Source organism: Acomys minous, assembly GCF_964271855.1.
Source record: "Acomys minous genome assembly, chromosome: 19".
NCBI classification, from domain to species: Eukaryota; Metazoa; Chordata; class Mammalia; order Rodentia; family Muridae; genus Acomys; species Acomys minous.
The window spans coordinates 13,356,385-13,500,563 of record NC_140499.1 but is presented as its reverse complement, the minus strand read 5'-3'; the positions used below and the strand labels follow the sequence as shown (position 1 = coordinate 13,500,563).

Below are 144,179 nucleotides of genomic sequence, written 5' to 3'. Positions count from 1 at the left end.
CTGAAACAAAAGACAGGTGCCCCAGATATGGAGACAGTGTTGCCAGCCAGCTTAGCCCATCAGTAAGCTCTGGGCTCAGTGAGAGACCCTGTCTCCAAAATAAGGGGAGAGGGATGAAGGGAGGGTACCCAGTGCTGACCTCTGGCCTCCATCGGCACACGTCTGCATGTGAGTGCATCCGTTCACCCCCACCCCCCTAACATGCATGCACGTGCGCGTACACACAGACACATAGACACACACACACACACACACACACACACATGAGAGAGAGAGAGAGAGAGAGAGAGAGAGAGAGAGAGAGAGAGAGAGAGAGAGAGAGCTGAGATTGACTGTCTGAGGCAAGGCAGGCCAGTCTACCCAAATCTCTGAAGATGTTTGCTTGTTGAATCAGAAAAATGGGTCTCATGCAAAAACTCAGAGTTTCTCCAGGGGATAAAAAAAAAAGTCCCCAGGAACCACTTCCTGTCCCAGGACGCTGCTCCTAGCCTGTATCTCGTCAGCAATAGGTCTTCCGTGCTCCGTTCCCACCGGTTCTATTTGTCAAAACAGTTCCTCTCTTACCAGGGCCCCTGACTCTTCTGAGACTTGATGCTGCCTGAGATGGCTACCGCAGCACTTCTCAGCAGACGGACCTTCCTGGTGCTTTTCCTGTGGTAATTTCACCCCAGCCACTCAGATATACTGTTAAATACACACCTCTCACAAGGGCTGACTAAAAAGCATGACAGCTTTTGCCCTGTGAGGCAGCGATGAGAAGATGCAGCACTGACCGCCATGGGAGAGTGTCACTGATTTATTTTTTTCTAGATGAAGTACTGGGGGTTTACTCACGATTTGCTTCAGTCGTTGAGTGTGCAAAATGAGAAACTCCACAAAATGGCCACTTAAGGGTTTTGTTTGTTTGTTTTGTCTGGAAATACACACTCTAGAAGCTTCCTTAAGTTTCTATTACAGATTTACTCTGGGGAAGAAATATAGGTGGCAGAGCCCATTCACGCTGCCGAAGGCTCTGACTTTATTACATACGGTGGAACCCATAGCAGTAACATACTATTTGCATAGACAAGCAGAAGAAGCAAACCTAACACAGCATGTGGCTTCACTGAATTGGAAACGCCACCCACAGGTGCTTGTGTTTGAATACTGTGGGAAAACTTGTGGAACCTTTAAGAGGCAGAGCCTTGCTGGAGGAAGTAGATCACGTGGGGGCGGGGCTTGAGGCTGGCAGCTTGAGGGCACTTCCTTTTGCTCTGCTTTGCTTCCCCGTTGGTGAGGTAATGTGAACATTTACTTCATGGTCCTGCTCTTGTGCCTTTCCTGCCATTGTGGACTGTATCTCTCCCCGCCTCCCATAACTGTATCCCTTTCTCTCTTTAGATTTATTATTTATTTAATGTATACAGTGTTCTATCTTCATGCAGGCCAGTAGAGGGCATCAGCTCCCATTACAGATGGTTGTGAGCCACCATGTGGATGCTGGGAATTGAACTCAGGACCTCTGGAAGAGCAGCCAGTGCTCTTAACCTCTGAGCCATCTCTCCAGCCCCCGACTGTATCCCTTCTTAAAGAGTAAACTCTCCTGTAAGTTGCTTGTCCGGTATTTTGTCATACCAATGAGTAAATGACTAACACAGTCCTCTCAAGCCTAAAAGCTGGCCCGTCTCAGAAGAAACAGTGCCTCTCAACAGCACACTACCCTGCTGTTTCTTAAGTTAAGTCTTAGAGTTCCACCACAACCGAAAGCAACGTGGGGAGAAAAGGAATTCTTTCAGCTCACACATCCTGAGTCCCATCCATCATCACCCAGGGACGTGAGGGCCTTAATTTTATTTAATTAATTAATTTATTTTGATTTTTCAAGACAGGGTTTCTCTGTGTAGCCTTGACTGTCCTGGACTTACTCTGTAAACTAGGTTGGCCTTGAACTCACAGAGATCCGCCTGCCTCTGCCTCCTGAGTGCGGGGATTATAGGTGTGCGCCACCTTGCCCACCTCCAGGGCTTTTCTTCCAATGTAATTTGCCAACTCCTTTTTTTTTTCCTTTTAAAAAAAATCATTTAAAACACTGATATTTTGAAATTCCCAGGGCTGGAGAGATGGCTCAGCAGTTAAGAGCATTGGTAATTCTTCCAAAGGATCCAGGTTCAATTCCCAGCACTCATGCAGTGACTGGAGACCCTCTGTAATGCCACTCCTAGAGGATCTTCTGCCCTCTTCTGGATTCATTAGGTATTGCACAGCCATACATGGCAGGCAAAACATCCATACTCATATGGATAATAAAGGAAAAAACCATCAAAATTTAAAAGCTGATCTTGTCTTTGATGTGTGCTGTGGACTCCTGTCACTGTAGGCGAGTCTGTCCTGCTCATATTTATTGCTATGGCTGGTATGCATGCTCTGAATTGTATTGTGGTACATCTGTAATAGTTTATGCTATGTAACATTTTTAGTTTTTCTTTATTAATGATGTATCCCTTGCTCTTATATTTTTATTTTTAGTATTTGTAGGGCATGTCTATTTCTGTTTTAGTGCTTACCTTTTTAACTATATTTTTCTAGTGTCTTTATTCTGCTATATTCTTGTATAACTTGTTAAATCAAGTCCTTTAAACCCCTACCTCATCCATTACCTATCAAGCAGTGGTTAAACTGGGGCGGCTTTGCGGCAATTATTTAGATAGTGAAGCCGAGGGTATCTAATAGGCAGAGGCCGGAGATGTTTCTCACTACCCTTCTGGGCCGAGACATGGCGGTCACCAGCTCACTGTGGGACAGAGGCATGAAAAGTGCCTAGGCTGGACTGAAACGGAGAAGTGTGAAACACACACTAGATTTCTGCGGTGCATCATAATACTCTCCCCGTATTGTCTACTTCAATAGGCACAGCTAATAAAGCCTTTAAAATATACTTACTAATGGCTGACAGCAGTTTCAGACGTTTCCAATATCTTCCCAATTTATGTTTGCGGTGAATTTCTTTGCAAAAACAAGGCTTTACACTTTTAAAGTGTCCATTTATTCAATTCTAGTGTAGAGCAGAGGGAGACAGGCACACAGGTGCTACAGTCCATGTGTAGAGGTCAAAAGACAACTCACTGGACTCGGTTCTCTTACTCCGCTATGTAAGTCCTGGGCATTGAACTCGGGCCATAAGGCTTGGCAGCAGGCATCTGTAGACACTGAACCATCTCACTAGCCCAGGAGGACCCCCCTCCTCTCAACTTAAAATCTTTAGAAGTGAATTGCCAAGTTAAAGATCATTCACATTTTTGAGTCTCTCGATTCTCAATGTAGAATTACTTTCGAAAAACAAACAAACCAACGTTTTGTCAACGTGTTCTTTCTAGAGGAGCAGGCCTTAAGCACTGAGGTCTCGGATACCTGAGAACAGCAAGGATTTTCTATGTGTCTTAGCCATTTCTCACTGAATTACACTCATCCGATCATGTGTCCTTCACAATCTGATGCCTAATGAAAGAAATTTTAATATCCAAAGTACGTGTCTGTTCTATTTGAGAGACCAGTACCTATAACTACTGGCAAGGTGTCTTCCGTGGCTGCCAAACTTCAGAGTGTGACACGGTCCAGGGATAAGGGCATCAGCACACCAGACAGGCACCCTCAGGGCCAGCAAGTCCGGGTTAGGGTGCTGGGAGCTTAGCTTTTAGCGAGGGATTGCGGTTTCCACTCTGGAGAGCGACTCTGCTCGAGGGGTTACGTTGCTGACAGCTGGCCGTAGCCCTGTGATTGACAGCTGCTGACTGTGTATGAATGGCTGGCGTAGAATGCGATGGCCATCTTCCTGTCAGCGTGGCCTGATTTAGAATCACAGTGGGAACACTCTGTTGAGCTGTCTCTGAGGATGTTCCCAGGACAGTTTCACTGAAGAGGGAAGCCCCTGGTCTGAGTGTTGACAGTACCACGCAGCAAGCGGGGGTCCTGGACTGACTACAAAGGAGGGACAGAGCTGAGACCAGCGCCGGGCGGGCTGTGTGTGCTCCCTGACTGCAGACGTGACGTGACCGGCTGCCTCCCACCCCTGCATCCGTGCCTCCCCTGCCATGATGGAGATCCCCAAAGACTAGTGCCAAAACAAACGCTTCCAAATTATTCCTTGTCAAATATTTGTTCACAGCAACAGAAAAAGCAGCAGATGAGCAAGCAGGCGCCATGTTTTCCACAGGCCTCCGATATACTAAGATGGCTGGAACCTTCCGAGGACAGGTTTGATTTTGATAGTGCATGACGGACTCAAACCTCCCATTGCTTATTCTGTTAAGCTGTTTTCACTTCGAGGAAGACCAGCTACAGACAGCTGAGCTTCCAGGCACGAAGTTTGCAAGTCCTGGGCTAAGTGACGTCTTCTTTCTATGACAGTATTTCCCATGAGTCTCTTAGTACCTTCAAAAGTTAAGAAACTTCTCCCGGCACTTGACTTTCAATTTACAGTTCAGGCGAGCTACAATGTGCATATTTTCTAGGTCTAGATCATCAGGCCTGGACTATGACTTTCAAGCAAGCATGCGTAAACATTTTATGTTCGAACTCCTTCTCTTAATGAAAAGTAGCTGAAGGAATCAGTTTTGAAACCCTTCATTCCCTATTACTGCCTATTACCCAAAATAACACTTGATTTAGAAGAACTTCACATAACAGAAATAAAGCCCACGTGACTGAAAACTTAACACCCATGAGACTTGCGTTAGAAGTGGCAGGCTCTTTCGAGCTCAGAGCTTCTGATGCTGGAGTTTATTGGAAAAGGTTACAAGAAAGGTCTTCTGAGACACTCCGGCAGCAAATTATTTTGGCTGAATTAGAAGTCCTCAGAAGTGGCGCTTCATTGTGGTAGAGGCAGAGTTAGAGTGAACCCCAGCAGCAGTTGTCGCTGGCGCCCTGTGATGAACGCTGAGTGCCTTGCAGCGTGAGCGTGGGCAGCGCATCCTTTCACTATCTCCGCTGAGCACTCCTGGCTTTTATATGTCGTGTTATCGGTCAAGTACTCCGTGAGTTTCCCCGGTTCTTTTCATCTGATTGTTTAGTGCATCTTACACTTGAGAAACACCACCATCCCCGGTGACCCTGTCAGGTTTAAATTATTAGCCCTGCGTCATTCTGCTAGAAATAGTCTACGTGTTTGTCTGTGGAAGCAAACAACAGCTTCAACTTCAAATGTCAACGACTCAGTAGAACATTCTAGCCAACTCGGATGAATTCTGCCTTGTTAATTGGGGCTGTCTGGTGTTTGGTTGGTGGACAGAGTTAGGAAAAACAATGAAGGTTAAAACTCTCTAACTCTTTTTGTAATGAGAGAGGTGAGAATGCTTCAAAGTGTTGGGGCAGAATTCTTGAGATCAGTGGAAATGGAGCCATCCTGTGTACTTCTCTGTACCTAATGAGTGCCAACATGGATGTTGCAAGGGTGGGACATGGAATATATACATATATATATGTGTGTGTGTGTGTGTGTGTGTGTGTGTGTGTTTACTTCTTAGAACGAAGCCTGGGAGACTCCATGCTTGTTGATGACGTTCCTTCAAGAGGAGAAAAATTGGGGGCATCATTGTTTTCCTCCCCCACCCCCCTGCAATGGTCCGGAAGTATTTCTTACAAGTTAGTGCTCATCACTTATTCAAAGGCAGTGTGCGCTGCCTTGTTCAGCTTTGCCTGCCATGGAACAGCTCATGGGCTAGGTGCCTTCCAGAGCAGAAGGTAAGATTTTTAGGACTTGTGAGAGTTGGAAGGACTAAGATCAGGGCCCTGGCTGGGGGCTCTGGTTCTGGTGATGGCTGCTTTCCAGTCTGCAGATGCTGCCTTGTCTCTCCTTTGTTTGTTTGTGGCCTTTCCTTGGTCTATGCTCAAGGCGAGGCAGGCGAAGAGGCTGTCGAGGAGGCAAGCCCTTTGGTGCCTCTTCTCATGAGGGCAATCGTCCTGTCGGAACAGTGCCCACCCTGTGCCTTCATCTTAACTTCTTTACTTCTTCACTCTGAATGGACCCATGCTGGGTGGGGTAAGACTCACACATACTGAACTTGGGGGAGGGGAGCAAATAGCACAGGCCTATGTTACATTAAATGTTTATTTAATATAAATGAGCATATAATATATATATATATATATATATATATATATATATATATATATATATATATAACAGTGACAGTGGGTCCTTTTTCCTTCTATCCATGCCCCATGGAGACCGTTGCTTCAGCCTCTTCTTTGCTTATGAAACTTCTATGTGGAGAAAGACACGTACACACATGTGCAAACTCCCGTCTCACATGTAGGTCCTTGCTATTCTGAGATTACGCCCTGTCGTGTCAGTGCTGTTTTCCTTTTTCCTTTACCACAGATGTCCCAGGCAACTGTCCGAGTCGATTAGTGCAGGCCCGTCTCATTCCTTTTTACATTTTTAAATATTGATTTTTTTGAGAATTTCCTGCACGTATGCTATATTTATGTAACTTCTATTCCATATGGGTCCCCTCCAGCTTTTCTCATATCCTTCCGCCTCCCTCTTGACTTCATGACTTCTAATTCCTTAATTATTATTGTTACTTATACACACAGTCACACAAACAAGTACATAAACATAACCTGCGAATTCCACTTAGTGCTACTCATATGTGCATGTGTTCAGGACTGGCCCCTCGGGGCTGGATAACCTATAGGGCCTTGTCCCTGGGGCAGACTTGCTCTCCTCTTAGCAGCCATCAGTTGCCTGTAATTCTCCGTCCCCTTCTTCTTTCCTGTATGTGTGGTTATCAATGTGTGTGTGTGTGTGTGTGTGTGTGTGTGTGTGTGTGTGTGTGTGTGTGCACATATGTGCAGTGTCTATGGAGGCCAAGGGAGGATCCCCTGGGATGGGGTGCTGGTAAGGACACGCAAGTCTTCTGCCAACAGAAGCTCTTAATGCTCAGCCATCTCTTCAGTCCCTTCTCACTTCCCCAACCGATTTCATTCTTCTTCTTCTTCTTCTTCTTCTTCTTCTTCTTCTTCTTCTTCTTCTTCTTCTTCTTCTTCTTCTTCTTCTCCTTCTTCTTCTGAACAGGTTTTTTTTTTTATGGTTTCAGAGGTTTAGTCCATTATCGCCATGGTGGGAAGCATGGCAGCATGCAGGCAGACATGATGCTGGAGAAGGAGCTGAGAGTTCTACATCCAGATCTGAAGGCAGCAGGAAGTCAACCTCTTTTTTTATTATTATGTTTCTTTTTAAATATGTACATTTATATTACTACACATGAATAAAATAAACTACACACAGCAGCAAGATCCATGAGACAATCAGGAATTATATAAATGTTACAGTCATAGTTATTTGGCTATTTGTATTTGGCAAACTCATCTCATTCCTCTTAAAAGGTACCTAGGGTCTTCACTGGTGGCACCCTCTGTTAAAAGATGTCTAGATTATTCTCATTATCACTGCCTATTGCTACCTTGACATTTTTTTTTTAACGAAAATGGCTCAGGGGCTGGACGTGTTTGCTGATTTTGCAGCAGATTTGAGTGCAACATCTGTAGCATTAAGCGACTCACAATTGCTTATACTTTCAGCTCCAAGGGAGCCGAGACCCTCTTCTGGCTTCTGTAGCAACTTAAACATACATGGCATGTGCACATACACATGCGTGCATGCACACACACACAGATGTATGATTGCATAAATAAAAATAAATTTAAAACTTTTAAGCAAAAGGCATAATTCAATTAACAGCATAAACTTGGTCTTGAGCAAATAATTCATTTGCACTTTAAAAAGGTTGTAGTTAAATAAGTCAGAGTATAAAATGCTGATCTCTTGCTCATGGTAACGTAGGTAGCTTGCTTATTTTTATAAATAATTGCTTTGTGGTCTGTCTCATCCTTGGTGAGGTGATGATGGGTGTTTTCTTCCATATTGATATGTTTATGTATGTGTGTATATGTCTGGGTGAGTACATGTGAACATGTGCATGCTTGTACACATGTGCGGAGGCTGGAAAGGCATTATGCTTCCTCTCTCACCACTCTTTGCCTATTGCTTGAAGCAGGACCTCTTCTTGAACTTGGGGTTCATAAGCCAGGAAGCCTCAGAAATCCTCCTGTCTTCATGCACTCCACATACTCCTGGAACTGAGTTTATGAACAGGCATAGGGGCCTGGCTCCTTAGTGGGTGCTGTGACTCACATTCCGGTCCTCACGATGGCAGAGCCATCACCACAGCCCCCGTGCCTCAGTTTGCACCAGCGTTTTGCTTTGTAACTCTGTTGCCAAAGGAACAAAACTACAACCAACTAACAGGAGAGCTGTGCAGTTTAGCTGTAACCAGGAACCAGAGTAACACCCGGAGCTGCATCAGTATGGTCACTTCACGGTCACAGAGACACGCCTTAACAAGAAGAACGTACTAGGATGTATGTTTGGTAAACAGAAGGTTTTTTTGGGTAGCCTGGGCTGGCCTTGAGCCCTCAGTCAGCCTCAGCCATCATCCCATGTGCTACGACTCAAGGCATGAGCCACACCATCCAGCTCGATGTTTAGCCGGACACTGTGATTTGAGCAGTTTGCTTGATTCTCCCAGCTCAGTGGTCCCAGTTGCCTAGGAGGCATGGTGGGGGACTCTGAGCAAAGAAGTTTGCTACATGGCGCTCCTCTGTGATGGCACAGCCACTTCTCAAGTGTGATTGCATTGGTTGCTTGTACTTTTAGGGCCCCCTATGAATCCGGGTGCAGTGTGAAGGACATTTGTTGGAGCGCTCTACGATGGCATTTACACAGTAGGTCCAACTGGCTTTTGTTCTAGGCGTTGCCGCCTTTGTTCTGTTGTGCAAGCATTTTAAAAAGCCAACCATAAGGAAGGAATACGTTTGATACCTGGCAGTTGGTCAGGGCCAGCTCAGAATGGGCGTTCCTTCCCTGGCATACCCAGGCCGTTCTACAGGGGCCTTTTCTTCTCTGTGGCACAGCAGAAGCTGTTATGTTCTGGTCCTGGCTCTGGCCATGTCCCCAGACACTCTGGCATGGGGACGCAGAAGGTGCAGCTCTCCAGAGTCCCCCGTCCCTCCCCCTGTCCCCGCGTGCACAACTCTCCCCCTGGAACTTCAGACAGTGACCTGGCTTCTACCCCAGCTTGGACACAGACTCTCTAGGTCTTCAAAGTTAGCCAGTGACACATGCCTCCCTTTCTGCTTGTAAAGAAAGAAGACATAACTCTAGAAACTGTAAGTTACGTAACGCAAGTTAAAAGTTTAAAAAATTAGAAACTCTGCCATATTTGTTCCCTCCCTTCCTATTAAGCAAGTCTGTGTGGGGCAACGGCATCCCCCAAGCCCTTTCTTAACACTACATATAAAATTTTACACATGCATACATACCTCCACATATGTGTAATACGTATAGATTACATATTGCATACATTTTGCCGTTACTCTATTTTGTTTAAAAAGTATTTTTATGTTTGTTTGTTTATTCGTGCATTTGTGTGTGTGTGTGTGTGTGTGTGTGTGTGTGTGTGTGTGTCTGAATGTATGTGCAGGTTCATCAGCTGACAGCACTGGAGCTACAGGAACTAGAGTTACGGTTGGCTGTGAGCTGTCGTGTGGGTGCTGGGAACCAGCCAGGTCCTCTGTAAGAGCAACAAGCTCTCTCACCTGAACAGCCTTCTCTGCTGAACCGTGTTGTGTAACGTTGGCCTTGAATTTCTGTACTCGGCGTCTTCACTGCTGAGCCTGCAGAGGGATGCCACGTGTGCTCCCGCCTCACATCCGCTACCGCTGGGAACGAGACTCCTAACCTGTTGCACACGTTTGACTAACCTGTTTGACACTTACAATGTCGTCGGTTACTTTCCCTCCTCCCTTCTCCCTTCTTTCTTCCCCCTCCCCAAACCTGCCACGCTGCACACGTATGCAGTAGGATAGCGGAGGATAGAAACTGACAGGGCAAGTCTGCTTTCCACTGCTTTAGACCAGCTGTTCCACACATATGGACCTCTGCCACTCTCTCTGCCCAGCCTGTCCGGAACAGGCCGGTCTCAAGCCCTGCCCCTGATGGTTGCCAACAGAGTCAAGGACGGCAAAGCCCTTTCTAGGCTGTAGTTGGCACAGAAGCAGTCAAACTGTCTGAGGTGTTGTCTTTGTAAATTTCCATGGTCCCTTCTACTCCCTGAAGCCCTCATAGGTGGATGGAGAAGTGTGAGGTTATATGGATGGCAAAGCCTGTATCTCAACACTCCCTGCTTCTCCAAGTGACTCAAACCTAATTTTAAAGGATCTTTATCCTAGTCTTTTGATTTTGTGTCTAATCAGACAGTCAGGGCTCAGTTAGACGGGCATAGCCCTAATCATAGCGTTAATTGAATTCTGCCCCCTACCTATAGCAGGCAACATAATAGCTGTATTAATTTTTTTCTAAAATAAGTTTCTTTTGCTGCAATTTAAGGTTTAGTCCTCTTAGTTTCTGAGGATACAAAGAACAGCTATTTGTGTCCACAGTTTTTCTGATTAAGCCAATAATTGGAAAATAATCACATCCGAATGGGCTTTGGGTTCTTGAGTGGTGCTTATGCTTGGGAGCCAACAGATACCCCCTTTTGAAAGCAGGATGTTGTTGGGCGAATGCACCATAGAAATCCCCAGGAAGGCTCTCGGCTGCTACCCTGAGCCTTTCAGGACAAGCCAGGGGGAGCGTGGTGGCTGGAGGAACATATTCATCCAACAGAGATAAATTAGATGCAGCATCAAATCTGTGCCACACGGTGTGGCCCCAGGGTAGCATGCCAAGTCATGAACACAGCAACAACTAAATACATACCACACACAGGCGTGCGTATACACACGCACACACGCACGCGCACACACACACTCACACAGGTGCGTGCGTGTGCACGGATGCATGCACACACCATTCTTCCATCTTGTTTTCATCCGGCCCGGTATGAAGTGTGAGCTTCTTCCTTCAGCCAGTGGTTGTCTTCAGAGGGTGGTGACTAGAGAGGAAGTCCCGTACTTGCTCTTGTTCTTCCTGAGGAGATCCTGTGCCTCAGGAGAGGGTGGGTAACCACCGGCAAATGAACAGAAAGGTACAGCTGAGTTTCACATCCCCTTGGACTTCATCAAAGGAGCGACAGCAAGCGTGTCTGGTTCACTCTGCCTTCCCATCCCTTCTCCCAGTATACTGTGCTCTTAAAAGCCTCTTCATCGCTATTTAAAACACTTTTAAAGCTATTGTTGGTTTGTGTTTCTAGGTTAGTAGATTTCATGAGGACCAAAGTTGGCTATACCTCTAGTCCTCAGACAAGTAGGCCTTCAATGTACGTAGATTGACAATGGTTATTGTCTGTCTATGATAAGCATAAGAAAGCGGTGATAAGGGTAGCAACTGCCATGTTTTCTGAGTAACCACCGAGTACCTTTGACTGTGGCTGTTGCTCAGTTGTGGACTATTTGCTCAGCAGGCTCAGGCCTAATTCCTTGGCAGAGCCTCCTCTCTCTCATGCACCATTTCAAGGCAAGGGGCACTCTCTACACAGCCTCATAGGGGAGGCAGTTGACATCAGATTGCTTTCTAGTGACCTTCCGAACTCTGATGCTGTCCTGAGCTGGCTAACACGAGAACCCGGTAATATTCCATTTATACTCGTGGAGCATGAACGGTAGCTTTAGCTCTTGACTTGAATTAGTAGCAAATGACATCTCCCTTCCTGCTCACGTGCCTGTGGCCAGAGCACCACACCAAGAAGAAGCAGGGCGCCTGACTGTGGCACTGCGAGGCTGCTATGCTGAGCGCCTGATGTTGTCTGCTTTCTGATCTGCTTTCAGATGCCTGTCTGCTCCCTCATGTTTTTATGATGAGAAGATTAGAGACTAGAAAACAGATGCCAAACAGCAAGTGGAAAAGGAGTGGCTGCCATAGATAGCCTAAGTCAACATATGGAAAGTTAGGGGACACACTTACTCCAACTACACTGGATGATAAAGAGAGTAAAGAGGCAAATAGATGATAATAGCAAATCTGAACCAGCGTGTGGTTTAGACACTGGCTTTCAGGAATATGCACTCTTTTCTTTCAGGAATATGCAGTCTGTTCTTTTTATCTGGGGGACAGTGTCCCACCGTGCAGTCCAAGCTGACCTTGAACTTTCCACCTTCCCACCTCATCTTTTGGGGGCTGGGGGCACACCTCCACACGTATCCCATGTTCCGTTCTTACTGTTTGGGTGCACATTCTGGCTGCAGATCCACTGGCTTGCAAATGCATTCTTTTGTCTTTGTCTGTCTATATTGCTACATGCTTACAGTTTCACTGTAGGAGACAGCCAGGTTCTGTAAATTCAACTCAAAGAATATGAAGAAAAACTTGACTTGCAAAAAGAAAAATTGTTCCTGGGCAATTCATCCATCCGTTTTGCTCATCATGGGAAGAGCTGCGATTGCTCTGTTGCCATCTTGGGTGTGAGGCTCCGCAAAGACCCTGGGAAAGAAATCATGACCTTTGACCTTTGGCCTTACGGTCAAGAGGCGATTTTGCAACATCCTTGCAAATCTAGTGGTTTAGAGATTGAATTAGTGGTCTGGAGATTCCAAGGACAAAGCCCTGTAGCCTTTGTGCAGTCTCCTCCCCACTGCTGGCACACTGAGGCTGGCTCACTCCCTGCTTTCTGGTCAGGGGAGGTTGGAACTCCCCATTCAAAGCCAATGTCCAGCTACTTTTCTTTTTTTCTGCTAATGACTGTATCTGATGAATCATCTAAATATGACATGGGAGTTTTTTTCCCCCTCAAAAAGTCCACTTTCCACCCTGAAAACTCAAATGGAGCCAACGTAACCCGCCTCAGAGAAATACCAAGAGCCACTTAATGACTTGTCTATTTTAAGTTTCTTAATGCGATTCTTATAATTACTATGGTTGGTTTTTTAATGAAAACAAAAACCGAACTCAGACAGGAACCCATCGAGCATGCTTTAATGATAGGAAGAGCTGAGAACAGAAAAGGTGTGAGAACAGTTGTATCAAAGGGCAGAAACAAAACAACAACAATAACAACAACAACAACAAAAACCCAAACCTCCCAAGTGCACACTGGATTTGAAGCCTCCAGCACCGCATCCTGTGCCATCTTCTTTCATGCATCTTCTAACTGTCCGGCCTGGAAGGATTTGTTTTGAACAAATTTCTGCAGATAGCTCATTCCAATAACTTCACAGTGTACATACATACTCATTTAAAAATGGCTTTCGTTGTAAATTAGGTCGCCAGAGGCTTGTGTTCTGGGGAATAAAGCACAGTGGAGGGAAGTCACTTGTGGCAGGTAGCAAAGAAATTTCAATAAAGTAAACTCTTAGTATTATCAAAATTATACATTTGGGGCTGTTAGCATGGCCTAGAAAAAGATGAGGACAGGCTCATCTCATTAAAGGAGAAGAAATAGTGGAATTAGCTTGAATCTAATTACAAGCCACACTATCTAATGTAAAAACACGACTGTTTTTTCACTCCCATTCATTTTGACTAGTAATTAGTTTTGGCCTCTAAAATGCCACCCTTTAATCATCCCAACACAGATGTGATTTGCCGTGCAATTTAATCTTGCTTTAATGAAGAACTAATGGACGCATCGCAAATTACTTTCCCTGTTGGAGAAAAATTCTATTTCCTGCTTTTCAAAAGATCAAGAGTGTCTTGTGATAATAGCCGGCGGCCCTGGCAGCCTCACCCACACAGCAAACAGGCTCTTTTACTCAACTCCCAATTCAATGGAGAAAAAGAGGCTACAATTAGCAACAACGCAGGGGAGACGCAGCATTACAGCCCCGAATCACTCTCCGTAGCTCAGCCCCCAGCAAGCACTGGCTTGTTAGAGCCAGGTCTAAGTGTCAGGCGCGAACAATGCGCGGTGATAAATTACTCTCTCCAAACAGCTGCACCGCTAATTTTCAATTATACACACAAATGGCTCTCAGATTGGAAGAAAATGGAGTGCCTGGGGAGAACAGTAGTGGATTTCTGTGTTTGTTTGGTAGTGAGTGTGGAGGCGGGAGGATGGCATCTTGAAAGCAAACCGTCGAGAGGAGCCTGCCTGGGTCTCCCCGGGGGGACTCTGCTTCCATGCTAGGCTCCAGGGCTCCCAAAGGTGTGAGAGTACAAACCGCTTTCCTCCCTTTTTGGTTTGTTTGCTTACACCATCACCCGCTTTATTTGAGAACTCGCTCAGTCCTCGCTGCTTGGTCTTGGCCGTGGTAGACTGGGAACCAGAACGCTCTGTTCTCTTGTGGCTGGTTCTCCCCTCACCCCTAACCCTCCCACGCCCCCTCTCTCACGTCCTCCTTCATCCTCAACTGGGCTGGAGCTTGAGCCCTTCCACTCCTCACTCCTCTCAACAGCTAAGCCTTCCCTGAAGCCTAGACTCTAAAGACGTCATCTGTCAGGATAGAGAGTGTCAGATAGCCCAGGCTGGCCTAGAACTCATTAGAAAGAAGAGTATGACCTTGAACTCCTGACTCTCCCACTGCTACCTCTCAAGTGCTGGGAAGGCAGGATTGGATCACCTGGATTTATCCTGTGTTTAGGACTAAAACCCAGGGCCTCATGAACGCTGGTCAGTCTACCAACTTAGCTCCGTCTACCAACTTAGCTCCATCCTCCAGAAAAATCAAGTTGTTTTTCTAAACAAAGGCTTGCCTGACGGAAAGTAACGTTTGCCCAAATGTCTTCACTATGGCAGGGAATCGTCACTGGTCACTCACACTTTCTTTAGCCGACACTCTTTCCTGTGGTTGAAAGGCAGCCTTTTGTGGAGGTGAAATTACATTAGAGTTCAGAGAGGCAGATGGTACTGGGCTATCTCTGGTTCTTTGGGAGAGGATTGTAGTGGGCCTGAGCCACGCCATCTTTATCTTACAGCATGGACAGGTGGACCGTTTGCCCATTGTCCCTACTCCTCTGTTTTTGACTGTGGCTGTTTACCAAGAAGCACAAGGTAGCGGCTGGCTTTGTCACAGAGAGATGCTCGCTGACGAGCCCGGTGGCGGTATGGGTTAATTAATTAATTAATTTGAGAAAGGTTTCACTATGTACCCTTGCTTGGCCTGGACTCCACAAGTAGACCAGAGTGGCCTCAAATTCACAGAAATCGGCCTGCCTCAGTCTTGCAGCTGCTGGCGTTAAAAGCACGTGCCTTTATTTTTGGGAAAGAAAGCTTGAAGTTACGTCTTGTTGAGTCAGCCTGGTTTGTGCTGAGCAGAACACTGCCAGTCAAAAGTATGACAGGAGTGTTCCAAGGCCAAAGCAGCTGCTCTTCTGTGTCTTGGCAAGGGTGGTCAGTGTTCCTGTTTCTCGTTTCTCTTTAGAAGGATCCATGCTTGTCTCTGGTGGCTGTCAGGGACTGCCAACATGGTCTTCTTTGGGGGTACAGTCTTCACAGATAGGCCCTATCCCCTTTTACCTCTTTGCTCCGTGCCCTCCCCCCCCCCCCATGCTGCTTTCAACCCCTGACTTCAAAGGAGGAAGAGACCTTGTAGTGGATGTAACATGATTTTGTTTTGATCCCAAGTGTGGGATGGGGAACAGATGTGAGAGAGCAGGTGATGTTTATCCACTAGAAGATGAACCACCTCATGTGGGGGCTTGGTGTTTGCCAGCTGAAACACATCTTAGTACAGACTCTGAGACTATGTATGTGTGTGTACACACACACACACACACACACACACACACACACATACACATACACACACACACACAAAACAGGAGGCTGGGGCTTTTTCGGGTTTTGGTATTGTTTGGCTGTTCATCACTCCACTTTGAGATGCTCCTAGAGAGAACCGCTCCAGAGAATGCTTTGGGGCTCTGGGTTTCGGCTGCTGTTCCAGGTTCCAGCAGCAACTTTGGTTGAGTTTCTGCCCACTACGCCAGGGGAATTGCTCCCAGGAACTGAGTCCAAAAAGGTCTACTTCTCCTGTTCCCATAAACATCTTTTCTCTCCCATTTACGGTAGGTGGGTTGGAAGGAAGGTATCAGCATTAAAGAACCCCAAATAAAGTAGGTTTGGAAAAGGTCGAAGCCTACAGGCCCTATGTGCTGGGGCCACATGTTAATGACACAGCCGCTTGGCTAGACAACCCTAACGACCATCTTGATTTCCAAGACTGAATGTAATATAAATTAATGTTCAAATAGGTGGCTTCTCAAATGGAATTTGTTTGAAAAAGAACAATCACTTCAAAAGGCAAAGGCTGTCGTCTTTCAGAACAGTCTTCAGCAAGGAAAAGCTGGGAGTGGGGTGCATTTGAATCAGGAATACTCCCCCGTTCAGGGACACTGCACCGGTTTAAGATGTTAGAAGTTCCTTCTGCCGCAGTGGGGAGGCTGCTGGGAGTGGGGGAGGGGTGAGATATGGAGCGGAAATGCCCTACCTTTTTTTTTTTTCCGTCTTCTTCTTCTGCTGAAGTAGGATTTTGCTCCTTCTACTTTATAATCGCTACAGAAATTTAAACCTCAAACCATTCCAGCTCAGGCTTAGCCTAAGCTTGTTAGTGGCCTCCGATGCCGTGGACGATAGGCGGCAGCATTACCATAAATCAGCAGAATTAACTATGATCTTCAGAAGCACGCTGGAAAGTGGGTGACAGAGCCTGCAATTGGGTACCCTGAGTATTATGATAACATTCCACATTAAATGTCCATAATCTACTTACAGCCGGGCGTCAGGTACACTTTGTGTCTGTGCTTTGCCCACTATAGAAAGCCACTGACGATTATTATAGGCACGTGAGCCTCATTATCTGCAAATGCAAAGCGTAAAATACATGACCTTCCATGTACCAAACGCTCCTTTAATTAATTTAGAAATTGCCCCTTCTTTTACTTTAATGCAGTTATTCCTTTTCCCACTTCATAAGGGGTTTAAAAATCACATTGTTTCTTTCTGTTACGTTGCCGCTCATGAGGACAGTGATGCGCAAATTCAGACGGAAAGACACTAGGTTCCGAACTCCTGACGTATGTGCTGGTTCTCCTGCAGCGGGACCAGAGGTTGGATAATCTAACGCATCGGAAAGGAGGGAGCCACACTGGGCGGAGGGGATGATTTGCACTTAAGTATAGAATAGTGACTACTCTATTGCACAGCTTTGTTTTCCCAAAGACACAGCATTTGCCCTGGCCTGGGAGCAACTTACTTATGAGCAAGTCCAGCTTGCTCCTTCTGCTCTTCTTATTCTCTGCTAAATTCCACACACAGCAGAGTGCAGTGGTCAGTTCACTAGAGGTACACACATGCACACACACACACACACACACACACACACACACACACACACATCCAGGCAAATCATTCTTATCAAATGAGTAGAAAAACACTTTTTGTGCAGTCCTGAAAACATACAGCTGTCATTGCTGGGGCCTCACCTCACCTTGTCTAAGGATCCCCTAAACAACTCACTGTAAGGCAGCAGTACAGTCGATCAGCTCACTTTGCAACCAGCAAGTTAAACATATTGAAGCACTTAAAAAAAAAACTTGATCCCCTTGAGACAGGCTCTCAGGTCACCCAGGCTGGCCTCCAACTTTTATGTAGCCAAGGATGACACCACACTCCTAACATCCCTGTCCCCAGACCCCCAACACACACCTCTATTCTACGTCCTGAGTACTGGGACTGCAAGTGTATGCTACCACATTGCGATTGAAAACAAGAGCCGGACGTGGTGGTGCACACCTTTAATCCCAGCACTCGGGAGGCAGAGGCTGTGAGTTCGAGACCAGCCTGGTCTACAAAGTTAGTCCAGGACAGCCAAGGCTACACAGAGAAACCCTGTCTCAAAAAAATTTTTTTTTGTATTGATTTTATTGATATGTATGTATATATGAGTGTGGGAGCCTTAGGACACCAGAGGAGCCACCTATCTAGACCCAAGATTTTTCCTTCCTTTCTTGTTTTAAATTAGCCCCCATCCCCACCACCACCAACAGTGGAAGAAGACCTGGGTGTGGTTATCTTCTGATCTCATGCCTTAGAGAGAGAGACGGTGTAAAGCACCTGCTCTCAGGATTGCTCAGCTGCGAGTGTACATTTCAGACAGAACTGTGTTTTCTGTTTCCTTTGAGGGCACAGTGAGCATTAATGAAGGTTTCGTTAAAGGCAGCATTGCATCTTAAAACGAATTTGGAAAAGTTACAAGAATAAATGGATGATGTGCCGTGTATCTGGGTTCTTTGGCACTGTTCCAATCGTGAGGGCAGCAGAGGGAGAGAAGGAAGCCTGGAGACAGGGAAACTCATGTTCCTCAAGATGTACTAATGTCATAAAGGGGTCCAAGCTACATAGACCAGGCAGTCAGTGGGGCAGGACTCGAGCTTAGACCAGTGGACACCCGAGAGGCCATCATGATACAAACACATTCCAAACAAGTAGAACCGGTAACTATTCAATCCTTGTGTGGAAGCAATAGGTCACCCACTTCAGAGGATTAAAAAAAAAATGCACCTGGGCTTATCATTCACAAAGAAAGTCCAAAAGAAGTATTTAATGTAACAAGCAAATAGAACAATGCCAACACAAACATCATACAATTCCTAGAAGAGCTGCAGAGATGGCTCCCTGGTTAAGAGCACTGGCAGCTCTTCCTGAGGACCTGGCTTGGGTTCCTAGCACACAAATAGCAGTCCACAAAGGTCTGTAACTCCAGTCCCTGGGGTATCTGCTGCCCTCGTCTGGCTACCTCAGGCACTGCATGGTGATGAACAGACATGCATGCAGGCAAAACATCCATGCATGTAAAAATAAAAAAAAATTAAAATTACATATTTCTAGAAGAGAAGATTTTTATAGTTTTTAAACCAAGAAAGTGGTTTCTGACCAAAATACAAAATAACCTTGCTATTAATGAAGACTATACAAGCTTACATAACATCTTTTTCAAAGTTAAAAGTCATTGAAAACAGCCAGGAGTGGTGATGTATTCCCGTAATCCCAGCACTCAGGGCGACAGAGGCAGGCGGATCTCTATGAATTTGAGGCCAGTCTGGTCTACAAAGTAAGTCCAGGATAGCGAAGGCTACACAGAGAAACCCTGTCTTAAAAAACAAACAAGCAAAACAAACAAACAAAAAACCCCAGTCTTTGAAAAGTTAAAAGATAAGCAATAGACTGAAAGCCACTATCTGTAACACATCAACTACTCAAGATATCCTAGCTACAATGTGTCATGGTCCCTAAATGAGCCATAAAACTTATTCCAACTGTAGGCTAGCAAAGGATACAAAGAGGCATTTCACTCTTGGAAGATGAAATAAGGATGGATCATCTCCCTGGCATTTGAAGAACTGCAAATGAGACAAGTTATCAGTGTGTATCCATTCAGCCAGAGGAAAACATGGGGGATGGCCCCTGTACATTATGGCGCACTGTGAATGAGGACAACAGCAGCTTTAAAACCTGCATACATGCTGTGTTGTCTAGCTTGTGCTTTCTGTGGGACTCCTAGCAGTGAGGGGAGGCCATCTCTGACTCTTCTGCCTGCTCAGGGGACCCTTTTCCTCATACTGGGTTGCCTTGTCCAACTTTGAGATGAGGATTTATGTCTAACCTTATTGCATCTTTTTTATGCTTTGTTTGGTTGATATCACTGGGAGACCTGCTCTTTTCTAAAGGGAGGGGGCACTGGGTGGAGAGGAGGCTGTGATTTAAGATGTGCTGTATGAGAAAATAATAAAGAAAAGCAAACACCTACCCCCATGTAACTGCACCTCAGCTTGTAAGTTACTTCCAAAATACCATACAGTAGTTTAGTTCTGTATTCAAGATATTTGTACAACAAGCCAACTTCCCTCCCTCTGTCCCTCCCTCCCTTCCTCCCTCCCTCCCTCCCTCCCTCCCTTTCTCTTTCCTTCCCTCCCTCCTTTCCTCCCTCCCTTTCTCCTTCCCTCCCTTCCTCTTTCCCTCTATCTCTTCCTCCCTCCCTCCCGCCCTCCCTTTCTCCTTCCTTCCCTCCCTCCTTTCCTCCCTCCCTCCTTCCTTCCCTCCCTCCTTTCCTCCTCCCCTCCCTCCCTCCCTTCCTCCCTCCTTTTCTCCCACTCTTCATTTCTTTCATTTTTCCTTCTCTTTATCTCTTCTGACAGGGTCTCATGTAGCTTCAGGCTGACCTATAACTTACTCTTTAGGCTGAGCATTGGCCTTGGATTCCTGACCCTCCAGTTCCTAAATGCCAGAATTACAAGAGCATACCACCATGCCTGGCTTATATAGTCTGAGCATGGAGCCCAGGGCTGCATGCATGCTAGGCAAGCACCCTACCACCTGAGCCACATCTCTAACCCTTAACATTATCATACTAAACTCATTGGAAAGCTAGGAGCCTGCCATATTCGGTGATGCACTCTTACCAGTGTTAACCTTTTTAAAAGGGAGAATCTTAGAATAAGATGCCCAGTGCAGCCCTGTACTTATGAAATCTCTTGATGTTTCATCTAAATAGTGCATAGAAAACTCTGGTTTAGTCCTCTGCACCAGCTCCAACAGCTTTGAAAGATCCACCTCTATCCTTAAATTGTTAACATTGAGAGAAAGGGCAGAGCTGAGAGTATATGTGTGAAGGTCTCCCCAGCTTTCCTGAAGTGTGATTAACGAAACTGAAATCTACATATGGGGTATAGTGCGCTGCCTGTTGTAGGTGCTGGGGCGGGGTTGGGGAGTGGGGTGATGAAGTCAAGAAAGCTAGTGTCTACTTCTGCAATGCTTGTTTTTTGGTTAAAAAAAACCCACGACCTTCTGTTCTGGTGATTTTTAAGGATATGGTAATCTCACTGACTTGTCTCTGTGCTGGAGCTAATGCTGATAGATGAGAGAGAAGGTCAGAAATAGAGTCCACAGAGAGAGCAGTAAATGTTTAAGATAATGCAGAGGGTTCTGAAATTGCTCCCGTGGAGACTAACTTCAGTCTTCATCTTCAAACAGGCAGAGGTTAATCCTGACTTTCCCATGCGTGTTTCTTTTCTTTTGCCCTTTTTTAGTTTTTCAAGACAGGGTTTCTCTGTGTAGCCTTGGCTGTCTGGTGCTTGCTCTGTAACCAGGGATGACCTCAAACTCACAGAGGTCCAATTGCCTCTGACGCCCACCCAGAGTGCTGGGATTAAAGGCATGGGCCACTTCTACCTCCGTACCCTCCCTAGTTCTGCCCTACCTAGCATGTTTCTTGTTGGTTGGTTTTGGGTTTGGGTTATTTTGAAACAGAGTATCTTTGTGTCCCCTTGGTGATGCAGAAACATTGGGAGGCATCCTGCCATGATGGGTGTCTTGAGGAGCTATGTATGGTCCCAGAAAAATCACCAGTCACCAAAGCCACCCCAAGCCAGTAGCTCTGCTGTCTTGTCTTGTGAATCTTAAGGATGAAAATCACCGGCCAAGGAGAGGGTGAGATTTAAAGAAAAGATTATTTTGGTTGGGACCTTGAAAGAGAAGAGGGAGCTACAGCTCCTCTACTGCAGGAGGGGCCTCGGGAAGGAGGGTAGCACGGAGATAGGACTCTCGGGTCTGAGGGTCTGAGCGAGCCATGAGAAGGGGATGAGCTGTCAGTCCTGTTGGCCCAATCACAGGGGGTCAAAGGTGTCAGATCCAGTCTTAGGAATGCTAGGTGCTTCTTAAGGAGGTACAATGGCATAGGGGCCAGTTATATCTTCTGGCCTCCTGGCCTCTAAGAAGCATATACTTAGAACTGCTGCTTGGGGTCCATGCCCTACCCAAGATGTTTCTTTTCCTGCTTGCATCTCTGGCTGGCCTGACCCTTGCTACATAGACTAGGCTGTGCTTGAACTACTACTAGTGCTCCTCCTGCCTCTGCCTTCTGCACACAGTGGGAGAACCACAGCCTTCTAGGCAGCAGAGTGGAGTCACAGCAGAAGGGAGTGAAGGACACACAACACTTATTATAAATGATTTTTTAAAAGTTGCATTTATTTTCACCCTAAATTTGTTTATTGGTGGATTCTTGTAGGTGACTTTTAATTTTGTTTCACAAAGAGGACACCCAGAGAAGCTATGACATCCACCAATTTGTTGTTGTTGTTGTTGGTTTCATTTGCAGACAGTATTCCCCAGCTCTTCCTTTCTTGAGGAGTTATTTCTCATGAGAATATTATTCACTGTATATCTAGTTAATACTGATGCAGATAGAGAAGTAGGGACACGGTTCTCACCAGCACCAAGGCCTGGCTGTTCAGCGATATTCCTGCAATGTGGACCTCACAATCCTATCTTTTGCTAAAATCCTAAGGAAAGGCCCACTGATCAGTGCAGAAATAATGGCTTCCAGGCCTTGACCTTGACCAAGGCTTACATTAGTTCTCTTGAGGGCTGGGCGCATGGCTCAGTTAGGGACACGTTTGCCTACCATGTGCAAAACCTTGGGTTCCATGCCCAGCACCATGTAAACCAGCCATGGTGGCTCACACCTGTAATCTCAGCTCTGAAGCGGCAGCCTTAGGAGGAACATGCCCAAGGTCATCCCAGGCTATATAGTGAGGTCCAGGCAAGCCTGGGCTACCTGAGATCCTGTCTCTATAAAACAAACATCATCATGAAAAGCCCCAGACACAGGAGCTTTGGGTCACTGAAAGGCTTCTCTCTCCTGGGGGGCAATTCTTCCAGACTGCTGCCCAGGAAGCCCAGGGGCACAGGAGAGTTTGTCCAGGACTTCTGATTCCTCTTCAGTCTCTGGCACACTTCTGAGCAGAGGGTAGGAGGGGCTGCTCTCTGTGAGGAGATCCGGTGGGCTTTTTTTTTTGGTGCCAATTGAAGACGAGGAATTAATGCTTCTCTGATATTCCTCAAATGAAAACCCCATGAACTAACCATTTTAGAGCATTAAGCTTTGCTTCATAATGCATTTTCCACAGATGAATCAAAGGCCCTAATGCATTTGCTATTTGGGAATAATAAAGCATGAAGTGAGGCGGAGCACTTTCCCATTTACATAAGAAGAAAGAGCCAGGAAAGTTCCGGAGAATCCAGCATAGAGGAAGGTGCCCCTGAGAATGCCTCTGAAAATAGCTCCTCTTCAAATCATTGCAATTCCTTCTCTTCCCCTCCCTAGAACTTTCTAGATCCCAGTCTCTTGCTGGCCTTTGCTGTGTGCTCCTGGGAGTGGCAAGAGGCCAGAAGCAACAAAGGAAAGGGTGGAGGTAGTGAGAGAGTTTTTGTCTTACAAGTTTTCGGTCTTGATAAGCTAACACAACTTCTATTAGAAAAATAATGTCATTTACAAAGAAAGAGTGTGCTGGCTAGTTTTATGTCAACTTGACACAGAGTCAAGCAATTTGGGACGAGGGACTCTGAATTGAAAAAAAAAAGCCTCCTTAAGACTGGCTTATGGGCAAGTGTGTAGTACATTTTCTTAATTGGTGAATGATTTTGGGAGTGCCTAGCCCATTGTGGGTGGTGCCACACCTGGCCAGGTGGTCCTGGATGGTATGAGAAAGCAGGCTGAGAAAGCCATGGGAGCAAGCCAGTAAGCAGTATTTCTACATGGTGTCTGCTTCACTTCCTGCCTTTAGTTCCTGGCCTGCTAGAGCTCTGCTCCAACCTCTCTCAGAGATGGGCTGCTATGTGGAAGCAAAATAAACACTTTCCTCCCCTAGCTGCTTTTGGACATAGTGCTGTATCACAGCAGTAGAAACCCTAACCAAGACAAACTGAAGAAGTCAATAGAAACTTCAAATAGCAGCTATCTGATCATGATGCTAAAATGGAATTGGTGTACTTTGCAGTCTGCAGCAACAGCTGTCTGAATTCTAGAAGCACACAGGTCTCTTCTGAGGTCCCTGGCACCTCCCTAGGCTCTCAAGCAATGCAGAATCAAACGACTCTAGCTGTATGCTCAATAGCTTAAGGAGGATTAAAAAGAAAACTTGTATACAAAAAGAGTTATTATACAGAATCAGTTTTGTTTCATTGACTCATAACAAAACAAATCCAGGACGGATGCCTGTTGTATGTGGGGCTCAGGGAAGAGAAGCTGTAGGTTTGTCTACGCGTGGTAGCAAGCCCCACCATTAAGCCATAAACAAGACTGAATGTTTCTTTCTGTAACAAAGTGAGTTCAGGGTTGACGTGGCAGCTGTCTGGTCACTGTCCATTTTGGTGCTCTGAGTTTGTCTCGTTTCTGAACGTGGCAATCCTTGCTCTAGCTGCCATGTTCACATTCTAGCCAATGGGAGCAAAGAAGGGATGTGAAAGACAGAGCACAAAGACAAGTACCTGAAGCCGCTGCCTTGCTCCGCCGTTTAACTCTGGCATTAACCTAGCTGCAAGGGAGGCTGAAATTGTGTTCTTTTTTTCTGGGCAATGATGTTTCTGCCCAAACACAGGAATTTCATGGGTAGCAGGGCAAATCCCATCAGTCTGTTGCATGCCAACTCAATGCCTATTGGAATGTCTATTCATTATCCTAGTTTCTTCTTACCTTACTTTTATCTTTACTGATTATTTTCCCCCTTGGATGCTTATAGTAGCTGAGTCTTTGGTTGTGTTTTGTGATGTCAGTAGCAGCAGAGATGGTTTGTACCTAAGCAGGGGATCAAAAAGGCAGAAGAAGCCTTTTGGTTCCTTTTTTCATGGGCTCCTTTTCCCTTAGTTTTGGTTCACACACACACTGTGCACTTATCGCACAGTGCAACGACAAGAAGCAAGTTATCTGGCTTTTCTGTACTCAGTGGCAGAGGGCTTCACAAAACAGATAAGTGGTTTCTCTAGAGAATTAGTGCCCAGGGAAACTGCAACACAGCAGAGGCATCAAGTTTGGAAAAGACAAAAATCTTTTTACAAAATCATCACTCTCCAACAAAAGCCACAAGCCTTTTGAGTCACTTTGGCTACCTCAAGCATTACTATTCCTTGAACATCTTTTGCTCCCAAACTGTGGTCAGTGGGACAAAATTATTTTACTGAGTTAACCATTTAGAAGTGGCAGGTTCCACCCACAACCTATGACTCATCTTCATGGTGCAGTGAGTTGTCTGGCCTGGGGAGGCTGGCCAGTAAGGGAACACGTGAAGGGCAGAGTGGGAAGAAGTCTTTGTACCAGGATTCGGAGTGGGTGAGTGAGATGGCCAGCATTACCATATACTGCTAGACCCAGTCATCAGATGTCTGTGGATGCAAATCGGAAGGACAGATTTCTAGAGCTGTTAATATCATAAAGGGCGGAGGCTACTGTCCATGAGAAGTAAATATTGCTGTGCATCCCCTCCCAATCTCTGATTCAATAGGGATATGAATTTTTCCCAAGCATCTTAGGACCAGGCTTTGAGATTCACTGACCTGTGGGTTCAGGCAGTGTGACCACATAGAAGGTCTAGTGCTATAAGAACCAGAGAGAGTCACTGTCATTACTTACTGATTTTTGGCAAGATACATGGAACTTCTGGGTTCACATTCTTCATTCTTACAATATTTATTTTTAATTTCTGATCGTGTGTCTGCATGTGAGCATGTGCATATGAGTGCAAGACCCCTGGCAGCTACAGGTGTGCAATCCACTGGAAATGGATAGGTAGGCAGTGGTGAGCTGCCTGGCATGCATGCTGGGACTTGAACTTGGGATCTGTGAAAGAGCAGTATGTGCCGTCTCTCCAGCCCCCACGTTCTTCATGTTCAAAATTGGTGAAGAGCCAGGCGCGGTGGCACACGCCTGTAATCCCAGCACCCAGGGAAGCAGACGTAGGCAGATCTCTGTGAGTTCGAGGCCAGCCTGGTCTACAAAATGAGTCCAGGACAGCCAAAGCTATACAGAGAAACTCTGCCTCAAAAAACAAAACAACAAGCCAAAACAAAACCAGAACAAAATTGGTGAACATGCAGCCCACGTGTAAGCAATGTTTTCCGGATTGACTGGAGAAGAACATATGAACACACACAGCACATCCTTGGCAGTTAACAAGCACATGCAGGGCTCCTTCATCATGCTCCATAAAAGAGAGCCATCTCTGTCAGCACCCAGGCTTTTGAGTTAAAGGTTGCTGTTAGAAATCACTCATCTTCAACCACTTGTACCACTTCAAAGTTCTAACCCTTGTCTTGTGCCTTGGGAGGTGTGTCCCATGGAAGTGGTGGGTCTTGTGAGACTAACTGCTTCCACTTTTTAAAGAGACTCATAGTTAAAGAATTTAGGGAAATACTGAGTTAAGCAAAATCAATCAATCAATCTAACCTGCACGAGCGAGTGACAGGGTCTCACTATGTAGCGCGCATGCGCGTATACACACACACACGCACACGCACACGCACACGCGCATGCACGCACGCACGCATGCACGCACGCACGTGCCCACTGATCAGCCTAGAAGGATGTTGCTTGCTTGTATGCATATGTCATTACGCCTGAATAACGTTTTCTCGGTGTGAGATTCTCTGAGCCTTCATGTGTTGATGGGTGTTTTTAGTCTCCGAGAGAGGATCTGCTTCTACAGATCGCACTAGGAGATGCAAGGGCACGCTTCCACACAGCCACGCTTTAGGTTCCGTAAAAGAAAGCAACTAAGTGCACGACGTTAATTACAGGCTGGCCGATTTGTGGGAGAGTGAGCAGGCAAAGGTTTGGGGCAGGATCAGCAGTGTATAGAGGGGACGCCCGAGGGAGAAACGCAGAGTGGGGGACACCAGAGGACCTCGGGTTCCAGAAGTCTGAGGTCATACAGATGGAAAGTTTTGAAGGAACACAGTGTAGGTGATTCCAGCTCTCGGGAGAGAGCTTATTGAATTATACAGCTGCACACACAGTGCGTGGAGGCGGCGGTGGCTGCGCTGGGAGTATCCAGGAAACAGGAAGTGTCAGGAAGATTCCACACTGAAAATTCTGCTTGATCCAGCACTTGAGAGAGCAAAACATGAAAGGCAAGGATTTAGAAGCAGAACAAATGAGTGTTCTAAAAGAGACAACATGTGCTGGAAGCGGGGGCAGGCAGATAATGTGAGGGTCGTAGTCCTTTAGGATGTGAAGGACCCTGGATGAATTCCCATAGCAGTGATAACTCAGAAACCCCAGAGCAGGTGGGGTGGGGTTTCCCGTGCGTGACACGGTAACATGGCAACGGCCGGTGCCCAGGATACTGTGGACAGGGACGTTCTGGCCTTCGCTTGCAGCTCAAGATCAGCTCAGGGGGTCACTCACTCTCATGGATCCTTTCTGGAGGTCTTACTGGAAGTTCATCTAGCCACAGCCTGACCTTGGGCGGCTCATGTCTGCTGTCCGGCTAGTTGTTGAGTGACGTGGACCGTCTCAGTCGGGTATAGGTCCTTGGGAACGGGAGTTCTTGAACCGTCAGTGGACAAAGATAGGTAAGTGACAAATACACTAACCCAGGGATGAGTTTAAGTCTGAGTGTATTTTGCAGGCAAGCAAGCTAGGTTTTTATACACTTTTTTTTTTGAAATGGGGAGTGTTTTTGTGGTTACATTATTTTTTATTCTAGGAAGTTAGGCATATGCAATTCAGAATACAGGATGCAAAGTAATAGTGTTGTCGTCAATCTTAAGTCACCATTCTTAAGTCATAAGCTTGGTATCAATATGCATGTGCCCTCTTTATCAAAGGTCAATGTTCTCTCATGTCAAACATCCGTGTGTTAAGACATTTTTTCTTAGCTCTTCTCGTCACTATCTGGAGCTTTCTTAAACACTTTATTTGTAAATCATATTATAAACTATGATTAATCCTTAGCCATGTTTTTTATTAAGAAGTGGAGCGGAACTCGGTGGTAAACTAGCCTGAATGACCCTTGGCCGCAGTCTCAAGTTAGGGCATCTCCTAGCAACACAGTTACATTTGAAAAGTTCTGATACGAAAGTAAAAAAACAAAAGCAGAATGTTCCAAAACAAGAAGGCTGCAATCAGTTACTCCTGGCAGGAATATCAGACCAATTCCAGGAGGCTCTCCCTGGGTAGGGGGTCGTCGCTCTCCCTGGGTGGGGGTCAGCGCCTTGGGTTGTGTAGTATCGTTTGCCACACAGACTCCACTGGAGGGGTCGTGACACTTGAGACCAGTATTTTAACGTGAAATTCAACTTCTCTAAGGAGGCACACAGGTTTCTACTGATGAGATGAGAAGACACGAAGAATGAGTCAAGTTTTCCTTCCTTCCTTCTTTCCTTTCTTCCTCTTTCTCTCTCTCTCTCTCTCTCTCTCTCTCTCTCTCTCTCTCTCTCCCTCCCCTTTTCTTTCTTTCTTTCTTCTCTTTTTCCTGTCAGTAGAAACCACACTTTCAAATTTAACTATCGATCAGCAAACAGAAAAATGGGATTTCTACACAGAGAAAACTATGAAGTCTGAGTCCAAAAGTACTTGCTTTTCCTTGCTATCACTCTTCCCTGCCGGATTATTGGTTAGTTTGGGGCAAGTAGAGCATCTATGGTACTGAAACTGTCAAGCCTCTCTGTGTAAACTCCCTAGCCAGGATCCAGGACCAGATCCCCGAGTAACAGCTGCCCCAAGTCTGCAAGGCATTGTCTAAATGTCTTTGAAAAGAAAAGAAAAAAAAAAGAGATTAAATTAAATAACTTTGAACCTGGGTGGTGGTGGGACATGCCTTTAATCCCAGCACTTGGGAGGCAGAGGCAAGAGGATCTCTGTGAGTTCGAGGCCAGCCTGGTCTACAGAGTTCCAGGACAGATAGAGCTACACAGAGAGACCCTGTCTTGAAAAAAAAAAAAAAAAACAAAACAAAACAGAAAAGCCAAAACACCAAACCAACAACAGAAAACCAAACCAAACCAAAATCAAAACCAAAACCAAAAAAAAAAAAAAAAACCCAACTCTGTGTTTTCCGAGATTCAGGAACTAAGAGTTTAAAATTTAAAGCAATCAAACAGTAATCAAAATATATGCATCCATCAATTCTTTTACGTTAAAACCATGGTGTTTCTGAGAGGCCAGATGTATATGTAAATAGTTGCCAAGAGGAAAGGCAGCCCCTGTATCCTTTACTGGCTGCAGCTTTAGATAAATTCTAGCCATTGGGCTGCATCTGTAGCTCCCCAATTTTCCTCTTTCAACTGTTGCACTCAGTTCTGGTCCAATTAATTTTCCCAGAGAGGGGAGCATTCATCGGATAGTTCCTTGAATGGCCACACTGTTGTCACCAATGGGCTTTGTTTTATGTGGTGTACAACAACTTCTTGGTGGACTTGTCTCTTCCAAAGCTTTCTCACAGTAGTAACAGAAAAATGTCTCTAGTAAGTATGGGGTCTTGTCAATGTTATCAACCATTGCCTCATAGTTTTCTTTTAGAATTCTCACTTGGAGTTATAGAAACTGTGGTCAGAAAAACAGGTCAAATCCTACACTTGTAGCTTGGAAGAGCTGTTCAATAATAACAGCAAAGCTTCTTTTCATTAAGAAATAGTGAAGTGTAATAAAGGGAAAATGGGAGGGAGGGAAGAATGGGAGGATACAAGGGATGGGATAACCATTGAGATGTAACAAGAATAAATTAATAAAAACTTAAAAATAAATAAAATAAAATTCTAAACAAACAAACAAACAAACAAAAGAAATAGTGAAGTGTCAGTATAGTTTTGAAGGATTTTTTTTTCTCCCTCCACCTGTACTAAAGTTTAAATCCGAGGAAGCAAGAGTTCAAGGAGCTGTTGCTTTCGGGGGCTGTGTGTGTGTGTGTGTGTGTGTGTGTGTGTGTGTGTGTGTGTGTGTGTGTGTAATTTAGTATTTTAATTGCCAAGAAAGAGATTCCAAGTCTACGTTTACAGCTGTGCCTCTAGGAAGCTTTGCACTCGGGGTCAGTCTCTTGGCTTTTCATTAATTAGAATGTGACTTCGATTTCCTCATATATAAAATGGCATTATGTAAAGGGCTTTAACAGAAATAAGCCATCGGGAGAGCTTCTCATTGCTGTCGTCCTGTGGCACTGCGCAGGATGGTCCTGGGAGGGCAGGCTGGGGAACCCTTCTCACGAGCTCACAAGGACCTTTATCAAAGGCACCCCTTCTTTCTTTGGGGGCAGCCAGAAAGAGCACCACTGCCAGGAGAGAGATGTGACTAAGTATTATTTTCTAACTTCTAAGAGGCTGCCCAGACATGCATGCTGGTCCGCTCACACTCCCAACTGTAGACTACAAAGCTAGCGAAGGGGAAAATAAACTTAAAAATACTGTTTCTGCCAGACTGACTATTTAGTGCTATTGAAACGCAAACGTGAAACTTCTAGTTAATTCAGAGTTGCACCTAAATCCTGAGGCTTCAAGGGACACTGACTTGAATGCTTATGTCCCCTGCTCCCCACCTAGCCCTAACCAGGTAGGGTTATTATATATAGAGAGAGTGTGTATGTGTGTGAGAGGGTAATGAATGTTGACTGGCTGGCAAGATTCGTGTCTTTTAAGAAGAGGGCATCACCAGGCGATGGCTCCTTCTGTGGCTTTCCCACGCAAGGATGCATTTGTAAAGCAGGCGGATCAGAAGTGGAATCAGGCGAGACACCCACTGTGGTGCCGAACCTCCAGACATGCAAGAAGATGGCTTTCCATCGACAAGCCTGCTGGCCTGTGCTGGCTGGTCCTCTCGGCCCCAGCAGTGCTAGACACGCATCATGAGGCTCCGAGGCAAGAACTAAAGTGGAGACCATGGAGGAACACTGCTTCCTGGCTCGCCCCTACAGCTTGCTCAGCCTGCTCTCTTAGAGCACTCAGAACCACTGGCCAGGGGCGGCATCCCCCACAATGCACTGGGCCCTCCCACATCAATTACTAAATAAGAGTAAGCTCCATGGGCTTGTCAGGCCAATCTGATGGGCATGTTCTCAGGTGATGGTTTCTTCCTGAATGCCCCTAGCTGTGTCAATTGACAAAAACTAGACAGCACAATCTGATAATGGTGTGCTAACATTTTAAAAAATGACTATGGCCTAACTGAGACATGGCATACAGGCGCAGACGGATGGAGGAGAGAGTGAAAAACAGGCTTCATTTACTTCTTTGCTTACTTTTTATTGTTGGAAATACAAACTGAACGTTTATGGATAAAATTAAACAGCATCTGGCGTCTGCTTTCCAAACTTCAGGACATAAGAGCAGCTTTACATGTATATAAGTCAGGGTTGGCTTTCTGCTGAAGGTTTAGGCTGGTGTGGTGTCAGTCAGGATGTATTTTGTACTGTGTGTGTGTGTGTGTGTGTGTGTGTGTGTGTGTGTGTCTCTGTGCGCGTGCGCACACGTGCCTGGGTACATGTGTACCTGCGTGTGTGCATGCCTCACTGGGTGCATGCATACCTGCATGTGAGCATGCCTGTGTGTGTGTGTCCCTGCTTGCCTGGGTGCATGAGTACCTGCGTGTGTACATGCTTGTGTGTGCATGTGTGTTTAGCTCTTGTAGAGACTAACTGGCCTCCAATCTTTTGAGTGTTTCTCCTGTTTCCACTACTCAGCTCCAGGAAGGAACACTGGGATTGCAGATGTACATTACCACATCCCAGGGACTCAAACTAAAACCTAAACAAAAAGCTTTCACCGCTAGTGGAGCCATCTCCCCCAGTTCCCTGGTCCCTTTGAATGCAATGCTTCATCCTTTCTTCCCCAACAGATGCACGGGTCTGACCCACTGAAAAAGGTCACAGGGCAAAATAAGATCCCTGGAAGCCAACAATTTACAGCATCTCAATCTTCATCCTGTCACGCAATCACATGCACATACGACCAACCAATCTAATTTTGGGTCTGGATATATTTGCTGACTCAGATATGAGCCATTGACACATCTGTAGTATTCTTCAGTTATTATTGCTGTTGGTACTGATTATTATTATTGTTTTGTCATATTAGGTGTGCTCCCGGTGTGAGAAATTTGAAACTGCTCAAACATTCTGTACCCCTGAGGAGGTTACTTTTTGTTTTGTTTTGTTTTTCTTTTAAGATTCAACCAGTTAGCTAGCAGGCTTGGCTTGTGCAGTGATCTGTACAGTTTAGCTGCGAGATGTTTACCAAACTCTTACTTTCCGTGACAATTATTGTAGCTGTTGACCTAAACTGTACTGTGGAACACGGGCTGAGGTCCTGTAAGCAGAAGCCGTCTGGAGATGTGGCATGGAATCCGGCTGGGGAGGTGGTAGTCATGCTGCTGTGTTGATAGGTGCCAAGGCTGTTCTGCACAGGCTGGAGGGCGGGGCCCAGCAGTGCCCTGGTTGCTTCATCTACGGGTTGCCCCCTGTGGCAGAGGCTTTATTTATAAAATGTTTTTTTTAGTGCCCACACAAAGCAAGGTATTGGATATAAGAAGTCACGTAGTATACAGACCCCAGGGTGAGTGCTTCATGTTGTTGTGAGCTAAGAGAAGAACCAGATGCTCCCATGTCTCTCTCTCTCTCTCTCTCTCTCTCTCTCTCTCTCTCTCTCTCTTTCACTCTCCCTCTCTCTCTTTCTCTCTCTCTCTCTCTCTCTCTCTCTCTCTCTCTGTTAGGATCAGGGCAGAATGCTATCATACTATTTGTTTTTAGTTGGACCATTTAGAGACATACAAACATAGTCTTTTTAGGGACCAGGTGGTGAAGAGGAAGCTCTGTTAGCTGTTAGAGTCAGTGCATCACTGAGCTCTGATAGCTTCAGAATTCAGAGCGGAGTTACATGTGGGAGTGAAGTGTTGTTCTCCTCGATTCATTTACTCTGCCTCCCATTTCTTATTTATTTTACTCTTCCATACCTGCTAGAGTCACCGGGAGGAGTGCTTTAATTTCTAAAAGGCTCTACTATGGGAGAGAGAGAGGGAGACAAAAAAAAAAAATATCGCCACAATGGAAAGAAGTGCTGGAACAGGCCGAGCGCCCTCTCTGAAGGACACTGGAGTCGCTAATAGCTCCCTTGAGAGATTAGCAGCGGGGTGGGCCTGCATGAAAGGAGGTGGCACGCGAGATCATTGCTGCGGTTATTATTAATGGATTGCTACTCCACGCAGGTCATCCGGGGACGGCTTTGGCTGGCACCATCAAAGGTAGTTTGTTTAGCTGTGTGATTAACGACACTGTTTTCAAGGTCTGCTCACTGCACTTCAATTAGACGGAGGCTGTGTCCGTTAAAGAGGCTTTCTTGAACTCTTCGCCGAGTTTCGGGGAAGGAAAAACTTTTCCATTAACTGTGAAGTTATAAGGAAAAAAAAATCCTGTAATGTATTTCTTAACCAGATTAGAAACCAGAACCCTGGTAGGCTTTTGTTTAGCTAGTTCGCCGAGGGTGTTGTGCCGAGGCCGTGCAAAGAATGAGTAATTCACAGTGAAAACCTTAGCGTTTTACTTAAAAGCCTTATTTTCATTTTTGGAAAATGTGACAGCAAGAATTAGTGCTGGCACTTCTTTTCAATAATGGTGGTGATGTTTAAATGACAACAAATACATAATTGGACATCCATGCACATTTATGGACACAAAAATGTCATTACCTATTTTGGTGGAACGTTTTCTCCTGACTCTATAGACAAGAGAGATCAGCTTAAGTTGTTTGTATCTGCAGGCGATGAGTCAATGAGAAGCCCTTGCGACCAGCTCACTTCGGGAGAAACGCTGCCTCTCCTCAGAGCCTCATTTTGAAAGAGAAAACTTGTTTGTTTCGAATGAGGTCGTGACGAATCATCCTGAATTACACGGTAACCCATTTTCATAGTATTCCTAAGCAAATTTTAAATGTCAATAATTAGACTCCTCCCCAAATCAGGGATAGAGACAAATGATGGCACAATACTTCTATGCTTCCTTCAGTTCCATTGAGATCAAATTGAGTGTTACAGGGTGTGAGATCTTTGGATTTTATGGTGAAAGCTCGGCAAAGCGATTGAGGAACTGAAGGCTGTGGCATGGATGGGGAATATATGCATTCTGTCTTGGGCATCTGGACATCTGCCATTTTATGTAAGGAGAAAAAAGGGTCAACACAAGAAGATGCAGAACGAAGGACAAAGGGCCTTGAACATCTGCCGAGATTGGCACTTAAACGTGTAGGCACAAAGCCCATTCTTAACTTATAATTTAATAAAGAGTGTGGTTATCGCTCAAGATTTGCTGTGAATCTGACCTCCGAGTCCCAGGAAAGAGGCTCCTCTGGGGTTTCTGAGACAGGAAAAGTTAGAGATACATTCGATCAGCTTATGTCTGCCGGCGTCTAGCAGGGCAGGGTGTGTCAAACTGTTTAGTGCCTTACTAGGCGTTTGCCCAGAGCTTGGGTTGAGATCATCAGCACTGCTGAGTTGACAGGACATTTCGCAGCAGCCATTAAACACTGGTGGTTTCTTCTAGAGGATGCTACCAGCTGAGACACATGGGTAAAGCTCATAAACTACGTGTTTCAAACAACTTGGCTGCAGAAGAATACAATAGGCCATTTTACACCTGCTCCCCTTGTAGGCATTGACCACCCTGCATCTTCCCTGGTTCCTGTTCATCCCTAGGTCTTCCGCTGCCCTGGAGGGACCAGTTGTCTATCATGGGGCTTGTGGATATCCCATGGTTCCTGCTCAGGCACCAGTCACACTTCCAAAGCAGATGGTTTGGTGTCGTCTGTGGTCCTGCTCAGCTCTGAGCGGGAAAGCGAACCCAAGTGCAGTAGGGTAGAGTACTGCCATCTTTCCCATCTCTGGTATTAGGCTTTCAGCTCCCCTCTAATCTTATCCTACTTGCCTCCATTTACTATCCAATATAATATAACCAATTACTTTGAAACTCTATCTCCCCAGCCACACCCACGTGCCTACATACACTAGCCGACTTAAGTTTAGATGATACCGTTATTCTTGGGAAAATGCTAGGTAAGGAGAGTATTTGAAAAGTTTCTGGGGACTTAGGCGCAGTGAGTGAGTCAAAGGGTCCTGTCTGCACCTTGGGAAACACCCCCCTGATCTCTTATGCTGCTTCCTTAGGAGATTAGTTCTGCTGGGGAACAATTCCCCTTCTCCAGGCTACCTCTCTCCCACCTTCACAGAGGAGATCAGGGAACTTTTCGGTAAGCAGCTTTGCTTGATTAGCCGCTCCATGCTTCAGCCTCTTTAAATTCAGGCCCACTCTTATCAGGCCGAGTAAGACCTCCAAAGGCTCAGGCACTCCCACTTTTACAGACCCTACATCATATTGCATGAGGATCCATTGAGAGCCCACCTCTCTGTCTCAGTTTCTCAAACACACACACACACACACACACACACACACACACACACACACACACACACACATGCTTCTGCAGAAACAATTCCAAAGAATTGTAAAACGTAAACACCCCAAATTATCTGGCTATGTATAACAGATCATTAAGGTTAAGACAAAAACTGCTTAGAGGCTGTGTGCTCTTAGGAGTTCTTGCAATGAGAAAACATTCATTATCTTCTTTACGGTAATAGAATTTTCATTTAAAATGTTAATTGATTCTTTGAAATCTTCTTGCAATGTATTTTGATCACAGTCTTCCCACTCTTCCTAGTACACTCATCTCCCTCCTTACCACTTTACCCAACCTCACCTTCGCATTCTGCTTTCTTTCTTTCTTTCTTTCTTTCTTTTTTTCTTTCTTTCTTTCTTTCTCCCCTCCCCCTCTCACCACATTAACCACATGGCCTAACAACTCTTGGATGTGGGACATGCTCTAATGTAATGTAATGGATTTCCAGTGACTGAGGTAGACATGACTCTTACATCATAGATGATGAGGTAGACATGACTCTCACGTCATAGATGTGACGTAGATATATGACTGTAACCTCACAGGTAGTAAGATAGACAATAACAGCCACTGGAAGTTTTATTATACACATGACTTCAACGTTTTTCTCTTTTGTGCTGTGATGTTTTCTTAAAGATAACAAACACCTTTTCTAAGTTTGTAGAAACGCGCACATGTTAACCATAATTGTATGTACTCATTCTCTCATTAATTTCCTTCTGTGATAATGATGTGTCATGGGATCTTTGAAAAGATAGACGGCCAGGCGGTGGTGGCACATGCCTTTAATCCCAGCACTTGGGAGGCAGAGGCAGGCAGATCTCTGTGAGTTCGAGGCCAGCCTGGTCTACAGAGCCAGTCCAGGACAGGCTACACAGAGAAACCCTGTCTCAAAAACACCAAAAAAAAAAAAAAAAAAAAAAAAAAAAAAAAAAAACCAAAGAAAGAGAAAAACCACCTGATTCCAGGTCCGGGAGGAAGTAAAACCTTGTGTCCAGAAATGATAACCCAGAAAAAGAAAAACCCGAAACCCAAGCATGAACACCCCCTGCCTCCCGCCCGCCCCCCCTCCGCCCCCCATCCCCCTGACCCCACCTCCCGCAGTCCAGGCTTATTTAGCTGCTTCACAGGTGACAAGTGTTTCACCTCTGTTCTGATGGTTGCTTCCCTTAGCAGGAAATGTTTGCTTGATACAGAGTTTTTGGCAAGGGGAGACTCGTCAGAGTAGTAAAAAGAACCATAGTGGGTTGTAGACTTAGAACCGTAGTGTTTCACAGACTTAAATGAGCATCAGGACAGCAGCTGGGCAGAACAATGAGCATCTCCATAGTACACTTGGCACTTTAAATGAACCGACCTTATGACTGTGTTTAATGGGAGAGATTCCCGAGCGCCATGAGGATTAGCCTGTGCTGTGAGTTAGGAGAGTTCTGACTTGTGTGTTGTGTAAGCTGTTTTCTTCCTACAGCTCCCCCTCCACCTGGGTGATGTCATGGAGTAGAGGCATAGATAATGCACTTAGCAAACCTCGCTGAATGAGAAAATGTAATTTGCATGCAATTTGGGGGGAAAGTATAAAATAAAAGTTGTTTTAAATGCCACAAAAATACTCATAAAAATAAAGTATGCTAATCAGGGAAACATTTTCAAAAGCTTATGTCATAAAGGAAAACAATTTCCTTGCTTTGGTCCCCTTACTGAGTGCCCTAAGCGTTGCTGGGCTGTTACATTCTCTAATGACATTACAGTGTGTGGCACAGCTCATCTAATCTGTTAGTAAAATCCTAAAGTCACTTATGTCAGTCTCTAATGCAAGCCAAATGAGTCTTTCCAGTAATAAGAAGCTTCGCAGAATTAGTTTTCGTTTTGCAGAAAATTGCCATTGGGGCTGGCACTTTTATCTAAAAATTTCACTCGTGCATAAGCAAAAAACTCATATATTATTTGGTTACATTCCATCAGTATGAGAAATAACATTGTGAGAATTCTATGCATGCTAATGATATATAGAAATCCACCTGCTTTCAGATAAAATGAGTTTAATTTTCTGTTGCCCACTGCCTGGTTGGCCTTTCATAAATTACTTATGCACAGCTATTATTAAAATAGAGGGAAAGCAAATTAGAAAGTCCTCCTATCTCTCCACTGGATTTAGCCAAGGCAGGGCTGTGACAGCTAGAGTCAGCGTTTTTGAAAAAATTCTGCTCTCTTGAAAAATTTTGCATCTCTATACAATTCTATACCACTGTTGTAAACGTTCTGACCTGCCTTCTCACCAAATTAACCTAAATCCTTTCTATTTTTCAACATTAATGGAATCCTCTAGAGTCCTGCTGATATATATTAAAATATATTTATTGGTTAATTTGAATTCCAGCATTTTGTACCTCATTTCCAGCACTCCTGTTATATCTGAACAGCCTTGGGTTTCAGCATTAAAAACCTACAAATTAAGATACGTAGAGTACATCTTACAGTTATCAGATCAGAACAACTTAAGTTTTATCAGAGTGTGGGATGGTGTATTTAACTCTCTGGTGAGACAGAGCACGAGGGCTGCCTGGAAGAGTTTAGGGCTCCCCAGCCACAGGGGAAGGCTAGTCATTGCTCAACAGCATGCAAAAAGTTCTTGTTTCCAGGGGGTTTGAAGTCTATGGCTCCCAATCACCTAAGATGACTTCCTGTCAATTATTGATTCCCAGTCAGGCTGGCATATTTGCTAGGATGTTCCAGGTATGCCGTCAAGGGCTGAACAAACACCGTCAATGATGATGCCCTACCTTCTCCATGTCATGGCGAGGAAATCCAAAACTCATGGTGAAAGCAACTTCCACCTAGGCTCATCCAGGAAAACACTGAGAGTATTTCCCAGCCATTCAATACATTTTCATTGTACATAGATGGTCTTTAAGAAGATAAGTTCACACTGTGCAAGGAAAACAGTAGGCTACTCAAGCAGCCTTTTAACATAATTCTGGATAAACCAAGGATGCCTCTCAGCCGATGATGGGATCCTTCCCCCTGTGCTCTGTTGTCAGCCTTGCCCACAACTAGGAAGAGCATCTATAAGCATCTTGACAGAGAAATGAACAAGGAAAAATTACAGTTGAACACTTATGATGCGTGTGTGAAGTTGGAGTAAGGGGCCCTTGAGGAAGCAGAGAGCGATGGAGAAGCCATGCAGATCCCTGCCCATCTCTGTCCTGGATTTCAGTTTTCCTTTTCTTCCACTTCAGGAGTCATCTTCTAGGCCAAGGTTACAAAACGCCCGCCACTTTTATCTGATGTGTTATATGGCATACGATTCACACGAGGTAACTCCCCTTCAGTTGAATGTGCGTGCGTGAAACTTTGCTTTTGCTCTACTGTTTTCATCCTTCATGTTTTGTGGTGTGCTGCAGTGTGTGTGAGTGGTACCTCAGCGTTACAGAGGAGGGATTGTTTCTCAAAGCCATCTTGTTTTCTTCCTATAATAGATGACTGTTAAGCTGCGTGTGAGCATCTCCTCACTGCTGGGGGTTGACCCCAGGCCCTTGCACATGGTGGTTAAGTTCTTTGTCACCCAGTTACAACCCCAGCCTGAATATAAATCTTTTCCAAGTATTGGGACATGAAACCCAACTTTGAAAGAGTTATATCACTTTATACTCCTATAAGCAAAGTGAACTAGCCTTAAGTCTGTGCTCATGAAAATTTGAAGCTTTTTTCTCAATTTAATAATTTTAATTTCTACCTAAAGTGCATGAGTACCAGTTTTGCATGAATGATCATCACAATTGACTATTGTAAAAAGTTTTAAAAAGGCATTTTATTTGCTCTGACTAGATTTTTAAATTGAAAGACATCTGTTTTTTATTAGAACTTTGCTGTTGCTTTAGGTTTGGGGTTTTGTGCTCTGTCTGTTGGGATTGTGTTCTTCGGCAAGTCATCTTTTCCTGTTCTTTTTTCTTGACTTATGAGAACAGTTAGCATATTAAATATAAACCCCAGTGGTTTTGTCCTTATTAGTGGTCTGCTAGTATTATGATGCTCTTCAAACTTACCTAGCCTCACAGTCACTTCTCTTGTTGCTGTGATGGGAAATACTTTACCGGAAGAGTTGAGCTCACAGTTACAGAGGGTACCACCCATCCATCGTGGTGAGGAAAGCGAGGAAGGAGGCAGGAGTGTGGGATGGCCAGTTACACTGTATCTGCAGTCAGGAAGAAGGTGAAGATGTGGGCAGGGACCATCCAACCTGGAGCCCCTTCTTCCTCCAGGGAGGAGCCACCTCCTAGAAGTTTCCAAACCATATGCCATCAGGGAGCAAGTGTTCCAACATGCTGCCCCTGGGGGAAGCCCTCCCACCCAAACCGCAGCAGGTAGTTTTACATTTGGACAGTGAGGACTAATGCCTTCCCACTATGTTTAATGCTGTACATCTCAGTACTTGTACAAATCATCTCCAAGTATTTCACCAGAGACGAGCAGAGGCATCACTACCTAAAATCCATTGTAGCTTTTCATAGATTTTATATGTAAAAATTTACACAAGCCATTTGAAGTCTGTTTTGAGTTTGGGATTGCTAAGGGGCTGGCTTTACCTTTCCACATAGTGTACTTAAAAAAAAAACTTGAATTGGATAGGCATCCTTGACTTAAGACACTTCCTGACTGCCCTCTTGCCTACTGCCACATCTGTAGCACAGGCAGCACGGACTGTGCTCTATGTGGTGGTAACATGAGTCACCTTGCCATTACGTTGACAGTCGTGATCAATGGTGGCAGCATTTCCTATCATGTCAGTGACTCGCTGGCTGTGACACTGAGTGAGTTACTCTGTTAGAGTAAGTACAATTGAAGCAATTTGTGAAATGGGGGAATAGTATCTGGTGAGCACCGTGGCTCCTGCCAGCATCAGTCCCTCCCACCTCCTTAGTGGTGGATTACAATGCTCTCACCTGACAAGCCGGTTAGGTGCTTCCTAAGCCATCTGGGACCAACCTGAAGGAAGTTGTGGTCAAACCTTATAAGAAAGAAGCATCTTGAGAGTAATTGAATTCTTTCTTTTTCTCTGACATAGGCCACACAATCATAGACACATACACAATCCCTCTCTCTCTCTCTCTCTCTCTCTCTCTCTCTCTCTCTCACACACACACACACACACACGTACATATACATAGGCACATACATAGTCTCACACACACAGAGGCACACACACAGTCACACTCACACAGGCACAGATGTACATTGGCAGACACAGGCTCAATCAGGCACATACACAGTCACACATACACACAAGCGACCACACAGAGACACACTCACACAAACAGGCACATGCAGAAATACACAAAGACACACAAGCACACACAGATACACACAGGCACACATACTCACACGAATATCCACACAGGCATGCATATACGTACAGAAACAGTAAGACACAGATACACACAGACATACATCAAGGGTGTATATGCACATACACACATACATATAAGCACGCACATGTACACATATCAAAGTGTGCTCATGTACACATACGTGCATGCATATAGACATACATACAGAGGCACAGGTATACACACAGGCACAGACAGCACATACATATATGTCAATGTGCAGGCACACACAGAGAGACACACATAGGCACATGCTTGTACACACACCCACACCACACACACACACATGCCTACATATCCTTTCCTTTAAACATGGTTGAGGAAGCATGGTGCTCTGGTTACTGGTAGCAGCCCAGCCTAAGCACCAAAGCTAACTCTGGATGAGAGGAAACATGGACAGTGACAACAGTGTGGCCATAGCGCTGCCTCCTCTGCTGGGTGCTGCTGCCTCTGATGACTGTGTTTCCACCAGCACTCATCCTGGTGAGGCATCTCATGTCTGATCAGCTTAGCGTCAGTATTAGTTTTACAATGCTCAGACCAAGCACCTGAGCAGAATGGGTCATGGGCCCAAGGGTTCCAGGTCCAATGCAGGGAACCTCCATTGTCAAGAGTTTGTTGACTTATATAAAATTATATTAAATACACATTATATGTATAGCATGTATTATGATATGCATTAAAACATTTGTAAGGGGCTGGAGAGATGGCTCAGTAGTTAAGAGCACCACCTCCTCTTCCAGAGGTCCTGAGTTCAAATCCCAGCAACCACATGGTGATTCACAACCATCTATAATGTGATGATGCCCTCTTCTGGGGTGCAGGTGTACATGCAGGTAAAACACTCATATATTAAATAAATAAATCTTTTAGAAAAAGATTTGTAAGATAGAAAGGAACCAGAGATATGAAATTCCATTATCATTTTTGACAACTAAAAAGACTTATTTTCTTATTTGTTGCAGAAAACCCTGTTTCCCTACCAATCTTCATCAGGACACTTATTTCCTAAGAAATGTCTGCTCACTAAAACCTCCAATGCCAAAATATTAATCTGAGAAAAAGTCGTTAAATTGAGGTCACTTAAGGATTTTTTTCCTTTCCTCCCTCCCCTTCCTCCCCTCTTTTTCATTTGTGTTTTGAAGCAGAATCTCTCTGTGTAATCACATTCTCTGGAGTGCTGAGTGGGGCCCGCAGCACCCCACCCAGCTAAAATCCTCATCCTCAGCATCACCCTTCCCAGCACTTTTTAAAAAGATGTATTTATTCATTACTATACAGTGTTCTGCCTGCGTGTACACCTGCATCCCAGAAGATCTCATTATAGGTGCTTGTGAGCCACCGTGTGGTTGCTGGGAATTGAACTCAGGACCTCTGAGCCATCTCTCCAGCCCCTTTCTAGCACACTTTGAAGCGACTGGGAGCATCACTGTCATGTCCTAGCGGCGCACTGTCAGGCTAACGCAGATACTATGAGATGCTGCCCCCTCCAGCACTGTCCACTGACAGCCTGCTGACGAATCAGGCTGCTCTGCACGGCTGAGATGCTATGTTCTCCTCAGCCATACTGACAACCCTTTTATGACAGGTAGACCGATTTTGAGTGTCCATAAATACTGAATAGCGAGCTTATTTTATTCCTACGTACTTACTTTTAGCTGGATAACTGTGTGTGGTGTGTGTACTTGCTTGTGTATATGCGTGTGAAACCAGAGGTTCACGTTGGGCGTCATTCTTCGATCATGATTTGGGCTGGCCTAGCTGGTTCCTGTCTCTGCACCCCTACCTTCCAGAGTTGGGGTTACAACTGTGGGCAGCCACAGCCAGCTTTTTTATTATGTGGATAGTAGGGGCCTAAATTCAAGTTTTTGTGATTGCACGGCAGGCATTTTGCCAACTCAGCCACGTTCCCTAATACAACATTTGTTCATTTTTTTAAAAAATGATATAATTTTTAAAAATTATTTTGTGTGAATTATTTTGTATCCTCATGATCTTGGAATCTACTGACCAGATAGCCATCAGGAGCTTTTTAATCCTAAACACATTGTAAGTTTCCCCCTCAAAATAGACATCAAGGGAGAAGGTATCAAATTCCAGTTGACAAACAGCACAAATGCGGGCGCTCATCCTGGGACCCTACACAGAGGATGGATTTATTTTATCATCGCAGTCACAACACAAGATAAACTGGAAACCCCGGGAGGTCAGTGAAACCCAGGACCTTCCTGCTTGTTCGGAGGTAGAGCTTATAGTTTACCAGGCAGGAGCAATTGATCACCCAGAGCATCCTCCACCAGGCAGGAGCAATTGATCACCCAGATCATCCTCCACTAGGCAGGAGCAATTGACCACCCAGATCGTCTTCCATGTCGATAGAGCAGAGAAGCTGGCTAGAAACTGAGGCCAAGTATAGCTCACCTGGGGACCTCGATTCCCAAGCAAAAAAGCCGAACTTTGAATTTCTAAGTTCAATTGTGTGTGTGTGTGTGTGTGTGTGTTGGGGGGGGATTTAAAAAATTAAGCTGGCAACCAAAGTAAGGAGCTGTGGTACTATCAGACGTGGTCGTTATGCTTTATTTGTTTTTAAAAACTAATTATCATCTGAGTTCTGGCCATTAAATTGGTCAAACGTTCCCTCGAGTCTTCAGTAGAGGGCGCCCCTGCAGTATGCGAAACCCACAAGGCCCCCCTGAAGCCGCACCAAGCCGCCTGCCCCATCTAATGCTTGCTTCACGCTGTCTTTTGGTTCATACTGTATTTGTTTTTAATATACCTAGGTCTGCTTGTGAAAAATGCTCCAAGTCCTCCTCCTCCTTCTCCTCTTCCTCCTCGTCCTCTCGGCACAGTTTGCTACTTCAGATCAGCACTGGCCTTGAGACAAATTAGGAACGCTGTGCCACCCTAGACCTCAGGTGTTTTTGCTGGCGGATGTGGGCTCTCCCCTCAGAGCCGGCTGTATGGATTTCACTGCTGCCGGGGTGTTCCGATTAACAAACATCTCCATTTCTTACCCTTCTCAACCTGGCTCTCGGAGTGCTTAGGAGGTCAGAGTCCCGGCCTCTCACCTGGCAATGTGCCGTGTGCGATGTTGATTTCACGCCAATGGATTCCTTCAAACTCCTCAGGCTGCAGGCTCACTGTTGAGTCTGTCTGTACTCCTGTCAGGACGACTGTAGCATGCTCCCTGCCTCCCGCCTCCAGCTTTTCAATTATTTTCCTTAGAATACAGGAGTTGGGAAAGTGTGAGGGCACCCTGGTAATCAAGGAAGGAGTCTCAGGTAATGCGAGTGACTTATTACAACATCTCCCTAGTTTCTTCTTTCTCAAACCAAGTAACTCTGACTTGCTGATATTTATTTTTAGCAGCCAGAGCGGCTCCTTCAATTTTTGGCTAAAATAAACCAAGAAGTGAATTAATGAAATATTAAAGGAATAAAATTTGTTTATCTTATAAGCACAATGCTTTTTAAATTATTTGAATCTTTACAAAAATTGGGACTGACAGTGTGTTTACAATTTTGAAGTTATTTTAGGACCTTCCCTGAGACGTTATGGAAATGTATTAATGGCATAGGATGTAGTCCAACAACCAACCCTGTCTGTTCAGTATTTTTAAATTTCCAAGGCATTCTCTCCAGACCTTAACTTAGCCTTAAGAACAACGGTAAGAGGCGAAGGGAGCAGGAATTCCAGTCAGTTCTCAGAGGAGAAGTCCGAGCTACAGCAGGACTGCCCAGGGCTGGGCCCCGCGGACAAGCAGCAGGACCGAGGTAGGAAGGGACCTTGTTTAGTGCTCGCTGTGCTCAGTGCATCACCGTTCAGCACGGTTCACATCAATGAATGAACATGAATGCTTACGTAAAGCCTCGTGTAGGCAAGCCTAGCGAAACTCACTCCCTAAAAATGACAGCAAAGTAGAGGTGGGGACTAGTGGGGCAGGACAAGAAACAGTAATGGGGCTGAATATGATCAAAACACCTTAAGTCACACATGAACTGTTACAACGAGACCCGTTATGTCTAATGAATATCATGCTAGTAAGAACATTTAATGCTGGGCGTGGTGGCACATGCCTTTACTCCTAGCACTCAGGAGGCAGAGACAGGTGGATCGTTGTGAGTTCGAGGCCAGCCTGGTCTACAAAGTGAGTCCAGGACAGCCAAGGCTACACAGAGGAAACTCTGTCTTGAAACAAACAAACAAACAAACAAACAAAACAAAACAAAACAAAAACCAAAACAAAAAACCAAAAAACATTTACTTCTGATGTATGGGATTGCTGACTAGTTGCTTATTGATGAAGAAAGGCATCTTCACTGACTGAAGCAAGAAGCCCCCCCTAAGAGTCTCAGAACAGTTCTGGGGAGCACCCGCCACATGGTTCCTCATTGGTCCTCCTTCTGCTGTCCCAGATGTACGTGCAGGAATACTCCTGTGCTGGTAGTGCTAACAGCAGCTAAGGTGTGACTAAGATTGAGGAGGGACCCCAAGAGACATAGCAGAAGGAGCCTTCTTCCTCTGGGCCAGCTGTGGAACTGATGGGGTGCAGGTGATAGGAGTTCTGCCTTCCCTCTGAATCTCGGGAGAACACTCCAGTATGATACAGCACATATCGGTACTGACAGCACCCAGGATAACCGGGCCTTTGTCTCCAAAGCTAATTTCCTCTTTGTACTTAGCACAGGGCAGATCCTAGACACTTCGTAAAAGACATGCTACAATATTAAGAACTCTGTAATTAATGTTGGCCAGATTTGAATTTAAATCCTTTACTCTTCTGGGTCTAATTAAAGCCAGACATTATTATGAGTAGAATTAGACATTTTTTTCTCTCTCTCCCGACCAGCCTTATATTAATAGTTTCATGTATAAGGGATTTCATGTTAACAGTTTAAAACATATTTGGAATAATACATTTCTCTTTGAAGTCAGGAAGAGTGAAAAGTTATCTTGCCTTAACATAAAAGGAAATCACCTTTGATAAAAAAGTAGCCTTATTAGGAGAGATATTATTTTTTATCTCTTTACATTTCTCAGCCAGCCATTCTAAAATAGACTGCAGGATTGTAAATATAATTTTCTACACTCTGCCAAGATAATGGCAGCACTTTAGTGGCTTTTGCTTCTAAATAATTAATTCATTTTAGATAACATTTTTAGTCACTGAACTGTTTGGACAGCAATGTTAATACCTTCAGAGTGTTCACAACTGTGGTGTGAGGTGTCCATGTGCACCGGTGCTCACTTTAGTACTTGGCCTGGGAGAGGCAAGTTAAGACCAGTCTAGGAAAATAAGCTGAAAGCAACAACCGTTTGCCGGCATTCCTGGTGTGGGCAAAAAAAGAAACTGTCTGTTCTAGGGTGCTCTTTCTTGCCCCAAATTACCAATTGTGTGCCAGCCGTGTGAAACCCTTCGATATCTATAGCAACTGCACCCCTGAATTAGGGGCATTTATGTCTGTTTCATTGACTTCTGACACCACCCACAAACCAACACCAACTGCAAACAGAAGTATAAAACTTAAACCTAAAAAAAAACCAAAAAACAAAAAACCAAGAGAGAGAGACAGAGAGAGAGAGAGAGAAAAGTACAGTCCTAGAGAGCCAGCCGATGCGCACCTTTAATAGCCGTGTTCTGTCAGAGTATTTAAAATTCAGCTAATGACAAATTCATCAAGCATAAAAAAATGGTAAGAAATGCTCTACAACATGTTTATATTTTTGTTTAAAAGAAGTGTTCGGGGGAGGGAAGAATGGGAGGATACAAGGGATGGGATAACCATTGAGATGTAACAAGAATAAATTAATAAAAAAAAAGAGGAAAAAAGAGGGGGGGAAAAAAGAAGGGTTCGGGTTCTACTCTTCATTTACTTTGTTCTACCAAGATTTTAGGAAGAATCAAGTTCTCTTGAAGACTTCTCTGTTTTGTCAAGCTAAAAAAAAACAGAAACAAAAACAAAACAAAACAAAACAAAAAACTGCCAGGGCCCAGCCTCTGTCAAGCGCTCCACTCTGGCTGGACTGGAGCCATTCTCCGGGGGTCTCGGCTGCCAGCGTCCTGCAGCTGGAGCTGTCACGCAGCTGCTGGCCTGTCGGGAAGAGGCCAGCTTTGGGTGAAGGGAAGCTCCTAGCATCTGAAGCTGGAGGCCCAGGGGGGACACTTTCTCTTTCAGGCCCCCACCAGCAAGTCCCGAAGCCCTTGAAACTCACTTTCTCCAGAAGCCTGCAGGCTAAGTTTCTTTGCAGCTCGGCCTGGATTACAGCCTTGCTCCCACACCACCAGTCAGATATTTAAGAAAGCGTGAGGCAGAAGTAAAATTTTTCTGTTCAACTTATCAGGACTTAGACCATAATAAGGAAAATGCAGCCTGGCTGCTGCCCTCCCTGCTCCAAGTGGAAGATTTATAGGCCAGCTGCAGTGTGTGGAATACAAAGCCAACTGCAGTGTGAGGAACACATACATGCTTTTTTTTTTCTTTCTTACCCACCTGTTTGTCTTATTTGCATGAGCACAAACCACTTTCAACTCGATGCCAGAGAAAAAGGCAACATTGCCCGCGATGACTTGCTGAAAAGCCCCTGTATTTGTTTGATAATGGATGTTAGTCTGTGGTCCTATACTTCACCCCCCATCAGCAGGAGCACTTCAGGGTAGAGACGAAGGCTTTTACCAGGCTGGAACAAAAGCTACCGAAGGGGGAAAAATCCTGAGCAGATGGGACAGTATTTGCATTTGTACAAACGGTGCTTTTTAGCACGATTCATAAGGCTCCATTGTGAGCTCAAGTAAGCCAGATGTGTGTGTGTGTCTACGGCACGCTGCAGTCGTAGGAGCAGCTTTTTGTTAGGCAGCCGCAGAGGTCCTTGTACCGTGGTATCTTCGTACTTGTATATCCATTAGTTTTTTTTCTTTTTCTTCTTCTTTTTTTAATCTCTCTCGCTTACGGGAAAGGAAACGAAGAAATGGCACTAGGTGTTGAGGAAGAGCATAGAGAAGAGGCCACTGAACTACTTTTATCTTCGCAGGTGAGGATCAGATAGGTTCTAGGTGTCTAAATGTTCGTCTAGATGGTGTGAAATTAAAATGTGGTTCCTCTCCCTCCCCCATTCACGTTAGGTAATCTTTGACATAGCTTAAGTGTCTCTGATACAAAAATGATTAGCATAGAGTTTGACATGATTAAAATACAAAGTTAGGTGCCTGACATTAGCCCAGCCTTCTCGTTCTAAGAAGCAGGAAAGCAGGATCATAGAAATGGAGCAAGCAGAGGAGGGGGCTGAACTTTGTCTCCTGACCTTGAACCCTGGGTCTACATTCACAAGCCAGCATTTTCTGGCTTGTCTGACTTCGGCTCCAAGCTTGTACAGATTTGGCAATTGAGGCTTCACAAATGTTCAGCCGGGATGTTTTCTCATAGTTTAGTATGTGCCCCCTCCCTCCCAGGCATCCCTACAAAATTCAAGGGACAATAGTCCTTAGATAACAGAGTTCTCTGGTCCTGTGCATCTTCCTTCCGGAATGCACACAGTAGGCTCCTGTACTGTCCCTATGGGGACTGCAGTGACCTTCCCTGATGAAAACACAACTAACAGCAGTAAGGAAGCCGTGGGGGAAATCCAGGAGATTGCAAACTCTGCTAAGTAAATGCACTTCACAACGAGTGGTGCTTTTCAAAGGCTCCTAGAAACGGTTTTAATAATGTTGGTTTATTCCGCTTCTAGACTAAGCCTTGATCTCCAGGTTAGACAGCGCTTTACAGAATAGCATGCGCTTCTCTGCAGTGCCGACAGTGACAGGGTAGCTAGCTGTCTTCCATCAGTGCCCTTGGGGCAAGGGTGGCTGACCTTTGCCTGTGCTAAACTAAGGACTGCTGGGTAAACCTCCCCTCTCCCCTCCGCCATTGCACTGGAGATGGGACTCAGGGCCTCACTTGAATGAGGCTGTACTCTACCACTAAGCTCCCTCCCAAACCCTCTGTATCAATACTTGAACCATTCTTATCCATGTGCCACACCCAATCATAAGACAAAGCCCGTGCTGTAGATGAGGCTAAGCAGGGGATTTATAGAACTCAGTAAGATACAGCACTAAAACCAGCCGAACAAAACCACCAAGAGTAAGTAAACATAGTGAGGGAAAACCACTCAGGATATGGTCTCGTGGTTCTGTGTCATCCTTGGAGCACACCTTCTGATACCAGATTGTACCACGAGAGCCCATGATGGGTTCTGGAGATGGAGAAGCCCACTGCTAGCTATGGATGGAGTCTCAGGTGAAAGTGCCAGAAGTGAGAGTACAGGGAGTTCTAGGGGTTTCTGGGGCAACTGCTGCAGCTTGCCAGGGCATCCCATGAACAGGGAGCAGGGGCTTGAGGCTGAAATACTAAGCAGATGGTAAGATGTGCATCAGGAGTTCCCCCTGAACTCAAAAGGATTTGAGGGTTGAAGGCACAGGGCCGCGTTCAGGCTGCGAGGTCACCCAGGGCACAGAGGAGGGGCAACAGCTAGGACAGCTCTGGATAATGCCGGAAATTTCAGATTCAGGGAGCCACCCTTGGTTCTCAGTGGCCCTTGACAATGTGGATTAAAAACAGACAAATCCAAGTGGCACGCAAGGGTTGGGGCGTTGGGAGGCTACTTACCTATTTCCCGTTAGTGGCTTAGGGTATTTCTCTTGTTATCCCATAATCAGGAGGAAGACTGACTTCTGTGAGACTTGGGATGATTTAATCATAGGGATACTGGAAAATGTGGATATAAAAAAAAAACAAGTTCAAAGGAAAGGCCTTTTGATCTCTATTGAAGTATGTGTATCTAAATAAACTTAAATTATAAATAAAACATTGTAACTTAGCAAATGTGCATAATTTACTAAAGAAGAAAAAACTCTCATCTTTCCTGAAACTAGCTAATCTTTCTACTTTAATATACAGGTGTTTTCAACTGTCCAAATTCTTTTTACTTGAATTCAGGTCATGAACTAGGTGGAGTTGGGTAGATGGAATATTTGTGTTTTCTTTCTATTTTTTTTTTTTTGTACTCATTCATTCTACAGCATTACCGGCAAACTGTGTGAGTAAATGTGCTGATTTCCTGTCCTTTTGAGGGTGGTTTTCTTTTTTTAATTTTTCTGGGGGCAAGAAAGCCATTTTAAATGTGGGGATCAGATGATATTGAGTTATATCTTTTGTCCAAATAGAGCATCACTTCCAGGAGAGAAAGGGAGGCTCCCAGCCTCAGGAGGGAGACAAAGGGTCAGAGGATTTTTTTTCTGAGACAGAGTTTCTCTGTGTAACAGCTCTGGCTTCCCTAGACTCTCTTTGTAGACCTTGAGCTCACAGAGAGCCACCTGCCTCTGCCTCCCGAGTGCTGGGATTAAAGGCATGTGCAGAATTTTTGCAAGCTGAACCTGGAAGCTCTCAGAGGCTCCTCTCAAGCTTCGCAAAAGGAGTAAGTAAGGAATTGTGGAGGAGGGTTCCAGCAGAGACGGAGAACTGAGGAGAGTCTGGGACTGCGGAGCTGCGGGCAAAGTGGGCCGAGCACTCAGGGTTGCGGATTTCCTGAATCATCATCTGGGCTGGGGTGAGCTTTGGTGATGAGGCTGTTGGTTTGGAGTCATCCCAGTCCCTATGAGCAACTCCTCACCTGTACTTGGATTAGGAACCCCAATAAAAAACCCGCTGGTTCGTGAGTTGGGCTTTGGTCTGCCATGAGTCCCTTTCTGGAGTGAATAGACTGGTGCCCCAGGAAAAGTCCTTCAGATTCCAGAAGCAGTCTGTGGGAGTTGGCTCCCTTGGCCATGTGTGTCATCCAGGCGTGGAACTCAGACTCAGCCTTTGCTGCTGTTCGCTGAGCCGTGTGGCCCGCTCACCTGCGTCTCGGTACAGGATGTATAAACACCATTGTGCTGACTGTTGCCCACTGTGGAGCCATCGCCCTACTGGAGAGTAAATACTGTGTCTACTTTTTCACCATTGTAAATATGCAGAGCTGTATCTGCTTTTATGCCCCATTAGATTCTGGTTTTCTTCCTTAGGATAAATCATTAATTAGTACACTCACTGAATGAAGAACTATTTATATCTTTAAGTCTCTGAATAAACAAATACTAAATTGACCATGTAGCTTATATCAATATTTTTAATAGTCTACATTTTTCTAAAACGTATTTTAGAGAGGGGGGGAGAGAGAGAGAGAGAGAGAGAGAGAGAGAGAGAGAGAGAGAGAGAGAGAGAGAGAGAGAGAGAGAGAGAGAGAGAGATATTTGGGGCAGTAGACGTTTTGGGAGGGGTGTGTGTGTGAGATGTTTGGGGCAGTAGGCACTTTGGGAGGTGATAAATGAGTACTTGGTGTCTAGCCCACAGGGTGAGGTTGAAGGAGACCTAACCAGGGTCTCTAATCTTGAGATGTGTTCAGTGGAGAGCAAACAAGAACACAATCAAGTGTCCATCTTCCGATGACTCGTGCACTGGTGTTAGGTCAGGATATGTTTCCTAAGTGACCTCCAGACCTTGTGTTCTTTGTTAGAGAACAGAGGCACAGGCTTTCAGTCACATGTCTGGCTGAAATAGACCTGCAGGCATCCAGGAACTGTCTTAGGCTAGCATTTCAGTTTTATGATCATCCAGTTTATTCTTAAAATGCCCTGCGAGGGAGATATTTGCCCCACCCACAGTTTATTACACAAAAGAAAGCCATAGCTCATAGGTAAGCTGCCCAGGCCCAAGATTATTACAGTAAAGAGTGGCAATTGGCCAGGTCTGTATGAAGTGTGACATTTGCACTCCGGGCTCCTGAGTGCTGTGGAATAAAATATTTTATAAGAACTCTAATAAGCGTATTATAGAAAGACCCAGAGGCTAGACAACAAAGGCTAAAGTGTCCTATTCTACTACAGGATAACAAACGGAGGGCTGTGCTTTGTGTATTAATTAATTAATACAGAATGTATTATACTTAAGCAAGATAGGAAATGAATGAAAAACCCAACAAAGCCCTATAGAGATCCTGTGCTTGAGGGTCATTCAAATGGATGTACAGCATAAGATAGACAGAGAAGAACAGTACTCCAAGACGAGGGATTCAAATGAGCAAAGGTTATTCTTTTTAAAAATTTATTTATGTTTGTGTGTGTATGTGTCTTGAGTATATGTATGTGTGTTGTGTATGCAGATGTGCACAGAGGCTGGAAAAGAGTATTAGATCCCCTGGAACTGGAGTTAAAGTGATGTTGAGGCACCATGTGGGTGCTGGAGGCTAAACAGAGAGTTCTCTTAACTCCTGGGTCATCTCTGCAGCCCCGAGATTAATCTTTGGGTGCTAATATATCAGGACAGAGATTATCCATCTTGTGCTGCCTTACGTCTCATGGTATGCGCTGTCTGCGGACAGTCTTCTCCCCTAAGAGGCTGTAAACATCAATAACACGCAAGCTCTCAAAGCCTGTGTGTTTACTGTGATCATCTATGGATCCAAAGTGTGGTGTTCTTAACAGTGCACTAGAGAGCCTGCTCCACTTGGAGCTTCAACGAGCACTTAAGGAGAAACATGATGCTCCTTTCCAGCCAGCATTTATTTATCGACGTTAACTTGATTGTAGAAACTTCTTAGATTTCTTATTGTTGTCTCAACATTTTGAACAACTTGGGGCAGTATGCTGTGTCTGGAGCCATTACTTCTCCTTCTTGGATGTTTATTGAATCCTGCCCTCGCCTCACTATTCTTGCTTTAGTTCAAGCCGTTTTATTATTTTTCTTTATTTTTTTAAGAGTTATTTATTTTACATATATGAGTGCTCTGTCTGGAGTTTTCAACTGGAGTAATTCTTTCTAACTGTATTGGAGCAACATGACACAAAGAGGGGTTAGCAGAAAGAGCAAAACTTGTCGAATATCATTCCCAAACTTAACAGTTAATTTTTCTGTTTTCATTCACATCTTTTATTCATGTCCACTTCTTTTACAAAATACAAAATCTTATCTACTTTCTTCCCTAGGCTGCTAGATAGATTCAAATGCATGATAATATGCATGAAGGACACCTACATACTAAGTGCTCAACAAATGGCAGGTGCCTCTTATATTAGCCAGGATAGTTTCAGTTGTTGAGTCAAAATGTACAGCAAAAGAAACACGGATAGCCTTGCGACTCTGACTGGCGTTCCTGAAGCCCCACAAGCACACGTGTTCTCTCTAGGAGATGAATGCTTTTAAAGACCACAAGCCTACTACATGGCTTCTCTAGGTCCCTGACTGACATTTCTGTCCAGCCTCTCCTCCAAAGAGTTATCAGAGCTGTCATCTCAGATGTGCTGTATTGTTACGTTGTATCACTTAGTTTTCTGTTGCTGTGATAAAATACATAACCAAAAGCAATGTACGGAAGAAAGAATTCATTTTTGCCTCACTGTTCAAGATAGACGTGATGTGGAGGAAGGGGTAGAAGGCTGGATGATCACAATTCCATCCATACACAGGAGGGGGGGGGAGAGGGAGGGAGGGAGGGAGAGGGAAAAGGAGAGGGAGAGGGAGAGAGATGGGGGGGGAGAGAGGGGAGGGGCTGGAGAGAGAGAGGGAGGGAGGGATGGGGGAGGGAGGGAGGGAGGGGGAGAGAGAGAGAGAGAGAGAGAGAGAGAGAGAGAGAGAGAGAGGGAGAGAGGGAGAGAGGGAGAGAGAGGATGAGGCTATACATCTTCAAAACCCATCCGTCAATGACATAGTTCCTCCGTCAAGGCTGTAGCTCTTAAGATTCTATAACTTCTCCTGAACAGCACCACCAGCTGGGGACCAAGTGTTCAGATCCATGATCCCATGGGGGACTTTTCTCATTTAAACCATCACGTAAGTATAGACAATATTTCATTACCAAAACCTTAAAAACATTCACCTCATACAAAGAACAGGTTAGAACTTCTTTACAGACCTAAAACATGCTCAAGTAACTGACCCCACCAGCTCTCTGTTCATACTGTTAGCATATAGGCAGCTCCAGGCCGCCTCTAGGGACCTTGCAACCAATGACAAAATCACCTGCCCGGTGACAATGCACTTACTTTTCTTTCTATTACTCTCTGTGTCTCTGTCTCTGTGTCTGTCTGTCTGTCTGTCTGTCTGTCTGTCTGTCGTCTGTCTGTCTCTGTCTCTGTCTCTGTCTCTGTCTCTGTCTCTGTCTCTGTCTCTCTCTCTCTGTCTCTCTCTCTCTCTCTCTCTCTCTCTCTCTCTCTCTCTCTCTCTTTCTGTCCTTCTCTGCCCTCATGGCTCTGTCTGTCCTCATCTGTCTGCCTGTCCACATGTTCAGTTATCTTCTACCCCTTCTCCAGGCCCTAATCCCACTCCCTTTCCCCTCCCCCAAGTAAATTTCCTTATAGCAGATCTGTTGCAGTGTGGTCTTTATCAAATGTCTCCCTAGTACACTGTGCCCTCTTTTTAAATAATATTTTTATTAGTTGAGCATTTCATACACTATATCCTGATCATGGCCATGTTACTGTGGAGGTGCCTGACTTATTGTCACATTGTTACATCTTCATAGACCGTGATGGAGGTTATTTTTTTCTTCTACCTGGAACCGTTCTTCCTTTGAGGATGTTGAAACTGAATTGCTTATCCCAGTAGTGCCCCAACTTATCCTGATATGCCTTTGTGCACGCGGCCGCAGGGAACTGTCTGCAGATGAGCAAGGGCTTGGGGTGAGCCAAGTGGAGCATCTCCTTGGTGGAAAGTAGATGAGCGGCTCTTTCCTTTTGTGTCACTAAGTTGGAAGCTGAAAGCTGTTTGTGGCCATGCTCTCCGACACACATGGAGATCCCACATATGGCAGGAGATGGTAAGGCTACATGCCAAGAGAGTCAGCAATGGGAGAAGATGAGAGAGTGCACAGGAGAGCCTGGACCCTCCAGACCCTGTCCTAACAACGTAGCAGATGGGATGATTTTGTTTCACTCCCATTAAATTGCTCAGAATTGTGCCTGTCACTTCAAAGCAGATTCCAGGTCCAGCTTAAAGATTTCTTCCTGTAAGAGGCCTTTCAGGGCTGTGCCCTCGTAGACCTCTGATTATGTGCTTGCTGTCTGCATTTTAGAAGGTATACACAAGGGTTAACCCATTCGCGAGGGTCTTTGATTCAGTATCACCAGCCAAGTGGGACCACACATCTAGCTCTGGTGGGTGAGGAACTTGGCTCCTGCTCCTCTCTGCAGAGGGCCTTGTAAATGTAAGAGTTTTGAAAAATGTTTACTGAATTGAGTTGCCAAAGGTCACTAAAAGAAAATATTTCTTCCATTGTATTCCTGTATCTCGTTCTCCATCCTGCACTGATAATTGATTCATAAGTGACCTAAAACACTTCACTGAACATTTTATTTCTGGAAAAAAAAAGACCCTAGATAACATGAGCATTTGAAGTAGAAAAGGCTCATATTTTGAAATAATGAACTCAAGCCATGTCTATCTTACCTCTAAATAGCAGGTACAAATTGGTTTATTTGCATTTTCTTGGTTAATTACACATTTTGGAATGATCTTTCCATGTGGAAGTCATTGATAACAGGATCTAATTCCAGAGACCAAAGTGCCAATGAATTGAAGTGTTTTCGGGGGTTAGAGTCAAAGCCTGGGAATTAGAAATCATGGGTCTTAATTACATCCTGGTCCCAGATTGGTGGTGGTTGGCTTTTTTCTCTTTTTTCTGTTTTTTGCTGCTGTTGTTTTGTTTTTAGCACACAAACTCAAAAATTTCAAGTGCCTTTAAATGGAAGATTAAGCCATTTGCATCCTTTAATATGAGATCTGTATGGAGTTTAGTGTAATATTACCCAACAACAAATACCTCTAACACCTTCACGTGGTGTTCATTAATTTCCTAAGCCTTTAAATTAAGGGGTAATTTTAGCATGATGGGCCAAGAAGTGAGTGGGCAACATCTTCATGAATATCTTTTATTGTAGCAATTGCTGTCTTCTCTGGGGCTTGTGCTCCAGTGACGTGCAAAGTCCACTTGTCTACAAAAACAAAAACAACAACAAAAAACAAAACAAAACAAAACAACCCAACCGACCAACCAACCAACCAACCAACCAAACAAACAAAAAACCTAAACTTAACAGAGCTAGGGAGGGAAGGAGGTGGACTTGAGCTGCCCATTGGGCTAAGCCACTCACTCACCTTTCACTTCAGTGTGTTTGTGAATGGTAGTGTGTGCAGGGGCGCGTTTGCTCAGCTGTGTGTCCGTGTCACTGCAGAAGCTACAGTTCAGCCTCCAGTGTTGTTCCTCAGGAGCCAGGCACCTTATCTTTTTTTAGGCAGAGTCTATGCCTAGGGCTTGGGCTCCCTGGTAAGGGAGCTGTCCAGGGTCCTAGGGCTTTGCTTCCACTCCCTGGCACTGAGGCTGTAAGAGCCGCTACCATGCTTGGCATTCTGCATGGTTTCTGGGGGGTTGAACTCAAGTTCTCGTGCTTGCAAGGCAAACAGTTCACTGACTGAGCTAACTCCCGGCTAGATTTACTTACTTTTAATTCTTAAAAGTTGTACAAGCTTGAGAATGCATTCTGCATATGATGCCACTGAAGTTCGGATACCGTAAGTAGTTTTTTCAGGATCACACACTCCTGAACTCGATGTATAGGACCCTGTGTGGTCTGTATAACTAAGTATGATGTCATTTCCTTATGACCTTTAATAAAAGGTGCCTACCGTGGGTGTTCTAACAAAGGAGAGTGCCTTACATTTTGGTGCCTGACTATTGTCAATTGTGAGAGAGAACTTGGGATTTTAGTGTGTGTGTGTGTGTGTGTGTGTGTGTGTGTGTGTGTGTGTGTGTGTGTGTGAATTTTTCAGAGTGACTCCTGAGCTGAGATATCTTTCCATCACATTTGTCCCTTGGTGGAACCCTAGGAAGGAATGTCATTTCCGAATGACAGTCTAGGTATCAGCTTCACTGGTGAAGCTTATGGAGAAAATCTGACTTCAGTTCCATTTCCTGTGGCCTCCATGTGTGGTTGCCACCTTCCCGCTGGGATATGAGGCCGCCAAGGTTTACAGATTTCCCCCAAGAGAAGACAAAACCAGTCCTGTAGACATGGGAAACTCTCTCATACTTGAGTTTCTAAACTGGCCTCAGAATTGATTGGTTCTTCACAAAACGCCTGGGTCAGCGTGTTTAGCATCTGGGGCAGGTTGGAGCTAGAACAGTTACCAGAGGCAAGGAGACAGCACTCGGCAAACGTGCGAGCCCACTGTCCTTTGGCAACAGGCCAAGACCTTCATCATGAAGAAGGGTGCACCCCATTGCACCAGATAAGATGGGATAAAATGCCACCGTGTCTCACTTAAGTGCTTCCTAATGTGCCCCTGAAAGGAAGGCAGGACTCAGGAGCTGGTCTCACTGTTATCTGATGCTCCCTGAGTGCTCCTGGTCCCCCTCCCCCATTGTGTAAGGAGTGCTTTACTTGGAGCACTGAGGCTGAAACTACCTCTAGCATGGCTGTGGGAGGATTCCAGGGAAGGGCGGTGATGCTAAACTAATGTGGCGGGTGTGGGGAGGGGATCCTGGGGACCTATTTAAAAACAGCTCTGTTTGCCTTATGTCAGCAGAGCCAGGTGAAAAGCAGGTTTAGATTCGGGTATAATGACTCTATTGGCAAGAGACAGTAATAGTTTTTTAAGATGGGCATTCATTGGAGCTCAAAGAAATAGGCTTTGAAGGAGACAGCTACCACTCTTTTAATGTCATTTATTAAAAAAGAGGCTCATGCAAATATGTGCGTATGTGCTAATTGTACATTATCCCGCACAGACTTCATGGAGTAGCTTTGGCAAAGAGCTGTAGAGTAAGTCCTCTGGGATGAAGCCTGGATCATACGTCATCTGTAGTGAAGCAAATCAAAGCGGCCTGTTATGCACTCTGCCTGTTAGTAAAAGACGGATAGCTGGGCGGTGGTGGCGCACACCTTTAATCCCAGCACTCGGGAGGCAGAGGCAGGCGGATCGCTGTGAGTTCAAGGCCAGCCTGGTCTACAAAGTTAGTCCAGGACAGCCAAGGCTACACAGAGAAACCTTGTCTTGAAAAACAAACAAACAAACAAACAAAGTAAAAGACAGATGAGGAAGGCTATATTTCATTAAGATTTGGTCCAAGCATGATATGCCCTTATAGACGCTGTAGTGTGAGCATCATCTGTGAGGAAGAGCAGAGATCCAGGCAGATGCAAGTGCTCACATAAAACTTTAAACAGTGCTGCGGATGGAACCCAGAGCCTCTCCAGACTAGGCAACACTCTACCTCTGAGCTGCATCCACAGCCGATTGCTTCTTAACTAAGAACTGCTGTTTAGAAATATACTTCCATTACTTAAAATGGGAAACCAGGGCTAGTGAGAACGCTCAGCTGCTAAAGGCACTGGCTGCTCCTGTGGAGAACCTGGGGGTGGGTTTTCTGCATTCCCATGGTAGCTCACAGTCTATAACTCTGGTAGGGGGTCTGACACCCTCTTCAGACCTCCATGAGCACTAGACAGACAGGTAGTGCACCAATATTCATACGGACAAACATTCATACACATACAAATTTAAAAGAATCTAAAAATTAAAAAAAGGAAAATTACAAATATACCTAAAAGAATCACTGTCTCCCCACCAGAGACCAGTGCTTACTTTTTGTTCCTATATTTTTCTTCTTCTGGCTTGTTTATATGCTTATGCATAAATATTTAAAAATCAATATGCAATGCATTTTAATTTGCTATCCTTTCTTACCAACATATGAATATATGATATCAATATAACCTAAAATGTTATTGATCACTCCTTCACAAGGAAGTATTGCTCATTCATAGGGAGCCTTTTGGGTTTTCCAGCCTGCCACCCACTGGGAGTGTTTTCCACAATTTTGACTCTATGACGAGAGATGGGAACTTCTTGTATATGTGCATACATTTCCCAGGACTTACTTCCAAAAATGCAGGTTACGGGACAGTCTACTAGCAAGGACTAGAGTCTGCAGCCACAGCTGAGCTCCATACCATATATACTGTGAGATGTGGGAGCTACTTGGCCCTCAACATGACTTGCCTTTCTATAAAATGGAGACATTACTACCTACCTCAGAGTTGTGCCACAGGCTTTGTCTTTAAATATTTCAGAGGAACTCAGAATGCTATCTGGTATATAGCAAATACAATGTAGATATTTATACGTGAAAAAAATAAATTTTGCAGGAAAGATAACTGCCTTTAATTTTTTTAATTTTAGATTTATTTATGTATTTAATTATATGCGTGTGGGTGTTTTTCCTGCATGTGTTTGTGTACCACATGTGTGTAGTGCCTGAAGTGACCAGAAGAGGGCATCTGATGCCCAGGGACTGATGCTCTAAACAGTGCTAACAATCAAACTCAAGCCCTCTGGAAGTACATACAGTCAATGCTCTTAGCCTCTGAGACATCTTGCCAGCCCCAACAGTCACCTTTTAAAGACTCCAGCACCCATTTTCTTGCCTAAGTGGCACAGTTAGAGTTATGGTTAGAGCCTGGAAGCCCAAACCACGCCCCCACCATGGCCTATGTTTTCTTGGTGTGGCGGTTTGAATAAAGTGTGTCCCATATTCTCACACACCTGAATGCTTGGTCCCTCGTTGGTGACATTGGGGAGAGTTAGGAGCTGTGGTGTTTCTGGAGAAAGTGTATCAGTGAAGGCGGGCTTTAAGGTTTCAAAGACCATGCACAGTTTCCTGTTCTTCTCTGCTTCCTGTCTGCAGTTAGAGAAGTGAGCTCTCAGCTACTACCACACTTTCCCGTGGTGATGCCAAGTCAACACTTCATTCTGTCACTTGCCTTGGTCATGGGGTTTTATCACAGCAACAGGAAAGTAACTAAGACACTTAGTAACATAATTTAAAAATGCTAACGTCCTGTTTTAGTTCCTGAAAAATAGGGCGATAATAAATATCTACCCTATAGAACAATCTCGAAGCCAAGATGAGATGACAGAAATAGAGCTGGTGACATGGTGGGGGATCAGTACAGGTTGCTGGTCTTTCTCTTAAAGAAAAGGAAGCTCAGAAGGCGAGGCCTGCAGCCTTGATGCACTAAGGCCAAATGCTACAGGCAACCCAGTGAGTGAATGGAAGCACCTGGCTCTCAGTTATGCAATTGTTGGGCCTGTTATGCAAATGCAGTCGGTGTGGACACTTTAGGAAGGAATGTCTAGTGTGTGCTAACAGTGATGTGCACGTCAGGACCAACAAAGCCTGGGAAGCTTTGTCATCAGAATCCCAGAAGGGAGGAGAGTATGCCTGGAAGAAAGAGTTAGAACACAAAGCAGCCCAAGGGAAGACAGAGGCAGTGGGTACTTGAAGGCAATGTCAGTCAGTTGCTGCCAGGTGCAGGAGAGATAACTGCTCGCCAACTCAGGCAACGAGATGTGGTGCCATCATGTGAAAAACCAACGAACAAATGACCCTGACCAGACATACAGTTTCATGGACAGCTTCCTCCAGATGCTTAAGTACTTGAGAGCTGGGATTAGCACACCACTGGCCTTCTCTGAGGAGTTTAGGATTGAGTTCTTCCTCGGAGATGGCCTTGAGTTGTACAGAACTCGCCACGGAGACCTACAGTGCCAGTGAGACTTAAGCCAGAGGAAAGATTATTATTATTATTATTATTATTATTATTATTATTATTATTATTATTATTAATTGAGAATGGAATGGTGGGAAGAGAACTCCCAGCTGCCATGTGAAACACTGAAGAATCTCTGGAAAACATTATTTGTATTGTGCATTGTTCCACACCACAGATGATCACAAAGGAACCCACTCAAGCCCTTCAGATGTGTTTAAAACAAGACCTTTTAGGGGGTGGTTCAAATTATCTTAGTGGGTCTTCTTCAGGAGAGGCAGGAAGAGGCTGGGCAACTCTTAGGGTTCTGTTCCTTCTATGATTTGATGATTAAAAAACATTGATCTTATGAAGATCGTTCTGGTTTCTTTTCTATTGTAGCTACCCAAGAAATAGCTGTTGCCATGACAACAAGGGATAGTCTTGGGTTCCTCGTATGCTAATAGGAAAACAGCCAGTTTTCTTGTTCATATAAGAAAACTGTTGGTCTCTCTCTCTCTCTCTCTCTCTCTCTCTCTCTCTCTCTCTCTCTCTTTCTCTCTCTCTCTCCTGTCTCTCTCTCTTTCTCCCCTGTCTCTCTCTGTCTCTCTCCATCTCTCTCCGTCTCTCTCCATCTCTCTCTGTCTCTCTCTCTCCATCTCTGTCTCTCTCTCTCCCTCTCTCCTCCCTTCCCCCTTCCCCATTTCTCTCTCTTTCAGTCTCTTCCTTTATTCCTCTCTCCCTTTCTCCCTCCCTCCTTCCCTCCTCTTTTTTCCTATTCTTTCTAGACACATCACTGAAAGGATAGACCAGTTGACATATTCAGAATTCTCACTGAGAGTTAAGAAACTTGTTTACAAAGGACTTGGGAGTGAGACAATGGTCTGAACATGAGAGGAAATCAAAGTCAGTGTTGGAGAAGAAAACTCATGTACCATATAAGATGCTTGGCCTGTGGTGGGGTACAGCAAAGAGTCACAGACTGGACCAGGAGAGGAGCAGCTTCCTTCATATGTGATTCTCCCAAGCAAGAAGCCACAATTACTCACCCAGGGGAAGGAACCATGCAGTAGACCCTGATGTGCCCCTGCCAACTTAAATAGAGCCAGGCATAGGCTGAAGCAGACTGGCAATTGATAGTAAGTGCTTTGAGTATGTACCCATGTGTTATGTGGCGGGCTATACTTGAAAGAAAAGTCAGCTCTCTGCAGAGTGTCTTAATGCTAAGTGTCCCAGCCACTGTCAGAGTGCTTTGCACATAGCAGACAAGGTGTCTTCTGCAGCCTCCTCCTGTCAGTTCTGCGTCTGAGTGTTTATACTGATGGTGTGATGGTACTGTGACAAGCCACATCCCCTGGAGTGCTGACCTCTCATTTCTTTATATATTAGCTCGGTAGAGGTTTCCTGTTTGCAGTTTTCACCATCTCCATCACCTACAAGGATATTTAGTTACTATTATTAAAAGCTACTTTTCTTTTAATTATTAAAACAATCCAGGCTGGTGAGGTGGCCAGCATTACCTGCTGATCCACAACCTAAGTTGGATCCCCAGAAGCAACATGGTAAAAGGAGAGACCGACTCAGGCAAAGTCATAGCCCTATGACACCTGTGCTACGAGGTGCCCCTCTGCCTCCAATAAATAGATAGTTGTAAATTTTTATTTTAAGTAAAAAATAAAAATATGCTCGCTGTAAGAAAAATGCAGAAAAGACCAACCATGGGCAAAACGTGCAGTCATCATCAAACCCCTACCCAGATCTAGCCAAGGGACAGAACATTCTCCACAGTTAAGTGGAGACTGGGGACTGACTTTCACAGGATCTCTGGTGCCCCATATAAAACCACAAAACACAAATACACATAATATTTTTAGTTTAAATAAAATAAAATGAAAATATATATATAAAAAATGCAGAAAAGAACAAAGAACGGAATAAAAAGTTGCATTACGCTGAAGAGAACTGCTTGCTGAGAGCAAAACACCCAGTGCCAGTGTTTCCTGTCCTAAACGCCAGGCACCCCAGGGTGCTGGTCACAGTCACTTCCTGTCCCCAGGGTGCTGGTCACAGTCACTTCCTGTCCCCATCCTTTCTGCCGCAGTGCTAAAGCCTGGGCATATCACTGGTGAGGCACATGGGCACTAGCAGGTGTCTGTTGTTGGTGTTAAGGTAAGCATGGTGACCAGAGGACACATGGTCATCTAAACCATGAGGCAAAACCACACTTGCTAAGTAGTCCTTGGGAGGATCTGAGCAATATGCTGGAAGACTTGGGGCTGGACACTGGGGACTTTCCATGGGGTCAGGGGAGCAGGGTAAAGACCATCCTCTTGGCTTGTCCTACTTCTGAACACCCACAGAATAACACCTCTTCCTCCTTTTCCTTCCCTGAGCTCAAATCATTAGTGTCTGCCTTCTTTCCCATTCCCCCCACTTTAAAACGACTCAGTTTTCCTACCTGTAAGAAAAAAAAAGTGATCTGGCACCTTTCAACCTTTCATATGCCTCTCTTGGGCAAATGCCACCCTGTGCCTAGCAGGATTGAACTATTTTGTTACCCCTCTGAGTCCCCTTTCCACTGCCAGAACTTTTACTAGGAACCCAAGTTTCAGGCAAGAGCCTTTCTTCCTAGGTTGCTCCTTGGCCCCTGACGCCATCGCCCATCAAGACAAAACCCTTCCCTAGTGGCACTGATAGCCTTGTAATACCATGGGCGTAAGTGTGTGCATAGCAAAAATTCTGGAAGCAGCCTGAATCCCTCTGCAGGAACAGTAGCTTGTTTCCCACTGGCCCAGGAGAACTCGGGGTTCCCCCACTTTCTCTAACACAGTGATCTGGGCTGGGCCGGGTTTGTCCCCAAGTACCTCAGGGAATGGGTCAAAACACAGATTTCTGGATTCCAGCTGCAAAGCATCTCTTCCAGGAAGACTGAGGTGAGGCCTGAGAGACAGCAGTGTTTCACGGGCTCATATTGCCAATGCTGCAATGTACTAACAGGAACGGTTCTTCTGAGAAAGTATGCCTCTGCAGCTGGGGTGGGCTGTGGAGGTTAAACTTAGGGTGACGCTTCCGGCTCCAGGGTCCGGGACAGTCACAATCTCCGTACACAGCTCTGGTACCTGGGTGAAAAAGACTCTGGGCTGTGAAGGCAGATTCTGTCCTGTTCTGTTCACAGATGTGTGTCACTGACAACAGACAATGATCTATGACCGTTGGCACTAGGAGTGCACAGAAGGCTACAGGATTCTGAGCGCTGGGAGGCCACAGCTAGGTAAGCTAGTGCCTCCCTGCTCACAGCTGTTAGTGATGGGACAGAGGACCCCAGAGAGTAGAAGTTCACTGAGTCCTGATGCTGGTGAAACGTGCTCAGGACAGAAGCTGAGCTGGGTGAACTCATGCTAACGCGAAAGGGAGCCTGAAGGGAAGGAAACAAATTAAGCTGGGCTAGAACCTCCAGTACAACAGAATAAAAGATGAGGCCGGGAGCAGATGGCAACCAGTTCGTGAGGGTTAAACCAAGCTTAGAGGCCACGGGCAGCCGGTGGTGTATTCAGATGTGAGAGTTAAAGAAGCCATCAGGGCTGAGAGATGGGGTCCCTCAGAGGTCGTCTATGGACAGCTTGAGTCTGGTCAGGGTCAAGCTTCTCGAGAAGTGTGCTGGCTAGTTTTACGTCAACTTGACATAAGCTAGAGTTGCTGGAGAAGAGGGAATCTCAAAGTGAGAACGCGCTTTAATAAGATCGGGCTGGAGGCAAGCCAGCAGGGTATTTTCTCAATTAGCGGTTGCTGTGGGAGGACCCAGACCATTGTGGGTGGGGCTACTTCTGGCAGATGGGTCTAAATTCTGTATGAAAGCAGGCTGCGCAAGCCCTGGGGAGCAAGCCAGCGAGCAGCACTCCTCTGCGGTCTCTGCATCAGGTCATGTCTCCTATTCTGACTTCCTTTGATGGACAGTGATGTGGAAGTGAGAGCCAAATAAGCCCCTTCCTTCCCAACTTGCTTTTCTCTGTTTCATCACAGCAATAGAAACCCCAGCTGAGACAAGAAGGAAGGTTGTGTTAATATTGAAGACCCTCACAGAGTAAGGATAGGTAGGTGTGGTGGTGTGTGCCTGCCATCGCCAGAGCTACACAGTGTCAGAGATAGAGAGACAGCGATATATGGAGAGAGATAGGGAGGGGGTGGGTGGGCTGAGTCTAACACAGGTCACGTAATATGCTCTCTCTGTCTCTCTCTGTCTTTGTCACACCCAGCCCCTCACCTGTCCAAGCCTGTCTCAGCTTGTTCTCTAGCTGGTATGGGTAAAGCAGGGGACAGATGACACATGGTCACCTGAGAAGCTGCTCCCAAGTGAGTGTGTCTGTACTAAAACCCAGTCCCTGAAGGACTGTAGTCAACAGAATGAACTCATTCCATTACGCCTCCAGGGAGCAGGCTGTGGGCACCCACCTCGTGCCTGGCACTCATTACTAGCTACTATTTACATTTCTCTTTTGATACCATGAAAAGGAACAAAAGACATTTCCAAGACCTCTTTTTATGACATCACATCTCAGAGAAGCAAATCATAAGAGGATGCAGCATGCTGATGCAGTAGGGAAATCTGACTTCTTATAAGCAGTCGGTGCCACCTCCTTCTTGATTTACAATATGATGACACGTTCAAGACCTCTTGACTGTGTTGTATAATATCATTCTACATCCCCCCCAGATAACAGAGGGCGAAATGGATAACTTCTGGTTTAAATTATATGTTTTCTAGTCCTGTTTAGAGTCAACAAGTAACATTAATTAATCAATTATGGGTTGCTAGGTGATAGGTGTTATCCGTGCTTCTTGCAAACCATCCTTATTTTTCTAAAGCATCTGGTCTTTGAGGATTCATAATGAAAACACACACACACACACACACACACACACACACACACACACACACAGAATTAGCCTTATCACTGATTCATGTTTATAAATTTTTACATAGTCCTGTAAAGTGTATGTAATTTCTGTAAAAGATTGATTTACAAGCTGCAATCTTCAGCTTAGACTTTGTTATTAATTGCTACGTGACTATGGCTGCTTCAGGGCAATGCCAGCTGTGGTGCATGGAGAACAAGAGGGCTGGACTGTGCTTCCTGCACTTGGGTATCTGTAACGCGGAGTCAGAGAGGCGACGGCAGCAGGCTGCTAGGCTACAGTTATTTGTAGGAAGGACGTCTCAGTTTTCCCTCCACTGCTGCATCCAGGTGTTTGGCCCAGGTGTTGGGACTGGTGGCCTTCATTGCATCAGCAGACCTTCATGAGGCTGCGGTGAAAAAAACAAAGGAGGAAAGGAGAAAGGCATCTGTGGTGTTTTACATAGACAGACATGTAGCACCATCTGCTGGATCCCAGCAAATGAGTGAGACCAGCAGGATGGAGGTTTCTGCCAGCAGCGAAGTGCCAAGCAGCACAGGTTCACAGAGGATTGGCTTACTCAGGGCTTCACACTTGAGTGTCCTGATGTTGGGAATACTATGATATAAACAGCCCTTCTGTTCCTGGTTCTAGGAAGCAGTCAGAGAGAAATATTAGTTGTTGTTTACAGTTACACACCTACACAGATGACTATACAAACATATAGTATATACAAAGACACATTCACATACATACAAATGCACATATGCACAAAAATAGAGATACATGCATATGTATGCATACACATATGCATACATGTACATATGTGGACACACATACACACATGTACACATACATATAGACTCAAACACATATACATGCATATATATAGATTCATGCACATACAAATATATATGTATGTGTACACATATACTGAGAAGACACACACATATATACATATGTACATAACGTCCAATACACACATACATACATATCCAATACACACATACATATCCATACATGTATACATACGTACATACATACACACACACACATACACACACCACTGTGATGCACACACGGCTCACTCTTGTTTAATGTCTTCATTACATAAAAACATGCATGGATCGCACTTAGTTACATAGTATTTCTGCACTGCAGTGGCTGACATGAGAAAAAGAAATCTTGTGACTATATATTTTAGAAAGAGATATTTGAAAGTCTGTAATTGGCACCTGGATGTACCTGGTGATGGAACACTTATCCCTGTGTGCAAGGCCCTGGGTTTGAGCCTCTGTACTGAAAAAACCAAAATCAAAACCAAAACAGGCATCAGAGAAGTACTTTTTATTGTTCTTCTGCACCAAAAATGTTTCTTTAAATAGAACTGTAGCCAATTTTTTTTTAGTACAGAGGATATATGTATTTATGTGTGTATTGGATAGGTAGGTATGTAGCTTGATTTGTTTTTTAAACTTATATTTAAAGAATTTTATTCTGCTCAACTAAGCTCAGCTATTCTGTACAATAAAAAAGCAACTTTTTTCTTTTCCTGGCAGTGATTTAAGATTCTTTTTTTTTTATTTTTTAATTAATTCTTTTTTCACATATACATCCATATTATTACACACACACACACACACACACACACACACACACACACACACACACGCACACAAAACTACCGACAGCAAGAAAAACCATGACACAATCAAGAATTATATAAATGTTACATTCTTAGTGTTTTTGGCTATTTGTATTTGGCAGCCTTGAAGAAAACATCTTTCTTTTCTTGGTGCGTCTAAAATTCTGAATGTAAATCGATATCAATCATATTTCATCATTATCTCCTTAAAAATCTATCTAGATCTAAAAACATCTTAACCCCTAAACAACTAAGCTTAATTGTAAAACTAAACTATCTGATCTTCAACCCCATCACAGACTTGAGAAGGAATAAAATTAATTACCTGAGCATACAGGGAATGCAGGTTAGCGGTTTCCCAAATGAGAAGATGACAGAGACAGTTTGCTGCCTGAAGAGTCACCCAAAACTTTCTATAACGTTGGAGCATCTTCTTCAGCCTTGTGGTCCAGTATATCTGACAGACATGTTTGTTAGGCAGGAACTATTGAGGGCTTGTTTACTTTGTCTTGGTAGAGTTTGACCGTTGACTCTGCCTGCATCCAAGCTTGCCCATTTTTAGGCAGAATTCTGCCTGTGATAGAAACAAGGACATTTTCCCCAGTGGCCTGTTTGCCACATTTGAAGCCATCTCCATGAGGAGGTTCTTTGATGCTCATCATCCTCTTTGAGGTAGGCTGGGTTTTGCCAGGAGTTAACCTGTCTTATTGTCAATGAATCTTTAACATGATAAAAACATTTTAAAATGCCATATTCTATACATCTCTGAGGTTTTTGAAGACCTTCTCCAACTATTTTATCTTATCTTTCTATAGAATTACATCTGTCAGTTGCATCTAAGATGTATATTCTTGTGATAAAAATAGACTAGTAATTGATGTGACCCTGATTTGATAGACTAACAATTAACTGTATAACTTATTTATCCTAAACAGACTGCAGTAGCACTTTCAAAGCATTGGAAGTAATTCTTGTAGTATAATTGAGTTGTATGGGTACAAATCACATATTAGAGTAGAAATGCATATAATGTGTGTGAAGAATAATCTTAAATTTGAACTCTATACTAATGTATCAAAAATTAAACTTATTTTGCATCTATATACACAATTCTATGCCAGTGAATTAAAAATAACCTTGTGAGTGACAATTAAGGCATTAAGTTGAGGAGTAGATTCACTAATCTACTTTTTGTTCTATCTTCCATATATATTTCTATATTCCCTCTTATTTCTTTTCAACCCCTATCACCAAACCTAAGAATGGAAGATAAAGGAAAAGAGAGACATCCCTGAGTCCAACTTGTTTTCTCTCTGAATAAGACCAACAATAACTTATAACATTATACAGTCCTAAAACTATAAATGTATAAGGTGTGTGTGTGTGTGTGTGTGTGTGTGTGTGTGTGTGTGTGTATGTGTGTGTGTGATGCACAGAACAATTAAGGCTGGCTCTCTGTTCTTTGTAGGAGCAGAAAAAAAAAGACATCTGTAAATCTCCATTCATGCCATATGAAGAGTATAGCCAGTTTTTTATCACCAAAATGCATATGTAGGACAACCCATTCATTAATTCAACAAGCATTAAGATGTCAGCAGGTACCAGAAACAGTGACTGGAACACTGGGACAAGTCTAACGCTGCCAGCAGAAATACTGTAGATTTTCTCCACATGAAGTCAGAACACCACAATGAGAACCTGGAACCCACATTAACGTGCCCGGGAAAGCACTGGCAAAGCCTGCGAAGGACACATTTTCACAGAGTGCGAGTCACTGGACAAGAGCCACTAGCCACATGGAGCACAGCAGTCATTGGCCTTGTGACATTCTCCCACTGGCATCTATTTCATCTTCCACTCGGCAACAGGCTGCACTGCCTTGGGGCACTGGGCACACACCAGCCAGTATGTGGTTCTGTGCTTACTGTCTTATTTTTTTTTAATCTTTGAAAAGAATTTTTAAAATTTTTTTATTAATTTATTCTTGTTACATCTCAATGGTTATCCCATCCCTTGTATCCTCCCATTCTTCCCTCCCTCCCATTTTCCCCTTATTCCACTCCCCTATGACTGTTCCTGAGGGGGATTTCCTCCCCCTGTATATGTTCATAGGGAATCAAGTCTGTGGGACAGAGGGGAGGCCATCCTATTGGGACTCTAGATGAGAGAAGCATGGGAGAATAGCAAAGTAGAAGGATCCAGAGGGTCCTAGAAACCTACAAGAAGAACATTATGATGGGCAGATTTGGGCCCAGGGGTGCCGCTCAAACTAAGGCACCAGCCAAGGACAATACAGGAGGTAAACTTCAAACCCCTACCCAGATCTAGACAATGGACAGAACATTCTCCACAGTTGAGTGGAGAGTGGGGTATGACTTTCACACGAACTCTGGTGCCTCATATTTGACCATGTCCCCTGGAGGGGGAGACCTGGTGGTACTCAGAGGAAGGACAGCAGGTTACCAAGAAGAGACTTGATACCCTATGTACTTACTGTCTTATACTCAGACAATCTCGGAGTGGCTTTCTAATTTGCTGGGGATAAATTCTCTCAGTTTACTCCAGTGCAACTATATTAATAATCATATAAAAGGAGATCTGAGTAAATGGAGAAATGTACATTTCTGTATGGTGAGCTAGTATAATGAAAGTGTCCCTTGCCAGGTCACCATGGTAGAGAATTTGCTGAGTTCTGATGCGACTTCACTTGCTGGGATGGGCAGATGGGAGGGGAGCTCCCCTTTTCTGAGGGGTAAGGGAGGGGGTGATATGGGGGAGAGGGAGGGAAGGAGGGTGGAACCAGGAGGAGGGGAGGGGGCTATGATTGGAGTGCAAAGTGAATAAATAAATTAAGTAATTAACTAAAAAAGGTGTCAGCTCTTAAATTAGCCTCTACTTCCTATGCAGTCAGTGGAAGTCCTTGGGACTCATGCATTTAAAGACAGTGTCTCACTGCTCCAGTGCTGTGAAGAGACACCATGGTCAAGGCAACTCTTATAAAAGGAAGCATTATTTGGGAGCTGGCTTACAGTTTCAGGGGTTCAGCCATTATCACCATGATGGGGAGCATGTTGGCACACAAGGTGCTGGGGCAGTCACTGAGGGCTATATCCTGATTACAAGCTGAATGGAGGAAAGACTGAGACGCGGGGCTGTGTGTGGGCTTTTGAAAACTTCAAAGACCACTCCCAATGACACACTTCCTCCAAGAGGACACACCCAGTCCCTCTAATCCCATCAGAGTTCCACTTTCTGGTAACTAAGCATTCAAACACACTCTTGCTTCAGCAGACAAGTTATTGGCTGGCCAAGATGTCTCAGTGGTTAAGGGTGCCTGTTGCTAAGCCTGAGGACCTAGGACCCACCTTGTGGGAGGAAAGAATCAACTTCTGAAAGTTGCCTTTGGTCACTGTAAGTCTCTCTCTCTCTCTCTCTCTCTCTCTCTCTCTCTCTCTCTCTGATTCCAGCAGAGGCAGGTCTATCTCTGAAAACTGGAGACCAGCCTGGTGTACATAATGAATTCTAGGACAGCTGGAGCACATAATAGAGACCTTGACTCAACAAACAAACAAACAACCAACAAATATTTAAAATCATTTCCACATTGGTGAGACAGCACAGGGTAAAGGCTCTTGCTGTGCAAACCTTATGACCTAAGTTTGATCCCTGGATCCCACAGTGAAAAGAGAGACCTGACCTCTGAAAGTTGTTCTCTGGCTTCCACGTGCATTCCACATACTGTATTCACTGGTACTCATAGACACCCACATTACACACATACATGCATCTCAAAAGTAGGCCTATGTTGTTGGCATTATTTTTTTTAAAAAAATTGATTTCTTATATCTACCAGTCTTCTTAGCCCCCAATCCCTCCCCCAACACTAGGGAGGAGAGGAAGAAGGTTCCAGGGGAAAAAGCCTTTGAGTTCTTTAGATGACTTCCTGATGATTAGGGGAATTGAGTTCCTTGCAACAAGTCCAATCTCTGTCTGGCCAGGCTATCTCCAACTTCTTGTCTCTTCTCTCTTGACCACTTGACAAACCGACCATAGTAACAGCAGGAGCAGGAACCCATAGGATGAACAGCCACGCCTTCCTCTTCAGAGCATTCCCATTTCTCTCTGGGCTCTGGCACTTATTACCCTCTCTAGAGTCCCCAGAATTAAACTCCGTTCAGCTGGAAGGATCACGCCCCTGCCAGAGCACACATGAGGTGGATGTTCAGCTGCTGTGGACAATCTGAAGCAGCTGAGCGTTTCACGCCTGGGAGTAAAACTAAAACATGTTCACATAATATAACTGTGTTCTTAAAGACACCAAAATTCTTGCCACAATATGTCAATAATAGCACATAGTTTTTTTTGGCGGGGGCATTAATGAGGAGGCCATAGATTCTTGTTATGTGGTTCCTTCTTAGGGCACAAAACAATACATAAAGGTATGAACAATTTCTATGAACTGGCATGGCACACCTAAATAGTCTGACAGCTCTTTGACAAAACTGGATAGTTGAACCAACTGTCACCACAGACATTGAAATGAAAAAAAAAAAAACAGTGAGGAAATGCATAGTAAGACAGGAAAGAATGTGTTTTCTTGTCTTTGGCTAGGTTGCTAAACATGTTACCAGTGAATGGGTCTGGGCCAGCTGTGTCCAGGGTTTTGGCTTCTTATTCAAAGGGTTGATATAAAGGCACAAAGTTTCAGCAAAGTGACTTCATTCAAAACAAGGTGACAGTTCAGGTTAGATAAACCATCAAGACTGACTTGGCCACATGAATGAGGGTACTTAGGGTCTAATTACTGTTTTGCCTGGCAGGCTTGGATGATGTAAGCCCTTGCTCAGTGGTCACATTCTTCCCATAGTGCGTGACTGTAGTCATTGGCAGGCCCAATTATGCACGGGCAGAGGTGGTAAGTAGGCGATTCTCCCTAAAAGCTCACCTAGAGGACACAGTTTGCCTTGCTGTACGTACACTCCAAACAAGTTATGCCGGACCAGCCTTCCTCCCCTATATGTGTTTGGAAACTGTCTGCAGGGAAACCATCTAAGTTTGGTGGCCATTAAGGAGAGGAGAATTTATCCTCAGATCAGTGTTTACACAGCTCATAGCAGATGGACATCCTGGGTCTAACAGGTGGCCAGGTGCATTGTTCAGGGAAGAGTGTGTGAACACAGCACATACAAACGGAGGTCGTAGATTTCCCAGTGACATGTTAGGACAGAGGTGCACAGTGCCCAAGCCAAGTGGAGTCAGGTTCCTAAGCTATTCCCTATGCTTGCCTTACTCGCTGGGTCCTGGCCACTATTATTCCTCTTCCCTTCACTCCCTGGCTGCAGCGAGGGGAAGAGCTGTTTCCAACAGGCAATCCCAATGATGTACTGCCTCCCACAGGCCCCAGAGTGACAAGACTAATCAAATGTGGCATGAAATTTCTTCCTATGAGCCAAAATAAATCTTCCCTCTTCTTAAGTCGATTATTTCAGGTACTTTGTTGCCATTATGGAAAACTGGCTAACAATGACCAAGATCAACATGGTGTTTACATAAAAGGAGAGACTTTAAATAAGTGAATGTTGAAACAAGGCATTTTTGATGTTCGAACAGCTGAGAAACTACAGGGGCTGATCAATGTAATGAATATATTTTGAAGATAAAGCTGGCAAATTTAGTAATGGGCTGAATCAATGAAAAAAATGATATATTTTAAGGTAATGATTCTCACTCATAAGTGAACTCACCCATTCAACCTGAAGCCAATTAACTAGGCTTCCTAGCTTGTGAGGCCTTATAACCAAGCTTCTTCCTGAGGCCTGGTGTACTGTGGCTCTGGGCAGCAACATCCTTGGCGGTGTACATAATCTGTTGCTTCATGAGTTGCCCTTAGGGATCTTAGAGATTTCCAAGGGATGGCCATGTTTCTGATAGCATGAAGCGCCCAGTATGTAGTCTGCATGTACAGGATGTTTTGTGAAGCCCCAGGTATAACTAGGGTTCAAATTAGCCAGGTTACCATGTTCACCCTTACCAAGATGCAGAATAAAGATGTGGTTGACACCCTGGAGTGCCAGGTTCAAGTTCCCAGCTGCCATATCTCAAAGATTTCCATCTTTAAAAAGTGAGGTTTTAGGGGCCTGAGAGATGGCTCAGAGGTTAAAAGCACAGTCTGCTCTCCTAGAGATTCTGAGTTCAATTCCCAGCAACTACATGATGGCTCACAACCATCTATAATGAGATCTGGTGCCCTCTTCTGGCATGCAGGCATACATACAGGCAGAAAACTGTATACCAAACAAACAAAACAAACAAACAAATAAATAAATCTTTGAAAAACTCCTAAGGATTTAAAGAGGTTGGGGAAGATGAACTTGAAGACAGTGCATCTGGGAAACAGTTCCCCAATTGGCTGTGAGGTCAAACAGATCCTCAGTGCTGGTCTGTGCACCCTGGTGGCTTCTGGAGTACTGCCCTTTCAGTCATGCCCACTAGCAAAGCATACAGTCTACTCAGAATAAATAAGCACAATTCAAACATGTTAATTAAGGGCTGAGAGTCACACCGCTGGCCAGGCATGGCTGTGCACACCTGTAATCCCACTACTTGGAGGCTGAGACAGGATCACTGTGGGTTCAGACCTTGGCAAGGTCCCATCTTGTATAATAACAGTAAGAAGAAGTGGAGTCATGAGTGAATAGGATGAAAACACATTGTATGGAATTATAAAGAAATTTAGTAAAATGAAGAAAACATAAAACTAAGTTTAGCAAAGTAATAGTAGCATGAGCTAATTTGCAATTTATTCTCTTGCTTTCTATCGTCAAAGAGAATTTTCTGATGGGGATGCAGCTCAGTAGTAGAGGATTATCTAAAGTATGTCCCTGCTCTGAAAACTTTTCAAAATCCAGCATTCCAGTATCCTTTTCCCTATATCATTTATCTGTGGAAGACAAAAATGCAAAATTATATATATACACATACATATATAAAATTTATAACACGGATAACATAAGACTAAACACTAAATATTTATAAATAGCTTGATGTCCAGTAAGTTGTTTGTTTTTCTGGTCTTTCCTTGTAGAGCAGGTAAAATGAACAAGATGTTTTGTTAACTTTTGTCTTCAGATTCCAACATGGGACTGACAGAAATTGGTTGGCAACAGGAATGGCATCAAAGGGCCAAGACAATGCACAGTGGCTCAAGCTCTGACAAAGGGATTTCCACTGCAGCAAAGACTCAGAGGAATACTTGTAGGTCCTGGGAGCATCCAGCACGAGGAAAGACCTGCACAGTCAGTAAGGTGTTACACTGCTGGGCTGCACTGTCTGTTACAGATAACTGTCATCGGTCTTTAAATACAATGAATATTTGTGTATATACCACCTACACAAATAGACCTCTGTAGGGTTTCCTATGGATAAAAAAAAGAAGAAAGAAAAAAAAAAGTCAGCTGTCCTTTCTAAAGAAGAAAAGAACCAAACGGCCTCCCAGTGGTTCAGATAGAAAGTACCAGGTGGGATTGTATTTAAAGGCCGCTTTGAGCTCTGCTGTGAAACCTGATGCTTCAAGGATCAAAGATGAAAGCTCCTGAAACGTGTCCTCACTTAGAACAGGAGAAAAGAAAATTCAGGTAATATGACCAGTGGTTGACAGGGCCCCTGCAGTGATGGCTCTGTTGGACTTCAGAGCCTGGAGGAGGTGCTTGCCTTCAGATGGCACTCACAAAGAATTTAAGAAGTGAAATTAACTTTTCAAATGCCAGTCCATACGCTCCTTTTAGGTTTACTCTCACAGCAGTGCGTGGAATACACACAAATCAGCAAATGACATTGGAAAAAGCAGCTGTTGTGTTTTCTTTGCCAGCCTGCCTTTTGTGTGGGCTGTAGGGCTGTTGTGCATTTCCAATGCAGGCATCCTGTTGTAGCTGCAGTTCCATGCCTGCGTGTGTGTGTGTGTGTGTGTGTGTGTGTGTGTGTGTGTGTTTAAGATTTATTTATTTACTTATTTATTATGTATACAGTGTTCTGCCTGCATGTACCACTGCTTGCCAGAAGCGGGCACCAGATCTCATTATAGATGGTTGTGAGCCACCATGTGGGTGCTGGGAATTGAACTCACAACCTTTGGAAGAGCAGACAGTGCTCTTAAGCCTCTGAGCCACCTCTCCAGCCCTCCATGCCTATGTTAAAATTGACTGACTTGATCAGAACTTCGATGGTGAAGCGTTGGAAACCCAGAGCCACCTTATCTTGGGCTATGTTTAGTCTCCTTAATAGCCATCCGCTGCCCATTTTACCAGGTGATACTGTTTGGAGTGTATTAACTTAGCCGACCACTAGCTTCTACTAACCCCAAAGCTAGAATGTCATCAGATAGTATCTGAACCCTACAGCACAGACTTCCTACTGTGCTACACAGTCCCTGCTGATGTTCTCATCAAAGTATTGGGAAATGTCTTGATATATGGCTTCCCTTTCTTTTGCAATTACGAAAATGTCACGAAACAGTTTCCATCCTAGAACACGCCATTTGGGAAAGCCTGGATCTGTGTTCCCAGCCCATGATCCCCTGCCCCCTAATATATAGCTCAAGAATAAATTCGAAGTTTCTTTTGCGTTCTATAGTCTCTCGCAATCTTGTGGTCTTCTATCCCGGTACCCTGTAGTAAACCTTCCTGGCACCCCGGAAACCCTGTCTTCCATTCCCCCGAAATTTGTGGTCCTCTGGAGCACCCAAGCTCCCTGATATACACAGAAGTCCTGTGAATGACCCTATTCTTACAAGAAAAGCTGACTGCCTAGTGCCAGGCAAGCAAGTTCGCAAGTTCTCTCTGGCTTCAAAAAGAACGATTGACTATTCAAAGGAAGTCCCGCCTTTCAGCCTGCGTACTTCCTGTTTGGTAACTAAGGGCGCCTGGCTGTTGCTAGGGCCGCGGAATACAAGCTCGGGCAACTCTGGCTGCGAGCTTCAGGGAACGGTTTGTGCGGCTTGGCTGTGCTCCCTTCGAGCCGGTGCGCCATGAGCAGCGAGTTCCTGTCAGAGCTGCACTGGGAAGATGGGTTCGCCATCCCCGTGGCCAATCAGGAGAACAAGATACTGGAGGACCAGGTGAGGAGAACCGGGTGGGAGTCAAGGGATGGACGGACAGCCAGATGAGGATCAGTGGGAGGTTGGACGACCAGGTGAAGACTAGGTAAGGACTGTGAGAAGAGGATGAAGGGCCAGGTGGGTATCCAGTGGGAATCAGGGGAGCGCCAGGGAAGACCGACAAGTCCTGCTACTGGGTGTCATGTATCTCATCTGCGCCTCTTGTGCCCTGACCTCATCCCTTAGGTCTGACGCCCATCATCCCACTTCTCCGACAGCTCCTAGCAGTTGTTACACACTTGAAAGTTTTATCTAAGCAACAGTTTCTATTCAGAGTCATAAAAAAACGGAAGCTCACTCTTCGAGCTTTGTTAGGTGCTGGCCAGCAGGCTTCCCCCATTCAATTAAGGGTTGCAAATGCATTGTTGGTGTTTGCCTAGCAACAGCCATTGGTGCATGCGCGCACACATTTCTCTTGGGCATTAGTGATTCTGTGATGTTTAAAGTGGCTTGAGTTGCTTTCAAAAGGGGGTGGGGGGTGGGGGAACATTTCAGTGAAGTCTGCAAAGTAGAGTTTCAAAGTGAGGATCAAGATGTCACAGGATGGTGAAATATTTCACATTGTTAAGATAAATTTACATAAACTAGAATACAAATAGTTTAAGTCTCGTGTTAAAAAAAAAAAAAAACCCAAAACAAACCAAAACAAAAAACCCTCTTTATCAGTCAGCCCAAAGTCCCAGGAATTGGTGTTAGGGTGTGGTGAAGAGGGCCCAAGAACTGAGGGTGTGGGCAAATTGACAAAGTGGAAGAGAACTTTCTCTGCCCTATGAATAATGAAACCCCCTTGAGCGGATCTGCTGAGAAGAATGGAAACTTGAGAGTGCTCTGCTCTGATTCTTGGTCTGATGAGGACTGGGCATTTCCCCTTGAAGACTGTCAACACTAGGACAGGTAGAAGATCACTGATGATGGTTGGGTCACGGCTGCCAGCTGTAGGCTCCCAGCCTGCCTGCCAGCCTGATGTGTGTCTTTGTCAAAGTAGAGTGGAAACAATCTCCTTTCAGTGTTATTACACTGCTTCAAAGACATCGTGTGCCAAGTGCTGCTCTCTGGTATGGCCACATATTGTCTTACGTGGCTTTATATTACTTATAATTATCTGCTTAGAAAACAAAACAGAACAAAAACCTATACAGCAGTGGAAAGAAAATCAGAGACTAAATACTGAATTAAAACTGACATTAGCTGGGCATGGTGCTACACATCTTTAATCTAAGGGCTAGGAAGGCAGAGGTGGGTGGGCTTCTGTGAGTTCAAGGCCAACCACACAGTGAAACCCTGTCTTAAAGCAAACCAGACCACCACCAAACGAACAAAAAGCAAAAGCCTGGCATTATCAAAGCAACTTTGTAAGTTTAAGATATTCAAATAGAATAAAACATGTTTTTATTAGTTTTGTATTATCTGTGTTTGTTGTATGTTTGTGCAGTCCGCTGTCATTTTGATTTATATTAAAAATTGACAGTGGTCCTCTGTGTGGATGGTCTCGCCTACTTTATGTTTCTTGAATTTGTCCTGCTGGTTGAGGTCTATTCTAGCTATTTCAGGGAGGTCCCGTAGTGCTATGCTTTCAGCTGTCTGTGTCCTTGCTTAGAAACCCAAAGCAGAGGCTTAAGACCCTCCGCCAGCTCCTCCCTTGTGCCGACCATCTTCTGGAGTCCTGCAGTTTGCAGTGTGGATTAACTTCTCCACAGGCCTGTGCACTGTTGGCTTGGGAATTCCTGATTCCTCTGCCAGGTTGAGGTTCTGGTTCTGGGACCACCTCCCCTGGATGATTATTTCCCCATTTTGATGCGATTCTGTCTTGTGTCTCTGTGCTGTGGTTTGAGTAGGAGGTATCCCTTTAAAAGGCTTATGTGTTGGACCACAAGGAGTAACTTCATCAGTGGATAAGCCTACTGATGACTTGCTATTTGATGGATGCCTAGGAGGTGGGGCCTAATCGGTGGAGGCAGGTTCCTGGTGCACGGCCTCTGCAGGTCACTGGGGCTCCCAGATCTTTCTGCTCTCATTCTCAGCTGCTCTGAGGCTAGTGACTTCAGGCCACTCCACATTCCCAAACATGGCAGGGCCGAGAAACCAGGAAGTGACGCTTCTCAAGAACACAGCTGAAACACAGATTTCTCCTTTGCGTTATTTTGCTCAGATTTTTAAAGAGACCATGGCTCACATTCCCAAGCAGGGTGTGATGGGACACTCTGAGGCTTCTGATTACAGAGTGACTATGTTTACCTTCACATTTGGTAATTGTTTGAAAATATTAGTGGTACTCGTGAGTATACTATTGCATTGGTTTCTATTCTCTTACACGTCACTATTAGGCAGCGTCTCTGGAAGCATTTGTAGTTTTATCTTCCTGTTGTTTGCTTTGTTTTTGGCAACTACAATGGTCAACTGTATATTCAGGTTCTTTGCTTCTTGCTCTTCACGGCGTCGTGGTCTTGCAGGGGTTAAGCATGTGCTCAGCTTCTCTCTCTGTATATGTCCATGTGTGTATTTAGTTCTTAGTTTTTAAGTTCTAATTGTGTCTCCTTTGAGAGCTTGTTCATTCGTCTTGGCATCTTACCTGTTACTGTATGTTCTCAACAAGTGTCTGCTGTGCTTTCCTTTATAGTTAAGAAAGAAGCAGTAACGGTTAGGAACCCTGGCAGGGCTTATGAAGCGATAATGGTTACGCTTTCACTGGAGAGGCAGAAGGGTCACTCTGAAGGCCTTGTGCAGTGATAAAGGTACCTCTGGTGACTCATGTGAAAGACATAAACCCACTGCAACAAACAATACAGCAGCCAAAAAAGCGCAACCAGTTCTAGAGCAAGCACCACTGCAAAATGCTGCTGGTGGGAGCCTTCCCTAACATCCTCCTCAGAATTAGGCAAGTGCATTAGACAAAGAAAAAGACCCAGAGACCACGAACAACACAACAAAATAGAAGATGTGGAGAGAGTATATCCCCGATACATGTCTTAGAAGGATGTCCATAAAAATGTTAAGAGTCATCTAGTGGACCAAAACAAGAAACGATGCTGAAAGTGAATGGTTAGCCAAGAAGGCTTTATGCTCTTGAAATGAATGACACCCAGTTGGGCAGAGGCCGTGGCGCCATCTTTGTATGACTGACTTAGAACAGGCAGACGTCCAGGCACAGGAAGCAGAATGGTGGTTTCCTGGGACCATGCTGTGGGAGCTGCCAGGAGTTTGTGTTTAAAGAGCTCACCAGTACAATATGGCAACTTGAAAAGTGGTGGGAAAGGATGGTGGTGGTGGAACAACAGTGTGAGTGTACTTAATGCCTGGGAACCATAGTCTCAAAGTGGTTATATGGCACTGTTTTTGTTGTGTCGCTTACCGGTATAATCCCTACAACACAGCACAATACAAAGAGAAATCTTAAAGCTCATAATCCTTGATGGTAGACCAACAGAATTTACAACAGATGAAACAGAAATTCTATAAGCCATAGGCCCTGTTATTCAGTGAACAGCATTTACTAAGACAATTAAAAAAAAAGTTTCAAGTCATCGTTATCTTATATACTGAGGCATCTTCCTCTAAACCTATTTCTGGTTAGTCAAATTAAACAAAAGAGGGTATTAAAGCTAAGAACAAAAGCTAACACATCAGCTAGTATAAGCAGACGTTTAAAAAACTCTGAGCCAAACACAGCAGCACCCAAGGCCTAATAATGCTAATCTGTTGCTTTGATAAAGTGTAAGAAAAAAAAATAAGTAAATTGGTATTTTTTTCCTTCACTCGGTAAAAGTCCTAAAACTTTCTTCTATGTTTCAATGGAAGGGCGGTGGCCCAGCTGAGGGGACGGTAGCTTAGTACTGTGAGGACACAGTACTTCCTGAACTCTCAGACAACCCTGAGGCTTGATGTACTCTAACTTCCTGCAACCCTGTCTTGGAAACGCCTCAGAAGTTTATTTTGTTTGGCGTCAGTACAGTGTCTTATTTCTACCAGCAAAATATTTTTAAGATATAAGCTCCAAGCGTGCAAGAGTATTCTGTAAGGCTTTACCTAAATGTTAACTACCTCAGCATATAAGAGGCATTTGGGAGAGCGATCCTGCTGGCTCTGTAGTCAGTATTTGAACCTGTGGTTCTTGCTCTGTAGTTTACACCTCCCTCCCTTTGCATCAGTCTTCTTTCTTTTTGTCGGTGTTTGTTTGGGATGTGTGCAGGTGGATGTGAGTGAGTACTGTACATGTGTGCAGAGTCCAGAGCTCAACCTTAGGGGTCATTCCTCAGGCTCCTTCTACTTTACTTTTTGAGGCAGGGTCTCTGATTGGGACCTGGGGCTCCCAGATTAGGCTAAGACGATAAACCGGTGAGTCTAAGAAATCCCCCCATCTCTGTTTTCTCAGTGCTGGGGTTTCAAGAGCATTGTCACCATGCCTGGCTTTTTATGTGTATGCTTGCAGAACAAACATCTACTTCTCCCGCTCCCTTCTCTCTGTCTCTCTCTGTCTCTCTGTCTCTGTCTCTGTCTCTGTCTCTGTCTCTGTCTCTGTCTCTGTCTCTCTCTCTCTCTCTCTCTCTCTCTCTCTCTCTCTCTCTCTCTCTCTCCCCACAAGCTAGAATCATCTGAGACAAGGGAACTTCAACTGAGAAAATATCTCCTTAAGCTTGTCCTGTAGTCAAGGCTGTGGGGCACTTTCTTGATCAATGATGGATGCAGGAAGGCCACACCTACTGTGGGTAGTTTGCCCTGGGTTGTATAAGAAAGCAGACTAAACAACCTATGAAGAGCAAGGCAGTGAGCAGCATTTCTCCCTGGCCCCTGCTTCAGTTCCTGACTCCAAGTTACTTTGCCTGCTTGAGTTCCTGCTCCAGTTTCACCCTTTTCTCTTCAGTTGCTTTTGGCCATGGTGTTTATCATGGCGATAGACACCTAAGATAGTAAGACAGCCCACAGGTGAGCCACGGAATAGAATTTCTCTTTTGCCCTATAGAGAAGTCACCTTGCTGTGTGACAAGTGCACCCCAGCAAGCGATCCTGTTGATACTGCAGACGAAAGGAGGTTCTGCCACATAAGCTATAGAACTAATTTCCTCAACATAATCTTTAGTTGGCAACATTATTTGTATTTAAAAGGTCAGTAGATTTTAAAGAAGTCCCTGTGGAAGACAGCATGTACTGGGTGTTTGTCCTTCCAAAACTTTTGATTTGATGTCTTAATTCCCAGTGTGATGGTGTTTGGGAGATAGGCTCTCTGGGCGTGTGTTTATATTAGTTTCTTTTCTGTTGCTGTGACAAACACCATGATCAAGGAAAGTTATTAAGGAAGGCATTTAATCAGGCTTAGAGGGTTAGAGTTTTTATAAGGGACACAGTCAATGGGAACAGGAAAGTTGAATCTCAAATATCAGAAGCTCAATTTCAAAATGTAAGCAGGAGGCAGAGAGCACACTAGATATGACAGGAGTCTTTGAGAACCTCAAGCCCACCCCCAGTGACACACCTCCTCCAAGGCCACACCTCCTCTAAGGCCACACCTCCTCCAAGGCCACACCTCCTCCAAGGCCATGCCTCCTAATCCTTCCTAAACAGTTTTACTAACTAGGGACCAAGCACTGAAATATATGAGTCTATGGGGGCTACTCTCACTCAAACTAACCCAAAGGTGGAGCTCTCATATATTATATTAGTGCTCTTATAAGAAGAAAAAGGAGAGAGATAATCTCCCTGTCATGTCTAGATACAGTAAGAAGGCATCTTTTTGCAAAGTAGGAAGAAGGGCCTTACTAGGAATCTTGCAATTCTTCGCCTTCAGAATTGTGACATATATATTTCTATTGTGTAAAGCATCAAGTCTCTGGTATTTTTGTTATAGTATCTCAAGCTGACTATGATACAAAGTAAATGAATATTTAGTTTGCTTTTTTAATCATGGCATTTATTACTTACAGTTATCAAAACTACAGAAGGAAAAATCAAACTTGCAAGATCAGCTTCGTGACTATGAAGATCGAATTAATTCTATGACTTCTCACCTTAAGAATGTTAATCAAGAGTTTTCATTTACACAGGTACAGAAATACTGATGCATGTTGATAGCATTGTGTGTAGTCCTTGGTGTGACGTGTCACATTTGATCTTGTGATTTTATGTTAGATATACAGCAGGAAGCCCCTTAGTAATCAAATGATGTTGAACATAGCTTTGAACCTGAAGTAGACAGAATGTTTTGAGAAATGTAACTACTCTTATCAATTGTCAGCAAAGACTCATTTAAGGAGAAATCGCCATCACACTCTCAAAGTGTTAACTGGCAGTCTAGCACAAGAAGAGTGTGCTGGGGGCAACACAGAGTGGCAACTGTAGACAAGGAAACCTTCTGTGTGCCCGTCATAGTATGCACAGTTTAGTTGTTTGGCATGGGCTTCTGGACTCATTTCTATAATCCCTGGGGTTTCATGGTATTTTAGTATAGGTCAAGAAGTGAAATTTTACTTTTACGAGACACCATCTTGCTATATAGCTGGTCTCAAACTTGTGATCTTCCCACACCAGACTCCCAGGTGCTGATATTAAAAACAATGTGTCAATTCTAGGAATTGAAACAGTAATGGTAATACTGATGCTCTTTGTTTGTTTATTTTTGTTTTTTAAATTTTTTTTATTTTTTACAAATACATTTATATTATTATACATATTACAATAGATTACCTATAGCAAGAAGAACCATGATATAATCAGGAATTATATAAATGTTACATTCTTAGTGTTTTGGCTGTTTGTATTCGATAGCCTTGAAGAAGACATCTTTCCTATCTTGGTGAGTCTAAATTTCTGAATATAAATCAGTCTCCATCACATATTGTCCTTACCAACTTAGAACACCTTTTTTTTTTTTTTTTGGTTTTTCGAGACAGGGTTTCTCTGTGTAGCCTTGGCTATCCTAGACTCACTTTGTAGAGCAGGTTGGCCTCAAACTCACAGCGATTCACCTGCCTCTGCCTCCCAAGTGCTGGGATTAAAGGCGTGCGCCACCATGTCCGGCTCCTTAGAACACCCATTTAGACCTAAAACATCTTAAAAAACTAAACAAGCCTCATTATAAAACTAAGTGACCAGGTCTTCAACTCCCTCAGAGACTTGAGAAGGAATAAACTTGATTACTTGAATATGCCGGGAGTGCAGGAATATTGATGATCTTATGCTTAGAAGACTTTTCAGGTAACAGAGGAAGGCAAAACTCATTTTAGGTATACTATCACTGGGGCTAGAGATATGGCTCAGCTGCTGAGAATGTTTGCTGATCTGCCAGAGGCCCTGAGTTCAGTTTCCAGAACCTGTGTTGAAAGGTTTGCAAACACTTTTTTAACTCCAGCTCTCCAGGCAATGGCCTCTTCTGGTGTCCGTGAGCAGCTTCACACATGTGGCTTGCACTCATGTGCACAGACACATGAATAAAAATATAAAAATAAACCTTAAAAAACAATACTAGTCTAAATATACTTCAGTTAAAATGGTGACTATGTAGACTCCACAGGAGCCCAGACCCCAGTGCCCGTCAGCTCTAGCAACATTCCAATTTCCAACTCAAAAATAAAAGAATCAATAAGTGTCTCTTGGAGAAATATTTAAATTAAGATGGACAAAGCCATGTTTTTATAAATAATTTATATTCAATAAAGGTAATTACTAACCTTATTGGATTTTATTATAGACCCTATTAAAAGTTTGGCATTTATAATTAATTTTCTAAACAATGCTTAGGATTCCTTAAGACTTGATGAGTAAATGATAGATGTTTCTCCTCCACTCCTTACTAAGCTACTGACTTAGGATTGGAGTGACAGAGTCTCTATGAGAACATCATTACCAGGAAAGCTGGAGTGTGGGGACCAAAGTCAGTAAACGTCCCCCAGGGCTGGCACCTTTAATTCAGTGAAGAGAACAGTGAGAGCACATAGCAGGGCTCTCTAGCCAGAAAGTAGCCTCAGAACAAACAGAGCTAAATACCAAGACATGAGCCTGTACTCATACACCCTAAGAGATGCCCACCCTCCGTATGTAAAAAATTATCTCAAACTTGTCTCTGTTAAGTCGGGTATATGATTAATTCAATGTAAACATCCTTTTCTCGATTGTTTATAATGAGTTATAGCTTCTAGCTCTGGACTTAACAGTTTCATTTCTTCAGTTTCTGCCACACAATATCTGAGCTCCTGTCAGAAGCCATCGGGGAAGCACACGCTAACTAACGTCCTCATGGGTAGTGAGTGACAGCTGCAGAGGAGCTGATTAATTTATTGGGCAAAACCATTTGCTCAAATTGCCTTTTTCCATTAATGTTGAATTCTGCCTATATTGTATGTGCTGGATTAGTATCTGGATTTAGCCACAGGGTAAGGTTGGGGAGATTTTACCCGGTGGAGTTAACATTACTTAGTCTGAGCAGTTGGGTTGGGGCTGTTTGGTGTGGCGGTTTTATAATCTAGAAGTGTAAATGCGCTTCTGTCCTGTGTGTTATTCTTCAGTCTCTTTACAAAGCAAGGCAGCATGAAATCGAAAGTGAAGAGCATTTTAAGGCCATTGCGGAAAGAGAGCTGGGACGCGTCAAGGAGGAGATCCAACAGCTGGAGAAGGAGATGGAGACCATCCAGGAGCGCAGGAATGATAAGGAAGTGGGTGTGCCTTGCTGTGGCCCTGCACCTGCCCTCTCCAGGGGCGGCCAACCTACCTGCTTTGTTGTCGTTTGCTTGTTTGTTTGCTTTTTAACAATGAAAAGGCACAGATCTGTGGCATGAATGAAATGATCAAATACTACATTTCTGCTAATATTCTTGTTTTCTTATTTAATGAATTTATTCAGGTTACAACTCAATTGCTATCCCATCACTTGTATCCTCCCGTTCCTCCCTCCCTCCCGCTTTCACCCTATTCCCCTCCCCTAGGTCTAAGACGGGGGGGGGGGACCTCCTCCCCCCACTATATGGTCATAGGCTATCAAGTCTCATCTTGGTAGCTTGCTTATTCTTTCTTTGAGTGCCACCAGGCCTCTCCACCAAGGGGAGGTGGTCAAATATGGAGCACCAGAGTTCATGTCAGAGTCAGTCCCCACTCTCCACATAACTGTGGAGAATGTCCTGTCTATTGGTTAGATCAGAGTAGGGGTTCGATGTTTACTACTTGTATTGTCCTTGGTTAGTGCAATAGTTTGAGCAAACCCCCCTGGGCCCCGATCCACCCATCACGAAACTGCTAATATTCTTTAGCTGCTTATTGGTACTTCCCCTGCAGAAGGTGCCCTGGATCCCGCTTGGTATAGGGATCCTGGCGGGTGACATTGTTAGCAGACATATCACTTTCAGTTTTACATTTCCTTCTCATCTGTCAGTGGTGGGACCTATCTTGGTTAGCTTCCCTGCCGCTGTGACAAAACACTGACCACAAGCAACTCGAGAAGAGTGTTTATTTGGGTTACTTGTGCTGGTCTCTCTTGATCCCTGAGAGAAGTCAGGGCATGAAGTCGAGCAAGAGCTGAGGCAGACGCTATGGAGGAACACTCCTCCTGGCTTGCTCTCAGGCTCACACCCAGCTACTTTTCTTATACCTCCCAGGAACACAACCCACAGTGGGCTGGGCCCTTCCTCAGCAGGCGTTGTTCATGCATGCATATTCACATACTGAATTTTGTAATGTTTGTATATGCAGTATAAATAACATTTACTGATTTTACTTATGCATTCTCTGTTTTCTTTTGATAATAGAGTCATTAAGTGACAACATTTACAGGAAGAATGCATCCCCTGTGCTGTTATTTATTTCAGTTAGGAACATTTCCATATCTGTGTATGAGAGACCCTTTAGGGTGGCACATATGACTGGAAGTGGCCTGAGAGCACTTGTCATGGGTTTTAGCAAGCATGCCAAGCGAGCTATTTTAACTGATCCACAGACTCCCACATATTTGGCATGGCTTTGGTGGGGCGTCTCGTGAGTTCCCTATGAGAGAATGACCCTACAGCTTCTTCACAAGAACGTTGACTTAACCAACTGTTCTTGACTTTATCTGATCCTATCTGTTTTACCTCAAATCCAAGGGTGGTGGTGATAGGATTGAACATACTGTGCTGTGAATGTGCGGAAGGCAGAGATTGGGTATAATGCTATGGATTGGGTACGAGTATAAGGCTATGTTTTATTTGCATAATAAATAATGTTTTGTCATCACCTGTTCTCCCCCTTTCCTTGGAAATTAGAATCTCATATTTAAAGCTACTCAAAAGCTGGATGGCTTGAAATGCCAGATGAACTGGGACCAGCAGGCACTGGAGGCCTGGTTGGAAGAGTCCGCTCACAAAGACAGCGATGCTCTCACCCTTCAGAAGTACGCACAGCAAGATGATAACAAAATCAGGGTGAGACGGTATACATGGCTAGACCTGTGGCTTTTGTTGGTTTGTTTTTTTCTGAGTCAACTTTTAAACCATGAAGTTGTTGTTACCGATTTTAAAGGCAAATGTCCTTGAAGGATCTGGGGCCAGGGTCTCTCCTGACAATCTATGGAAATCAAGTGTCATTTCTCTAGAAAAAGGACTATTGTTGAACCCTATACCATGTTGCTGCCTCTGCTTTGCAGCTCCTTGGAAGTCATATGACCCACTGGGAACCCGGGTGATGATTTCCAAGAACTGTTCAAAAACATTTTAGGGGAGAAAGTTCTAGTCATACTAGATATATTTCAGATATATTGTTTGATATTTATTTGAATATTTTATATAAGTTCTACTGATTTGTGCTAATATTGCAGTTGATAAGTTATTGTAATATTGTGTAAAATCCACTTGGATTAGTATCTACTAATAATAATGAAGTTAATGTCACAAACATGCTGTTCTTTAGCAGATTAAGTACTAAATGCATTATTTTAAATATTTTTCAAATGGCAGGTTATATTTATATTTTTTCTCCTAATTTGTGTTTAAAGCCATCTTAGAAATAAGTGCATTTTCATGGGGGTATGTGCCAACAGTAGATTAACCCCTTAGGGCTGGACAATAAGGAAAATACATATTATTTTATATTATTTAGATAGAGTGTTTACATAAGATGTAATGAATCATAGTGCTAGGTATGCATATGCCAACTTTAAAACAGAAATATCATGATAATTATAACTATTTTCCATGTAACCACATCACAGGCACTGACCCTGCAGCTAGAAAGGCTGACCTTGGAGTGCAACGAGAAAAGGAAGCTTCTGGACAAAGAGCTAACAGAAACGCTCAGTGCACAGGTTGGTCTCCACAGGATTTTTCTTCTTCACTTCCAAGGTGATATATTTGCAAAGACATTTAGAGTAATGGACATGTCGTCTTCTCTCTGTTCGGCAGTTAGAGTTGGATAAGGCAGCGCAGGACTTCCGGAGGATTCACTTAGAACGCCAGGAGCTTATCCAGCAGTGGGAAAACACCATTGAGCAGATGCAGAGGCGGGATCAGGAGATAGACGACTGTGCCCTGGTGAGCTAGCTCGGAGCCTGCAATGCTGAGTGCTGTTGTTTCCTGTCTACCACATCCATTTAAAATGTACATTATAGCCAGGTTGGGGGGGGGTGCATGCTTTTAACCTCAGCACTCGAGAGACAGAGGCAGGTGCATCTCCCAGAGTTTGATGCCAGCCTGGTCTACAGAGCAAGTTCCAGGACAGCCAGGGCTACACAGAGAGACCATGACTCAAAACAAAACAAAACAAAACATAACCAACCAACCAACCACCGCCACCACAACACCATAAAATGTATACCATACTGCTGATTGAAAGACACTTTTCAGCAAGATTTAATGGTTCTGGCAAATGTTTCTCTGGGCTAAGTCAAACATTTAGTAATGGGGTTCTATGGACGTTATTTGTTTATGGTAGTATTACCCTTGAGGACTGAGACTTCCTTCCAGTATTCTGGCCTATGGTTGTCTGTTGCAACTTAGGTTTCCCATGTTGCTCTTTGGCAGCACGAGCTAGATGTGTGGAAAATGGCTGTGGCAGATAATGCAGGCAAAAAAGTATGTACGGAAGAGAAGGCTTGTGTGCCCGTGTGATCCGTTTTTGAAGCCATGACACCAATGATGATTCAAAGCTCAAAGGGGGCGGGGGTGGTGTGGTAGGAATTCAGGCCAGGATCACTCCTTTCAGCGGATTTAGGAGCAAGTTTTGGGCAACCATTAAGGAAGGGGATATTGGTGGACACAATTGGAAGATCAGGAGGACTGATCTTGAGTTTGGACTCTGAGGAGGTTTTATTTAGAATGACAGAGAACCGTGATGGTTTTAATGGCAACAGCCCTTGAAGGTTGGAGCCAGCATCTCCTCTGAAGATTTATGGAAAGCAAATGTTGTCGCTACAGAATGGCTGCAGGTAAATACCACATCATGTTCATTCTTCGTTCAGGAGGCTGATACATGTCTATTTCTTGGCTTCCTATGACTGTTTCTGTATGTGAATCAAGCTGGTCCAAGATGTCAGCATCTGCATATAGCCCAAGACTACAGTTTAAGCTTCTCTCTGGGCCTTCTATCTTTCCCCAGTTTGTGTCTTGCTACCAAACAATACATATGTTAATTCCAGGGTACCACTTAGTCATAAGTAGCACTGTTAAGAAACATGCATGCTGCTGTTAGTATTAAATTATCTGCCCAATGGCAGAGAAGCCAGTGTGATGAAGGTTTTCGAGTAAACACTTGTAAACATTTAAGCTTAGGAGACTCTGGAGGTCTTTTTGTACCAGCAAAACAGTGATATACAATGCTACATCTTAAGAAAATGGCAATTGTTAAGGAGACCAGGTAAGAACGCTACCTAAAAAATTAGTTATTTGGTAGAATCTCATTTGAGAAATTTAAATATGATTGAGGACAGATTTCCCTTTTAATTCATCAGTTCTGTTGCCTCGAGTCACTGGTGAACCCTCATCTGAGCTGCTGTCCAGCTCTGCAGTCTTCTGTTCCTCACTGGCTGAAAGCAGACCCTTCTAAGCCTGGCATTTGAACTTCTTCTCCGTCTGACCCTGAAGGCCTTACTTTGCTAGCCTACTTTTCTGCCTTTTCTTTTGTCCACATTTCAACACTTTTTGCTTTGTTCCCTTCCCGTAGCAGTCTTTCCACTCTGTGTTTCAGCCACAATAAACACTTAAACATCTCTACCCACATTTGTTTTTTTAATTATTTCCTTTATTTTCAAGATTATAGTAGAATTGTATTATTTATTTTTCTTTTGGCTTACCCTTCCATATACCCTTCCTGGCTCTCTTTTCAAATTCATGGCCTTCTTTTTCATTAATTATTGCTACATGAATATACATGTAATATAATGTGGCCTCTTTTTTCATTAATTGTCATTACATGAATATGTATATCATTGTAATACAATATATTATAATATATATTATCCTTAATTATAGCTTGCTCAGTCTACATATTATATTTTTAGGACCAACCATTTGGCATCAGATAGCCGGGTAGTATGTTTTGCCCTGAGGCACTCTCTCACTCTCAGCACTCCTTAGCTGCCTGTGGTTCTTTGCATGGGGCTGTGCCTCATGGTCTTGTCCTCACCCACTTCAGAACATCTGTTATTGTCATCCTTGTTCAGCTCATGTTAGGGTAGCATCTTGGTGAGACTTTCCAGTCATAGCCTTTGATGTTACTGGGAGACACAGCCTTACAGGAAACGCCCAGATCCCCTGGCTTTTTACAAGTTTCCACCTTCTCTTTCTCAACATTCCCGTAACCTTAGGTGTGGGAATGGATTTGGCGCCACATTCTGCAGTTTGATTGGTTGTGCTTTTCTGTGATGGTCTCGTCTGTCACAGGGTGAAGACGACACTGACGTAGGGCGGAAGGGCAAACATTTGGAATGTAGATTGTGCTGGTTTAATAAAGATGTTGCATGCTCTCCTCCCACATCTGCGGCTTCACTAGCTCTGGGTGGTTGTCTGGGTTTCTAATACCAGGAATGCTTTTCCTCTTGTTGGCCTTACGCCCAGTTAGAGAATTGTTGGTTATCACCAAGGTGTGAGTACCTACTGCACCATTAGGGTTACTGTGCCATGCTGGTCATGGATGTTGCTCGTTGGCCTCCCTACGATGGACTGTTGGTTGCTTCCCTCCTGTGGAAGCTTACGTGGCACCTTTTGGTCCCATGAAAGCTAGTTCTCAGGGTGGAGGCCATGCTGCCTGTGGGTAATATAACCAGCAGCTCCTGATGGACAGGGGTTCTAATCTCCTTTTTCTCCTTTCACACAAGATACAGAAGTCAGAGGATTATTTTTATTATAATTTCAAGACCATCACACAGACTAAGTGAGGACATTTTCAGTGAAAGCAATGACAAAAATACATTTTGTTTTATGTTGTTTTGTTGAGACAGGGTCTCTTTATGTAGCCTAGGCTGACCTTGCACCATGAGCTTAAGGCTGCCCCAGAGTTGAACTCCACTCAGCCTCCTGAGTGCTGGGGTTATAGGTATGTGCCACCATATCTGGCTAAGTGGTATTTTTAAAAGATGAAAAATGGGGGTCTACACAGTGTGTAGAAAATTTCACTGAGGCCTAAGATTCTGTGTGAAAACTATTCAGTACTGTGTGTTTTGTTTGTTTCTGTTTGGGGGGGATATTCCCTCTCTGTATAAAGGCCTAACCACTTCCTCACTCTTCAGCTCTTCTGGAGAATGAAAGGAAATATAATGCCATCCAGTGATGTGAATTCACAGATGTTCAGGTGTAGTGCACTGACAATCCTTCTTGCCGGGCGTGGTGCGCACACCTTTAATCCCAGCACTCGAGAGGCAGAGGCAGAGGCAGAGGCAGGTGGATTACTGTGAGTTTGAGGCCAGCCTGGTCTACAAAGTGAGCCCAGGACAGCCAAGGCTACACAGAGAAACCCTGTCCCCAAAAAACAAAACAACAACAACAAAAAACCAAACAAACAAAAAATAAAACCAAAGGCAATCCTTCTTCTTTAGCTAGGTGTGGTGATGTACACTTTAACCCCAGAACTCTGAGAGGCACAAACATCTGGCATGCAGATGTTTATGAGGTTAAGGTGAGTCTGGTTTTCAGGTTCTAGGCCATCCAGGGCTGCAGTGAGACTTTGTCTCCAAACAACAACAACAACAACAACAACAACAACAACAACAACAACAACAACAAAGCACTCCCCACAACAGCAAAAAAAATTTTAAAGACATTTTAAAAATAAAAAATAAGTATTAAATGTAAAAATTGAAAACTAAGTTCCCTTTTATTTTAGATGGCACTTATAATAACTACTTAAATGCACACATTTGTTTCACTCCTTAGGCATTAGCACGCATAAAGCAGGAAACAAGGGAAAAAGAAGGCGTGGTGAGGGACAAGATCAAATTTCTGGAGAGTGAGGTTGGGAACAACGTAGAATATGAGAGAAGAATTGCTGTTGCCGAGCGTAAAGTCTTGAAGTGCAGGATGGAGTACCAGCGACACGAAGCCAGCAGAAGTCAACTGAAGGATGAGGTTTGTCACCTAAACACTGCTCTGTGTTCACAGCTGACTGCTCAGTCAATGACAAAGGCCTATTTGATTGGGGAGCAGCCTTCTGGTGCTTTTCCTTAATGTGTGTGTGTGTGTGTGTGTGTGTGTGTGTGTGTGTGTGTGTAATTTTCTTTCTTTTCATTTTTTTTCTTCTTTTCTTTTTCTTTGAATGAATATGTACGATGCAAGCTCCACTGGCCTGAAATTTGCTATCTAGGCCAAGGTAGCCAGGAATTCGTAGCTCTGTCCGCCTGTTTTCGCCTCCCGTGTAACAGGAATAGAAGCATGCACTACCACAGTCCACTTATGTCCATATAATGAGACTTCAGGATGCTTTGCTCGAGCCCTTGAATGGTGAGGCCACAGGGAATGCCTTAAACCTCAGGCCTATGCCAGGGTCTGTGCTCGGCACTGCGATGCTCCTTCCAGATCTAGCATCTGTGAAGCTGTGAGGCCAGATGCTCCTAATGATCCATGCAAGGACCGTGATGACGGCTCTGGGCACAGATGAGGCATCATCTCGCTACTGTGTTCTGTGGGATAGCTGGGGATGTCTTTCCAGTGGCAGCTTCTGTCAGAGATTCTGAAGTTGTCCTCCACTTTGTTAAAGGACAACATCTCAGTCTGGCATAGGACACCGAGAGAGCAAGACTCCCGTGCTCCGCTGGACGATTGCAGAGTGCCACTTAATGACCTTGTCCTCAGCAACGAGAGAGCCTTCATAATGCTCTGGCTCTGGGGCCCTGCTATCTAAAGCTACCATCACTTAGGCAACAAGCAGAACGCCACAAACCATTTTACTATACAGTGTGTTGAACTTTCATCTCTGATAGTTTTTTCTGTCTGGGGAGATAATTGTGTAAGATTCTAAAGAAAGTAATTTCTGCTTATATTAGAAGCCACTGCTGAGAGCCGCAGAGCTTTAACCATGGCAGGCGAGTAAAAGACGCAGCCATTCTCAGTTCGTAGCTCACCGAGTGGCTTTGGGACACTTGTGTGGTTACGAGAATAGTCCCTGCGAACTAACTGCAGAGTCTCTGTTTCCCCTCGGGCTCTCGCCCGTCGCTTACTCTTCATTATCGCTGCTCTCAGCCTGGCACCTGAGGTTGCCGAGCTGCGTCCTGTCACTCTAGATTGGCCCAACCTGTATCTCTGATAGCGTGGAATCCCGTAGTGTGCTGCTTACGTATGTCTTCTCTCTGTGTAGAATAATATTCCATTGTGCGGCTGTGCTTCACCATTCACTCATCGGTTCTTGGCTACCGCAGCTACTTCCATTTTTAGCATGGTATTTGTCTCTCTGTGTGTGAATTTATTTGTCAGACATTCAGGGGTTGTCTCTGTTGTTGCAAATGGCAGGGCTTCTTTCTTTTTAAGGGCTGGATAATATTCTCTGTCTATCCTTACGTGCTAGCATTGCACTTTCTTTATCCATTCATCTGCCTAGGAACACCTAGGATGCTTGCCTGTCCTGACTGTTAGGAGTTCCATGCAAGGAATGTGGATTCTAGATATTTCTTCAATCTAGTTTGCATACGTACATCGGAGCAGCTTTACCGGAACGTATGATCGTTCTGTTTTTAGTATACCGAGGAACTCTCACACTGCTTTTAAAACTTTTTATGGATTCCTTGTGAGTTTCATATCACGTAGCCCATCCCCGCTCGGCTCCTCGTCCCTCATATCCAGTCCTCACCCTTGCCACCTTCCCCCTAAAACAGACAAACAAACAAAAAACCTCAAAGCATAGAGAACATCTCATAGTGGAAGCTGTAGTATGCCGCAGTGTATCCCACAGTATGTGTCTCTGTCCATCCATCTTTACTTGCAAATACTTATTGCAATGAGTTATTGGTCTGGTTAGAGGTCTCTGGCTTCTGTGACACCATCGATATTGGATCCTCGGCACGGCTCCTCTGGTTATCCTGTTGTTGCCCTGTGTCATGGAGCTCCTGCAGCTTTGGATCAATAGGACCGGCCTCTTCACTTCCCAGCCATCTGTAGGTGATACAGATTTTAGGATGGATCAACTCAGATCCCTGTATCTGGGCCTGGGTGGCAGCTGAGCTGATCAGCTTGCTGGCTTTCTCTTGTCTGCACCACAGGGTGAACACTCCAGTACTGCTCCAGCTAGGCCACCCAGTGCTGTCATGGGCAGGAGGCAGGGTCATTTCTCCTGCTCTCATGCCCTCTGGCCAGCTCTGCTGTGTTGCCCAGGCGAGGTGCAGGGCTCTGCTTTTCCAAGTGAGGAGCCAGTGAGGGAGAAAGGCCAGCTCTCCCACTCTCATGCCCTTGGGGCCAGGTCTCCCAGCTACCTTGTACTGGCAAACTCCCACACTCTTTTGTTTTGTTTTGTTTTGTGATGACTGCCACTGCCTTTGTGTGACAAATACAACTTACAGCCTCTCTCTGACTTGATGTGGTGATGTTGACCTGTGTTACACCCTGAGGCCCAGTGGTGGCAGCCGTCTCTATATACCTGTTTCCTATTGATGCTTTCTTCAGAAAATGCCTGTTTAGGGCCATTGTCCTTTGACATTGTTACTTTTTTTTTTTTTTTTTTTTTACTACCATTGGACAGCATGGGTGGCTTGTGTTTTTGGAGATGAACCCTCTATCAGCTCTGTGGTTTGGAAGTATTCTGCAGTTGCCTGTGCACTGTGTTGGTGTTCTGAGCTGCGCAGAGGAGTGTGACTTGTGAGTCTTGCTCCTTCTCTTTGCTTGTGTGCCCTGGATTTGGTCACAGAGCTGCTCTGTCTTTTTCTTAGTTATTCTAAAGTAGCAAATCTCACCCCAAAGCCTCAGTCCATGCTGGGTGGTTCTGCATGCAAGAGAAATCATGTGTCATTACTTACTAATTATTACTTACACCAAGTAATATGTATTATTACCTTGCATGTGGGTTTCCAGTTTCCCCAGAGCCATTTCTGGAGGGGGCTGTTTTTCACTGGTGGGGATTTGTAGGACATCAGCTCATGTATACAAGCATGTAGCTTTGATTCTGCCCTCCGCTCTGTTCTGTTGGTCCCTGTGTCTGTCTGGGGCCAGTATCATACTGTTCTGATTGCTGTAGCTGGAAAGTAGGAAGTGTACTTACTCAGGCTTCATTTTTCTTGCTCAAGATTGCTCTAGGTTGTTTATTTACTTATTTTGTGGTCTTTTATACACTTTAGGGTTGTTTTACCTTTTTCTGTGGTAGAGATATTCTCCATTGCTCATGAGAGGGGGAGCTTACATTATCACTATGGGTGTCAGTTCCTCAGCAAACTAGTTATTGCACTGCTGTTCTACATGGCCCAGTAATGCCTCTCCTGAGCATATCTTAGATGTTCTGTTTGAAGCGATTTAGATTAACAGTCAAGTGTGTGGAGGACGGTGTGAAATGTGACTGTACGGTGTGTGTGGTGTGTGTCACTGTAGGATGGGCGTGTGGTGTGTGTCACTGTAGGATGGGTGTGAGGTGTGTGTCACTGTAGGATGGGCGTGTGGTGTGTGTCACTGTAGGATAGGTGTGAGGTGTGTGTCACTGTAGGATGGGCGTGTGGTGCGTGTCACTGTAGGATGGGTGTGAGGTGTGTGTCACTGTAGGATGGGCGTGTGGTGCGTGTCACTGTAGGATGGGCGGGTGGTGCGTGTCACTGTAGGATGGGCGTGTGGTGCGTGTCACTGTAGGATGGGCGGGTGGTGCGTGTCACTGTAGGATAGGTGTGAGGTGCGTGTCACTGTAGGATGGGCGTGTGGTGCGTGTCACTGTAGGATGGGTGTGAGGTGTGTGTCACTGTAGGATGGGCGTGTGGTGCGTGTCACTGTAGGATAGGTGTGAGGTGTGTGTCACTGTAGGATGGGTGTGTGGTGCGTGTCACTGTAGGATGGGCGTGAGGTGCGTGTCACTGTAGGATGGGCGTGTGGTGCGTGTCACTGTAGGATGGGCGGGTGGTGCGTGTCACTGTAGGATGGGCGTGTGGTGTGTGTCACTGTAGGATGGGCGTGTGGTGTGTGTCACTGTAGGATGGGTGTGTGGTGTGTGTCACTGTAGGATGGGCGTGAGGTGTGTGTCACTGTAGGATGGGTGTGTAGTGTGTGTCACTGTAGGATGGGCATGTGGTGTGTGTCACTGTACGATGGGTGTGTAGTGTGTGTCACTGCAGGATGGGTGTGAGGTGTGTGTCACTGTAGGATAGGTGTGTGGTGTGTGTCACTGTAGGATGGGCGAGTGGTGTGTGTCACTGTAGGATGGGTGTGTGGTGTGTGTCACTGTAGGATGGGTGTGAGGTGCGTGTCACTGTAGGATGGGCGTGAGGTGTGTGTCACTGTAGGATGGGTGTGAGGTGTGTGTCAGTGTAGGATGGGTGTGTGGTGTGTGTCACTGTAGGATGGGTGTGAGGTGCGTGTCACTGTAGGATGGGCGTGTGGTGTGTGTCACTGTAGGATGGGTTTGAAGTGTGTGTCATTGTAGGATAGGTGTGTGGTGTGTGTCAATGTAGGATAGTTGTATGGTGTGTGTCACTGTAGAATGGGCATGTGGTGTGTGTCACTGTAGGATGGGTGTGTGGTGTGTGTCACTGTAGGATGGGTTTGAAGTGTGTCATTGTAGGATAGGTGTGAGGTGTGTGTCACTGTAGGATGGGTGTGAGGTGTGTGTCATTGTAGGATGGGTGTGTGGTGTGTGTCACTATAGGATGGGAGTGTGGTGTGTGTCACTGTAGTATGGGTTTGAAGTGTGTCATTGTAGGATAGGTGTGAGGTGTGTGTCACTGTAGGATGGGTGTGAGGTGTGTGTCATTGTAGGATAGGTGTGTGGTGTGTGTCACTGTAGGATGGGCGTGTGGTGTGTGTCACTGTGGGATGGGTTTGAAGTGTGTAATTGTAGGATAGGTGTGAGGTGTGTGTCACTGTAGGATGGGTGTGAGGTGTGTGTCATTGTAGGATAGGTGTGTGGTGTGTGTCACTGTAGGATGGGTGTGTGGTGTGTGTCACTGTAGGATGGGTTTGAAGTGTGTCATTGTAGGATAGGTGTGAGGTGTGTGTCACTGTAGGATGGGTGTGAGGTGTGTGTCATTGTAGATTAGGTGTGAGTTGTGTGTCACTGTAGGATGGGCATGTGGTGTGTGTCACTGTAGGATGGGTGTGAGGTTCGTGTCACTGTAGGATGGGTGTGTGGTGTGTGTCACTGTAGGATGGGTGTGAGGTGCATATCACTGTAGGATGGGTGTGAGGTGTGTGTCACTGTAGGATGGGTGTGAGGTGTGTGTCAGTGTAGGATGGGTGTGTGGTGTGTGTCACTGTAGGATGGGTGTGAGGTGCGTGTCACTGTAGGATGGGCGTGTGGTGTGTGTCACTGTAGGATGGGTGTGTGGTGTGTGTCACTGTAGGATGGGCGTGTGGTGTGTGTCACTGTAGGATGGGCGTGTGGTGTGTGTCACTGTAGGATGGGTGTGTGGTGTGTGTCACTGTAGGATGGGCGTGTGGTGTGTGTCACTGTAGGATGGGTGTGAGGTGTGTGTCATTGTAGGATAGGTGTGTGGTGTGTGTCACTGTAGGATGGGCGTGTGGTTTGTGTCACTGTAGGATGGGTTTGAAGTGTGTCATTGTAAGATAGGTGTGAGGTGTGTGTCACTGTAGGATGGGTGTGAGGTGTGTGTCATTGTAGGATAGGTGTGTGGTGTGTGTCACTGTAGGATGGGCGTGTGGTGTGTGTCACTGTAGGATGGGTTTGAAGTGTGTCATTGTAGGATAGGTGTGAGGTGTGTGTCACTGTAGGATGGGTGTGAGGTGTGTGTCATTGTAGGATAGGTATGTGGTGTGTGTCACTGTAGGATGGGTGTGTGGTGTGTGTCACTCTAGGATGTGTTTGAAGTGTGTCATGTAGGATAGGTGTGAGGTGTGTGTCACTGTAGGATGGGTGTGAGGTGTGTCTCATTGTAGATTAGGTGTGAGGTGTGTGTCACTGTAGGATGGGCGTGTGGTGTGTGTCACTGTAGGATGGGTATGAGGTGCGTGTCACTGTAGGATGGGTGTGTGGTGCGTGTCACTGTAGGATGGGTGTGAGGTGCGTGTCACTGTAGGATGGGTGTGAGGTGCGTGTCACTGTAGGATGGGTATGAGGTGTGTGTCACTGTAGGATGGGTGTGAGGTGCGTGTCACTGTAGGATGGGCGTGTGGTGTGTGTCACTGTAGGATGGGTTTGAAGTGTGTCATTGTAGGATAGGTGTGAGGTGTGTGTCACTGTAGGATGGGTGTGAGGTGTGTGTCATTGTAGGATGGGTGTGAGGTGTGTGTCACTGTAGGATGGGTGTGAGGTGTGTGTCACTGTAGGATGGGCGTGAGGTGCGTGTCACTGTAGGATGGGCGTGTGGTGCGTGTCACTGTAGGATGGGCGTGTGGTGCGTGTCACTGTAGGATGGGCGTGAGGTGCGTGTCACTGTAGGATGGGCGTGTGGTGCGTGTCACTGTAGGATGGGCGTGTGGTGTGTGTCACTGTAGGATGGGCGTGTGGTGTGTGTCACTGTAGGATGGGTGTGTGGTGTGTGTCACTGTAGGATGGGCGTGAGGTGTGTGTCACTGTAGGATGGGTGTGTAGTGTGTGTCACTGTAGGATGGGCATGTGGTGTGTGTCACTGTACGATGGGTGTGTAGTGTGTGTCACTGCAGGATGGGTGTGAGGTGTGTGTCACTGTAGGATAGGTGTGTGGTGTGTGTCACTGTAGGATGGGCGAGTGGTGTGTGTCACTGTAGGATGGGTGTGTGGTGTGTGTCACTGTAGGATGGGTGTGAGGTGCGTGTCACTGTAGGATGGGCGTGAGGTGTGTGTCACTGTAGGATGGGTGTGAGGTGTGTGTCAGTGTAGGATGGGTGTGTGGTGTGTGTCACTGTAGGATGGGTGTGAGGTGCGTGTCACTGTAGGATGGGCGTGTGGTGTGTGTCACTGTAGGATGGGTTTGAAGTGTGTGTCATTGTAGGATAGGTGTGTGGTGTGTGTCAATGTAGGATAGTTGTATGGTGTGTGTCACTGTAGAATGGGCATGTGGTGTGTGTCACTGTAGGATGGGTGTGTGGTGTGTGTCACTGTAGGATGGGTTTGAAGTGTGTCATTGTAGGATAGGTGTGAGGTGTGTGTCACTGTAGGATGGGTGTGAGGTGTGTGTCATTGTAGGATGGGTGTGTGGTGTGTGTCACTATAGGATGGGAGTGTGGTGTGTGTCACTGTAGTATGGGTTTGAAGTGTGTCATTGTAGGATAGGTGTGAGGTGTGTGTCACTGTAGGATGGGTGTGAGGTGTGTGTCATTGTAGGATAGGTGTGTGGTGTGTGTCACTGTAGGATGGGCGTGTGGTGTGTGTCACTGTGGGATGGGTTTGAAGTGTGTAATTGTAGGATAGGTGTGAGGTGTGTGTCACTGTAGGATGGGTGTGAGGTGTGTGTCATTGTAGGATAGGTGTGTGGTGTGTGTCACTGTAGGATGGGTGTGTGGTGTGTGTCACTGTAGGATGGGTTTGAAGTGTGTCATTGTAGGATAGGTGTGAGGTGTGTGTCACTGTAGGATGGGTGTGAGGTGTGTGTCATTGTAGATTAGGTGTGAGTTGTGTGTCACTGTAGGATGGGCATGTGGTGTGTGTCACTGTAGGATGGGTGTGAGGTTCGTGTCACTGTAGGATGGGTGTGTGGTGTGTGTCACTGTAGGATGGGTGTGAGGTGCATATCACTGTAGGATGGGTGTGAGGTGTGTGTCACTGTAGGATGGGTGTGAGGTGTGTGTCAGTGTAGGATGGGTGTGTGGTGTGTGTCACTGTAGGATGGGTGTGAGGTGCGTGTCACTGTAGGATGGGCGTGTGGTGTGTGTCACTGTAGGATGGGTGTGTGGTGTGTGTCACTGTAGGATGGGCGTGTGGTGTGTGTCACTGTAGGATGGGCGTGTGGTGTGTGTCACTGTAGGATGGGTGTGTGGTGTGTGTCACTGTAGGATGGGCGTGTGGTGTGTGTCACTGTAGGATGGGTGTGAGGTGTGTGTCATTGTAGGATAGGTGTGTGGTGTGTGTCACTGTAGGATGGGCGTGTGGTTTGTGTCACTGTAGGATGGGTTTGAAGTGTGTCATTGTAAGATAGGTGTGAGGTGTGTGTCACTGTAGGATGGGTGTGAGGTGTGTGTCATTGTAGGATAGGTGTGTGGTGTGTGTCACTGTAGGATGGGCGTGTGGTGTGTGTCACTGTAGGATGGGTTTGAAGTGTGTCATTGTAGGATAGGTGTGAGGTGTGTGTCACTGTAGGATGGGTGTGAGGTGTGTGTCATTGTAGGATAGGTATGTGGTGTGTGTCACTGTAGGATGGGTGTGTGGTGTGTGTCACTCTAGGATGTGTTTGAAGTGTGTCATGTAGGATAGGTGTGAGGTGTGTGTCACTGTAGGATGGGTGTGAGGTGTGTCTCATTGTAGATTAGGTGTGAGGTGTGTGTCACTGTAGGATGGGCGTGTGGTGTGTGTCACTGTAGGATGGGTGTGAGGTGCGTGTCACTGTAGGATGGGTGTGTGGTGCGTGTCACTGTAGGATGGGTGTGAGGTGCGTGTCACTGTAGGATGGGTGTGAGGTGCGTGTCACTGTAGGATGGGTATGAGGTGTGTGTCACTGTAGGATGGGTGTGAGGTGCGTGTCACTGTAGGATGGGCGTGTGGTGTGTGTCACTGTAGGATGGGTTTGAAGTGTGTCATTGTAGGATAGGTGTGAGGTGTGTGTCACTGTAGGATGGGTGTGAGGTGTCTGTCACTGTAGGATAGGTGTGAGGTGTGTGTCAGTGTAGGATACTTGTGAGGTGTGTGTCACTGTAGGATGGGTGAGTGGTGTGTGTCACTGTAGGATGGGTGTGAGGTGTGTGTCACTGTAGGATGGGTGTGAGGTGTGTGTCACTGTAGGATGGGTGTGAGGTGTGTGTCACTGTAGGATGGGTGTGAGGTGCGTGTCACTGTAGGATGGGTGTGTGGTGCGTGTCACTGTAGGATGGGTGTGAGGTGTGTGTCACTGTAGGATGGGTGTGAGGTGTGTGTCACTGTAGGATGTGTGTGAGGTGTGTGTCACTGTAGGATGTGTGTGAGGTGTGTGTCACTGTAGGATGGGCGTGTGGTGTGTGTCACTGTAGGATGGGTTTGAAGTGTGTCATTGTAGGATAGGTGTGAGGTGTGTGTCACTGTAGGATGGGTGTGAGGTGTGTGTCATTGTAGGATGGGTGTGAGGTGTGTGTCACTGTAGGATGGGTGTGAGGTGTGTGTCACTGTAGGATGGGTGTGAGGTGCGTGTCACTGTAGGATGGGCGTGTGGTGTGTGTCACTGTAGGATGGGTTTGAAGTGTGTGTCATTGTAGGATAGGTGTGTGGTGTGTGTCAATGTAGGATAGTTGTATGGTGTGTGTCACTGTAGAATGGGCATGTGGTGTGTGTCACTGTAGGATGGGCATGTGGTGTGTGTCACTGTAGGATGGGTTTGAAGTGTGTCATTGTAGGATAGGTGTGAGGTGTGTGTCACTGTAGGATGGGTGTGAGGTGTGTGTCATTGTAGGATAGGTGTGTGGTGTGTGTCACTGTAGGATGGGAGTGTGGTGTGTGTCACTGTAGTATGGGTTTGAAGTGTGTCATTGTAGGATAGGTGTGAGGTGTGTGTCACTGTAGGATGGGTATGAGGTGTGTGTCATTGTAGGATAGGTGTGTGGTGTGTGTCACTGTGGGATGGGTTTGAAGTGTGTAATTGTAGGATAGGTGTGAGGTGTGTGTCACTGAAGGATGGGTGTGAGGTGTGTGTCATTGTAGGATAGGTGTGTGGTGTGTGTCACTGTAGGATGGGTGTGTGGTGTGTGTCACTGTAGGATGGGTTTGAAGTGTGTCATTGTAGGATAGGTGTGAGGTGTGTGTCACTGTAGGATGGGTGTGAGGTGTGTGTCATTGTAGATTAGGTGTGAGTTGTGTGTCACTGTAGGATGGGCATGTGGTGTGTGTCACTGTAGGATGGGTGTGAGGTTCGTTGTCACTGTAGGATGGGTGTGTGGTGTGTGTCACTGTAGGATGGGTGTGAGGTGCATATCACTGTAGGATGGGTGTGAGGTGTGTGTCACTGTAGGATGGGTGGGAGGTGTGTGTCAGTGTAGGATGGGTGTGTGGTGTGTGTCACTGTAGGATGGGTGTGAGGTGCGTGTCACTGTAGGATGGGTGTGTGGTGCGTGTCACTGTAGGATGGGCGTGTGGTGTGTGTCACTGTAGGATGGGTTTGAAGTGTGTCATTGTAGGATGGGTGTGAGGTGTGTGTCACTGTAGGATGGGTGTGAGGTGTGTGTCATTGTAGGATAGGTGTGAGGTGTGTGTTACTGTAGGATGGGTGTGTGGTGTGTGTCATTGTAGAATGGGTGTGTGGTGCGTGTCACTGTAGGATGGGTGTGTGGTGCGTGTCACTGTAGGATGGGCGTGTCGTGTGTGTCACTGTAGGATGGGTGTGTGGTGTGTGTCACTGTAGGATGGGTGTGAGGTGCATATCACTGTAGGATGGGTGTGACGTGTGTGTCACTGTAGGATGGGTGTGAGGTGTGTGTCATTGTAGGATAGGTGTGTGGTGTGTGTCACTGTAGGATGGGTTTGAAGTGTGTCATTGTAGGATAGGTGTGACGTGTGTGTCACTGTAGGATGGGTGTGTGGTGTGTGTCACTGTAGGATGGGTGTGAGGTGTGTGTCACTGTAGGATGGGTGTGAGGTGTGTGTCACTGTTGGATGGGTGTGAGGTGTGTGTCACTGTAGGATGGGTGTGAGGCGTGTGTTACTGTAGGATGGGTGTGTGGTGTTTGTCACTGTAGGATGGGTGTGAGGTGTGTGTCACTGTAGGATGGGTGTGAGGTATGTGTCATTGTAGGATAGGTGTGTGGTGTGTGTCACTGTAGGATGGGTGTGTGGTGTGTGTCACTGTAGGATGGGTTTGAAGTGTGTCATTGTAGGATAGGTGTGAGGTGTGTGTCACTGTAGGATGGGTGTGAGGTGTCTGTCACTGTAGGATAGGTGTGAGGTGTGTGTCAGTGTAGGATACTTGTGAGGTGTGTGTCACTGTAGGATGGGTGAGTGGTGTGTGTCACTGTAGGATGGGTGTGAGGTGTGTGTCACTGTAGGATGGGTGTGAGGTGTGTGTCACTGTAGGATGGGTGTGAGGTGTGTGTCACTGTAGGATGGGTGTGAGGTGCGTGTCACTGTAGGATGGGTGTGTGGTGCGTGTCACTGTAGGATGGGTGTGAGGTGTGTGTCACTGTAGGATGGGTGTGAGGTGTGTGTCACTGTAGGATGTGTGTGAGGTGTGTGTCACTGTAGGATGTGTGTGAGGTGTGTGTCACTGTAGGATGGGCGTGTGGTGTGTGTCACTGTAGGATGGGTTTGAAGTGTGTCATTGTAGGATAGGTGTGAGGTGTGTGTCACTGTAGGATGGGTGTGAGGTGTCTGTCACTGTAGGATAGGTGTGAGGTGTGTGTCAGTGTAGGATACTTGTGAGGTGTGTGTCACTGTAGGATGGGTGAGTGGTGTGTGTCACTGTAGGATGGGTGTGAGGTGTGTGTCACTGTAGGATGGGTGTGAGGTGTGTGTCACTGTAGGATGGGTGTGAGGTGTGTGTCACTGTAGGATGGGTGTGAGGTGTGTGTCACTGTAGGATGGGTGTGTGGTGCGTGTCACTGTAGGATGGGTGTGAGGTGTGTGTCACTGTAGGATGGGTGTGAGGTGTGTGTCACTATAGGATGGGTGTGAGGTGTGTGTCACTGTAGGATGGGTGTGAGGTGTGTGTCACTGTAGGATGGGTGTGTGGTGTGTGTCACTGTAGGATGGGTGTGTGGTGTGTGTCACTGTAGAATGGGTGTGTGGTGTGTGTCACTGTAGGATGGGTGTGTGGTGCGTGTCACTGTAAGAAGGGTGTGAGGTGTGTGTTAGTGGAGGATAAATATGAAGTGTGTTTCAGTGTAGGAGAGGCGTGAGGTGTGTTTCGCTGGGGAATGGGTGCAGCGAGGAGGAGAGAGGATGGATTGAATCTTGAGGTTTTCCATATCCAGCTGCCTTTGTCAGGATATCCTGACAGCCATCTGCTCATAGTACTGCATCTAGATCAGTGGTTCTCAACCTGTGGGTCACGACCCCTTTGGGGATGTTGCATAGCCTTTTCACAGAGATCACATATCAGGTATCCTATATATCAGATATTTATATTATGATTCATTGCAGTTGCAAAATTACAGTTATGAAGTGGCAATAAAAATAATTTTGGGATTGGAGCTCACCAGAACATGAAGGACTGTATTAAAGGGTTGCAGCATTAGGAAGGTTGAGAACCACTGATCAAGAGTCATGTGACATGTTCCTCCTGAGCAGGTCTAGTGACTGGATGTTTCTTACATGTTCTTTCAACTTATATATGGCTATATTTATCATCTTCTCATGTTATGAAACAAAAAGTCATTTAAAATTTGATGTGGGCATCAAGACTCCACAGATGTGGGAGTTACACAATGCTGCTATTTTTATGGGCACTATTAGGTTAGAACTTAAATCAGGAAGAACATAGTTTCTGAGATATGAAATTAATTTACTGAATGTGAACATGTAATTTTTTTCTGTCTACTGATAAACAGCTGGATTCTTTAAAAGCCACTCTCAATAGAACTTCCAGTGACTTAGAAGCTGTGAGGAAAAACATTTCCAAAGTAAAGAAGGACATTCATGATGAAGCAACAAAGTAAGAAAATCCAATATAAATATAAAAATTAAATATTAAATATATTTATGGCTTATATTTAGAAAATTATTAGTGGCTAAATTATTTTTGTAAATACAAAACCTAGGGCCTTGAATGTGGTAGGTAAACATTTTACCACTCAGTGGCACCCTAGTCTCCTGAGCTTCACCCCATGCCTCTGAGCTCCACCTCATCCCACTGAGCTCTACTCCAGACCACTGAGCTCTACTCCAGACCACTGAGCTCCACCCCATCCCACTGAGCTCCACCCCATCCCTCTGAGCTCCACCCCATCCGTCTGAGCTCCACCCCATCCCTCTGAGCTCCACCCCATCCCTCTGAGCTCCACCCCATCCCTCTGAGCTCCACCCCATCCCTCTGAGCTCCACCCCATCCCTCTGAGCTCCACCCCATCCCTCTGAGCTCCACTCCATCCCTCTGAACTCCACCCCATCCCTCTGAGCTCCACCCCATCCCTCTGAGCTCCACCCCATCCCTCTGAGCTCCACCCCATCCCTCTGAACTCCACCCCATCCCTCTGAGCTCCACCCCATCCCTCTGAACTCCACCCCATCCCTCTGAGCTCCACCCCATCCCTCTGAGCTCCACCCCATCCCTCTGAGCTCCACCCCATCCCTCTGAGCTCCACCCCATCCCTCTGAGCTCCACCCCATCCCTCTGAGCTCCACCCCATCCCTCTGAGCTCCACCCCATCCCTCTGAGCTCCACCCCATCCCTCTGAGCTCCACCCCATCCCTCTGAGCTCCACCCCATCCCACTGAGCTCCACCCCATCCCTCTGAGCTCCACCCCATCCCTCTGAGCTCCATCCCATCCCTCTGAGCTCCACCCCATCCCTCTGAGCTCCACCCCATCCCTCTGAGCTCCACCCCAGCCCATTTGCTTCATTATTAAGCTTCAGATTCCTACCCCCGCCCCCCGTTTTGGTTTTTCGAAGCAGGGCTTCTCTGTGTAGCCTTTGCTGTCCTGGACTCGCTCTGTAGACAAGCCTGGCTTCAAACTCACAGAGATCTGCCTTTGCCTCCTGAGTGGTGAGATTACAGGTATGTGCCACCATGCCTGTCTCCCAGATTTTCTTTGTTTTGTTTTGTTTTTGTGTCAGAGAGGGTCAGAGCAATAGTTTTATAGCCTACCACATACATGATGGTAATGAAAATGTTTGCAGCAAAAGAAGCAACTGGTTTTTTTTTTCCCATCAAATACTCTTTGAAACATGTTTTCTATATTTCCTCATAAACCCTATTTAGATTACAAAAATGTAAAAGTTACAATGAGGTTGTAAAAGATAAATTAAAGATGATAACTGAGAAGGCCATATCTATTGAAGAGAAAGCTACCAACATGGAAGACATGCTGAAGGAGGAGGAGAAAAGAGTGAAGGTAGGATTTGTTTTGAATTTTTACACAAGCATAGCAGTTTTCAATGGAGCGAAGTAATTAGTGCCTGGGATTAGAGGACAGTGAAGTCTTAAGGAGCTCTGCTTCTAAGGGTAGCCCCACACTATGCCCTGTAGCTCATTCCCTTTTAGTTACTATTGCGCCCAAATTCTCCTACCTATCGTCCATGTGCTGAAGTACAAGTGTCCGTGTTCTATAGCTTATTCTGCTTTGTGATCATTTTGTTGTACTTGTGGTAAAATCCTTCCATCTTCATAGTTGGCCCATTGTCTGTATTTCATCTTGAACCCTAACCTTAACTCTAGTCCTAACCTTAGCCCTAACTGTAACTCTAACCCTAACCCTAGCCTTAAACCTGGACCTAAGCCTGACCCTGACCCTAGCCCTAACTTAGTCCTAACTCTAACTCTTAACCACAATCCCAGCCCCAAGCCTAAGCCTAACTATAGCCCTTGTCCTCTTACGATCTGGGAGCATTTTTGGCAAGTGGCCTCTGAAATGCCCCATCTCACTAATTATGCTGGCTTCCTCTTCCACTAGTCTCTAGTGTGCTGGTGACAGTAAAGCCAACTTTTAAGAAACTGGAGGAGGTTGCTTTGCCATTTTCTCTTTGGAGTCTTGAAGATGGCAGCTTGCTGATTTTTCTGCATTTTGAGGGCAGAGGAGGGGAAAGGATAATGGTGATGGGGCAATCTCTGTGTACCTGGCGAGGTTCCTATATGACTGCTCATGCTTGATTACGTCTGCTTCCTCAGTGTGTTCTGAATTCCCACGTCACAAAGCCATTTGACCTGAGTGGTATTTGAGTCTAAATACTGCCTTTTTGTTTCACCTTTCCTTAAGAACACAGTCTTCTATGATACAAATATGGGTAGCTGAAAGACTGCAAGTACATTAGATAGAGCTTTTGATCACACAACATGATTAAAGTGACATTTAAAACCAATCAGGTGAACTGAGCTCACTGCAGTTACAGTTATCTGTTCAAGACTTGCACAGAATTGTGCCCATAGCATTTCTTCCTGAATAGAGGAAGGGCCCATGAGGCCTACCCCTCCCAGAAAGACTAGTGGCAATTAATGCTCGATGCAGGAACTATCACTCTCTTCAGGCCTGTAGCCACAGATAAGTTGCCCATGTGCCACTGAACAACTTTCCACCCATGCTCAGGCAAGTGATTCTAATTAAATTATACAGTGGACCACACACCAAAAGAAGTCAGAGAAGGCTGGGTGTGGTGGTACACATCTGGGTGTGGTGGTACACATCTTTAATTCCAGCACTTGAGAGGTAGAGGCAGGTGAATTCCAGGCCAGCCTGGTCTACGGAGTTGTAGGACTGCCAGAACTACATAGTGAGACCTTGTCTCAAGCAAGCAAGCAAGCAAATAAACATATAAGTCATGAAGGAAAGAAAGTTGCCAGTGGGAGAGGGAGGGGAATAAAGGAAGGGAAATTGGTGTGAAATGGCTTCAGTTCATTATATAAATGTATGATACTGTCAGGGACAACTGAAATAAATAAATAAATACATAGATAAAGAAACATATCATTTGAAGATACATCTGAATTTATTGCTAGCTGAGCGATGCTAAATGAAGTTCTTAAGTTGAAGGCAAATGATTCTAGGTAGATGCCTAGGCCTCCATAAAGGTCTAAAGAGGAATTGGCCATGGTACATATGGTGAACAGCTACAAAAGACCTTGTCTTTTATTCATATTTAACAAAGAAAAATAGATGAACTTGAAAAGAAGAATATTGGTGTAGACATACCAAAGATATGTTAGAGGGGTGTGTTCATCTCGGTGTGTGTTTGTTTTGGGAAAAGCTCAATGGACTTTGTTAGTCCAGGCTGTCAAAGTCTGCTGAGGAATCTTTGCAAAGGTCCTGAGTTCAGTGAGAAGTAACAATTACATGAAAAGTACCATGTCAGTTATTGGCTATTTCTTGATTTCTGAAGAGTTGGACACATTAGTCCTGGGCTTGTTAAGTTTCACACTGAGATTCACTGGCTACGAAGGGGGAATGTGCTTATGAGTGAAAAATATGCCAGTATTTAGAAGTGGTAACTTGCAGTTGGCCCGGGGTTGGTAGGTCAAAGGGAAATTTAGAATGTGTTGCTCATAAAACATTCAGGTCAAGATGTGTCCTTGAGGAACATCAAGAGACTTCCTTCTCTTTCCTAGAGGCCAGAACAGAAGGGAGAGCAAGCAGGGTAAGCCCTTGGTGAACGGCTGGGCCAGAGCTTTGCTGGGGAGCACTGGTTCCTACTGGTTCTTAAGAGCCAGCAGTTGAAGTGTCAGAAATTTTAAAAAGTTTATTGCCAAATACAGCAACTATTAAAACCCAGTTTGTCTGGAGACTTATAATTAAATACATTATATTGAAATCATAAGTAACACATAGCGCTCATCATTTGCAAATTGTACTCTGATTAGCTGTGTACTCGAGGTTAAAATGACATCTCTTATATATGTAGTCTGTATGTTGCTTGCTTCTGTATGCAATCTCTATGGTAGTGTCACTTTAGCAGTGGGTTGAAATTGCCCACTGTGGGAGAGCTTACATTATAGGACTATTTGTCCTTTGTCCCTATCTACTGAAGAGCTGACGGCTATATTTGGCCCTAAGAAGCTTCATGTTGGATGGTATAATTTCTTTCTTTACACCGTCATGACTGTTCAATGACTTCTGAACTCACAGGGTGTCTAGTTCTGAAGTCAGGGCAATTTTGGATGGAGTTAGAATAAAAGGTCACACAACACAGGGATTGAAAACTACCAACCTTATCTCCCAGTACCCAAGATCAGCGATTTGGGGAGTGACTGAGACTTTCTATTTTCAAGGGCTACATGTTGTCAGGAGGGCCTCAAGTTTGCTTTTGAGCTCCTAAATGTTAATGTTCCTGTAAATACAAATCTTAAGCTATTATAATTAAATAACTCCTATAATTCTTCCAATTTCTCATCAGGAAGTGGAGTCTCAACTGAACATAGTGAAAGACGTGTTATTTAAGAAAATTCAGGAGTTACAGAGGGAGACAACGAAAGAAAAATCCCTGGTAGCAGAAATCGAAGGAACCCGCTCCTCCCTGAAGCATCTTAACCAGCGGTTACACAAATTGGACTTTGAGACCCTGAAGCAGCAGGAGATAATGTACAGTCAGGTAGCCGCTCCTCTGTGAGCATCTTCTGTAAGGACTTTAATGCCTGTGGTGGTCACTTCCCCAGTGCCCTACAAAGTGAAGAGTTGTAAGATATCCTAGGCGCATATGCATATGGCGGCTGGCTACCATGCCTACCAGAGTCTTAAAAGCTACTTTTTTTTTTTCAATCTAAAGTGAAAAGGCAAGGGGAAGACATTCCCGCTTTAAAGGAATGTGGAGCAGTGGGACCTGGGATCAAGTAAAAGAAATCTACAGATATCAGCATCTCTCACCCACCTTATCTTCACAATACATTAGAAGACATTTCCCTCAGTTGTGCCTGCATATTCCTTCGTGTTCATATTTGTTTCTCAATACCTCCCCATACATCTTAATTTTTTAATCTGAAAAAAATTCTTACTTTCACAATATTGGAGATGTTAAAACATAATTAAAATAATTCATTAACCATTGAGCTTTCCATGTCCCTTAGGAATCCTCAGACACTCAGATCTTGTGATTTTTTAAGTTCCCTGATGGCACGGGGGTTGTTTTCTGATGAAGTTCGTGTTGCTGTCCTGTACCCTGACTCTTTTTTTTTTTTTTTCGAGGCAGGGTTTCTCTGTGTAGCCTTGGCTGTCCTAGACTCGCTTTGTAGACCAGGCTGGCCTTGAACTCTCAGCGATCTGCCTGCCTCTGCCTCCCAAGCGCTGGGATTAAAGGTGTGTGCCACCATGCACCCTGATTCTTGAGCAGTGTTGTTGCTCCCCGAATAGGAAGGATTTTACCCTAATTTGCTGAAGGGCCAAGCTGACTAGTAACTAAGGGGCCCATACCAAACTTAAGAGCACAGGTCATTTACACAGAGGGCTGCTGGTTGTTCGTATACACTCACTAACTTCTTTTAAAAACCCATTAACAGGATTTTTACATTCAGCAAGTAGAACGCAGAATGTCACGGTTAAAAGGAGAAATTAACTCAGAGGAGAAGCAAGCCCTTGAAGCAAAAATCCTTGAACTGAAGAGGACACTGGAGGAGAAAAAATCCACCCTTTCCCTGTTGGAAGCACAGATCAAGAAGCTCCATGTAACTCATCTTTCTTACGTAGTCTCCATGTCCTGCTGAGTGTGTGACACCCTGCTGTTGTGGTCTGAGTTATTTCCCACCCATGCCTACCGTAGCAAATGCTTATATTTTTATGCTGTCAGAATGTCATGTTTGTCACTTGGCCGGTTACACTGTGTAACTGTTGCATCCCATGTCTCTACCATGTTTTGCTTAGTGCTTACAAATGTAAAGCAAGATGATTACCCTGACTGTAGGCTATGGCACTTGTTTAGGGTTGCCCAGTGAATGCACGGAGAAGGTAAGGTTTGAACGCTGATCCATTTGACTTCAGAGAATTCATAGAGAGTGCACTGTTTAGAATATTGGCAAAGTCCAACTTTTGCCACAGTAAGTAACTGAATTAGTCTTTATCTTTGAAGTGCTATCAAGAAGCTGTTTTTAAATGGCTAATTTGTGCCTACACAACTACACAGTTAAACAAGAGTTAGAAGAGAGAAAAAAATTCACTTTTAGGGATTTTATTATGTTTGTTGTAAGGTAAACATCGATTAATGTTTACATTGTGAAATAGGGCAAAGGATAGGGAAGGCAAAAGGCTGGGCAGGAGTATGGAAACTCACTTGGTCAGCACTTGAGCAAGTTGGAAAGGCTGGCGATGAGTGGCCTCTAGTGGTCATAAGTAGAATTGCCTCAAATTATTTGAGAGCAAGACATTTTTTAGTATGACCACTTTAGATTAGAGTTCATGGTTTGTAGCTTGCTGACACACTTTTTGTAGCATGATGATATAGTTTTCAGGTGGTAACTTGGTTTTCTTGAAAAAAGCACTGGCTTTGAGGTCAGACACATGTTTGAATGTCAAGGTAACGTGGCTACTGCTATTTTAACATTCCTAACATTGCTAGTTTTCTCATTAGCTAACAAGAAAAAAGCAGAAGCAATGCATTCTGGGTACTCTACACGCGGTGCTGTTTGACACTTTAGAGTAGAACACGATGATATGGGTGTGAAGATCATAGAGGGATTTTCAGCTGCGCTGAGTGGGGTCTACGTGTTCTTAACCACCATGAAGCTGGCTGGTACACATGTGCATTCCAGCTCTGTTCGACACACAAACTCACAGACATGTAAGTGATTTCCAAGTTAAAGGTGGCTAACCAGCTGATTTGGACTCTTCTCAGCAGTGGTCAGGCCGAGGGCTTCTGTGTGTGTGTGGGGTTTCACCCAACTCCAGCTTCTACCTTCTAGAAGAGAAAGCAACCTCAGGTTGAAACGATGTTAACACTTTTGTGTAGATTGCCTTGCTATTTTATTTATGATGTGTGTGCCACTGCGTGTACGTGGAGGTCAGAGGGCAACCTTGTAGAGCCAGTTGTCTCTGTCCACTTTCATGCAGGCTCTGGGAATCGAACTTAGTTCACGGCTTGCATCTTTAGATAGCAAACACCTTTCCCCTCTGAGTTAGCTAGCTGCCGCAATCAACTTCATTCATAGTTATGAAATCACCATGTTATTGCTAAAGGTTTCCTCCTCTTATGATTTGGCTGAAATCTTAGGTCTTGATATTTCAGAGAACTACAAATGACGAGAAAAGCAGAGAAGAGAGGGAGCGGGAGAAGTGGAGGATAATATGAGTATTATCTTAGAACTAGAAAGTTTGACTCAGGAACCAAATGGGGAAAGGGATGTCATAAGCAGGCAGGTGGATGTCATCTCCTAAAACGAGAAACCGATAACCGGCATGTAAGACCTGCCTATGTGTCTGGTGGAGTTCAGTCTTATCAAACATTTTCCTTTCTGACATGTGATCACATAGAGCAGCTGTGCCTGTAAACGCTGTCACAGTAACAACCATCCTGCAAGAGGAGATGCTCCTATTTTCATTTTAGAGACAAGAAAACTGATAAGTTAGTTGCCCACCCAAGTCCGATGACTAATGTGGAATTAGCGCCTTCTGAGCCCAGAGCATTCTGTCAGCCAAGAGTCCTGTGCTCTCCAGCCCCGCCCGCAGTGGTTTTGCTTTTGTTTTTGTTTTTTTGTTTTTTTTACCACCTGGGACTTGGCACATTTTAATGAGCTATTAGCAGGGTCCTTTCCCCTCCCAAATGGTGAGCACCTTAAACACCGGGCTGAACTGGAACCACACATGATACTTGGTACTTGGGGTTGCTCTGAGGCTAACCCCAAACCATCCATGATAAAAATTACAACGTTTCTGTGTGAATGTATGTGAATATTTAAAATGATCTGAGGAGAGGTCAAAATTGCTGTCTGCAACTCATTTCATATATACTTTCCCTTCTTTTGACAGAATGACCTCTACTTCACTAAGAAGTCAAACAGCAAAAACAATGATGAGAAACAGTCTCTCGTGAATAAAATAAGTGAACTGCACCTTTTCGTTGATAGATCCGAGAAGGAACTGAACAAAGCAAGAGCTATAAAACAGGTGTGCTGAGTCTGTACACATAGTTGATAAGCTCCCTGCTGCCATGGGGATCACAGGAAAATGTAGACCAAGGAAGTACTTAAGGAGAAAATCAGCCACCATAGCCACCGTATCCAAGATTAAGTGTTTTATTTCCTATTTTTAAAAAGAAATGTATTATATGTTATATTTTCAAATGTTTGATATGTTACACATGTCTCTAAAACATCAACTCTTCTTTAAAAAGTAATTCTTCAGCACTTCCTACAGGGGCAGTTAATGAGCTCATTATAATCTTCTTAAGTATCTTGGGGACTCGGGCTGTTTGTTTCTGATGTTCTGATAATGTATGTAAGTCCTGTGGTCCACAGTTAGTTCCTTGGAGCAATTCTTATCTATGTAATTGAGCCAAAAATGAGTATTTTAGGGACTTGAACTATATTTAAGCTAAATTGTCCTCTAGATAGTTGCATTAACAGTTGTCCACCAGCCACACATAACACTCTACTTATTTTACCATCACTGTGGCTGGATTATATTTCCAACTGGGTAGACAAATATGGAATCTCATTGTTTTAGTTTGTACTTTTTACTTGGAAACAGTTCTTTAAAGTTTAAAACATTTATCTAAAACATTATATTATGTTCCATAATTTTTCTTTTTTGAATAGCCAGTTTATATTCTTGATTCATTTTTTCCGTTAAGGGAGTTATATTTTTGCTTTTTAATTTTAATTGATTTATAAATTATATTATAGAACTCGTTTATATTGTGAATATTTCTTCATTTGCCTTTAAACTTTCCTTGAGTGTTTTTTACATGAACTATTTAACATGAAGTCTTAAGGGCTTTTACTCTATACTGTTTATGCTTAGAGGCTTGTGTTAAAATCAGACGCCTTGCTCTTTCTACTGGTTGCATTGATTTTGTCCTCTGCATTAGTTTTTTTTCACTCACCAGGAGTTTTTTTCTGTGCATGTGAGATGCAGAGATCTCATCCCTTGCCACCTGAAAGCTGTGCTTGGGAAGCAGCTTGCTTTACATGCCAGGCTGTTTGCTCTAGGTTATTTCATTGGAAAGTCAATCGATTTGCTGACTTCTATGCAATACTTTATACATAACAAAATGGTTTTAAAGTACAGATGTATGTCTACAATATTTTGTGATTGTTACTTTGGAGTATGAAGATGTTTGTTGGTAGGACAATTTGATTGTAGGGACAACTGTATCCTAGTAAAGCTTGAACTTAAATTTGAATTACTGAAAGTGATTTAGAGCAGTTATAGCTCCACCCTCTTTTTCTGGCTGTTGTCAATCAGTGGTCTAATTGGAAAATGTATGTTTTCAAATTTGATTTTTATCACAATAAAAAAAAGAAAAAACTGGCATAGTTATTTCAATACATAAAAATTTTGTTTTCTTGGTAGGATTTGATGATCGAGGATAATCTCTTAAAGCTCCAAGTTAAACGCACCCGAGAAATGCTTCACAGCAAGGCAGAGGAAGTCTTTTCCCTGGAGAAAAGGAAACAGCAGCTGTACACAGCCATGGAAGAAAGAGGTGAAGAAATTAAGGTGCACAAATCCATGCTTGCCTCACAGATCAGATTTGTTGACCAGCAGCGACAGACTGTGAGGTAATTATCATGTTTTGTTTGACTCTGCTAAAGAACTTCACAAAAACAACATTAGGAGAGCTACCTGTTCCCTGACACCTCCCTCATGGCTATCTTTGCCACTTCTGACAAGCTGAGCCAGAAGCCCATTGCTTCCTTTTGACTAATGCTGCACCCTTAAGACATATCCCTATAAAATCAATAATATCCTTGGACTTACTTTTTAATGCATGTGTATTCATGTATATGTATATGCAAGTGCATGCACATGCTTGCAAGTGAAGGCCAGAGGACACTCTCAAGTGTCTTCTTCAAGAATGTCCTCCCATGTGACAGGGTCTTTCACTGGCCCAGGGGTCATCAGTTAGGCTGGTCTGGCTGGCCAGTGAGCTCCAGGGATCCTCCAGTAACCATCCTCACAGTGCTGGGAATACAGGTTCCTTTGACTATACCTGACATTTTTATGTAGATTCTGGAGGCAAACTTAGGTTCTTATGCTTGGAAGACAAGCACTTTGCCAAATCTCAGCCCTTGAAACTGATACTTTGCTTATGATTTCTTAAAACAAAACAACCGACTTTTACATTAAAAAAAATTATTCACTTTACATCCTGGTCATATCCCCCTCCCTCTTTCCTCCCCAACTCCCCAGAGAAGGGGAACACCCCGCCTCCCAGCATATCAACTTGCGTCAGGGCTGAGGGCATCCCCTTCCCTATACCCTAGGGTGGCAGCCCCACCAGAGGAAAGTGACAAAAAAGCACGCAGCAGAGTCTTTCAGAGCCAATCCCCACTTCCTGCACCAGGGTACCCACATGATGATCAAGCTGCCCATTGGCCACACTTGTGCAGGGGGCCCAGGACCAGTCCACGCATGGTCCCTGGCTGGAGCCCATCTCCACAGGCCCTGGTTGGTTGGTTCTGTGGATCCTCCTGAGGAGCTCCTGTTCCCTGAGTCCTCCATCTTTCTCCCCAGGCTCCATCACTGCTCCACCCCATGTTTGGCTGTGGGTCTCCAAATACGAATCCATTTGGCTGCTGGGTAGAACCACCCAGAGGGCAGCCATGCTAGGATCCCACCCACACGCACAGCAGAGTATCTTCAGGAGTGCCAGGGATTGGCTGTCTCCCATGGGTGGGTCTCAGGTTGGCCCAGGTGCCAGCTGAACATTTCCTCAATCTCTGCTCCATCCCTGTCCCTGCACATCTTGCAGTCAGGGCAAGTCCTCAAAGTTTCTGTGGGTGGATTGGTGTCTTCCTCCTTCCACTAAGCATCTGGTCAATTGACGTCAGAGGGCATCCTCTTCAGTCTTCATGACCCCTGCTACTAGCAGTCTCAGCTAGAGTCACCTCCATATTATCCCTGGAGCCTATCCTGTTGTAGGTGTCCAGCTTGTTACAAAAGAATCCCGTGCACACGGTTTCTTTTCTCCTTGCAACCCTGTTCACCTAACCCCCACTCACCCAAGGTCTAATTGGAACTCTCGTTTTTCTCCATGCTCCCTCTTACTCACTTCCACTATTCTTTTTCCACTTCTGAGTGAGAATTCCCTTGGGTCCTCCTTATTACTTATCTTCTTTGAGTCTGTGAACTGTACTATGGTTATCCTGTATTATATGGCTAAATTCCACTTATAAGTGAGTACATTCCATGTGTGTGCCTTTCTGGGTCTGGGTTACCTCAGGATAATCTTCTCTAGTTCTATCCATTTGCCTGCAAAATGCATGCTTTCCTTGTTTGTAATAGCTGAGTGGCATTCCATTGTGTAAATGTACCAGTTTCTTTATCCATCTGCAACTTTCTTGCAGATGTTTTAATATCATTTATGAGATTATTCCTGGCCATGTGTTATTTTTTGTTAATGCTAATTCCATTTAAAGCATGCCATCTTTGATTGGTTACGGGCATATAGGGACATCATACTTAGTTTCTATGTGTTAAGTATTGCATACTAAAGTAGTAGTTTTAACAGCAGGCATATCTACTCTAATTTTCTGGGTGCTCCTCTCATACCATTTTTAATACTTTTGCTTTTTTCTAACCTATAAGGCTTTTTCCTTTACTGTTCTTACTAAGACATTTAATACTGAATGACAGTAATTAGATACATTTATATTTGCCTGATCTCAAAGAGGTTTCCTTATTTTATAAATATAAGGGCTTTTGCAATCTAACTTAATGTTTACTTTTTGCAGTGCTGGGGATTGAAACAAGGGCTTCCTATGTGCTAGACAAGCTGAGCTACATGCCTCAATCCTGTTCTAAGATGCCCATCACCATGTTAGAAAATTGTGCCTGGACTTGAACTTTTTTATATTAACCTTTATTGTATACTTTTCCTGTTTACTGACATCACGTTTCCTCTGATTTAACATAATTACACCAACCAGTTTTTCAGTCAACCTTGTAAGTCAACTTACTGCTTGTATACTCTGGATTTTGCTTAATAGTATTTTATGCATTTTTAACTTGTGTGTGAATGATCCTTGGTTCCTTTTGCTCCTATCATCAGATTTTGCAGTTGTGTATGCCTTCATAAAATGGTGTATGTTTCTTAGATTTCTCTACTCTGGTTAAGTTTGCAAAAGAGCAATTTTGGTTTTCTTCCTAGACTTTTCGAAGACTTCACTGGGGGCTTTGACTTTTTTTGATGGGGAATGCTCAACCACTGATTCAACTCTTTCAAAACGTGTTTCAACTTCTAGTTGCTTCAGGGTTGTTTTTGAAGACAAGGGAAAGGGTTTCTCTGTGTAGTTCTGGCACTTGCTCCGTAGACCAGGCTGGCTTTGAACTCAGAGATCCTGGCGCCTCTGCTGCCTGAGTGCTGGGATTAAAGGAGTGCACCACCACTACCACCCAGCTTGATTCAGCTTTTATAAATTATATTTTCTTCTTTGCAGAAAGCAGCTCTTGCTGCTGCAGTAACGTTCTGTGAGTATATGTATTTTTTTAAACCTTGCCTCCCCTTTCTCCTCCCCACCCCAAGACAGGGTTTCTCTGTGTAGCCTTGGCTGTCCTGGACTCACTTTGTAGACCAGGCTGGCCTGGAACTCACATCTATCGGTCTGCCTCTGCCTCCCAAGTGCTGGCATTATAGGCATGAGTCGCCATACCCGCATTGCCTTCCATTTTTTCATGAACTCAAGTAAAGTTTTTTTTTTCTTGTTGCCAAGGCACTTGTTTCCTGTCTTTCTCAATTTCCTTGTGAGAAAATAAATATGTTTATAACTAGTTTGTTTGTGAGACTTGGTATTGATATCTGTGTCAGGCTAGCCTTGGCCTCAGAGTCCTGCATCTGCTTCGCAAGAATCAGGATTGGAGGTGTTTGCCACCACACCTGGCTTTTCTTGTTTAGAAAGGTACAAGGATGAACTTTGGCTTAGTCTGCCATTTTTAGCTGATGAGAAAGTTTTAATCATATGAGACTGCATATGTCCTGATAAAATAATAGTTAAGAATTCTAAAAAGGCAACTTTTGACCTAAATGTTTTTTACCACCAGCTTTTTTTCTAGAAGTTAGTGGTTTACTTTAATGAGGTTACAGCAAGTGGGTCAATCTTTGTCCTGCCATGCAGACGTTACCATTAGTAGTACTACTAAAACTCATGAAAATAGCTCATAAACCTTTCCTGAAACAAAAGGATAAAGTAACTACTGGTGCACCAAGTACTAGGGCACTCTATGAATTCTTTTAATGCCTTGTAGAGAGAGATACTACCTACTGGTTCTACTGTTTGGATAGCAAGTAAGAGGTCATCCTCCCCCACCCCCCCACCCCCCGAGGAAAAGTTTGGTGTGTTTTCTTGTTTTCCACTTAAAAATACTCGGGGGTTCCTTAACTACTGTAGTATCTACTGAAGCCCCTTCTTGCTCTCATGAGATGGGAAGCTCATATTTCTTTTTGTGTCACCTGTTACAGGAGTTTCTCATGTCTCAGTTAGCATCCATGGAAGTATGACAAGTCACTTGTTCAAGTAGGGCAAACTCTTGAGATCTTCACTCAGAATTATTAAAACAAAAGAGCACTCTAACCTGCTTCATGATAGTAATAAAACAAGTCTAAAAAGTCTTCAACAAAAACACCTACTAATTTTTCATTTCTTTCTTTTCATATTAGTGCTGAATTTCATGAGCGGCTAAGTAAAATTGATAAGCTTAAGAACAGGTATGAAATTATCACTGTTGTTATGCTGCCTCCTGAAGGAGAAGAGGAGAAAACACAGGCCTATTATGTAGTAAAGGTAACATTTACCTGACATATATCTGTGACTGTGAAATATATATTCAGTCAATATATATTCACATAAATATATATTCATACCTCACACGTCAAATATGCAAAGTATTCCTTGGTAACTAAACTTAATCCAGCTTTTAACAGAAATTACCCATGGCTGGAAGTGGAGAAAAGTAATGTCCTGTTTTTATAGGGATGTCACATCTGTTGGATTGAGGTCAACTACAGTGACCTCATCTTGACATCTGCAGAGACCAGACTTCTGAATGAGGTCACACCATGTTCCTAGGTATTAGGACCTCAGCACATCTCTTTCATGGCCACGGTAGCTCCTAGTGTTGGTCCTGCAGTAGCCTTTGGCCTATGTGTGGAACACATCAGGTTGTTTTCCATGCTTCAAATTTAATGTCTGCTTCTGCTTAAGAGCAAAACTGGAAAAACATAACAAAGAGCTAGCATCCTTCACACCTCATTCCCAAGACACTGTGTTTATAAGCCAACAGTCTTGTTCTGGTCAAATTTGTGAGACATTAAAAAATTGCAACTGTTTCAAAATATGAACTTTCCCAACCCAAAATAAACTACTATTACAACAACTACTACTACCACTACAACACACACACACACACACACACACACACACACACACACACACTCACTCTGATTTACCAACAGAGGGAACAATCACTTTAGAATGTAAAGGCACACTCAGAATTAAGTCAGAAATTTATACAGATGAACAAATTAAACTAATTTAAGAATGAACTGAGTTTAGATAAGTGGCATTTATTAAAGTACTCCACTGTTACAATCTGTCTCACTCATTCCCTATTTAACTGAAACAGCAATAGATCTTTTATTGTTTTGGCTATACTTCACATGTACAAATTACATGTATGTCTAGGTTAACTTGATGTTTCCAAACATGTGCACATTTATTTTTAATTTTTTATTTTTAAAGGACTCAAAATTTTAATTATTTTTTATTTTTAAAAATAATTTATTCAGATCACATCTGACTATTATTCCCTCAATTACATGTATACATTTAAATTAGGGGTAATCACATATTATGTATCATTTCTTTGTGGGTTTATAATATGTTGCTGCAAGTTGATAGGCTTTTGGGAAATAACTGGCTCCCAAGGACACTAATCTCATCAGTGGATTAATTCACCAATATTTAATTATTGACATTCTAGAGGTGGTGGAGCCTAGATAAGAGGAAGTTGGAGGCATTCCTTAGGAAGGTTTATCTTGCCTCTTCTCTGCTTTCTGGCCAGCAGGAAGTAAGCAGCTAGGGTTTAACCACATATACTCTGTCCAGCTTTACTACAGCCCAGAAACAGGAACAAGTGAAGAGACAGAAGCCTCTGATACTGAGCAAAATGCAGGTTTACTTCTTTATGTCAAGTGTTTTGCCACCGATAAAGTAATATTTGTTATAAATGTGTAATCACGTTTTGAAACATAATAAAAATGCCAATAAAATGTTAAGAATGAAAACAGCTTTCTCATTGACTTGGTTTAAATATGCCTAAAACTGGTTGAATAAGACTTGACTAAAAAAGGATGCTTTATAGCAAATAGCCTTTAATTTCTTGCTATTCTGCCAGCCTTAGAGTTCTTTGGAACTGTAGAGAACTCTGAGAAGGCCATCACAGAAAGTTACTTTGGTAAGCCCATCATGTAAAAAGTTTTGATATTTAGGCAATTTACAGGACTTTATGTTTTTAGCTACACTTATTACAAGTAGTATCATCATTTGTACAGGTGGCTTCAAAATAATTTTTTTTTCTGTACATGTGAGACCAGAGAAGTCATATCTCTTGGAACTGGAGTTACAGGTGGTTATGATCTCTCTGATGTGGGTACGGGGAACCAGACTTGAGTCCTCTGGAAAAGCAGCAAGTGATCTTAACAGCTGAGCCATCTTTCTGGTCCCAAAGTTATCTTTTAAATTGTGATAAAATATGTTAGAAAACACACCAACATGATTTTCCTGGATATACTCTGGTCACTTTTTACCCTTAGTTTGAATCAAATAAAAATCAGGTCCCCAAATCTCTCTCAGATGAAAACATTCTTATTTATGGTTTCAAGACCTTTAGGGTCACCAGAGCCAAAAGTCACTTTTTTGAGTCATTCCAGAGATCTGGTGGTTGCTTAGCTCCCCATCCCCCTTCCTCCTGGTGTGTTTTAGGTTGGCTCTACTTCCACCATGATTTTTTTATCCTATACATATGCTGTATTTTAAAGCCTAAGCAGTTAGTCTTATGTATGAAACTGAGTGTAGGAAGTAAATGCCTGGCAAGCATGTGCAGGTCCCAAGATAAGCAGAGATTGCTGTGAATTAACTATTTTCTGCTTCAAAGCTCTGTTCTGTACTTTATAGGCTGCTCAAGAAAAAGAAGAACTTCAAAGGGAAGGTGACAGCTTGGATGCTAAGATCAACAAAGCTGAAAAAGAAATCTATGCTCTGCAAAACACCTTGCAAGTACTGAACAGCTGCAACAACAATTATAAGCAATCTTTCAAAAAAGTGACCCCGTCAAGTATGTAGCAGCCACTACAACAAATGTGGTGAAGACTACAGTTAGATATATGTAGGGGAGGGACATTATGATTCATGGAGAATACAAGTGTGTCATGATTGGGCCTAAAAACAAAAACCACCCAATTATGCTCCTTCCTGCTTGTTTGAACCAGTATCGGATGTTATTTACATTATTAGTTGGGTTTTTTTCCCCCTTTAGGGAATTCAATCTGGAAAAAAATGTATTGCTACTATAGCTGACTAAATAAGAAATGGCTACTGCATGCCTATACTGTGTTTTTATATGGATCTAAGCCATGTAACCTTTCATAAAAAGAAAGTTAGAGGTGTATTTAGGTAGTTATTTTAAGGTAGCTTTCTATGTATTACACTGGAAATTAAAATTCTCTCGTAGGTGATGAGTATGGATTAAAAATTCAACTAGAAGAACAAAAAAGGGCTGCAGATGAGAAATACAGATACAAACAAAGGCAAATCAGAGAACTTCAAGAAGACATTCAGGTGAATTCTATAAGCCCTAAATAAAGGTCAACTACCATTATTAGTACTTAATCTTGTATAAAGAGCATCTTTAGGGAAGCAGGCCTTGAGAAACTTAAACCTCATTTAAAGAAGAAAAGCAAGTGAAGGAAATAAGCAAATCAGTTAAAATTCTATTGTTGGGAGGCAATAACTTTATTAGTTCTCAACCACAACTAGACAATTATGAATTATCCACTAGCCATTACTTAGTGACCCCCACTGACTCTCCAAGGTCGCATTTAGACTGTAAACATGAAGTGTAAACAGACACTCTAGTGAAAGCAGTGAAGGCAAACAACTCAGGACAGAAGACTGTGCTTTGGTAAGTAGCCCTAGCTAAACTGACGGATGACACAAACTGTGAATCTTTGAGAATTGGGTAATTTCAGGCAATCGTTCTTATTTTTTCCCAAGTGCTTTAAATAAAGTTCCCAGTAGAATTATACTCAAAATTAATTCACAGGACCATTATACTTCTTATCCACATATAAACACAGCACATAAGAAAACAGAATAATTCAAATTGAGGGAAAAGCTGGAAAATGGTGAGCAGTTAAGTCAATTTTTTATTCTGACCATATGTTGATACTTTTTATTTTCTACAGAGCATGGAAAATACTTTTGAAGTTATAGAACACTTAGCAAATAATGCCAAAGAGAAATTATCAGAGAAACAAACCTATTCACTTCAACTTCATAAGGAGATTGAGGAGCAGAAGCCGAAAATAGAACGAGTAACTAAGCAGGTGCCGACTGCCTTAAAGCTGCCCCTAGAATTTGCACCTCGCAAGTACCAAATGGACTCCCCCTTCACTTTGCAGGAAACAGGCTTATGCAATATTTGACTGCTATTTCTTAACAGTGTGGAAGACTCAGAAGAGAAATTCGCATTTTGAAAGGAACAAACGATGAAACACTAGAAGAACAAGACATTAAACTCCGTGAGATTAAACAGTTTCACAAGGACATTGACCAAATGTTAGTTAATATCATGGAAAATGATGAAATCCACATCATTCTTAAAACATATTTTGAGCAGGTAATAGAATACAACATATTAAGTCTGTGCATTTTATTACTTTTCTTCTAAAATGTGTAGGACTAATGATTAAAATATTCTTCCAGAGTGGCTTAGAACTACCTACAGTTAAAGGCCTGAGCTCTAGAGCTTCTTCACAGTCTTCAGTTGCATCAGTCAGGTAAGAGGAAGCGGGTCCTCAACTCTCACAGCTACTGCTCACCTTAGCAACCTCCCTGTATCAGGACTCCTGCAGCTGCCAACAATCCTATTATAGCACAGTTACTGTAACTAATAAGCTCTTTTAGGGAACAAGGTTGTGTGAAAATTGGGGTGATACAGTAGACATTTTGGGCAAACTCCAACTGGGGAAATTTAAATCTTTTTGAACTGTAAAAAGGCAAGTAAGATGCACAAACAATGAATTTTGTAATTATAGCTACTTCTGTGAAAGTCTATGGACCCAACTTTTATTTACAATGTTGTAGGGTAAGTCATGGACACTAAGTCTTTGTGGACAGGTTTATTAAGGACAAAGCTGCCAATTTCAGTATTTCTAACGTCCTGTAGTTGACAGCCTTTTACTAGCCTGTGCAACTGTCTCATGAAGGAAAAGAGAAGAGAAGAGAAAAGAGAGAGAGAGAGAGAGAGAGAGAGAGAGAGAGAGACAGACAGACAGACAGACAGACAGAAAGACAGAAAGACAGACAGACAGAGACAGAGAGAGACAGAGAGAGAGAGAGAAAGAAACAGACAGACAGTTTTAGCTGGGCATGGTGGCGCACACCTTTAATCCCAGGAGGCAGAGTCAGGTGGATCTCTGTGAGTTTGAGGACAGCCTGGTCTACAGAGTGTGTCCAGGACAGACTACCAGAGAAACCCTGTCCTGACAATCCAAAAAGCAAACAAACAACAAAACAAAATCTTCTACATAAATGTATTAAACTACTCAATGTATTTACTATGTATTAAATTTTCTGTACTTTTTATAAAACATATTATTCAAGAGCCAAATGGCTATTTTCCAGATGGCCTCATCATTTTCCACGCCCATACACCCTATTTTTCACTTCAGCTTAAACTATTTGAGCCTGTCATTCTGATCACTTTTAAGTACCCACTCCTCCTTTTGTTGTCACCTTACAAACTATTGCTTCTAATTCTAAGAAACTGATTACAACTGGAAGTATTTTTCTCACAGAAAAAAAATTGTACTATTCTCTTAAATTATGCTTATTTCTTCTTTCGAAAGATTTGGTTATACTTTTAAATTTTATTAAAACTAATGGCTTTTCTAGTTCTTTAATTACTTATGGAATTAAAAATATTTTTTTGCCAATAAAAAGGTATTTAAATTACATTTTGCATTAAGTTTATAGTAAACCCTTTCTTGTTCTAGGCCACTTGAGGGCCCCCGCTCCAGCACCTCTCCATCTACGCCTACGGCTAGAGTGGTGCGGCTCAGCTTCCCGGACTCTCCCTCAGGAAGCAGCAGTTCTAGGCCATCGAGCAATGGCAGTAATTCCAGCAGTCGTAAAGGAAGGAAGGCCAACAAATAAAGCATGTTTTTAAATACCTTGTACAAATGTGAACACAAATGAAAATCTCACTAGCAGTTAAGTCTCCCTCTTTTTCTGGGGTTCCATTTATTAAAGATACAGGCCTACTAAAATAGTACCAAAAGTACAGGCCAGACAAAGTTCTGCACAGTGGCTATAATGTTGTCCGAGAAAAGAACAAAGGCAGTTTATAGAGAAGGAAAATTGCAGAACCTTCGGCAGGCCACAAGTGATAAAGCATTAATCTCTATAGCGTTAGATGTTTCATGAAGTAATACACTTACATGACTCACAAATACACTTCTAAAGATTTATTTTATATCTCCATAAGGAAACTTTCAGTTATTCTAGATAACAAAATTAAAATGAATGAACAACCCATTTCTCAAAACAAAAAAAAAATTTTTTTAAAGGCAGGTTGGACCTGCTACAGGCTGTTGTTTATTTGTTTGATTTGGTCATAATTTGTAACCAAAAAATAGCATCATTACCACTCCTTCAAGAAAACATTTAGCAAAAAAAATTATACATATACTTTATTTCTATATATGCATACATAAAGTATAACTTACACTGCTGAGATTGCTTCTATTCTGACCTTGAAAGAACTGAACATGTTAAATTTACACTGGAGGTAGGTACTGCATACTGTATTTAATATTGTTTTTCAGCTAATACTTTGATTTTTTTTTGGACTAGAGTGAGAACTAATACTATAAAGCTCCATTTCCAATACAAATCAGCATCTCCTTTAAACCTTGGGAAGTATTCATTATAGAGTGATTGTCTTAGGACCACTACTCAGTTACTTCTGAAAAAGCAGTAGTGGTAGTAAATGTTTCTACTGTGATCATTTTTAATTTAGAAATAGGAAGATAGAGTTAATTCTAATAATTAAAATGTCTATAAAAATGGGCACTTTTTGGTTGAAACATTGCCTAAATGCATGACATGTTTAAGATCTAAAGCTGATTAATAATATTTGTTTAACATGTTTTGATTCTAAGTCATCTAAGTTTGTTTGTCATGTTTGTAAGTTACTTGCAACTTAAAACATTAAACTTTGTATTCTACAAGGCAATTTTGTTTCTTACTAGGAGACTACTTTTCTATGCATTCCTTTTTGTAATGCAGAGATGATGAATTATCACGAGCATTTTAAAGTAATACATAAGCAAAACACATTGGCCTTGAAACATGGTAACTGATCTATAAAATAGGTAGCTTATACCTATGGATTCACTACTAGTCCCTAGTCTGGAATGGCCAGCATCCAAGTGTACACTTAATCACTATACTAACTGCACGTAATAATCTAAATGGTAAGACAAAGGACCAACCCTCTGCAGATCTGGAGTTATCACCCCAGAAGTCACAATTTTTCGCATGTGCACCAAGACAAAGCTAACCAGGGTAGATACAAACTATGGACATACTCATGTGGAAGAAACTACTGAAGACATCATGTAGGATCAATTTAAATCCTTAAATATCCCAAGGAATGAGATGCTTGGACTAGTGTAGTCTGCTTAAATTCGTATGTCCTAGGAAGGATGTCATTTCCAAATTCTGGTAGTCTACCCCACAAGGCACTATCCTAAGGATTACATAAAATGATATGTGCAAAATTATTAGGAGTACTAGGGAAAAAGATGAAGGGTGTGTAGGGAGGAGGTGGTTTTCACTCTGAACAACAGCCTGCTCCCGGCCCCAGCTATGTAGGAGTAAGACTGGAACCATTAATACAAAGAGCACTTGGCTTAGAGGACAGAGGCACTTGCTTCACTCCTGGGACCTATACAGCAGCAGAAGAAACGCTTTCATGCCATCCTCCAACCTCTATGTATATGGCACACATACTCAATGTCCTGGCCCCATAATAAATAAATAAGTAAATAAAAATAAAAAAGAGTTCCTTGGTACAAAAACTAATGTTGAAGTGATTATGCAATTTCTGCTGTCATTATTTATTGTTCTTAATCAAGGTTTCTTTTCTCTATTATACTGTAAAGTAAATTTCAAATTCTATAGTAGTTTTCCATCAGTATAAATTTGGTACAAATAGTACACATCAGCATTAAAGCTTCTAGTATTTATGATAGAAACAAACATGCAATGAGTCTTTTCTGTTTCTGCCACTCCCTCATGCATGTCTGTGGGTGGATCCCATCTAACGACCAATGAGAGATTAAAAATTGTCATTTACACTTTCTAAAATCCTAATTTAAGAACATCATAAGTGCAACAGTTATGATTCCTACTAATATCTCTAAGAGTCTACTATTTAATTCTTAGTAAATCGGAGAGGTTCTTTCAAAGTCTAAGATGATTTCTTCTTTAGCTATTTGCGTGTAGGTACACACATGGTACTGTGCTTGTGTGTGTGGCTGTCAGAGGACAAGCTTTGGGGGCCAGTTCTCTCCGTATACTATGGGGCCTTGGGATTAAAACTCAGGTCATCATTGGATGGCACTTCTACCTACTGTGCCACCTCAGAGGCCTAGGACTCAGAGAAGGGCATCAGTAAAGGAGGAAAGTGACAGATGAGGAGAAAAGTAAAACTACAAGCCAACCCTCTGACACTTAGAAACATGCCTACTGACCTCCCAAGCACTTGCAATATTAAGACAGAAGAAAACCAGATTTATAGGGTGCTTCTCTGGTGCTATTTTTACTAACAGTGATATTCTATTCTCATCTAGTCTTGTCTAAAATTCTCGAAGGGTTTTGTTAATATTTAAAGTTAAATTTTTTCTTATGACTATAACCATTAAGTAAAAATAATGAAGGAGAAATAACAAAGCGGGCTCTGATTAACCAAGCAGCTTTCATGGTCTTATTCTTAAGGTATTTTGTTAAGCTGGTAAGAAATAATGTTCACAAAGCATTTACATCAAGCTTTAGAGGTAACTCAAGTCATAACTTATCACTTAAAAATGAAATGGTTTAAAAATTTTAATACCAAAACCAAATGATTTAAAATAGTACCTAAGGAACATTCAAACCATATACTAACCCCTCATCCTCCCAAAAACCCTAAGGGATTTTAACAAAAAACAGAATAAAATATTTTTTGATAACAACCCAACTGTTCAATGCAAACAAATTTTTCTCCAACAGTGAGATATGATAGGTCCGGGATTATCACACACCACAAACAAAGAAGAAACAAAGTGCTTAGAAAATATCTGTCGATGAAAGTTTGATTTGCCAGGGCTAAGAGCTATAGCCACACATACCTGCAACCTTGAGTGACAAAGGGGCTGATAATTGAAACAACACTGAGAGTCTTGTAATCGGCTATAAGTACTTTTAGCTTCAGAACTGTTTTAGGACAAAAGCATCCCCAAACTTCTGAAAATTTAGTGACAATTTCCTTAGCAGATCATTTTTTTGGTTTATTTCCCTTTTCTTTCTCAAATTCAGCTATCTGATTAAATATATTGAGTAAATTCTGAGGTAAATTTTTCTTAACTTTGCTTTCTGGCTGCTCTTTGCTATTTCGTGTCACTTCTGGAGCCTCAGTTTTGTTGCCCTCCCCACAGCTGTCCTCCTTTTCGTGTGCACGTTCTCCCTGATTTGTATTTAACTGGTATCTTTGCTCATGTCTACTAACATCACGTGATCCAGAGTAAGCGTATTTTTTGTGTTTTTCAAGTGACTTCCAAGAGTAGTCCGAACTTGCTGGTGAAGCTGAGTACTTCACAGAGCTTGGCTCCCACCTCCTAGAGTGCTCTTTTCTTCCCTCTGTGTCCTTTTCAAATCTCCGGTAACTAGATGCTTTCATCTTGTCCTCTGGATTTCTAGAGAATGAATCCGAGGAATTTTTTCTACTGGAGAACTGTCTTTCTGATTTACATGGCTTTTCCGTTTTGCTACTACCTGCCTGGGTTTTATAGCTATTGTAAAAATCTGGCCTACCCCCCAAATCATCTGGTACTTCAACTGAAGATGTGAGAAGACCTCTCTCTCTCTCTTTTACCTGTGTGTTTGGACACTGTAACTTATCCTGCTTTTCCAGCAGTTTCTCCACTTCTTGTTTTTGATTAAGGAAAGATGCTGAAGTGTTCGTTGGAACTGGGTAGCAATCATCTTTCCTATTCTGATCTATGTGACCTGAGGATGTCCTAGACCACTGCCTCTTTGAACTGCGAGAGGACTCTGAACGATTTCTCTTACTTTTCTTATGCCGTTTGTGACTAGAGGAGGAAGAAGATGAGGAAGAAATGGATTCATCAGCTGAAGAAACACTTGAAGAGGAAGATGATGATTTTCTTCTTTTCTTCTTTAGCCTTAAAAAAAAGTAGTTGGCTCATCAGACATATTAAGTACAAAAACATCAGATATTCCTCAAGATTTGACCCTATTTTTTGTCACCTGAAGATAAGCTGTCACTAAAAACATATTAACAATCTCAGATACTGCATCAAGCTTTACCATGACGCATGACTTGAGAATGCCTAGACACAGGTGTCACTATAAACAAATGCAGGGCTTCTGAAACACATAGTGACTTTTCTAGCACTGCTTACAGCTACCCAAACACGTCGGCAGCAGCCTGAGACTGGTGTTTAGCTTATCTCTTGTTTCATCATGCCCCCTTCAGCACTATTAACATCATGAGGCCAAGCAGTTCTTTAGTGAAGGTAGGGATGGAATGCTGTGCGCACAGGAGGATGCCTGTGTCCTCTAAACATTATATGCTAGTGCTTTGCCACAGCTTACAATAGCTATAGAACAAAGCCACTAGTGTCTAGGAACCACAGCTCTTCTTCTAAAAGCTTATCTCTGAGAAACAAAGTAACTTATTCTATATTTTAATAATTGTTAAAAAGAATTTTATACTTAAAATCTACTTTGCTTAACTTCTTAACATGTGGAACACATGCTTGCTAAAAATTACCACTTAAAATACTTTTTTTTTACTTACTTTACCTCCATATGGCACTTTGAGTTCAACTCAGTAGTTGCTTTTAAGTTTAAAAAAATACTGAATATTACAGTTTACCTTTTCTCCTCTTTTAAGAGCTTACGCAACTTTTCTGCACTTGTTTCTATTTTCTTTGTTTTCTGCTTTTCTTCCTTTTCAGCTTGTTTTTCTCTTAATTCCAAAGATTTCTTTTAGAACCCAGATATCGGAAAAAACCACACGTTAAAAATAAATGTAGCAGAAAATGCAAAAGGCAGTATTTAAAAACCACCCCCAACCACAAACCCAATGTAGTATAACCAAATCACCATATAGCCAGTTATTAAACAAGTTATAGTTTTTCAAATGAAAAAAATTAACAACACACGTTGGCATTAATCATTTGAACGGCCAGAACGGTATTGAGGACCATATTGCAGTTGGTGTCCCAAGAAAAACAGGGAAGCCATTGCAGTAGTATCAATGACCCAGAATGCAAGTAAATTAAAAAAAAAAAAAAGATTTAAATTGAAAAACATAAACAGGACACAAATTTTACAAATAAAATTCAAATAAGGACATTCCACAGAGGTGAATTGAGGGGAAAATCACCATGTACAAATACAAACCATTTTAAAAATAGCACAGCCCAGTTGGATGCATGATTACATAAGAAATCATTTTCCAGTTTGTGGATGGGGATGAGCAGCACCAGATGTCACAGACACAGCAGCAATGGTCCAATTCAGAAGAAAATGCATGAGAAAACATCATCATCAGTATTACAGGAAAGGACAAGTAAAAAATGTCTACAAAGGTTTGCATAATTAGTTCAATTATACCAGCAATTCTCATAATTTTATAACCACCAGGTAAGCTCTCTACAAAGTCGAGCAATCAAAATCATATACTGAATTTAGGTGTGGGCATTTTCTTATAGAGCTATTTTTACTTCTGAGTACAAACAAAAAAGCAGTGGTACTATAATGCAATGCAGACCTAATTAGGAAAAGCTATTCCTTTTCATAATATTTTACCTAGGTAACCTTGCTTTTCCTAAAAGAAAATGACATTTAGTATTAATTTTAAATATCATTACATTTCAGAGAGGAAATAAAGAATCACCTGCATATATTTATGAAGTTTCTGCAAAGCATCCTCTGCATCTTTAAAGGTCTCATCCAAAGCCAGAGCTTTCTTATAGTAACTTTCAGCATTTAAAAACTTTTCTTCTTCTTCTAGCCTAAATTAGGAAGAGTCTTTTGTAAAAACAGATTTATCCAGATATAAAAGACATCAGAAGCTATGACAGAACTTGTTAGAGGAAAGTAATGTTTAGAAAATTATTTTCTAATCACCTACTCATGTGTTTACTAATAAGTAAGAGACAGCTTAAATGACAATCATTACTAGCACCTAAACAATAGAGGTTATTTTTCCTTAGAAATATAGGAAAACATACTGCTATATAAAAATTTTGCATGATTTTGCCCCTTAGCATGCAATTATATAAAATTGCTTTTTAAAATAGCTTATGAAGTTTTTTTTTTCCCTAAGGAAAAAATTTCACTGGAAATCCACTAAAATTCTTTGGCAATACTAAAGCACACGCACAGTTGTAGATATCATTATAGCCCACAGTCATAATTATCATAGAATCAAAAGTATAAGCTGAGAATGTTCCGGTGGGTGTGGTAGCAGATACCTACTAACCAGCATTTGGGAGGCAAAGCAGGGGAAAGTTACTGTGAGTCTGAGGTTCTCTGGTGTAAACAGCCAGTTCTAGGCCAGCAGGGCTACACAGAAAGAGGAGGTTTGGCTACAGGGCAGGGAAAGGACTTCACCAAGTACTGCTTTCTGGTTAACAGAAGGAGAACAATGAGTACTGCAAAGCAAATGAGAATCCTGTGTCCGACAAGAGATGTGGGGAGCTGAGGGACAGGCAGCATCCTGACTCAAGCTTGTGGCTGGATACGTGGTTAATGTCGCCCTTCACTCAGCTAAAAGACGCCCATACACCAGGAGTGAGACAGCCGCACTGCAGTGGCGCTAGTCATTCACTTGGTAACAATGAAAAAGATTCTCCAGTCACTAACTAAAATCTCATTTCTTTGGAATTTATGGGAATTCCCATCCCACAAATGCTTAGGTGGAATGCTCATCTAAGCAACACCGGCCAGGCAGATGCATCATACAGAAGAGATCAAGCTTTCTTCAGTAATAGCAGAGGGGGCTAGGGATGTAGCTCATTGGTAGAGAAGCCTGCCTAGCATGTTTGAAATACCCTGGGTTCCATTCCCAGTATTGGAAAAAGAGAAACAGCACAATGATGTTATTAGCACAGTGGCTTTAAATTAGTAAAGGCGATCACTGCCTGTCAGAACACGGTCCATGAATGAAGATGTGTGAGGAGATTTCTGAGAGGCTGTGAGAAAACTCAAGAATCTTGTAACCTCTGTTCCTACATAATATGGATTTATTCTTGGAATGTGCTTTCACGCCCCTCCCAGGTGTAGTAAATAGGAGTGAGCTTGCTTCAAATTATATTGCTGCTTGCTTTTTATTCAAAATGTTTCCAAGTGAGGATTGCCCTTGTGACTGTACATAGCCTAAACTCATATGACCCTGCTTAGCTCTCAGAATGCCCTTAGAATACAAATGTCTGATGCTCTGAATAAAGTTGGCTATTGCATGAGACTTTAGTCTGCCTCATTGTTAGGCTCCACTCTCCTAAATTCATGCTGCCAACTAGAGCAGCAACATTGCTAACTACTTTCAACTCCACCATTTAATCTGAGTTACACACACACACACACACACACAGAGAGAGAGAGAGAGACAGAGAGACAGAGAGACAGAGAGAGAGAGACAGAGAGACAGAGAGTGAGACAGAGACAGAGAGACGGAGAGAGAGAGACAAGGACTGTATTTAAAAAGCCCCGCCACCCAAACTGAAACAAAGAGTGCTCTGAAACTACATGTTAGGAAGCTACTTCTTTACAAAAACCTCAGGGTGTTCCAAGAACTGGCTGCACATCAGGCTTTTACTATCAAATGAAATTCCATACTTACTGCCCTCCCCTTTCCACAAGTGTTTGGCAGAGATATTTTCTTGCATTCCTGTGAGTTGGGCAGTTTTCTAATGCTAGCTCAAAATCTTCTATTGCTTTGTTCAGACTTCCCTTTGTTGCATATCTAGAGACATTACAAAAGTAGAGAAATTTAATCTTGTGACCTACTTACACAGTTTTTGCATTCTTAAAAACATTTCCTTAAAATCCACAACTCACTTACAATGCTCCACGAGCTACCAGAGCTTCTACATTTTGTTTGTCTATTTCTAGAGCTTTATTGTACTCGTTCATAGCATCCACATGTCGTCCAACCTTAAAATAATCGACCCCAATCTTCACACTGAAACACATTTGTAAAACATCACAAACATTTTACAAAGTATCTAAATGTTATTATGGGTGATTATTAAAAGTCCTTTAAACTGGACCAATATTTAGTTTTTGAATTACTCTCAATATCCTTAAAAAGCATCCTGCCCTTATAGGTTGTCACAGCAAACATTTATGAAACTCAGATATCAAGATGCTAATTCTTTGCAGAAAACAATTCTGAACAAAGCTTGTTTGCTAAGATTCCATTGTAAGAACAACATAATACCTATACAAATACTGTCAAAGAAGTTTTTGTTCATTTGTAAACACATTCTGGTCTTAATGATGATGAGGAAATAAGTGCCTGACCAAAACTTTCTTACTAGATAACTGCCATTGTTAGAATAAGCTCCATACCATTTTAAAGCCCAAGACGCTGATTGCTTCTTTCTTAATGCCGAAGCAAAGTCATCTTCAGAGAAATTTTTGCTATGAAAGAAAATGAGAGTCAAAAATGTAAATACTTTTTGGTAGATACAGCTGAAATGGTGAATTTTAAGCAGGCAATCCGTACTGCATTTATGTAGCACGGTCCTATAACAGTGAGATGTGAGTATTACTGTTAAGAGTATTTTTCTTAAGCATATATACAAAGTTTCTGTACCCTTCTCTACTTGGCCATATGGTGTAGCCCTACCACTGCTTAGAGTTCAGAGCAGAAGCTATGACTGCTCACTGCATTCAACCTTCAGCACATTCCTGTTGCTATGTCAGTCATATCCTTCAGCTACACAACTTCTGAGCTAATCCATTCCCCTCACAACCTGAGAAAATGCAGATCTACTTTTACCTTTGTAGGCCTCTCATTAAAGATGGTGGATGAGATTCATCTATTCCTAGTTTCTCTAGAAGGAATTCAACTACTCCTGGATTAACAAATCCTAGAGAACTCTGCATGATATTTTCATAGGACTCCAAAGAATTACTGTTTAGTTCAACACTCCTCCTTTGTAAAAAGAAAAAAACAAACAAAAACCAATCAGAAACACAAACACACGAGTACAATAATCAGCATACCCCATTTCTACTGAAGACATTACTTTAGGAGGTTTAAATACTAATACCATTTTTGTGCACTAAAGTCTTGCACTTTTATGATATAGTTCCTCCTATGAAGCCTAAAGTGATGTAAAGGTTATAAAAATGAATACCCATTTTCCAATATAAAAATTATAGTTCTACTTTGTTAGAAGTAGATAAAAGATGAATACCTGTAGTACAAAGGAAGCTCTTCAGAAGTAATCACACCTAGTTTGATGCCAGACAGGTGTGGTGGAAGAGAGGAGCTATACAGAGAGACCGCAAGCTTTTCATGGTATCTGTCAATATCCTTGATTCCAGCTTTAAAGAAGAAAAAAGAAACACCATAAAAGTGAAAATAAAAATAAACTTTGCAACAGCACCTGCATTAAACTGTACTTTCAACATTAATTTGAAAATTTTAATTAGTATGTTGAAACTGATCACCTCGAATTATGTCACCAGTTTGGTAATATGACAAAGGGTCTCCATGGTTACTGTGAGAGGGCACATCTCTTAAGGGACAAAGAGCCTGCAATGAGAAGTATTTGAAAACAGCACACATTTCACTTTTTGGCAAGAACAGTACCCCTTTTTACCTTAGTTACTCATGGGTAATATTTTACATGAACATTAACAAGTATAAAGTCTAAAACTTTTTAATCAACCCATAAAAATACACATTTATAGGTTACAATTATACAATATTTACAGAGTGGCAATTCAATATACACACAATGTACAATTACCCTATTGGTAGTTAGTAATAGAAATACAACATTTCTTTGCATTTGGAGTCTTCCAATTCTTTTCTGGTTATAAACTTCAGTGCTACTACTATGCTGTAGAACACGTTCATCCTAACTGGGTTCTGATGACAGTTGTCCTCCTTCTGTCTCTTACCCCCTCCTGACTCTGGTCGCCACTACTCTACTCTTTTTTTGGCTTTTATACGTAATGTGAACATGTGGTAACTGCCTTTCTGTGTTTGGCTACTTTCATTAAAGATGGGGTCTTTTACTCCCATCCATTTTGCCACAGATGGCACAGTTTCATTCTTTTTGATGACTTTATACAACTGTTAGCAGACATAGTGGTTACTTAAATTTAGTATTTTCAGTTCAAACACAATAAAGCTTGTTTTCTATTTTAAGAATCAAAGATAAGAAAATAAAGATATGTACATTTGCTAAATGAAATATAAATTACCCTGTTTTGTAATTCTTCCTTTTCATAAGGTGAGACAGATAGGTCAACTGTTTTAAAAGTAAAATATCCCAAATTGAGGCAAAGTATCTTATCACAGTGGAAAAATGTTATAGTTTATTATTAACATATGATAGGAAATTTTTACTAAACTACTCATATGCAAACACACAATGCCCAATTATTAAGCATATATTTAACTAGAAGATATATATTCCGAATACCAATGAATATTATCATATCAACCAACAGATCTCTAGGATGTAAAAAGGAAACTGACCTGCAACCAGAGTCCCCCAAACCCTAAAAAAACAAAAATGAAGGAAATGTAACAGTCTAGTACTTGTTCTTTTGAGACAAGGTTCCATTACAGAGGTAAGGCTGGCATAGACCTCAGGAGATCTGCCCACCCCTGCCTCCTATGGTTAAAGGCATGCACTATCAATGCCCAGCTCTCTAACGCTTTCAGTAAGAGGAGCAACTATACTTTCTTTCTTCAGCTTATATTTAATCCCAAAAGGTATACCAACAGCACATTAAAGCAGAACTGGGTGAGCACATAATTGTGCATGGGATAACTATGGAGTCACTTACTGTGATTTCTAAGTGAGATATGTCTCTCATGATGCCACTTCCTAAACAGATCAACACCATGAAAAAACCGAATTCTCGAATCGAGCTAATCCGTCCAATCACTATGTCACCACGTTCAATGTCTCGGAAGAACAGCTCTCTCCGGTCCAGGCTAGGGATCTCCATAAATTGCTCCAAAGGTGGCATGACCGCGTAATGATCTGGGAAAAAATTAAAACCAACAGAGTAAGTTTGATGCCCCACTCCTTAATATACTGCCAATAACCAATCAATCAATCCCGAAAAGCTTTCCAGACTAAACTTACTGTCATTGTCGTCATGCACTTCAGAGGGCGCAGACGCATCTGATTTCCAAGACAGGGCAAAGAGCAGATCCGCCTTTTTAGAGATGAATTTTTGTATTTCAATGTTGTCAACTCTCTTCTCTTTCCTTAAAAAGGAAAAGAAACCGGAGTGATTGTGAAAACGTCGCACGAGCAAACCTCTTGTACATCCAAACTCGTGCAAAGTGGGTTTTCAGCACCCAACCTCCCCCAGGTCACCCAGGCAGTGTCTCTAGAGAAAGTTTTATTTAATTTTCATTATGTTGGCTTTTCAATATATATTTAGTGGCGTCTGTGTGCAACTGAGGCTCATGGGGTACCACGCAGGGGAATCCTCTCCTACCAGGCGAGTCCCGGAAACCGAGCTCAGGCCACGAAGCTTGATCGGCCAAGTGACTTGACCCACTGAGCTCCGGAAGAAGTTTGAAGCCCCTTCTCCCTCGGTCGCCTACTTGGAAATGGGAGCGGGGAAGGTCGGAAAGCTTTGCCAGCGGTTGAGAAGGAGCAAGCCGGGACCCGGTGCCGGGCCACACACGCCCCGCGGGGCTCCGGCTCTCCGCTCCGCCCTGCGCGCCCGGGCCCGGGTTACGGTCCCCCCCCATACCTGCCGGTTCCCTGTGGCGGCGCCGCGCCGCGGGCTGGCTCGGCCGCCGTGCCCAGCAGGCTCCGGAAGTGCGGGTTGTCCTGCTGCTCACTCCGCAGCAGCGCCAGCAGCCCCGGGCCGTGGCAGCCCAGCGACTGCCGCAGCAAGTCGCGGTCCATGGCGAGCCCGCCAGGGTCCGGCTCCCCGAGCCTGCGCTCCCGACACGGTAACCTCCCGGAAGCGCTCTCGCGGCGGCGGGCTGCCCCGAGTCTCGCGAGACCCAGCGGGACTACGGAAACCCGCAGGAAACGCGAAGCAGCGTGTCGGGAGCTGAGGGTGGAGTAGGGCTTGAGGTGTGGTTTGTCTGGACGCTTGCGTTCGGCCTATACGTGGGGAGGTGGTTCCTAGGTCCTAGGAACGGGTCTGGGGTATCTATGCACCCGGCGCCTCCGAGTGCCTGAGAGGCCGCGGAGGAAGTTCCCTCAGGATGGTCTGGGATGTCCATGCCTCTCCTCTGTGCCACAGCTGTCTCTAAGTGGCGGTCCTAGGAAAGGTGCCAGATGGGCTGAAGAAAGACAGGGGGCCTAACCTCCTCGTCATAAGCCAGGATAGCTTTAAAGGGCGCCACGCGTGCCCTGTTCCGGTTGGGGCTTTGTTGGAGGAGTTCTGTGGTAGCTGATGGTGTCTGTGGGGGGAGCCTGTTGTGTACAGTGCGAGGGAAGAACTTCAGGCTCTTCAAAGTCCGGCTAGGGTTTGTTGCCTCTGCATTAGTGCCGGCCTTACACTGAGTGTGACACCAGACACCAAAGACAAGTTTGTTCTTTACGCAAGGACCACACCCACCGTAGCGGACCAGGCCTTTTGTAGTTACAGGCGGGTTTAAATTTTTTTTTATTTAATTAAAAAATATTTTATTAATTTATTCATATTACATCTCAATGGTTATCCCCTCCCTTGTATCCTCCCATTCCTCCCTCCCTCCCTCCCATTTTCCCTTACTCCCCTCCCCCCATGACTGTGACTGAGGGGGACCTCCTCCCCCTTTATGTGCTCATAGGGTGTCAAGTCTCTTCTTGGTAGGCAGGAAGTTACAGTGAATGCCTTTTCTTTTGTGACAAATACCTCATTTTGAAAAGGGCAGGGCACTCAATGTAAGTAGTAAAGAGGGAGTTGAGGGCTCGTGCTTGGGTTTTCAGCGTGACAGCGAAGGGCTCTACCACTGAGCTACAACCCAGCCTACAATTTTATAAAACTTAAAACTGTTCCCAAGCACCGGGCGTGGTGGCACAAACCTGTAATCCCAGCATTCTGCGAGGCCAGCCTGGTCTACAAATCGAGTCCAGGACAGCCAAGACTACATAGAGAAGAAAGCCCATCGCTAAAACCAAAACCAACAAGCAACTCCCAGAAACGTTTAAGAAATATGAGGGTGGGGCGGGGTGGGAGGCGGTTGTATGGGACGAAAGTGGTGAATCGAATTGAGAATGCAGAGCAACCCAAATAGATTTTCAGTGTCTTTTTTCTAAGTCTACTTTTATTGTGATTTCAAGTTTCACTTCTAAGTAAACACACACACGCACACGCACACCCTTTAACACTGTAGATTCTAAAGATGAAAGTACTCCTGGTTTGGAGCGCCTCAGTGGAATAGACAGGAAGGCAGACACAAAGCTGTAACACTATGGTAAGTTAATGTAGGCCACTAACTAAGGTGTCTACGAAGAGCCCTCTTCTGAGACCGAGTGTAGAAGAGCTTCCCGGGTAGTTAGAAGAGGAGGAGATAAGTAAGTGCAGTCTAAACACGGGACAATATAATTAAAAAGCATAAGTTTGAAAAGATAAGATGCATTCTGGAGACCACAACATGATATTAAACAGGTAGGGGTATTTTTATTAACAGACATTCAGAACAGATAAGCACATGACTTCATAAGGGCTATAGGTTAGCCAGAAGAGACCCTCGCCATCCTCTGTGCAGAGAAAGAAAGGGGAAGAGGGAAGGAGGGGGAAACAGGAAAAGATTATGTTCATTATTTAGCAAAGAATATAGAAATGAAGGTGAAGTAAGGTAGCCGCGTGGAGCAGTAACAGAAATGTATTTTAATATAGTTTTCTTTATCTCCAAACTATCCCAAAATAACATGTACAGCTTCTGTGTTACCATTTCTGAAAGATGTAAAAGTTTTTTACTTCATAACATAACATAACACACACACACACACACACACACACACACACACACACACACACGTTCTGGTTCTCGATCCCACTGCAACCTGTCAACACGGCCTCATTCCCATCTGAGGTGAAGGAAGGCATGTGTTAGGGAAGACAGACACCAAATAATACTCTAGCTCTCTCTTGTTTTTATTTTCAGATTCTTTTTTAGCCAAAAGTAGACATTACTTGTTTATATATATTTGTTTTGGTTTCTTGAACCAGTCTCATGTAGCTCAGGCTAGCCATGAGCTGAGTGACTCTCTGAACTTAAATCCTCCCGCTTCCAGCTCCTGGGTGTAGGGATTTCAGGTGCGAGCCACCATGCACAGTTTATGTGGTGCTGAGTATCAAAATTAAGGCTTTGTGCATGCTAGCAAGCACTCTGCCAGTGGAGTTACACTCTCAGCCTTAGAGAAGTAAAGCTGACTCTGTAACAAGAATGTTAATGAGTTTTAGCTGACCAGACAGGCTTACATGTGCACTACCATTCCTTTATGTTTATGTATCCCTGTTCCTGTTTATCTGTAGCCACACTGTTAGTTTCTCATGATGGCCTTAGTAATAGGACGTTTGTAATCAGCTGTGTTATTTTTACGAAACAATGTTTGTTTCTCTTAGCTTATCTCCTATCACAGCTATCTCACAAATAATTGAGACTTTATATTTGTTTAAAAATATGCTTTCCAACACAATCTTGAGCAGATTAAGTCTATTCTTAACCCACTTTTGTTTTGTCTTATTCCCAGTCAACATCCCAGCCATCCTTGCACTTTGTAGCTTTCCTCGGCTCCAGCTCTTTCCTCCTGACCTTCCTTGGACCCCTCACCCATGGCTCAATCCCCAGCTCAGCCCCCTACTTCTTCTTCTAACCATCCTCCCCTGCTCTATTCTCTCCCCTGCTCAGCGGCTGGCTGTAAGCTGCTCTATTGGCATAGCAGGGAACAACTGGGGAACAGTGTTTGCACAACTCTGAGACAGAAATCAGAATTTAAACTACACAGTGACCTTATGCCTACACAGTTGTCGTCTGAATATAGAACTAATATATGCCATCACCTGGGAGATCACCAGAGGAGAAGCCCTCAGAGATGTGAGGTCACAGGGAACACCACGTAGGAACCTGGTGGCATGTTTACTAGCACTGGTGACATATTTGCTAATAATATACCCACTCTGCCCATGTGCTTAGTGGGTAACATTAGACACTGGAGAAGGGAAAACAAAAGACAGACAGGATCTGGGGAGGTGAAAACAAAAACAGAGTGGACACTATCTGTGAGAAATAGGAAGCAAACTATAGCCCTGGCTCATGGCAGCAGATGGCCAGTGCTGTCAAACTCCACACAGATAAGACACAGGGAGCACCAGAGACACACTGAGGCCAAAGAGGAAGAAAACATGTATTTAATTGCTTAGAGATGAGTTAAAATATTTTTTCAAGCAAATACTTACCAACATAGCTTACAAGATGTTTTTCATTAAAACAATTAAAAATAAAAGAGTAGATTTTCATCTTAGAGCAATTTTAGGTTCATGTCAAATGTGAGAAGAAGATACAGACCTCTCGCTAGTATTTCATACGCATCGACTTCCTCATTATCAAAACTCCCCACCAGAATGGGATATTGGTTGCAATTAATGAACCTATACTGACATATAATAAATATCACAGATACTACATGGTTTACCAAAGAATTCACATGCGATAATATAGACAAATACATATTTTACACATCATACTAGTCCACAGAGCGGTTTGATTGCCTGGACTTTCAATTCCTCCCTCTCTACCCTGAAGTCCTGATAACCAAAGAACTTTTTTTTTTTTTACCAACTTTATGTTTTTCCTTTTTGAGGTTATCATTAATTGGGATAATTTATTATGTAGCTTTTGCAAATTGTTTCTTTCACTTTCTAATGTATACTTAAGTTTTCTCTGTTTCTTTTCGTGGGTTCGTATGTTGGGGGTTGGTGTGCTGCTCTGTGTATACAAATGATGAATTTTGGGCCCCTAGATCTGGTTGCAGTCCTGAGGAGGGCATTGTCATGTACATTGATCAATGTTATGTAAACTGTGTTCCCCAGTTATCTCTGATTGCTTAGAAAAAAACTGGACAGCCTATGGTCGGGTGAGAGAGTAGGAGGAGAAACTTATGTTCAGGTCTTGGGCTCTTAGGTAGGGACACTGAGGTTGAGGGTGGGGAGAGAAGGAGGAGAGAGAAGAAGAAAGAAGAGACAGGAAGAGGAAATTGCCTGGAGGAGCAGAAACAGCCTAGACAGGACCAGCATGACAAGTAAATCAGGCCACATGGCTGGGAAATACCAAGATTAGCAAACATGATTAGTATAAATAAATATCTGCTGAGTTATGATGCTTAAAGCATATTAATAAATCTTATAAGTCTCTGCCTCATTTATTTGGGAGGTAGAGTGGGTGATTAAGAAAGCACCCCCAAATATAAATTATCTTCAACATTGGTGACTAATTTCTTAATGCTGAATAATAAATATCCAATTGTTTTATGATACTGACACCAACCTACAGGAGACTAGGGAAGCTAGTCTCCATTACTGAGTACTAAACAGCATTTTTACCTGAAAATATTCTCATAGACATGCCCAGAAATAATGTTTAGTCAATGATTTGGGCATCCCTTAATACAGTCAGACTGATATATAACATGTTTTTTTTTTAAATGTTCTGAAAGAACTTGGTTTCAGCTAGCTCTCGGAATTGCATAGAATAGTAAAATGCTTGCAACTACATACACACTTAGACAATGCAATTCTAAAGTTAATATTCTGACTTAAACATTTATTAATCTTTCCATACTACTTTCTTCATTTTTCAAATGGCAGAAGAAAAGACAGAGCCTGCTAATTGTACCAATCAACTCGTAGTTTCAAGCCAGGCATGGTGGTTGGTGCATACCTAAGATCCCAGAACTTGAAGTTAAGGCAGCAGGAATGGTGGCTTCAGACCAGCCTGGACTACACAGAAAGACTCACCTCAAAACAAATAAAAAGAATTCTTCAGTTCCAAACCATTATTTTATTTGTGTTGGAGAAACTAATAAAAAGTATATTTTCAAGAAAAAACATGAGGAGGACACTTAGAGAACTTCATATTTACTATAAAAATATAATAATCAAGACAGTGTGCTAGGGCTGGAGAGATGGCTCAGGGGTTAAGAGCACTGACTGCTCTTCCAGAGGCCCTGAGTTCAATTCCCAGCACCCACATGGTGGCTCACAACCATCTATAATGTGATCTAATGTCCTCTTCTGGCATACATACTGCAGGCAGAAGACTGTATATGTGATAAATAAATAAATAAATAAATGAATAAATAAATAAATAAATAAATAAATATTTAAAAAAGACAGTGTTCTATAGGTGCAAGAACAGACAGTTCAATGTCAATGACTAACAAGCTCAGAAATACAACTTTATAAATAACATCAACTGATCTTTGGCAATAGTGGAGATAATCAATGGATAAAGACGATCTTTTCAACAACATGTGCATGCGTTAAAAATAGTTTCTCTATATGGAGATACCATTTCCAAATAAATTAAACTGGATCATGGTTCACAATCCTGTGGAAGTCCAAGAAGATAACACAAGAGAAAACACCACACAAAGGCACGATTGACAAGCTAGATCTTATTGAAATTAAATTTCTCTGGGGCTGGAGAGATGCCTCAGCAGTTAAGAACATGTACTGCTCTCACGGAGAAGCCAGTGCTGTTCTCAGCACGCACATGTTGGCTCACAGTCAACTGTAACTCCAGTTCTAGGGGATCCAATGCCCTTCCTCACTTCTAAGGTCACCAGACACACATTCAGGGCATGTATATATACACAAACATTTGTACACGTAAAAATAAATCTAAAAAATTGAACAAATTAAAAAATTTCTCACCTACAAAAGATTCCATTAAGTGAGTAAAAAGATAATGCACAACCTGCAGAAATTATTTACAAAAAGCACATACAAAGAACTTTTGAAATAATGATAAGAAAACCAGTAAAATGATTTTTTAAGTTAACCAAACACTAACAGACCCTTGGTATGTCTACCACCGAGAAGATATACAGATGACAAATATACATATGAAGACATGCTGCATTGTATCATGGAAATGCAAATTAAAACAATTAGATACCACTGCAAGCTTCTTAGACCAGATTCCAGAACACTGGCAAGACCAATGGTGATTATATGCAGCAACAGTATTCTTCACTTGTTGGTTTGAGTGTTAAATGGTGGAGCTACTTGAGGGAAGTGTAGTGCTTTCACAAAAACCAAAACAGTGTTACCATAAAACCCAGTGCTTACATTCATTCCGCTTACCTTGATTGCTGAAAATTTACACATAAGACACCTCACATGAATATTTAGTACTTTTAATCACATGTGTCAAAAAATTAGAAACTAAGATGTTTTTCCATGGCTGGATGGAAAACTATGGTACCCTCAGACTACAGGATATGTACTATTCAGCGTTAAGGAGAAACTAGTCACCAACCCATGAAAATAGCCAGAGGAAACCTAACTACATATTAATGAATGAAAGAAGCACATTTGCAAAGCTGCATACTGAATTGTCCCAACTAATGATAATATCGAGAAGGAAAATCTACAGAGACAGTAAAAAAAATTATTTGGCTATCAAGACTTCTGGCGAGAGAAGGAGGAATAGATAGACCAGAGCTTTTTATTTTAGGGTTGTGAAACTGTCCATTATGCTCCTATGATAGTGTCATCCAACCCACCAAGAGCTTGAAAAGGAAACAAGGCAGAGGAGAAAGGGATTTGTGTTTTTTTTCCCCCCTCGCTCCAGTGCTTGAACTGGGGCATCTAATTTCACCTTCTCCTCAGAGTAGAGTTTAAATAGTCAACTGCTTGTTCTCAGGTCAGGCCTGTGGGCCCAGACTAGCTTTCCTGGGTCGAGCGCTTGCAGATATGATACAGGTTTCTCAATCCTTTCGATCTGTCATTCTGTGTATCATGTGAGGCAGTTCTTCATTTTATATAGTATATATGAATATATACATACATACACATACATGTGTGCATCTTATTCTGCTTCCCTGTTTGACATATGCTGATGTTAAATATTGGCATATTTATATCATAACTTGCAGGTGATATATTAATAAAAAAATTTTAAAAAGTACTTCCAACTACATGCCATCTATTAAAGGTTGGTACAGCTTCGTTTTAGCAGTCCTTGTTTAAAAGGATTCTCAACTCCTTTTCCTATGCCAGAGCAACACTTCTTTACAAGAAAGGAAATTTTGTCAGTTTATTCCACTTGAGGGTGCTATGAGATCACCATAGTGTGAAACTGTGTTCATGCTCAAAAGAGCACACAACTAAATGTGTATTTGAAGATGGGGACCTATGACTTATTTCAGGACAACTGTCTTCAACATTGTCTCCATCTTTTAGGGACTGATAAAAGCTTTGATGATATTTTTTAATGCAAACAAATCCATATTCTATTGTTCATCACTGATTACCTTAGAGTTTCTGAGATTTTAGGTTTTTTCCCCTAGAGTAATATCCACTGATTTTGGTTTTAATCTAGGCTGAGTAATTCTGAAGAGCTCTAGAATGTGCATAGCTCCAGAGCAAGGGGTCAGAATATTGGCATATTTATATCACAACCTATAGATAATCTATGTCTCATTCCTGCGGAGGCACAGTGCTTGGTCATATAGGAGAGGATTATAACATAATCCTTGTATGATGTATATGGCACTCTTGGGGAAGCACAGTGCTGGACTGAAGTCTTAGGGCTTTTATTTGTTTATGCAAAGGATTAGAAAACAAAATGAAAATGCCTCAAAATAACTCCACCATAATTGTTGGGAAAAGTTGAAAGATGTGCTCATTTACTGATATGGGTTAGGTTGGGTTACTGTGCATTTTAAAATAAACTTGTTTGTGACTGACCATAAACACAAATACACATGTTAGACTCATTTTTATTTTTAAATTTATTTTATTATAATTATTCAGATTACATCCTGAATGTTATCCCCTCACTTCTATCTTTCCATTCCTACCCTTCCTCCCTCTTCTGCCCTATTCCCTTCCCCTAGACCTCTGACAGAAGGGGGACCTCCTCCTCCACCATATGGCCACAGCATAACATAATAGAATTTTTTTTTTTTGGTTTTTCAAGACAGGGTTTC

The 144,179-nt window shown here is 43.6% G+C and overlaps 2 protein-coding genes and 1 long non-coding RNA gene across 11 annotated transcripts; 2 read left to right on the top strand and 1 right to left on the bottom strand.

The window, feature by feature from the left end:
• The first annotated feature begins 27,112 nt into the window (after positions 1–27,112).
• LOC311589880 lies at positions 27,113–75,123 on the top strand. Its single transcript, XR_014776670.1, has 3 exons — positions 27,113–27,314; positions 33,483–33,615; positions 73,822–75,123. It is a non-coding gene; the product is annotated as an uncharacterized lncRNA (long non-coding RNA).
• Positions 75,124–75,618: 495 nt separating this feature from the next.
• Positions 75,619–124,039, top strand: CCDC39 (coiled-coil domain 39 molecular ruler complex subunit). The gene is made up of 20 exons (XM_084769788.1): positions 75,619–75,805; positions 81,760–81,879; positions 84,337–84,483; positions 86,062–86,220; positions 87,006–87,098; positions 87,196–87,324; positions 91,159–91,350; positions 103,996–104,099; positions 105,367–105,499; positions 108,489–108,683; positions 109,585–109,749; positions 112,043–112,180; positions 113,588–113,796; positions 117,894–118,017; positions 120,409–120,568; positions 120,965–121,071; positions 121,698–121,838; positions 121,955–122,131; positions 122,218–122,291; positions 123,510–124,039. The coding sequence occupies exons 1-20, from the start codon at positions 75,716–75,718 to the stop codon at positions 123,667–123,669; spliced, it is 2,817 nt and encodes a 938-aa protein (XP_084625914.1). The 5' UTR covers positions 75,619–75,715; the 3' UTR covers positions 123,670–124,039.
• On the bottom strand, positions 110,860–136,014 carry TTC14 (tetratricopeptide repeat domain 14). Of its 9 annotated transcripts, none has more exons than XM_084769791.1 (13): positions 135,772–136,014; positions 135,150–135,274; positions 134,845–135,044; positions 133,492–133,576; positions 133,236–133,365; positions 132,815–132,970; positions 132,382–132,453; positions 131,873–131,992; positions 131,651–131,773; positions 129,704–129,821; positions 128,678–128,787; positions 127,849–127,961; positions 110,860–110,975 (listed from the first exon to the last, which is right to left on the bottom strand). In XM_084769791.1, exons 1-13 carry the CDS (start codon positions 135,927–135,929, stop codon positions 110,875–110,877), a joined length of 1,611 nt encoding a protein of 536 aa, XP_084625917.1. In that variant the 5' UTR covers positions 135,930–136,014; the 3' UTR covers positions 110,860–110,874. The 9 variants fall into 9 exon arrangements, 6 of the variants coding, with proteins under 6 accessions (XP_084625917.1, XP_084625918.1, XP_084625916.1 ...); XM_084769792.1 differs by lacking the exon at positions 110,860–110,975 and adding an exon at positions 113,584–113,674 and having other exon boundaries at positions 135,772–136,013; XM_084769790.1 differs by lacking the exon at positions 110,860–110,975 and adding an exon at positions 118,038–119,966.
• Positions 136,015–144,179: the final 8,165 nt, after the last annotated feature.

Excerpts from the sequence above, each read along its gene's own strand:
- CCDC39 (XM_084769788.1), top strand. The coding sequence starts at position 75,716 with ATGAGCAGCGAGTTCCTGTCAGAGCTGCACTGGGAAGATGGGTTCGCC. Across the intron at positions 113,797-117,893 it reads CAGCAGCGACAGACTGTGAG|TGCTGAATTTCATGAGCGGC; the intron begins GTAATTATCATG and ends TTTTCATATTAG. Across the intron at positions 118,018-120,408 it reads AGGCCTATTATGTAGTAAAG|GCTGCTCAAGAAAAAGAAGA; the intron begins GTAACATTTACC and ends TGTACTTTATAG.
- TTC14 (XM_084769789.1), bottom strand. The coding sequence starts at position 135,929 with ATGGACCGCGACTTGCTGCGGCAGTCGCTGGGCTGCCACGGCCCGGGG. Across the intron at positions 132,454-132,814 it reads TTAATGAGAGGCCTACAAAG|CAAAAATTTCTCTGAAGATG; the intron begins GTAAAAGTAGAT and ends TTTCTTTCATAG. Across the intron at positions 131,993-132,381 it reads GCGTCTTGGGCTTTAAAATG|TGTGAAGATTGGGGTCGATT; the intron begins GTATGGAGCTTA and ends AATGTGTTTCAG.